Genomic DNA, 144179 nt, shown 5'->3' with positions numbered 1-144179 from the left:
CTGCATTGTACAAGGAAAATAGACTGCTTTGTATGCAGTGTGCCCAATATTGTCCAATTCCTGAGCTCCCAAATTACAAACCACATTCCAATCTGTTTTTACTCTGTGGCGTTCCATCACGACTCCAGAAACACAAAATCCTCTGACTCCTTCATCGGCGCAAGCAGCCGCCCATCCTCGTCAATGTGGCGTATACGTAGGTAGCGATCTTTCTTACTGTCTGAATCGTTTGAACTTGAACTCTCTTGCCAGTCTGAGCAGTGCCCATCCCTGACTATAAACATTGGATAATCACCATTGCTTTGAGCTGGAGTTACAACCTGTGAACAAACAAATAATAGTAAGGCCACATCAATTATTTGTCTAATATTTTCAGTGTACCTAATAATAATATCATGCATATTATCAGTGATAATATGCATATTATCAGCACATCTTCAGTGAACAGCTCTTTTCAGAGCCACCAAACATTTTACATCAGCAGATAGGCGAGATCTGCTTGTTCTCTGTTGACAAGGGACAGTCTTGAGTGAACAGCTCTTTTCAGAGCCACCAAACCTTTTACATCAGCAGATAGGTGAGATCTGCTTGTTCTCTGTTGATAAGAGACCGTATTCAGTGAATGGCTCTGAAAAGTGCCACCAGCAGGCAACGGGCAGCCTACATGTCTCATTCTTAGGTACTTTGTCCTGAAGGAGTCAGAGCTACCCCGCTAAAATTTACAATTTCACAACCACAGACACATTATTATCTGCATAGTCTTATTTGAATCATAACTACGAGATAAATACACTGAGCCAGGGACTGCCTTTTGAGGAGAGCGAGAGCAATCACTCTCTACTGCTCTCCTTAAATCTGATATAGGAGAGTGATTTTTAGCTTTCCTTAGTTGACCATTCTCTCCTTAGTTGACCATTCTCTCCTTACATTCTATTATAAATTACTCTAAGTAGCTCTCCATGAAGGCTCCAGAAGAGCTTTTTAACTTTAACACTCTCCTGCAAATTCCAAAAGACAGTCCCTGACACTCCTTTTGTACATACCTCAGGAATGGTTTTGCAGAATTCTTCAAAATCTTCTTCCGTTTTGAGATAGAATCCGACTGTACAGCTAGGGTCCATGCTTGTGATACGCATCTTGCGAGGAGACATACAGTGAAAGGTCTGGAAAAAGAGGAAACAGTAATGAATATAAAAGGCAGATCCTGGATATTAACAGTCTGTGTGCTAGCCTTCAACATAAAAAGTCCAAATTTTAAGTCATTTTCTCAACATATCAAGAGCTATCTCAAGAACCACTGAACCAATACTAGGCTTGTTTGTACTCATTCTAATGCATTTTCCAAATTCTGAAACTTTTGAATTAAAATTTTTTTTGAATCTCTCCAGTCGACACTGAGAGTTATCATTAATTGCATTAGCTGGGACAGAGATGGTTACAGTTTCTGGCAGAGAAGAACGGCAGTTGTTTAAATTTTGAGAGCGTGCAGAGCGTAAACACGGAAGTGGGGCTCTGATTGGCTAAATCAATCGTCTGACAATCATAGCAACAGACCGATAATCTGATTGACCGATTATGCGTTAAAACGTTGGTCGGCGCCCTTGAAGGGAACACAAAGCTCCGTGTATGTCGCTCATTAACAGGGCGCTCATGTCAATCTGAGCAAGGGACTGTCGTTCTTCTCTGAAACCGAGTGTAATCTGGCTGCCTGTACCCCAAAACACACTGACTACCGTATTCAACCAGAAAAGATATCTTACACTTCCCACAATGCATTTCCCCCATTTTAAATTCCTGTACTGATTTGCTAATCTAGTGCAACATGGGTCGATAGTGACAAAATGTACCTTAATGAACAGAACACATCCAAGTCTTGCAAAATATGTTTATTTCTTGACTATGAACCCAAATTTAGCCATATTCTTATCATGAAAACAAAGGGAACCTGTACAAAGTAATAGGAGAGTCATTTGACGTAATGATGTGATGCATCATGTTGCAAAGGATTCTGGGAAGGGTAAGATACATTCTCTGGCATTCAACATTTTTGGAACTGATGTCAATAAAAGTGTTAGAAATAACATAACTTCTCAAATTTTTCGGCAAGCTGGTAGTAGATTTTTCCAACAACGCTGGCAAGAGCAATCATGTGCAAATTAGATGGAATTGCCTGTATCATCTTTTTTACCTGATATCCGACCAAAAAATGTTTCAGTTTGCTAAAAATGCTGCTTAAGTTACCAAAAGAGCAACAAAATTGTACTTACATAGGTAGGGAATTTCCTGCTTTTCATGTCCACCACACCCTGGCAGTAATGTGGATCAAGATGGATCATCTTCTCATCTAGAATTGGATGAAAAATAAAATGACATAGTTTCAACGTGAAATTAATATTGCATATACATGTATCAATGAATAGGCGACAAATCCTTTATAGTCGACAATAGAGATCATTACAGACCAAGTATAACTGTGAAGTTGTGTACTAATGGCATGTAGATTCAGAATCGGCTGGATGCCAAGAATGCAACCTTCAGCAAATTGAATTATTATTGACCTCACATTGAGTTATTGAGGTCATATGGGGGATAAAATATGAAAATGCTTGATCAAGTTATAAAATACAAAAAAATAAGTTGTTCGTCTTTGACCTCAATAACTCAATTTGCTCAAGGGTGCCTTCTTAGCACCCAGCAGATTCTGATACCCCTGGTTATTATTTCCACTAACAAAAAGACATTAGTAAGCAACTTCCCACCCATACTACCACTTTCTTTGACTCTAGTCTTCAAAGGAGGCAATTTTGAACACAGGTTATCAGGGATTCATTTGACTCCAAAAAGGTTGGTGGTTCAGTGGACCCCTCAACCAATATTGAATTTCATGTGTCTTTTGAGGAATTTCAGAGGTCCGTATCCATATTCCCGTTAGAGTGCTGATTCTCACAATGTTACTTGAAGTTAAAATTATGCAGTGCAGGGGGGGTATCTAGGGAAAAAGATTTTTTGGGTAATCCCCTTATCCCCTCTTCAACCACACAAGTTTTTCACTGTTTTCCTTTACCAACCTTGAAATCCTACATAGTATAGCGAGTGTTTCGGTTTTCCTCCGATGATGCCCATACAGCTTTCCAGCGTGAAGAGCGACCTCAACGGATTGACGTAAATTGGGTTGACTTCGTCGCCTCCTAGTCTTACAGGGACTAGCAGTACCAAAGCACACCACTTTTTGTTGACTTCTGTCGTCTGCTCATCACTCCTAAAATAGGTGATATCATGAAATGTTAGAGAAATAGTAAAAAATAAATTTTATCAACAGACAGTTGTCACTTGTAAGATGTTGTAGGCATGTAACAGTGCAGAATGCTGATTGGCACGGTTGATGATTTTTTTGATTTTTTTTTAAAATAACAACAAAATTAATTCCAAGAACTGCTATACCCCATGATAAATTCAAAAGGCACCGGTGGAATGCTAGACATATACACAATCCTATCAGGTATCTACAAAAATTCAGAACATGTTTTTAATTTTACATTTGGATAGTAAAATTTGGCAAATATTATAGGATAACACTGTTGAATTCTGCACCTTCAAGATGAAATTATAACAATAGATAAATGTCACCAGTGGGGTATTGTATTAAATTGTATCCAAAAGTTGTAGAAAGAAATTAACTAGTTGATCAAAAATGGTAAAAAATGAAAAAGTTGATTTAAATCAATAATTTTTTTGAAAAATCATGTGATTTAAATCGGCATGATTTCAGTCAAACAACCCTGCTGATTGGGAGCAGCATTCTGCACTGTTACATACATTTTTGTACAGGGGGCACTAATCAAGATGAATAATAGTTTGTAAAATAACACATGTTATACCCCTGCTATAATCAGAGTCAGGGACAAAAAACAGTTTGCATCTGATGATGTCAGTAGACTCAAAAACCATTTGTTTACGATTTGTTGTGATGACTGAAATTTCTGGATGCAGTGGTGAAAAAGCATGCCCTGTGGTTAATTTTGCACCTTCAAATATACAAACCATCTTAAAAGTTAGGTCTTAATTAAAATGCCTAGAAAAGTTGCTTTTTGCCTTGGAAAAATTTCTTTTGTCCAATGAAGGCACAAGATGAATCAAGCATCCTTTTACGCGCTACTAACCAATCACAGGCTGTCACAGGAATGTTAATCATCAGACGATCATATTTTTATCTCTGGCTCCGACCTTGCAAAACTTTGCTTGCCATCTCCCTTCGCATTAAACTTTAACTAAATGTATGGTAAATGCACCATTGGGAAAATGTTATTATCATGATTATTATTTGAAGAGATGTTTCTTGCATTGCATACATCTTGCAGACAGAATTGTGTTATTCCATTTAAAATCCCCACTCCCCCTGTGGAAGGGGAGTAAGAATTTCAAATGGAATTAACACATTAGCAGTTATTGAATTTCATATACCCTCTGCAAAATATTCAAACTGAATCTTCCCCAGAGGGACGGCGAGTTTCAAATGGAGCCGCCTAATGCATTTATTCCATTTGAAATTCATACTCCCTCTGTGGAAGATATTTCCAAAATCTTCCACAGGGAGAGTGTGGATTTTAAATGGAATAGCCCATTGGTTCAGGCCGGGGAATAGGCACTTGATTGGAGATCAGATTAGTAATTGCTGGCCTGCATAATTGGGTCTTCACTACCTGAAAATATAGGGATCCAATCATGTTTTACTGTTGTTCATCGCTGTCGTCTGCCCCGGGTCGTCTGCGTAGGTGAACCATGCAGGCTCACCAGACATGAGTTTGTAAACGGTGATGAACAATAGTGAAACATGATTGAATCCCTTTCAACAAAGAAAACAAGCTAAAGATCATATAATTCACATGCTTATTTCATGAGGAATGTCACAGAACATTGGTTTCTGAATAAGAAGAGTAGTTGAAATGGGTTTCAATGATTCCTTGGTTGATTAAACCCATCCACTGTAAAAAGTGGACAATTTTCGCGGAACATTAACTTTTGCGCTTTTCACACTCAACACTGCTACAGCGAAAATAAAAACTCGCAAATATGTTTTTTATGGATAGGTCTATATACAAAACCTCAAAATTGCGAATTTAAAAGCAATCAAAGTAGTTCAAAATTGCTAGAGCGCAAATAATTACGCATGTGAAAATTACCACTTTTACGGTATTCAAACCAGTAGTGAATGACAAACTAACTGCTTGTGTCCTTGTTATCATGTGATCACAAAATACATTCAATGTGGAACCAGAGCATACAAGTAAACTTACTTTTTATGGCATGGTGACTGCGTTCTTTCATCTGCTGCACCACTAATTTCAGTTTCACGGGAACATAGACTCTGCCTGCTTCTTGTGAATGGAGCTTCTTGGGAACATTGACTCTGGCTCTTTCTTGTGAACTGAGCTTCTTGGGAACATTGACTCTGAATAGTTTGGCTCTGGCTATTTCTTTTGAACTGAGCTTCTCGAGAACATTGACTCTGACTACTTTGGCTCTGGCTACTTCGTGGGAACTGAGCTTCTCGGGAACATTGACTGTGATTTTGGCTCTGACTACTTCTCTTGAACTGAGCTGCACTTTGATAGTCTTCAGACCGGCGCCTCCAAATAGGTTCATGCCCATTCTCAGATGCATTATGGGTAGGCAGATTTTGGCTATGCCCAGGTGCACTATGGGTAAGTGGGTCTGTCTTGAGCCTTGACAGATTGTTAGAAAGCGGTTGTGAGTTTTGTTTACGTGCATGCAGTAGGGAAAGGGGGTCTTGATCAAGCAGAGATGCATTGTGGGAAACTTGTTCTGGTCTTTGTCCAGATGCACTTTGCGAAGGTACATTTTGTCCATGAACAGACGCATTATAGGAATATTGGCCATGTCCCAATGCATGATGGGAATGTAACTCCTGTCCAGATGGGTGATGGGAATGATTCCCATAAGTTTGGTGGTCCTGGCTGGATGTAGTATGGGAACTGTGGGTAGAACCAGATGCATTATGGGAGCTATGATCATGCCCAGATGTACCATGGGAAGAAGTTTGTGAATTATATCTAGACTCTGCCCAATTCCACTTGTGTTCCGTTTTTACAGGAGATTTCGGTTCGCTTTTGTTATACGACCCGCTCCATCCAGCACCTTGTTTCAATTCTTTCACCGCATTTCTCCGACAAATCGGATGCTCTACAGTCTCTGTCAAGCGACAAACACCTCCAACGTCGCTTTCCGACTTAGTTCTTTTCTCCTTCCCAAATGAATTATTGGATACGGAACTATTTGCACAACTAGATGTACTTCTATGGTACCTCGTTACGTTTGCACTGGCAGAATACCCAAAAGCATTATGGGCAACTGTTCTCTCCCCACGTGGAATGTACATTGTCTGTTTCTGAGGTATTGCATTTTGTGACGTCATCCCATCATGCACTGTTTTTTCTCTTTGATTCATATCACTGGCAGTATGGGAAGAGTCATGTGACCTGTCTACATTATGATGACCATTTATAAGAGTTTCACGGCTACTGCCTATTGCATGCTGGGAAGACTGGTTGTCCGGTGCGTCGTGATGCTGCGTTTCGCTCCTCTTTGACACGTGCGGAGTTGGCGGCCTGTCTTTATATGTTGGTTTTGGTGAACCTTGATATCTATTGCGACACTGATCTATAACATCTTGTTTATAAACTGTTGTAAAAAGAACAGAAAATAACGTTAAGTGATTTATTCATTTTTTTTTCTGAAAGGGTGCTACCAATCAATAAAGGCAGCCATAACAAAATCTATCCACATAACATGCTCAATCTGAGGCTATTGATGGACATGTTGATACATTGCTTTAGTCCGTACAGTACGTGTATTGTTAAAGAGGGCCATACTACAGACTGTGTGCATTGTAATGTACAAAAAGTAGCCTGGGTTCGGAACAGTAACCTCAGATTGTGCACTGTCTATCAATCTATGACTTGATATGAAAATTCAAGAAAAGTTTAATTACAGTTCTGAGCCATAAATTTAAATCGGTGTTCATACATACACACTCCCGTACACACTATATAACAGTGTGCATAATTGGTTGTGATAAGCCAGGCATAAACAATGTTAATTGTTAATAAAATAAGTTTTGCCTTATCATGTCGCTGATTGGCTCAATAAATCATATAATATCACTCACACATACATTCTAGACAATTCATTGGTTAATTGTAAGCCAATTTTAGACTGGCTAAATATGGGTCAATAGCCAAGAAATAAACATATTTTGCAAGATCTGAATGTGCTGTGTTCACCGAGGTACTTTTTGCTGCTATCGATCCATGTACTTTGCATTGGATAGCAAATCAGTACAGAAAATTGAAATGCATTATGGGAAGCGTAGGATGTCTTCTCTGAAATCGGACCATGCCCCCTTAAACACAACCTCCTATGTGTCATTGGCCCCTGAACATGTTTAAAGCAAAACCTCATATGTAACCTCTTGACAGTTTTGTTCTAAACATGTTCAAGGGCCCAACAATGAAATTCTACCCATACATACCTGTACAGTCCTGGGCTACATAGATGCACACTTGTTCAAATAAAGGATTCATATCAGGGGCTGTCTCCATTGCATCTCTGTCAAATAAACACAGGAATGGTCAAATTATAATATTTTTAAAGTTTAATATGGCAATTCCTTCTGAGATCTTATAAGAACAGTTTTAGTCATTTCTCTTTTTACCTAATTCAATATATGTGCTACAGACGCAGGGCCGTACCAATCGCCAGCTTTCTTTCCTGAACTCTTGCCAACATTGACAAGTCTGTGAATAGAGAATGGACTCATGTCGCTGGGTTGATCACCAAACCATCTAATAATCTCTATTTACCTTAATATATGTGCTACAGACGCAGGGCCGTACCAATCGCCAGCTTTCTTTCCTGAACTCTTGCCAACATTGACAAGTCTGTGAATAGAGAATGGACTCATGTCGCTGGGTTGTTCACCAAACCATCTAATAATCTCTATTTACCTTAATATATGTGCTACAGACGCAGGCCCATACCAATCGCCAGCTTTCTTTCCTGAACTCTTGCCAACATTGACAAGTCTGTGAATAGAGAATGGACTCATGTCGCTGGGTTGATCACCAAACCATCTAATAATCTTTATTTACCTTAATATATGTGCTACAGACGCAGGGCCGTACCAATCGCCAGCTTTCTTTCCTGAACTCTTGCCAACATTGACAAGTCTGTGAATAGAGAATGGACTCATGTCGCTGGGTTGGTCACCAAACCATCTGATAATCTCATGGTGGTATTTATCCTGTTCTTCTGCTTGTTCTTTGTATATATTCCAATCTGAAAATAAAAGTTATAAGGTTTAACCCCTGAGCACTACAAATATAACATTGCCTCTGATTGGGCAATTATATGATATCTTCACTTTAATCACCAATCAGAATGGAGCTTTGCAAATAATTCACCCCAATTTTTTTGTGTGGTGAAATTATTCTAACAATGTTGCTGATTGGTCCAATTGATAATGAAAACTTAGTTCTCATGGGGTTAAAACATTTATACCATATCACACCATCCTAAGATGGGTGGCAGAGCTCTGAAGGTTAATGATGCTAGTGGTAGTAGTTGCCAAAATTGTGTTATTTTGTTACGAGAGGTGTTGAAAAGTGGTAGTGGTAGTGGTGGGAATTTACACCTACAAGATTGACTTTTTCGGTATATCCCATAAACCTTGGAAGTACACCTGGGATGTCGTAATTTGACATCACGCAAACTTGGATGCACAATAAGTATGTTCGCTAAACGATGTGCTCATTGGCGTGACGCGCATTGATAAAAATTCCAAATATTTCATTACTCCTACCACATGTCCACACCTACAAATGTAGCCTACTCCTACCACTACGCCGACCAGTTCCACCAATACCGTAAGCACTCACTTCTGGTCGGCGCAAACATCGGCTACCACTTCCAGTGTTTCTGTGACCTTTTTCAAGCACGCCATATATAATTTCTTAGTTCCGACCAAAAAAAGTCAAACTTACACCAGGTGCCAGGCGTAACAGCGTTCACATTGCAACTTACATGACTGGCGGAGATTACATCCAGCTCCCTACTCTTGACATTTGTCAGAAGTAAATCGCCAGACGTAGGCCTGGCGGAACTTTCGCTGACTATCATTCACACTGCCACTACTCCTGGCAGCGCCTGCCACTACTCCTGACAGCACCACCGCTACTCCTAGCGACTTGCAGCAACTAAGTTCCGCCGGGTGTATGTTTCAAAATGTGATCACAGCTTGTATCTCAATATAGCTTAACTGAGCACTACATGTACCTGCCGATCTAACATTGGCTCTGATTGGTCAATTACATGATATCTTTACTTTAATCACCAATCAGAATGGAGCTTTGCAAATAATTCACCCCATTTTTTTTTGTGTGGTGAAATTATTCTAACAATGTTGCTGATTGGTCAAATTGATAATGACAACTCCTTTTTGGCCAATCGGCAGGTAGTACTCATGGGATTAAAATACCCACCTCTCCCCAGGAAATGTGTAACTAGACATTGTGCCAGAAGCATTTGCCCTGATCTCAGCATACATCCCCACCCGCAATCTGTTGTTAGCGTTGACCCCTCAAGTTGTGGGAATTCACGCCGATACGTCATCCATAGTCGCGAGGTGAAGTCTTGTTTGAATAACTCCATCTGAGGTGATTTGACCGTTTCCATGCCTGGGTGTAACACAGGCTCTGGATCTGTGTAAAAAATTACATAAAGATGCAATTTAATTTGAGTATTTTTATATATTAATAATATTATGTAAAAACGAATATTGACTGCTCATTATTCAGAAAATGATGCAAACTATTAGCCCTTTATGAATTAAAGATGGTCTGATGGTGGTTTTACTAGTTTTACTATTTTCGCTCAACCTGAGAGTACTGAATTATGAGAGGTGCCACTCCAAATGAAAAACTGAGGACAGAGTTAGAGCGGAACCTTGTGTAAGAGATCATACAGAGTGTCATGGGAGCTCATGGGCCTACCCATACCGCGGAATGTAGGCATGTTGTCTATGGGGGTCGACGCTAAGTCAGGTTTGCATGAGCAAACTCAAAAGTAGCGCAAATAGCGCGAGCATACACAAAAGAAAAGATTCAAGTACGCTTAGAGGGAACAGGCATGGTACATTCCAATCTATGTGTTTATTTAAAACCTATGGGCCTACCTAAACCTCGGGTCTTTAGAAAATAGTGGGCCCATGGTCTCCTGGTCACCCTCATAATATAAGAAAGGGAGATATGCAGGGATGGGATACAACAAAATACATTAACAGGATATCTAATTACCAGTATTAATTTTGTGCAGTGTAACAGCTATATATTAACGCATATGGGTAAACAATATTTTTGCGGTTCTGAAAATAATCGCAAAAAGCATGAAAATAAAAGGCTCACAAAAATATCCTACTCTACATGATACCATTTTTGAGCCATCTTTGTTTTTAGTTTCTCATGGCAACAAGGAACAAATTTATAACTGTAATTACTGTATGACATGTTCTTTTGACATTTTTCCAAAACCTTTTTTACAAACTTTACATTTTATATTCATGTAAAAGACACTACACATTAATTATCAATAGTGTTAGGCAACGGACCACATACACATTTAATACATATGGGGTGAAGATTTTAAAAGAATTCCTATAATTATAGAGTTTCTAGAGTAACCAAGTGCAAACAGTGTTGCCTAAAAATTTCAGCCCAAATCATGTATATCAAATAATCGAAAAGTCACCCAATATTTTTCTCAACCATATAGGTTTCTATGTGTCAGGAAACTACTGGAAGTCGTGGGAGCCAAATTGAAAAGTCACCCCATTTTTTCCCCTTTAAACCATTGAATTCTATAGGACAGGATATGTTCACAAGTCAATGGTAAAATATTCCAAATTCGCTCAATTGGGCCACCAAATTGTGAGTTTGGCAACCCTGTCTGCAAATTCAAAACTTGTCATGAAATATCTACTCCACAAAAATGTGGCATTGGGTTATTCCATTTAAAGTCCATACTCCCCTTGTGGAAGATTTTGAAAATATCTTCCACAGGGGGAGTATAAATTTCAAATGGAATGAGCACATTAATTTGAAATTTACCCTCCCTCTATGGAAGATTCAGGTTGAATCTTTCTTAGAGGGTGTATGAAATTCAAATGGAGCTGCCTAATGTGTTCAATTCATTTGAAATTCATACTCCCCCTGTGGAAGATATCTTGAACATCTTCCACAGGGGTAGTGTGGATTTTAAATGGAATAGCTTATTGCTATCATGAACACAGTTTGTCTATGAAATTAAACAGCTACAAATAATGTCCTTCTGCTCATCATGATGTATTCACTGACAGGAAGTCCATTAATTCATCGGAGTAAAGAAGACTGTGATTCACAGGTTACGTTCAGTGTTGCCAGCATCGGTCACTAAACACATGACTGGGCTGCTTACATTAGTCCTAACAATTGTGTGCATATGCACGCTGTGCATGTAAAATATATACCGTATTTCCGCGAATAGTCTTTTTTTTTCAACCAAGATGTTTAAAAAATGCTGATATTTCCATGCTATCTTGTGTAGTAAGCTTACCAAGGTGCATACATGGTTGCTAATGGTGTCAGTAATTGGCGAAAATCTGCTTACACTGTATAAACTCGGATGTGAACCGGAAGTCATCGTTCCCAAGTTCATAGCTTGCCTAATGATTTCAACAGGAATTATCATTCCAAAAAATTAATGACCTCTAAATAAACGCCCCCGTTTGGAAAATGCAACATCCCCGGCCCCGGGGGCGACTTTTCGAGGAAATACGGTAGTGTGTATGTAACTTTTTTAGTTTACATGAACCAGTGTTTTTTTTTGTACGGTAGATTCTTTTTCGTAAATCGAGCACTTTTTGCAAAACACAGGCTGTTGTTGTTTTTTGGCCGCCTATCAGAGTCATTTGCCGCCTGAGACAAAGTGTTTGCCATCACACAATGTATGCATCAGCTGGCAACACTGTTAAGCAGTTGACTCCCACATTGTATTGGGATAGATGGGCTAGATTTAGGGCATATTTTCTTTCAGGGTATATATGACCACTACTACAAGTTCGGTATATAGAGTCTGTCTGAGAAGCAACATGAAGAGTTTCCAAACACGCTATTTCATAGCCCAATCGGGCGACTTTTACAGAATCTTCCTCGTTGAGAATTGATCTTTTCCGGTCCCACATGAACCAATGGGTGTAAAAAATGGGAGACTTATTCCACACTAACATATCCAATTTTCAGTAGTTCTATGTCCCATAGAAATCAATGGTTTTAGAAAAATTGGGTGCCTTTTCTTTGAGATGACCCGCGATTTGGGATTTTTTTTTTTTTTTTTTTGGCAACCCAAGGAATTAGATACAATATTTATAGTTGAAGTTGGTTATTAGGTCTTGAATTGAGGCCACTGGATTTTAAGACTCTGTGTGCTGGCCACAGGCTTCAACATAAGAAGTTCAAGTTTCTCAAAATATCAAGAGCTAAACAGCCACTGAACTAATACTGTAGGCTTGTTCATACTCATTTCAATGCATTTTTCATGCCAATTCCAAATATGCTGAATGAAAATGTACAATTCTAAAAAGAAAATTTGAAACTTGTTGTCTGCAGTCGACACCCATATGGAGAGGGGTAACTTCAAGTACAAGCAACCTGTTTCTGATTAGCTGGCCTATCATAGCCAACATTTAAGAAATTTTAGTCCACCTCACTCCCCCCGCCTATTTTATTTAATATGCAAATAATATGACACAAAACTATACAGCACATCAGGCCACCATATACTATCACAATACCAAGCTTGAAGTTAATGGGTTATTGCATTTAAGCTGCAGAGTGGATTAATGAAAATGTAGGCAAAATATGCAAATCAGCTCATTAATATTCATAAATACGCAAAAAACATGACATAAAACTATACAGCACATCAGGCCACCATATCCTATCACCATACCATATTTGAAGTTGATCGGCTATTGCATTTTTAAAGCTGCAGAGTTGATTAGGCGTATAAATGGTTTTGCTTCCGCCCGGACAAACAAAGAACCGGTCAGCCAAACAAAAAAACAAACAATTTTATCAAACTGAGCACGACGACTTTTGAATTAAAAGTTGAGAAAGGAAACCCAATTTTGATTAAAAGTAAGGCCTACAGAATTTCGGAAACTTAGAATCTTTTTTGGTCTATTTTAAATCTGTAGTCCCCGTTTTCCGTTAGGTTTGGGAAACTCGTTTGGCATCGAGAAGTCTTTTCAGCATCATTGGAACCTGTACTCTACATCAATCTTAACAAGCTTCAGCTTCGATGAAGACCGTATGGTGTGAACTTTTCATCTGAATTTATATCACGGATTTCGTCATATGAACATTTGCGTATACATAGCAAACCGGTAACAGGAAACCGTGCACATTTTTTTTTTCAATCAAATAAAAGACAATATTTTGGACGTTATAAAAAATTAAGAGATCTCTGCCAAATTCAAAGTATATGTATCCTTAGATTAGAAACAAATTGTAAGATTTTTTTTTTGAAAGTCATAAAGACTATTTTTTTTTGAATAAATAAATATTATTCTTAATTTGATATAAAACTTATCTGGTCCAGTTTACATTTACTTTTAGCATCCGGTCTGAGTACATTGGGTAAGGTGACACATTTGGATGATAACATAAGCCCCACATATGTGTGGGGGCCAAAAAACTGTGCCTATACCGTAAAACCCCGTCTACAAGCATATAGTGTTTTTTATGAAAGCTAAATTAATTCGAAGCAAGCGTAAATATACCAATACAATTGGTCTTAAAATAATACTTGTTTGTATATGCTTGGATCCGTAATTTATTTGCTCAAACTCCATAATGGCACCTGGATTAATGTAGCTTTAATCAGAATCACTCTATATGCTTGTAGACTGAGTTTTACGGTATAGTGATTTGGGTATTTGGTAATAAAATTTGGTATTGAGTTCTTTTGCAACATTAATAGGCTATTCCTGTTGAAATCCATACACCCTGTATGGAAGGTGTGACCTTAATCACAGGGGGTGTGAATTTCAAATGGAGTCACTCATTCAGGAAGCCCCATTTGAAAGTCTCACTCCCTATGTGGAAGATTAAAGTCATGTCTTCCATAGGGGTTGTGGATATCACCTGGAATAGTCCATGTTAAAAAGTGATTTCTCTTATGATAAAAATCAATGTCTTATCAGCCTATCACCTGAACATGTAGACTTCCTGACTTCCTATGCTGATACATGCTGATCATTTATGAATGGCAATCAAATGAACAACACTAAAAAATGTCCATACAAGCAGTACATGCGATTCCTAGCGATTACCGCACAATGTATTAGTGACATCCCCGGTTGTAGGAACATCCCTAGTTGGAATAAAGTCTCCATGTTTGAAGGTGATCACCACATACTAATGCACACATACAATTACATTAAAAGGGTATTTCGTAATCCACAGCATCATCCCCCCACTTTTCTCGAAAAAAACTGAGATTTTCATACCACTAGAAACGTCTGACCACATAATGTTTATGTACAAAAAATTTCTTGCAGATTAATTTGTTTCGCAAAAACATCGTGAAATTTGAATTACGTTCTGGTACACCAGAGCAAAATTACAACACATTGTAAGCAGTGTAATACACATAATCATGCATAACTCGCTAACGCAAATCCAGAATCAATTGAAATTTTGGGAATAAGCTTTTTTCGTCGATATCTACTGACAAAAGTCATAAAAAGAGGATGCTACATGTAGGATCACGAAATACTCCTTTAATATTGTGCTGCAACTGTTGTGACAAAAGATTGATCTAGAATTAAACAAACAAACAAACAAACCTGATGGTCTATGCTGATAACAATTTCCAAGGAACCAGATGGGTTTCTGCAGACTGAATGCTGTCTTGCTCTTCACTGTCCAACCTGTAAATTTTATGGATAAGATCATTTATTAGCTGTCAATGTTTTACACCCTCCTTACTATGAAGAAACATAATTATGATACATACGTAGGACCTCAAATGTCCTACATGTATGTCATTTATTGTGCCCTCCAAGGACCCCTAGATGGGACCACAATTGTAAATTTGTCAATATTTCTGCTTCGTGGCTTTACTCTCCTCAAAGCAGCTTGCTGTAGTGGCTTCACCTTGGGCTCCCTCAATTGCCCCCCCAGATTACTATTGTTGTACATGTAGTTATTTTATTTTAGGCGATGAAAAGAAAAATGGGCGAAGGGCGAAGGACGAAGGAATTGCCAAGTAGGGTAGGTCTGCCAGTCAGTCAGGTTTTGTTTTGCTTGAAAAATCGTTGTTTGGCAGGGGAAACCTCGTATGTGCTTTTGGCCTCTGAACATGTTTTTACAAAACTGCCAACAGATTACGTAAGAGGTTTTGCTTTAAACATGTTCAGGAGCCAATAGAAGATTTTTCCTACCCAACGACGAAATGTTCTTTCCCAAATAAATTCAGGGACAAAAAATTTAAAGTGAATTTCAGGGGGGCAAAATCAACAAATTTTGCACAAAATTAACGCAAAAGATGAAATTTTTGTAATTTTGGGTTTTATTGGGGGGAAACAGGGGGCAAAAGTTCTGACTGGGGGAATTTGCCCCTCCATGCCCCCAGTGGCGCCGCTACTGCACAGGGGTAGTGTGGATTTTAAATGGAATGGCCCATTACACCAATTGAAGATGGCATGTGATCTGGTTGCATCTGACCATACAGGACATAAACGTTGTATATTAGGAAGTTATTAGTCTGTGGCTTTAACACTTAAAAAGGTTTGTGGTTCAAGAGAGATATTGTCACTTTTGAAAGTGGTGCACAAATTGCCTGAAATTATGAAATACTTCATGCTTGACCATGTCCATGTTGAAATACTGGAAAGCACCATAGTCATTTATTGCAAACCTCTCCCACGAAACCAGAGCTTGGCAGAGGCGAATTGAAATATTTCAATTTTGATTTCATGTCTCTATTATCAAAATTAAAAAGGAAAACAGGAAGCTATGCATCATACAAATGTACATGACTTCCCTGGCTGGGGAGGGGTGCAACTACTTAACTATCCTCCAGGTTGTTTTTCTATCCAGGAAAATACATTTTGTTTGATATTAAAACTAGTTGATCCTGGTGGACAGGACACACACTTGGGGTCCTGATGGCACCAGGCTCAAGCTAAGCTTAAAACCTTAAGATATGGATATGCTGGACTCAGGGTTTGATTTAGAAAATAAAATTTACATGCACAACACTGATTTTTTCCTCAAAATGGGCTGAATAACACAAGATTTTGCATGCACAGGCAAAATTCTACATGCACAGAGCCAAAGTTACATGCATTTGTGCATGTAAAACCCCTCTAAATCGAACACTGGCTGGACTGTATGAAGAGACAGAATGAAGAAAAAGAGCCAGATAAAGAAAAGCCTCTCCCAACAATACAATTATTCAATTTTGCACACCTGTGGGTTGAGAAATAAGAAACTGGGAATTCTTATCCATCCCTGATACATGTACATGTACAAATGTATAAGTCATACTACTACATGTAGGGATGCCCACTCTCAATACAGTTTCCACTAGAACGATTTTTCATTTACTGTGTGCGTGCACTCACACACGTATTGTCTATGGAGAAACTGATCGATACAAGAAATCCCAGGCCTTTTAAATGGCGTATATACTTGTTTTGATCCAAATGTAGGCCTATATCAGGGTGTTTCAAGAAATTCCTGATTCCACCAGAAAACATTAACCAAACTTTTTCCTGTTTGGTCATTAAATAGAGAGGACCTTCCTTCATGAAGAGATCAACTTTTTTAATGAAAAATTTAATGAGATGAGAACTACAACAGGTTGAAGTGACACCATTCCGTGCATCAGGTGTTCAAACGCAATTATCTCCGAATTTGGAGTGAATCAGACAAGCAAACTTACATACTCATAAAATTTAACTATTTTTGCAGACAAAATGTACAGGATGTTAAGAAATTTAAGAATGTTTAAGCTTACCGCGGCCCGGGACCGCGGCCCATCTCAAATCATGGACTTCCTGTGCACTTCTCACTACCATGTCCATTTCATATGCTATCCATCATCATGTGATCATGGCTTCCATGCACACACAGTGTACTGCTCAATGTAGTAAAGATAACCTTTGAGTTGGAGCAAATTTCTCAAAATTGGTAGTGATTAATGTTACCAAACTTATGCCATGATGAAATATAATAATTTTTGAAGATAAAATGTGCTGACCTTAAAAGATTGAACAATGTTTAAGACTACTGCTATTCATTTGAAATAATGCACTTATTGTTCATCTCCTCTATGGAGATATTTTCCATGGCGGCCATCTATGATCATGCTTGAGGTTTCACCAAACAAACCATGGGTTTTGAGGTCTTATATTTTTGTTGTATATGTCAACAAAATAGATTAAATTTTCAGGATGATCTTATTTTCATGTTGTTATAAGCAAATATAATGTTCCAGATAACGCTAGTTAATAAATACCGTACATTAAGAAAAAGTACCTTAAAGTTGCACTTTCTGTTAGTATTCCTTTTTGGACTTTAACTTTTTAACTTGTTCTAGCAGCCCTAGATATAAAACTGTGACACTCGAAAGGCCATATCTCTGGAATGAAACGTCCGATTAAGATTATTTAAACGCCAAAATGTTTCTTTCATCAATTCCCAGCCAATAAGTTAGGTCTGAATCAATTTAAAAGTACTTCAATTTTTAGTGGACATGCCTACTACATGTACACCCCAAAATGTCAAAATAATCCCCACGATGTCCAATGTATTTCTTACGATAAGGTTTGAGGAAGCATAATTTAATTTTTCACTCTAAACCAATCTAAATTCAAAAATGTCCCTCAGACCCCTCCCAATTCAAAAATTTCCCTGGAAGTACCAAAATTTCCCTGAAACGAGCCTCCTGGATTCCACTTTTTTTCCTAACCTATTTCCTTTCTGCAGCACTCTCTGAATTGAGTTTGAAATAAAAATATTTGTCTCTTTCATACTTGAATAATTTCTTTATTTACTTTCTGGTTCAGCACCGGGGATCAAAAAAACCAGCAGGAACAAACCTGGCTAATTACTAATCACAATTAAACAATCAATGATTACATTATTTACACATATCTACACAAATACAACACAGCTATTTTTAGCATGGTTGCAAAATGCAGGTTCTTCCCGGACCTGAGACCACACTCCCTGCATAAAAAATTACTTGTTTGGTTCCCGTCTGGAGGATTTCCATGAATTGATGAGGCCAATCTGATATGTTTTTGCAACATTGGCATTGCTAGCAGTTGTTTTGGACAAAAATGAGGTATGAATATCAAAATTGATCATCACTCATCAGGGAAAAACTAAATTGGGATATGACAGCTAGTCGAATGATGTGTACCTGGTATGCAAGCCGCCATTGCCCTGCCATTGCGTATCCTGGAACACTAACATGAATTTCAACTGGTTTTATCGCATAAGCTCAACGCTCAAGCAATAAAATTGCACTTTAGCTTGTCGCTTGCTGCATCCACGGTTAGACTTTTTTCAAGCCCACTGTAGTATATTTTTTTCAAATGTTGAACGATTATTTTTAATGATATTTTTAGCCCAGTCATAAACTTAATTTATTTTAAAATGCATTAAAGATTTCAACCAATCCCGCGATCCTGGCCAAGAATGCAAGAAAACATGCTTTCAATCACAAGAATTATTTATTTACACACAAGACTTGGCGATAGTCTATTCAGAGATCGTTGTCAAGCTCGAGGTGATAGACCTGAGGTGACTGACAGTTACAGAACGCGTACTGTACACGATCCTGATCGCATAGTCAAGATACTGGGCGTGTTCAGGGGTGCTAGGGACCGTTGATCGCCAGCACCCCAAACACCCAAGATATCGGCATCCGTGCATGTACCAGGGGTGCTGGAGTGGAGCCAAAACAACAGCGGGAATCGCTGGTTAAATTGAACTGGAAAAGTCAGCACGCATATCAGCAAAATTTACTGTCAGTGGCTCAAATCATTCCAATGGGTAGAGTAGTACAAAACTTCTTTCAAGTGATGCATGTTGCTTTAAAATTAACTTTTTATCATCATAATGAATTGCTGGAACTTTCAAATCAAAATAAAATAAAAAAAAGAAACATATGGATGAACTTCAGAATTGAGCACCAAAACAAATAATTATCTATGGCCTAATGATACCTACCATACTTCATGTTATTCCACATTGACATCAATTTGGATTTCATTTTCTCTGACTGGTCCTCCTCTTCATCATCATCATCAAGATCATTTGCCATTGCTTTATCATATGATGTAGACCTGTAAAAAATTAACCATTTACAATGGATTAATCCTAATCAATCAATTTATTCAATCAACTGAGCAAATCAATCAATCAATCAAATAGTGACCATGTTGTTTACATTGTACGAGGGGGTATCCAAAAGTTTTTGACATCACCAAGAAGCGAAGGAGCTATATCGATGAAATTTTGTCAGTACAATTACTGGTCCTTCTCTACATTATGGTCCAAAAATAGTCTCATAAGTATGTTTACTTTTTTTACAGGTGGCGCTAGATGGGCAGTAGGCGCATAACCTGTAAAATGGTGAAAATTGAGGCACGCAGCGTGATTAAGTTCCTGCATTTGAAGGGTTAGGCCTACAATGCTCAGAAAATCTATGATGAAATGAAAGCTATCTACGGTGATGATTGCTCATCATATGGCACTGTTGCTTTTTTTTATATTTTATTTCCAAACTGGCCACATGTCCCTCAGAGATGAGCCAAGAAATGGACGTCCACCACCTTCGGATGATGCGGCCACAGTGAAGAAATTCAAGAAAGTGGAGGATCTTATCATGAAAAGGTTATGCGCCTACATCTAGCGCCACCTGTAAAGAAAGTAAACATACTTATGAGACCATTTTTGGACCATAATGTACATAAGGACTAGTAATTACACTGACAAAAATAGTCTCATAAGTATGTTTACTTTCTTTACAGGTGGCGCTAGATGTAGGCGCATAACCTTTTCATGATAAGATCCTCCACTTTCTTGAATTTCTTCACTGTGGCCGTGATCATCCGAAAGTGATGGACGCCCACTTCTTGGCTCATCTGTGAGGGACATGTGGCCAGTTTGGAAATTCCACCCAATGACCTTTTTAAAATTCTAAGCCGACACCCAATGACATCCTTAACTGAATGACCCGGCCATATCCCCCAAAATGACAAAATAGCCCTCAAAAATTAAATTACAGGGCAATTTCTAATAGGAAAGTGAACTATTTTGATGCTTGTGACTCAAAATAGATCATGGGGATTTAGGGTATTTATTTACCCCCCCCCCATTGTGTCCCCAAACCCCAAAATCTTGAAAGTAGCACCGCAAGTATTATTGGAAAGTTCTCAAAGTTATTCAAAAGTAACCTCCCCCCTCTTCCAAAAAAGGATTTTGAGGCCTGGTGGAATCCCCCTCCTCTCCTCTCCCACTGCCACCCACCATATTTATAACAGTCTCCAAACAGAATGACCCCATTAAAATGCCCAGCCCATCTATTTTGATGCTTGTGACTCTAAATAGATGGGGATTTAGGTATTTATTTAACCCCAAACCCCATAATCTTGAAAGTAGCCCCCGCAAGTATTATTGGAAAGTTCTCAAAGTTATTCAAAAGTAACCTTCCCCTCTTCCAAAAAAGGATTTTGAGGCCTGGTGGAACCCCCCTCCTCTCCTCTCCAGCCCACCCACCATATTTATAACAGTTTCCAAACAGAATGACCCCATTAAAATGCCCAGTTCAGTTCTGGTATGCTACAGGGCATGTCCCTTTATGCCAGTGATCCCTTATTCTAACTCATCCATGTACAGTTGAGATTCTCTATTACTTGATGACAGAGTTTCAGCTTAAAAGTACAACTTCATGAGAAATTCATCCCCCACTTATTGCCACAATAACCTGTGATGCCAACACCCTGTGTGTGTCTTAGGTGCACAATTGGGCTACTTGCCGATCACTTGCTGCTACTCAAAAAACCATGCACTTAATGTACCGGTACCTAAGTAAAATGTCAGGCCATGGTAGTAATTTTGTTGGATTTTCAATTCAATTGTGAAGGTTTTGAGGCCTAAACAATGGGTTTTGTGACCATAATATTAATCGGTCAATTTTTAGTCAAGCGCTTAAAATTACGCCCAACTGGGTGATTCACATTTTAAATTTGGGTAAAAGAGCCTAAATTGTTTTTCAGGGTTGTTTGAGAAAATCATGTTGTCGATTAAAAATCATCAATTGATTTAAATCAACTTTTTTCATTTTTTACTGGTATATTTGATAAACTTTTAATTTCCTTCTTAAATTGACTGTTTTACTTCATTTCTAGTACAATTGCAATTTACCTCTATGATGACATTTTATCTATTGCTAGTATATATTCATCTTCAAAGTGCAGAATTCAACAGGTTTTTCCCCATGATTTTGTCAAATTTTTTCTTTGAAACTTTATGCAAAAACATGTTTTGATTTTGTAAGTACTCCACTGGTCTCTTTTGAATTTGTTATGGGGTATAGCAGTTCTTGAAATTAAAAAAAAATCAAAGTTTCGAAGTGCTTTCTGTCGCTGGTACGTATGATCGCTTCTTCCCATTGGTTACTTTTGCTGAGTTTTTTTTAAATTCAGGCCAGGGTTCCATCATGCCCCTCCATGATGGAGACACTAATATCATTGCACTCAATGGGGAATCACAAAACATGCCATAAAACAAATACTGTGTGCCTCTTGATTTGATGAAACAATTCCAAAAGTTTGATTTTTTATTTCTAAGGGAAATCAACTTTATTAAAAAGAATTGATATTTTCTGTGCTGAGAAAATTGAAAGTGAAAGGCCCTGTAAAGACCAATGGGGACTTTGAGCCCTTCGCCAGGGTGTCCCTACATATTTGAGTAGTGCCAGTGGGCAAGTGCCCGGGTTAGTGCAATAGATGGAATGACCCCGGGCGGTGGACGCAATTCAAACTTTCATAAATTTACGTACGGTACCATAACTTAGCATAACCAGGCCTTACTTGGTAACTCACCTTTGATATATCGGCCTACTGACCATAGCTTCTTCATTCCTGTTCCTCATTGAGGCTCTATCACTTGAATTACTTCTATACCTATTACGTGGTAGATACGACGAGAACGAACCAGAGGCAGAATCTCGGTCATCCGGTGACCGGGAAACACGGGACCTGCTGACGTGAGCCTCCGCCGCGTCTGCTCCGTTCCAACTCGACGGCCCACCCACGGCCTCAAATTCGAAACCAGGCCCGTCTTCTGATTCATTAACGACAATATGATATTCATCAATGTCTACAGACTCTCGTGGTCTTTGTAGTCTTGGCAAAGAAGCTGTTTTACCACCATGAGTTGTGTACCGTCTTTGATTTATCGAGGGCTCAGACTGGGGACGCCCGATTTAAGATGTACTGGCCGACAAATCAGTATTGTTTATCTCCATTATCTCGTTGAATGTTCTCTTTGTAGCCCTCCATACCTCCGACATTGGCTTATTCCAGAAATCCATGTTTCCAGATATATTTTAGTTCGCTATTCTGACAGAGTTGTGTTGAAAATGAGTTTTATTTTGACCGTAACTTTTCCGTAATGATCAGCGCCATGTTGAAAGTCGACAGCCAAAACAACGTTGCCAGTTGTGATTACATAATCGTGACCTATCCAAAGCAATGTGAAATCCAGGATTGCGAAAAAGAAAAGGGGAAGTTGAAATTCCAGAGTTGTCTGTTGTTGTCAGGCCTGGTTGTTGTTAGATGAATGGAAACTGCCCCGACTTTGAAGCTTTTAAAGCAATGCAAACCCAAAAATCATCCTTGTATCAAAATGTTTCTTGTTTTGTTTTTCATTATTAGACACATAATAGGCCCTATGTACTAGTATGTACTTTTGATACCACATTAAAAAATTTAAAAAAAGTTTTGCAAATTGTATTTAAAAAAAAGCTTTGAAAACAAGATGTCTTTATTATTTTCTTTATTTTCAAAAACGTTTTTTACATGTTTCAATTAGTAACCAAATTTCGACCTAGGAAAAAATGTAGCTCCATAAGTATACTCCTAGGCACCTATAGGCCTCAAACTTTGCATACATTATCTTAGAACAGTATGGACCTACAATAAATTTGATCTGGGACAAAAAGGTTTGGTCAAATTTACAAAATTGGTACACATTATTACAAAACACATACATGTGGTATTATACCCCTTAGTTCAACAAATTTTCTCTAATTAAACATGCAAATTAGCTAATTAATATCCATCAAATCTGTTTTGGAACAATTTATGTGTATTTCATTAGGCCAAATAAAAAAATAAACATGTTTCACGTCCCCTCCCGCTTCCTTTTTTGAGGTTTCCTCAAATATATTTTTATTTTGTGAAATTCAGTTATAACTTTTCAAAAAATATGTCTAGGAAGTTGGGATGCATTCTATAGCCTTGTTAAGATACAAGAAACACTTTAGGAAGGTTTTGTGATCATTAGAGGGGGTGTAACTCTCAGAACAACAAATAAAAAAGGGCCTCCTCCTTTTTCCAGGCATTATTGTATACGCTAAAACAGCACTAATTATGGGTATTTACACCAATTTTGTGATAAAAAATAGAAAATAAAAAGCCCCCTCTTCCTCCTTTTTTTCGAAAACCCGGACGTGAAACATGTTTTATTTTTTACTTTGCCTTATACCTGTTAGTAACAGGTATAATACTATGGACCAAGATAGATATTAGCTATCTGATTGACTGCAAGTAGTTTTGAATGCGGCTTGGATATTATCATTAGAAGCAAATTGAAAACGTGTACGTTTACAACTACATTTTTGTACTTGTGTATAACAGCTTATAATTATTATGTATAAACAAAGTGAGCTTGTTGAGAAAATTTTTAATCCAATGATGAATGTGCCCCCCCCCCCCCCACTCAACACTTTGCAACTTAATAATAAAAAATTACTTCTTAATAAAGATAATGGAATTTAGCGGACGCGAGGGGGGGGGGTATGAAATTTCGAGACTGGAATCCATAAAGTTGTTCTAGTCCGAGTCATTTTCAGCCCCAACGGTCCTCCTAAAACATATAACAATTACAAACGAGTCATTTAATACAAGTGTGTTTAATTCTTGTAAAGTAATCCAACTCTCCTCCAGAAGCTTCCAGAATCACAATAAAAGCATAAAAGTATCATAATACCCGGTAATTCCCGTTATTTAGCATACTTTATAGAAGCCAGCGAGTCCGTAGATTAGAACTAAAACTGGTTTTAGTTCTATTCACCGAGCACTACCGTACTATTCCTCGAAGGGTGTGCGCGCGAAGCGCGAACATATTGTGAGTGGGTGACTGAAGTTTGTAGTGCAAGAGTCACCTCAGCACTGAGTGCTCGGGAGTCTTTGAACTTTGCAGTCCATCAAAGATAGAAACTGATAAGAAAGTCACGGGACCAAACAAAACCATAGAAGATATCTTACCTTCCCAGAATCCTTTGCAACATGATACACTACCGTTTTGTAAATGACATTCCTATTTTAATAGATTTGTACAGATTCCTATTATTGAGAATAGACTGACAAGCATATGGGTCGGTGGTCAAGAAAATTAATAATTATTATTTTGTAAGATCGGGATGTCCTCTATTCATTGATGAGGTAGGCTACTTTTTGTCACTATCGACCACCACCGGCATGCCCTGGACGCGGGATCGACGCACTAGATAGCAAATCAGTACACAAAATTGAAATGGAAGAAATGCATTGTGGGAAGTGTAAGATATCTTCTCTGAAACAAAACAGATAAAACGAAATTCCGATAAAACAATATTTGTCCACCGGTGTATAACAATATACGTGCTGTGAATATACCTACATGTATATAGTATTCAACATGTTCAATCGAATTTTAGGACTATTTTAGCTGGATAACATTGCCGGACCATTAAAAAGCGCGTAAATAAAACTTAACTATAGGCCTATAACTTACTGTAAATTAGCAACAAGTATTCTACTGGACGCATGCATCATGTCTAAAGCTGACACGATCGTGGAATATACAGGTATCGGTATAAGGGAGGTAGAAGAATTTGCTCTGACACATTCAATTGCGATTGCAACCGTAGCCATAACAGGTAAGTCATAATAAATTAGTTAATGCTCAGAGCATGTTTAAAATAGGTTATTATATTGAGTAGTATGTCTGTTGTTATGTTTGAAGCAAATCGAACATACGGTTTTAAAGATACACCAATTTATATTTTCTTTGCATTGTTTTTGTCAATGATTTATACAATAGGCTAAAATATTGGAAAAGCTCATTAATATGTAATTTTTACCAATATTTTGCTTAAAGATGTTCAGGGTAGGTAAAGGTATAGTAAGGTAAAGGAGACGATCCTGTATAAACATATGATCGGAGTGCCCATCTCTCTTTCATTGCCGCTGGGCCAGACTCTCCATGTCGCTACACCTCCTCCACAGCGAGTCTGTTAACTTCCCACCATTTAAGAATGCCGGTACCCATTTATACACCTGGGTGGAGAGGAATAATCGAGATAAAGTGCCTTACTCAAGGGCACTACACGATGGCGTCGCCGAGGCTCGAACCTGCAACCTTCCGATTATGAGTCGGAGCCCGTTCCGCTCGGCCACCGTTCAGGATAGGCCTACTTTTATTTTGCATAGTTTTGCCTGAAACTTGGTCAAAGTGTTTCCAATATATTCTAATGTATATTGTCTCGCCGCCCTCAAATTTGCATAATTAATGAGATAATTTGCATAAATGCTAATGAATTATGCAAATCGTAAAAGAGGCGTGGGATCAGTCCATTTTTTTTTTATTACATTTTTATATAACCTCGCGGCCAAACAAAAAAGGCGTAAGTTTCAAGTTTTCATAATAATGTTTTTAATACTTAAGCAGAATTAATCACTTGTTTTTGTAGAACTCTAAGGGGTCTAACACCTCATGATCTTAAAAAGAGCCTCATCGTTTTCTTGGCTGATACTGAAAACTGCTAACAATTTCAATTTTACGTGAAACTGCTGTATTTAGTCAATTTAGGAAAATAACCTCTTTCCCCTCCTCACTTTTCTAAGAAGGTGGGACGTGAAAATAATTTTTCATTTAATGTGGCCTTATCATACAATAATTGCACAAATTAATCAATCTTGTTTGGTTTCGGAATTAAAATACTAAAACACTATACAATTTGCGACGGTACAGTTCTCAAGTTAATCAACCAAGCCGAGCACGTGAACAAACAACAAGCCGTAAATAAGTAAACAAACTAGGACCTACAGTTGTTTTTATGTTTTCTACACCTTTCATTTTTGATATAGGGGTGTTTATTTTGCTAGCCATTCACAGTCACTCGGCAGCTCAGCCAAAAAAAAGCAAAAAATGTAGAAAACGACTGGACGGGAAGACTGTGATTGTCACAGGAGCAACAGGCGGTTAGGAAAAGAAGTGGCACGTGACTTAGCAAGAAGGGGTGATTATTAGTCTTCTTCACACTGTAAAAATAGCAGAGCAACACTTGATAAACACTTGAACACTTTAAAGGTTTGTACAGTGAAGGTATAGGGGTGTTTATTTATAAACACTAAAACACATGAAAAATATGAAGATGTTAATATTTTTAACATAAGATAGTGTTAAAAGCACTTTTAACACTATCAAAACATAAACATGATAAATATCTTCCTATTTTAACGTGTTTTAGTGTTTATAAATTAACACCCCTATACCTTCACTGCATTAACATTTTAAAGTGTTCAAGTCAGTGTTTATTAAGGGTTGCTCTACTGTTTTTGCAGTGCACAAAAACTCACCAAAACCCAAGAGACATAACCTGTTTGGCCAAAACAACACACACAAACACACAGACGAGCAAACAAACATTCAAACAAACACTAAGGCGAACCTAAAATCAAGGCAAAAAACAAATAAACAAACAAAAACGTGGAAACAAAAAGCAAAGTGAATAAATCCAAACAAACAAAACAATAAACTTCGTTCAGCCAATTAGTCAAAAAAATATTTTTAAGACTATAAACATGACAGCAGATCATGCATACATGGCTAAAGTTACGGTAATTGTACTGTAGGGTGACATTTCCAAAAATGGCGTTAATTAATACATAAACAAGATCAATAAGACAATATTATAATTTGTGCTCGTTTACGCTTCATTATAAGGGCGAATTACTTTCTCCGGCTACTCAACATTTTAGGGCATGCACTGGTCTGCATGGTGCATACTGTACGCAAAAAGCGACGATTGCAAAGCAAAATGATTGCCGTGCCCGATTTTGACTGGTATCGAGTCTACGTCAACAACGCATCTGATTGGCTAACGAAGTTTTACCTATTCATCGGAGTTAGAACTGTGTGTTTGTGCTTTGGCCGCGTTGCTCCAGTAATGAGAAATTGCCGTATGGCGTAAATCAGACCGTGTACATCTTTATCCGTTGTATTTAGGTGCAAGAATAATACTTCCATGTCGTGATGAAAAAAAGGGCCTCGAAGTTTCCAAGTCAATTCAACAATCTACTAAAAACCACAATGTTGTTGTCCACCGCTGTGATCTGGGTTCCCTGTCTTCTATCAGAGCGTTTGCGAATGAGATTACTGCATATGAGTCAAGATTGGATATACTTGTAAACTGTGCTGGTATGTATTACATTACGAGTTCCCTTTTTCATCATCATCATCATCATCGTCATCACCATCATCATCTCTACCATCATCTCCATCATCATCACCATCATCACCACCATCATCATCACCATCTTCATCATCAGCATCATCAACATCACCACCATCATCATCACCATCACAATCATCACCATCTCTATCATCATCATCATCATCATCACCATCATTGTCATCACCACCATCATCATTATCGCCATTATCATCATCACCATCACGGCATCACCATCATCACCACCATCATCACCATCTCTATCATCATCATCATCACCATCATTGTCATCACCACCATCATCATTATCACCATTATCATCATCACCATCACGGCATCACCATCACCATCATCATTCATCATCACCACCATCATCATCATCACCATCATCATTGTCATCACCACCATCATCATCACCATCATCATCATCATCATCACCACCATCATCATCATCATCACCATCATCATCACCATCGCTATTATCATCATCGTCGCCAACGTCCTCTTCATCTTTATAATCAAAATTATCATCACCACCACCACCATCATCATCATCATCATCACCATCTGTATCATTATCATCACCATCATCACCGTCTCTATCATCACATCAAGGATAGTATAAATTATCTCACATTTTTGAACTCTTTCTGCAACACTGGAACTTGGAAATCCCTATAATGTCAGTGTATAGCTGCAATCCTCATCAAGAGTTGACAAAGGTAACAGTGTTTGCTGAAACGTACACAAGTGCATTTTTTAGATTAGATACAACGAACCTTGTTTAGTGAACCTACACCACCGCTTCTCAAGCGGAAATCTTTGAAGAGCAGATAATGTTGCTATTATTGATATTGTTGATCACATCGCATTCATGCGTAGGCCTACCTCTCAATTATTTCTTCTATAAAAATATGTTTAAAATGCTACCGTACATCTACTTTCTGAACATCATCATATGAATAAAATATTGCTAATAATTATTTTCCTTCTTATATAGATGGTATGTCATCTATGAAAGAACAGAGATCAGAAACAGCAGGTGGTTTTGAGCACATTACTGGCGTCAAATACTTCGGTCATTTTCTCCTTACCCATCTCCTTCTAGACCTCCTCAAGAAATCCTCACCAAGTCGCATCATCAATGCGGTGTGTTTGGATTACAACAGTGGTAGAATTGACTTTGATGATTTATACTTGACCAAGGAAGAATACAACCCTTGGCATTCTCATTTCGTTGCTTCCTTGGAGATGATCATGTTCACCAGAGAATTCGGAAAACGGTTTAAAGGTGATAAATTAATTCATTCTTTAATCGATTTATTAATTGATTGGTTCGTGAAAAATTTGTTAATTGATTGGTAGGACGAGTGATTTATAATTTGAGTGAGGAATGAGTGCAAGTGTGAGAGGGGTGTGGGTGTGAGAGTATAAGAGGGGGGTGTGCAGGGGGTGTCAGGATCGAGGGAAGTGTGTGTGTGGGGGGATGACAGAAGAATGGGTGTATCATTTAAATGTTAGTGCACACCTTGTATTAATACCATATAAACTTGATAGTTAGTATATGTGTTTACTATCAAGCGCTTCAACTTTTAAAACATGCAAACATGAAGAACCCCATCCACAAAAGTGAAAAGTGTTTTGAGCAAATCATCGATACACATACTTATATACGAACAAGTAAACCTGCAAATCTGTGTCTCAACCCCATTAGCTTAGTTGGTAATGCGCTGGACCGTTGGTACAATTTCATCAGTGGCTTGCGCAAAGGGGGGGGACTTTTGTTGGTCATGCGGGGATTCGGGGAAAAACGTTAAAAACATCAAAATTTGCTCCTATTCAGACTCCATTCGGGGGAACTGAACAACCTGCCCCCCCACTTTCAATGTGCTGAGCACGCCACTGAATTTCATGCTTTCAAAAGCGCTCGATAGTAAGCACATATGCTAACTAACAATTTTTACAGTATTTTTTTTCATCCCTGTACAGATACTGGGGTTACAGCCAACATGGTGCAACCAGGGCATCTTGATACCAGATTCGGTAAACTGTTGAAAGAGCGATACCCACATGCACCTCCCGTGGATCCAGTTGAGGTGGGTGCCAGACCAATGCTTTATTGTGCACTAGAGAAGGGAATCGAACGGGTGACTGGAACATACTTTACGGCGTAAGTCTGGTTAAACATATTTCCCCACTCTTGGGGGTTTGGGGGTTAGGGGGCACTGTTACTCTTTGGAAGTAACAGGGGTGTGTAGTAGTAAGATTATTTACATTGCTAATAAATACAACATTTGGCACATTCGTTACATTGAAGTAATTTAACACAAAAAAGTGATGTAAATTGTGGATCATTAAGGGATCCAAAATGAGCGTTTATTGCGTTTCGACAGTATTTTTGTGGGACATGAGAGCACCTCAGACCTATCGAATTGCATTCTGAATACGAAGCATGTCTTTCTGATATCAAATAATTTTAATTTTTTTAAATCACAATATAATACAAATTTTATGACAAATTATAAAATTTGATATTTTTCGAATTTTTGATATATAACAGTCCTCGAAGTAAATTATATAAATCTAATGATATATTCTTAAAGTGTATGTAGCAGGAGGAAAAGCCGACGGTCAATTGAAAATTTTGACCTTTCATATTGAAGATATGGATTTTTTCCCAAAAGACCTATTTTTTTTGGTGTTTTGGGAAAAAAATCCATATCTTCAATACGAAAGGTCAAAATTTTCAATTGATCGTCGGCTTTTCATCCCACCTACATACACTTTAAGTATAAATCATCAGATTTATAAAGTTTACTTCAAGTACTGTTAAATATCAAAATATCAATTTTAATGATTTGCCATAAAATGTGTATTAAATTGCTAATTTCAAAAAATCAAAATTATTTGATATCAGAATGACATTCTTCGTATTCAGAATGCAATTCGATATGTCTGATGTGCTCTAATGTCCCAAAATAAATACTGTACAAACGTTCATACCCCAGCCCTTAAGGGTGACAGCAAAAAAAGAAGAAAAAAAAAGGTTTTAGTGTGAGAGGGAGTTGCAAAAGTAGAACAATGACTATTCCAGTTGAAATCCATACACCCCCTAAAGAAGTTATGACCTTCATCATCAGGGAGAGTAAATTTCAAATGGGTTACCTGAATGGTTGACTTCATTTGAAATCTACACCCCATGGATGTATGGATATCAATTGGAATGGTTTTAACCAGATTTGACTGACTTTGGAGAAATTTGAACCATGCATAATTAGTAATTTTTGGGATTTACGCAATATACACTAAGCCAAAAAAGAAACTTACAATTTTTCACAAGGTCATATCTTAAAATCCTGTCCATAAAAATGAACAAAAATTGCACACAGGATTACTTCAATACTCCACTCTAAACACTGGTCAGTAACCAAACAGTTGTCCAACTGACACAACAGCAAAATGCACTGACATGCAACACCTTCCTGGACCACATTCACAGCGCAACAGATTTCTTTGGCTGGATTCCAATTATTCGCCTGTACATGAACAAAAATTACACACAGGATTACTTCAATACTCTACTCTAAACACATGTCAGTAACCAAGCAGTTGTCCAACTGACACAACAGTAAAATGCAATGACACGGAACAGCTTCCGGGATCACATTCACAGGCGAATTATTGGAACCCAGCCAAAGAAATCTGTTGCGCTGTGAATGTGGTCCAGGAAGGTGTTGCATGTCAGTGCATTTTGCTGTTGTGTCAGTTGGACAACTGCATAGTTAGTGACATGTGTTTAGAGTAGAGTATTGAGGCAATCCTGTGTGTAATTTTGGTTAATTTTGATAGACAGGATTTTAAGATATGACCTTGTGAAAAATTATAAGTTTCTTTTTTTGGCTTAGTGTATAACTGTAATTTCTCTTACTGAATGGGGAGCTAGCATCACTGCCTTTGCATCTCCAGGACCAAAACCAACTTTTTAGATGTCCCAGAACACATTCAAAAGGTGGCCTCAAACATGTAGGGGAAGGAGAGGGTCAATCAAAGGTCAAATTTCAAACTTGCTCAAAATTTGTTTAAAGCCATGCCAAAGTATTTCTCTCATCTCAAGGATTCAGAGCAACTATAATTTGATCTGCGACATATACCATTCTTGAATTATAAGCAAAAAGGTCAAGATAGGGGTGTTTTTGGCTAGGGAACAGAGGTAAAAAACCGAAAGTTCTCTGATTTCAACGAAAATGGCCTCAAATTGTTCATGTCAAATAAGGAATAGTTTATGCTGTTTTAAATGCTTTGTTAGAGCCAAATCCAACAATAAAGGTCCCATTGCAGCCTATAGGGCCTATTGGCGTGACCTATTTTACGACGCTTTCCTTGGCTAATTAACACATCCTAGATGGTGAGAACTATTCCTTGTTTGACTTCAAACAAATAAGATCCATTTCCGGTGCCAAGCACAGACATCAATAAATTATTATTTTCTTTATTTCTTTCCATACAGTGAATGTACTCAAAGACCAGTAGCACCACATGCTCTAGATGATGAAGTTGCTTCACGATTATGGGACGTCACAAAGAAAATGGTTGGCTTAAAATGAACTTGAATATGAAATTACATGCAAATCATGAACAGTGATACGAAATCAGGAAATCTGAAAAAATCATCAAAAATCAAACACTTACACATTTGTGTCAGGGTTATATTCTTTAGTTCACCTCAAGTTCAGCAGTGACGTCAATGCTTTTTCATGGTTGGGTTGCAATCGTGCCAGCAAACCGCCCTTGTAAGCGTGTGGGTATGCTCTTGTTCGATGAACCTGATGCACACAATTGTTGATTCCGATTCGATACTGCAACCAGCGAAGTAACTTGAGCCTATGTCAATACTGAACTTGAGGCAACCTATATGTATATGTGAGTTTCTGCTGACATATCACACAAGTGATAAAACCAAAAGCAACCTAAAATGACTGACATGAGGGTGGCTAGCATAGTCTCGGTCCCAGTCGATTTCTGCTCCTCCATCACTGATACTCCTGAATTAGGATTTGACTTATGTAGAAGTGACACAAAACGTCATATTTGTAGATTACTGCAAATGCAAAATGTACACTAGTTACAAAATGACTAGACTATAGCGGCGTTGGCAGCTATTGAGCCGCCAATTGTCTGATAGCTTCTGATATCGCCTTTCATGTTAGACTCATCCTATTCTGTCAAGAAGGACCCCTCATCCTATTCCGTCATTGTTATAATGATAAAAATAGCGTGGCCCTTCTTGACAGACTACCGGTAATTCATCACGGTTTTTACCGGGTTGATGTTCGCCAATCAGGAAAGATGTACCGAGGTTACCGCCAGACGTTTGTTTAATGACGGAGCACAAACCGGCTGGGACCGATACTATGGCTAGCAGAGACACCCATTAGATCCATTTACATTGATCAAAGTTTATAGTTTTGGACTTTTTACATTACACTAAGCTATCAATTGTTGGTGCACTTAGATGTTAATTACAATATTTTCCATAATCAATGAAAACTGCTAAGTGATGGGCACCCCATCTTATTGATACAGTGTATGATATGTTCGCCAATCAGGAAAGATGTACCGAGGTTACCGCCAGACGTTTGTTTAATGACTGAGCACAAACCGGCTGGGACCGACACTATGGCTAGTAGAGACACTATAGTTTTGGACTTCTTACATTACACTAAGCTATCAATTGTTGGTGCACTTAGATGTTAATTACAATCTGTTCCATAATCAATGAAAACTGCTAAGTGATGGGCACCCCATATTATTGATACAGTGTATGACAAGAAACAGTTTCACACTAATTAATTATGGTATATTGCCATTCTCTGTTAAAAATGTGACATTGGTAGTGACGTAGAAGCATGTTTTGCTGGTCATTCTGATGCAGTCCCCAATCACACGCTAAACCTAACCCCGCATGCACAATGTAAAATGGTGATTTGTCGACACGTTTGGGGTGCCACCAAGTTAACACACTAATACCACTACCAAACATGTGGTGAATCAAAGTCAACTTATTTTGCATAATTTGCAAGAAAAACTGGTACCGAATTCGGTATAGAATTGAAACCCTACAAAACAATATTTGAAGAGCTTTGTTTCAAAACCCCTTACATCCACTTGCCCATTTTTGAGAACACATCAAAAAATTATCAAAAAAATCACTGATATATGGGGGTTTGCAACAAAAGCAGTTTTGGGCAGGATGATTGGGCAGGATGAGCATCCTGCCAAAAACTGCTTTTGTTGAAAAACACCTTATATCAGTGATTATTTTGATGATTTTTTGATGTGTTCTCAAAATTGGGCAAGTGGATGTAAGGGGTTTTGAAACCAAGGTCTTCATTTAATGACCATGTCAAATGGTTTATCTGTATATAAAACACTCTGAAATAAAGAACAAGAAACAATAAATCTTTTGCTGATATTGATACTGTCATATTCATGTTTATTACATATTAACTGCTATTTACATGTAGGGCTGCATAGAGGTCAAGTTCATAAATGTGACCCTATCTGATCCACAAAGGCTAAAGTTGGAAATTTTGAAAATTGAGTTACTACCATTACTAACTTGCTCAGTACATACAAATACTGATGTTGAATCCCCAGGTCTCTTCAATACTTTGTGGCAAACTTATGAACCTTTTATATGTCAATTTTCTTATGTTTTGTATTGTTTTTTCCTCCTCACTTTTTACCTATCTTGGTTTCATTATTGCCAACTTTAGCCTGATTGGATCAGATCTGGTCACATAAACTTCAGACACAGTCTTTATTTTCTATCCCACTGGGATATTCCACTTAAACCCCGTACACCCCCTATGGAAAACATGATCTTAATCTTTCATATAGGGGGCATAGATTTCAAATGTAGTCACCCATTCAGGTAACCCCATTTGATATTCACACTCCCTGTGTATAAGATTAACATCATGCCTTCCATAGGGGGTGTGGATTTCAACTGGAATAGCCTACTGTACTAAATGTAACTTGCAAACATATCGTTATTGGGCGGGATAAATCTCCTGTGCACTTGTGGCCCTTGAACATGTTTAAAACAAACCTGTCATGAGGTTAAATAGGATGTTTTGCTTTAAACATGTTCAGAGGCCAATAACACATAGAAGGTTTAACCTGGCCAGCAAAGGTGCGTTTGTAAGATGCTAAACCTGAAGATTAGAGGCTTTGTAATTCTAACAGTGAATTCAGCCCATACAATATGCAATATTACATATAAACATGAATGGTTTGGTGTTATTTGCATGTGACCATCCACCATGAACCTCTCGTAAAGTCGGCAAATTTGATGTTTGAGTTACAGTGCAAAATGTGCATGGAAGCCGTATTCGTATGTGCATGAAATGCATAGTTTAACCACCCATACCTCCACTGGATATTGTATGAAGACAAAATCATTTTACACCTTATGACATATACTTGTAAATATATATATATATATATAATAGAACAAAATTGACCAGGGGCTGACTATATGAGAGATTCATGGTGGATGGTAACATACATGTAGTGTTATGCACATGTTGCAGCGAGCACTATGCTCAGTTTGCATTGGCCTATTCAAGTTGTAATCCATACGCCCCCTATGGAAGACATGAATTTCCACACAGGGAGTGTGAGTTTCAAACAGGTTCCCTCATCAGTGGGCAACTCCATTTGAAATCGACACCCCCTGTGTGGGACTTTAAGGTCATGCCTTCCATAGGGGGTGTATGGGTTTCAACTGGAATGGCCCACTAGGGATGACTTCAAAACCCAACTGCCATCCCTTAACAAAATTTGTACCAAGGTATGTGGCATTTACTCAACACAGCAAATGGTCAACAACGACAGTTCAAATTTCACACACGGCAAAGTGATAATTGATTTTATTTTAGTTCAAAGAAGTCTCGTGAATAAATCTGATTAACTCCAAATATTGAAGTAAACAAAATTAGTTCCCAAGAGTTCCTTGAACTATACCAAGTAATTTATTATATTTTACACCTTCATATTGAAGACTTTTTATTGAGAGGCTTAGTTTATGTTTTACACCTCTGAAGTGATCCAACAGTTTCTGAATGCTGCTGCTTTCACAACAGCACTTGTTGATAAATCTGCTTAAAACGTGCACGATTGACACAGTCGGATACAGATGAAATTCTTGATGTCAAACAGATGGGTTGATTGGTAAAATGTAGGTTTTCAAAATGGCTTCCACAGCATGCATGTTGGAGTACACGAACATACGGACAGACACATGAATTCTTGGATCACAACAATTTCAATTCCACGACAATCTCTCTAAAAATATGTAGATTCATTCTTGATAACAATGTTTGGTTGGTTTGGTGATGAAATCATGACTGATTTTCCGGTATCCAAAGTCAGCGAAATTTAAAACATGCAAAATAACATCTGATTGGTTGTTTGACTATCCAATAAATTTAAATGTTCTATGGACAGATGCATAATTGTTGTTAATGGTGTCCAGCTGGAGAGAAAAAAAGGAAAAAGAAAAACAACATTAAAACTGTCATATTTAACCCAATGAATAAGAGGCTATGTATGATATATTGAACCAATCAGCAACATTGTAAAAATGGTGGTAGGGCTGAAGAGGCTTAATCCCATGAATACTATATACCTGCTGATTGGCTACAAGAGGCTATGCATGATTTATTGAGCCAATCAGCAACACGGTAAGAATGGTGGTAGGGCTGAAGAGAATCGAGCTAATTTAATTAGAAGCTGTTTTTTGATTGGTCACTCATGTGAATACATCTGGTAAATACCAATAAGAAACTTTGTAAGAAAGGCAGAAGTTTTAATGGGGGATAACATACTTGAACATGCACTTAGGAAGATTGTTGTAGACCCCCCCTTCACTCCAAATAATTTGAGTTGCAGTTACCTCTGCAAACTGAAGGGTTCATTACCATCATTCTTGATCTACAGGGTGTCCCAGAATGATTTGTACCATGTTTGCAAAAATAACTAAAAATAGAAGACGGGCAGTGTATCTATTTTTGATACCTGCATTATAATGCTGGACATGTCTCCTACTTATTCTGTTAATTTCAGCACGCTACCTTTATTTGTTTTGGCGTGGCATGCAATAATGTAAAATCGATGAAAAACCTGCTTTTCATTTTCAGCGCAAACGACTCGCATACCCTTGAAAATGGCACGATACGCAACATGGGATGATAGTGACAAAAAGTACCTCAATGAACAGAGCACATCCAGATCTTGCAAACTATGGAAATTTCTTGACTATCAACCCATGTTTAGCCAGACTGCTCTCAATATGAAAACAAAGGAAACCTATACAAAGTAATAGGAGTGTCATTTGCTGTAGTGAGGTGTTGCATCATGTTGCAAAGGATTCTGGGATAGGCAAGATATCTTCTCTGATTTTGTAACTACTTACATTTACCACCTTCAAGTGCTGCCTTTTCCTTGTTTATTCTCTCTGAAAATAAGACAAAACAACCAGACATAAATAACTCCATCAACTATTCAACTCAACGTTGACTGTTTTCACCCAGGATGGGAGATCTTACTATAATCATGGACTGTAGAAATACTCTACAGTCCATGCTATAATTCACCAGAATCTGTCTGTTTTGTTTGTGTGTCTGTCTGTTTGTCTGTCCGCCTCTTTTCTCGGAGACTAGGGGTCGCACGTTCCTCAAACTTGGTGGGTGGGTGCAGCTTGGTATAAGGAAGAACGAGTTTATATTGGTTAGTGGGTCAAGGTCACCCAAGGTCATCCAGGGGTCAAATTAGTAAAAAATGTTTTTCTCGGTGGCTGGGGGTCGCACGTTCCTCAAACTTGACCCGGGACAGAACAAGTTTGTATTGGTTAGTGGGTCAAGGTCACCAGAGGTCATCTAGGGGTCAAATTAGTAAAACTGTCATATGGGCATGAAACTTGGTGGGTAGGTGCATCTTGACCTAGGACAGAACAAGTTTGTATTGATTAGTGGGTCAAGTTCACCCAGGGGTCATCTGAGGTCAAATTAGTAAAAACTGTTTTCCGCCTATTTTCTCGGAGACTAGGGTCGCACGTTCCTCAAACTTGGTGGATGGGTGCATCTGGACCTCAGACAGAACAAGTATGTTTCAGTTAATGGGCCAAGATCAGCCGAGGTCATCCAGGGGTCATCTGAGGTCAAATTAGTAAAAAATGTCGTATGCGCATGAAACTTGGTGGGTAGTCACCTTTTAGAGTCACATTTTTGGAAGGTCATTTTGGGGTCATCCAAGGTCAAATTACTAAAAACTGTCATATGGGCATGAAACGTGGTGGGTACAGTCAACATTTAGAGCCAAATTTTGGAAGGTCATTTCGAGGTCACAAGGGGTCATTTGAGGTCAAATTAATAAAAACTGTCCTATGGGAATAAAACTTGGTGAGTACAGTCACCATCAGCCAGGTAATCGCGACAGCCGAGAACCGCCAAATACGGGAAACCGCCTAGTTTTCTTAATTCATCATAATTCTTGAAAGAAGAAACGATGGCTTGAAAAGGGTGTGCGGGAAGCAACCTGCGAGAGCGTCAAAAGTCCATCAGTGAATTCCAGAGATAAATAGGCCACACCCCTTAGTTCCTATGATATTTCGCTGATATCCATGTTTTGGACAATTATGAAAATCAGCTATTCTCAAGGTTTAAGATGATTATGACATCGCTGTGAAGTAAATGCAGGGATGTTTTGGTATTACTGAAAGAGACCCATACCTATCCATAATCCATATTTGCACCAAAATCATCCAACATCAAAGAAGTTTTAGAGCAAAGATTCGTAATTAAGGTGGCCTCCACACAAAAGGTGTGTAAATAGCATAGGTTTGTAATAATACGCAAATAAGCTCATTAATATTCATAAATATGCAAATAACATGACACAATACTATAGATACAGCACATCAGGCCACCATATCCAATCCACATACCAAGTTTGAAAAGCAGTAGATAAAGGCTAAATTTGCTTATATTATATAATTAACCCCCTGAGTACTACCCGTTGATCTAACATTTCCTCTGATTGGTCAACTGCGTGATATCTTCACTTTAATCACCAATCAGAATGGAGCTTTGCAAATAATTCATCTCATTTTTTTTTGTGTGGTAAAATTATTCTAACAATGTTGCCGATTGGTCCATTTGATAACAAAAACTTCTTTTTGACCAATAGGCAGGTAGTTCTCATAGGGTTAAGCACAATTTACTTACTTCCCATCTGTGTTAGTTTCCAGAAGAGAATAACTGTTACAGATAGTGAGATCCCTGCTGGTATAGCCTTCAGTCTGATGTTACTAGTAAAATCTTTTACAAAGATATCCCTCACTGCTTTCAGTGTGCGTGGAAATCCACCGTGTACGGACATCTTGGAATATATTGACTATTGGGCGCTGGGCTCCTATAAAGTCAAGAAACAGAATGACATATGGGTATAAGTTAATAATAGGATTGCATGACTAAGACTTCAATACAATGCACTGAATTTACCATTAGGATATTATGAACATCACCATTCATTAATTACAATTTTAAACCTATTAAGGGGGTACTACACCCCTGGTCAATTTTATGCCTATTTTTGCATTTTTCTCAAAAATTATAGCACATTGGTGATAAGTAAGATATGTATATTATAGGGGCAAGGACTACAACTACTGTACTGAAATTTCAGCAACTCAAAGCAAGTAGTTATTGATTTATTGATCAAATATTGGTTTTCCTCATTTTGACTGTAACCCCACAACTGTTGTCTGTGCTGAAATAAAATTTATAGTGCAGTAGTTGTAGTCCTTGCCCCTATAATATACATATCTTACTTGTCCCCAATGCGCTATAATTTTTAAGAAAAATGCAAAAATAGGCATAAATTTTAGCAGGGGTGTAGTACCCCCTTAAAGTGGTACTACACCCCCTGTGACTAATTTTGCATTTTTCTCAAAAAATAACCACACACTGGTAAAAAAGTTATGTATATGGGCAAGGAATCCAATTACTTCACTGAAATTTCAGTGATTCGAAAGACAAGTGGTTCATTATATGGTCGAATCCAACGAAAAGTGTACACGGCATGTTCAGGGCCATAACTTAAAAGTATTAATCAATTGGCATTCGCTTTTTGTATTGTGTTTATTCGCTTGATCATACGCTTCGCGCCATATATAATAAGACCCCTTCTGTGAAAAACTTAGACACAGAGACCCCAAAACATGCTATTTTTACCAATTTTTTCAAAATATTTCTTAAAGTATTTTTAAAAACATCTAAATCAGTTATGAAAAGAAGTCATTGGATTGAATCTAAATTGATTTCCTGAAAGGTGTGTATTCAAAGATTGCCTGTTCAATTTTTCACATATTTGTACATAATTATGAATTTTTTGTGATAATTTTTTGAGTGGTATTTTTTTACATTACCTACGAATACAATTTTTCATAGCACTAGATATATCTTTAAAAAATGGAAATCACTAATAAATGCGCAATTGATACAAGCTTTGATATGTCCAATACTGAAATGCATTGCATTTGGACATCTTTATTATTGTGTTTAGCTGCCAGAAATTCTAAATGGCACAAAGGTAGGTTTGGTAAAAAATATGCATTACCTCCGAATACATGTTAAAAGCTGTGCCATTTCCACAAAGTGAGAGAATAGTAAACAATAGTTAAGCAATAGGTGCAGGGTAATACACTCTTTATTTCTACCAAGTTTCAATAGCCTGCGTTTAAATATGTCTGAGATTTCAACAATAAAAGCAAGTATTCGTAGGTAAATTTTGGTAGCCGAATGTTACCTACGAATACACTTTGACATCATGACAGTATTGTGAAACACCGCCATTCATGCCAATGCCCATATTGGTACATAACGAAGGCCTGTATGTTTGCTATCAAATCATATGTCAATGAAAGTTGCGAATTCACATACATGCCCACCATGCAAAAGTGAATACGGCTTAATTGGTGAAAAATATGTACTGAAATAGACGACGGTCTGCTGATTTGAAAGAAAAATCAGATTCAAAGAAGGTTAGAAGGGGATAAATACTTGGATTTGTCAGCTGTCATGTGTGCTTCATTTTAAATGTTTACCGACCTTCTGGTTTCTTAGTAATTTGTGTCCAAATTGATTTATTCGAAGGTAACTTTTGACGCTTTCGCTAAGGTTACCTACTGAATACCATGGAAAAACGACTGTTCTCATTGTCTCATGATCTAGACAACACATTGATGGACCCTGGTATAAAGCTAATTGTAGTTGCCCTCAAACGAAAGGCCACAAGACGTAACTGACTCCAAGATGGACTTCACAAGTCTGCAATAACGGTTTTAAGCGATTTGTGTGCAATTAAGCAAATTAAAGTCACTTTAGTGCCTTTTTTCTTACTTCAATCCTCTTTCAACCGTTGTGAACTGACATTATTAATACATGATAGGGTCTAAAGTATCAATAAACGCACATAAAGAAAATAATACATTCAAAGTGCTTTATAAAATGAAGTTTTGATTGCGATATCCACCAAAAGTCTAATTCTTACCTACAAATACTGAAATGTTACTTACGAATACAGCATAATACATGACATGTGTAATGAAGTGTCCCTACCAATGGAAATTAATTGTCAAAAACTTTAAGCGGTACCCCAGGACACTATTATTATTCATATACGGATTCATTCAACAATTATTTATAATGTAAAATTGCTGATTAACTACTTGTATATCAAAATGAAGTGTTCAAAATCTTGCTAAAAGCATCAACAAATTTTTGATCTAAGGTAATAGCATTTATTCATTTGGACGTACCATCTGAAAGGGATCTAAAACTACCATTTTATTAATTCATTACCATAATAGCAAAATTTAAACCTATAAACTCAATATAGATATTGTTAAATCGCTCATGTTACCTACTTAATACCGGGTTTCTTCACCTTTTCATTGTATAAAGCGTTAGGTGTATGCGTATAATTCCTAATATTCTTGAAAACATATATCATACTGTTCTTATACAATGTGTAAATTGATTCATACTCATTTGATAAATAAAATACAGAAACTGACCTAAACTTCATTTTCAAAAATAAACTAGCATAAATTGACTAAGATCATATTGATCGCGTTATAAAAATAAAAACAAATATTTTCTGGTTGAGTTAGCATTTTCCTGACACCCTGTGGTCTACATTACACGAAAAAAAGCGTTAATGGGAATATTCCATTTGTTTTAGGTTGATTAGTATTGCGATAGTGAAAGCATCCTAGTGGTATTCGTAGGTAACATTGGGATTTGATATCACATTTACTATCACACGTCCTGGATTTATTTTTCAAGATTAGTAATGGCACTTTTGGTTCCTATAAGGCCAATATGTCATCAATCAATGGGCAAAAGGAAAAAATTGTGGAGACATTTTTATTTCGGACTTTTATTTTTGGCCCGTGGACACTTTTGGTTGGATTCGACCATATATGTTAAGAAATGAGGTACATTCTAGGGTACCTCTTTTCTTATCATAAATAATGTAACGCTTGTCTTGAGTCACTGAAATTCCAGTGTAGTAACTGGATTCCTTGCCCCTATAATATTCATAACTTTTGTTACCAGTGTGTTATTATTTTTTGAGTAAAATGTAAAAATAGTCACAAATTTATCAAGCGGTGTAGTACCACTTTAAAGCAAGGACAGTCTGGTGAAAATACCATAGACCCTAGAAAATACTTTCAAAGGGTCCAGCATTTGTTTATATCAATCATTGTTTACTTGGTTTGGAACTCCAATAGTTTTGTTTTGTTTTACAATTAGTTGTAAAAAAAACAACCCGGAAAGCAACGACTAGATTTCAAATGCAATGGTCTCTAGCCTCGAATGTGAAACTCATTGGTGAGCAAATTCATGGCTAGACTTCGACATGCTTGATCGAGCATATTAATGTTGTAAGTCCTTGCCTGTAGTGTAACTGCATTATGCTAAACGTTCGCTGTTGAGAAAATCAATGTTGTAAAGATAGGACATCCGGGTCCTACTCTGCCATGTTTGGCTTAGAGGTTAATCCGTTAATGACTGCGCATCACTTTTTTTTTAGGGTATTGTGAAATTTCTAAACATTGTGCTTTGGAACCGAGGAATATCCCGTGGGGCGGAGCCCCCAGGCTCAGAAATCTGACGTGAATCTGTGAATCAATTCACGCAAAGATTCTCGTAAAACATCAACGGGGCGAATCCAAATCAGACCGTATGAGGACAGTATTTTTTTCAATCATTGTGCAGCGGGAGCGGGATGCAGATTTGCGCGAATCAAGGATTCTAGCAAAATTCTCTTGCGAGAATCCAATTGGATTCGCCCGCACTGCCACAGATTTCTAGGCCTGAGCCTCAAGGGATATTCCGAGGTCCAAAGCACAATGTTTAGATATTTCACAATACCCGAAAAAGAACTGATGCAAAGTCATTAACCTCATTCATAACCGTCACTTTCCACTTTTTTAATTCAATTTTCATCACATTTTCTTCTCTTAAATTTGAAAACAGAACACAATTTTAACTGTATCCTAATCCTTTGTCAAAAATCAAATAGCCCATGCAGGAAATGCTACTAGCCGCCAATCACACTAGCGAGCAATCATGCGATGTGATGTCCAAATCGGCGCTAAATTGTTTGAATACATGACACGTCACGTAACACGGTCATTTTTAAGCGTACATTTAGCTACGTCACGAGACCCGGTCATTATACTTTTTCAATAACCTGCATTTGCGTCCGCATAAAGTTATTATCTGTGATTGGATTATTCACATCGCGTATATTAATGAGGTTATAAATGAGTAACGGTACATGGACACAGCCTTTTGTGCCTATGTAAATTAGTCATCGGGTAAAGCTGAGTTCATACTCATGGGTTACTCATCATCAGAGTCAGACTGAATCATTCTCGTTTAGATCTGCATGTGTTATTTGTGAATTAATTTAGTGAACGTTGACCGACAGAGGGTGTCAAATATAGGCCTACAATGTACATGTCACTTTCAAAAAACAGCAAATCATGTGCACGCTCAACATGCAAATATGACAGCGATTTAGTACACTGATCCGTGGATCATGCGTGCGATTCAGTTTTCTGCAAAAGCGATTGAGTATGCATCTTTAGAAATGACTGACACCGGTGTTCTCAAGTGGGTTTTATTACCGGTACTATTTTGCGATCTGACACACACTTGTATTGCCTGTACTTCGATCAAGCATTGAAATGCTTTCAACTTTTGTACTGGATTGTTCAAGCATGCTCAACAAGGTTTTCAATGTAAGTGCCTCTGGCCTAGGTAGTAGACTGGTAGTTAAGTAAAAACGGATACTATGGCCAGAGTTCTAGGGCTAGCACTATAATGAGAGATAAAAAGACTTTATCGCGTCTGACGTCAATCAAACTCGAGCACGGCTTGTGACAAGTGTCGTGATGATGACTTGCTCAAGTTGCTGAACGCGGCAGTGCTAGGCATGATCACAAAATTTTCAAGTAGGTTTTTTCACATCTTACTATAAATAGGCTAATGTTGTATCTATCTATCTATCTATCTATCTGGGTATGTATATAAAGGCTCCGTCAGTTTTGATCCAAATGTCGCCAAATTCATACGGGAAATCGAGGAATATACCGAGACGGTAATGCACTTTATTTGGTTGAAAACGGTCAAGAATTGGCTGCAAAAACAGTGAAAATATGGGTAAAAACAGGGTTTTTGTTATGAAAATCGGTTGAAAGCCTACGAGTCACTGCAGCTGGCCGGCAGCGCGTCGGCGCCGTGTGCGTAATACGCACTACGCCAATGCATGATGACTTCTCTATCAAGGATCAAGTACCGGTACCAGCACTTTTTAGACTACGTCTCCAAGTTTCTGGTGTCCAAATTTCAAAATTTTGTATTTTCCTATGTATGACAATATGGGTGTTACACAGTCACAGTTAAGCCATTTACTGTGGTTGCAACTGACCTTTTTGAGTTGAACGTCGCCCTCTATAATAAGCAATGTGGACATACCTAGCAGTGCCAGTAAACATGGTAGTATAACGTTTATATAACCGGGCGCCTAATTTTGCACCTTCAAACATACAAACCATCTTATAATAGGAAACTTTCTTTCCTGAAGGCACCATGTCAGCAATGCCTAGAAAAGTTGCTTTTTGCCTTGTGTAAAAAGTACGTAATTTTTGATCGCCATTTGGCATTATATCCCGTCTGGACACATCACACTTCAACTTGCACTACTCACAAAATAAAAATATATTAATTATTACTGATCCTACAGAATAACTTACATTATTGTCAATTTCATGGAATCCAGTTGCTGAGAATCGCAAATTTCATAAAGAAAGGTCAGATACGCTTCATAAATCACAGCTGTGAAGCTGACTTTATACCTCTCGCTCACATTTGCAGAAAAACAAAGCCGCATGGCACCGGGGCGTGATGTCATGGACGTGTGCAAAATTTCCGTCAGCGCCATTATAACCCGTTTTGTGATTGGTTGCAAAAAACATTCATTGCGATCAATGAACACGGCGGACTTTTCATACACACATAATTTGGCATTCCCATTTTCTGGCATAATTGAAACTCCCGGCTCCAACCAGGAGTTCCAACAGGTGCTGTGTATGTGTTTGTATAATGTGCATTCACATACACACTTAGCCGTTGGATCGAAGAAATCGTTGCTCCAAAAATGATTGCAAATTACACATTTGTAATCATTTTTCACCACAAAATATGATATGAAAACACAGGTGAGCAATGTATGAATACCGTATTGTTTGTAATAAACGCCCCGGGGGCATTGCATTTTCCAAAAGGGGGGCGTTTATTGGAAGTGAATTGTCAGTGAAAAAAGCTTAAAAATTGTGTTCAATTTCCCGATGGTGCTCCCATTAAAAGGAGGGATTTACACTATACATGATGGCGGCGTCCACGGAAAATGATATTTTCGTGGGGAATACAATAAAATTACACCTGTAAGTGCATGGAATTAGTGAAATTCTACCATAATTAGGCAATGAAATGGATGGGAGTTGAGTCATAATAGGTTTTGTCCATTCAATTTAGCGATCATGACTGACATGACTGATGCAAATTTACCTACATGTACACGATATGTCATGGAAATGTTCGCATTTTTGTCAATTTTTCACAGAAACATTGGAGGGGGGCGTTTATTAGAGGGGGAGCGTTTATTACAAACAATACGGTATATGGAGAGGTCAAACAAGTTGTTAATTATTGTCAATATTAAAATTTTGCGACATTTATAATGAAAATAATTAACACTGAAGACACCCTATGGTATACCCTGTGTGGGCAAGTCATTAGTATTAGTTCCAGTAACTGTAACTCGTCATATCAGGTCCGTAGATGTCATTATGTTTATGATAAAGACTGAAGTCTTGCTGGCAGGACTAACTTCAGTATGACTTGCCCTGAACGTCCATGTTCGGAAGAGACGGATACATTGCATGAGAGCCTGCCAATTTAAGCTTCCTATAATATCAATTGCACATAACATACGAATTGATCAGAATTGCCCATTTCATTTTATCTGTCAAATGCGCTGTGGATGTGCTCCATTAAATCACAGGTGTGAAAATGACTTTATACCACTCGCAGAAAAGCCAGCCTTGTGGCGCTGGGGCATGACGTCATCGTGGACGTATGCAAAATTTCCGATGGGCGTCATATAACCCGTATTGTGATTGGTTGCAAAAGCCATTCTTTGAAATCGTAAGCCAATCAATGAACGCGACGGCCTTTTACGGTATTAATTAATGTGGCTCGCCAGTATAGTGCGTCTAACCTGCTTGGTTTACTAAACTCCTTTGATCATTGCTAAGCCAGTCAGCGTGCTCGATGCAACAACCTCGTGAGAGTTTTTCGAAAAGGCGAATTCACGTGGTGATCCAGCGATCGAGTATAAATTCAGCTTGACAACTGCTCTCGCGCGAGATCGCAGGTGCAATAACAATACATGGACACAATCACTGTCATTTACACAATGGAATAATGAATTATTTATGACATGCAACGGCTGGATTTTACGATCGAGATAAGGTTTTTGGCCTGTCCCTGCGTGAATATCCTTAGTTTTCAGCATCAAAGATACTTGCGATGACCATTTTTTTGCGGACACTTTGATAACAGGTAACTTTTATAGGTCATAGGGTAGAAACTATAGTTGCACAATTTGTACGAAATATATATTTATTATAGTAGGGGGGTCACACATTTGCTCATTAGGTGTCTGCATACGACCCATAAATGAACAATGGCATGTTTTGAGCATAAAAAAATATCAAATTGTTTTCTTCATACAGACCTAAACATTTTGAAATATTTATTTAGTATATGTGTAGTTACAAAAAAAAAATTTTTTAGGTCTATTGACCTTTTGAATATTACACGGCGGCTCTGTGAAAGCACCCGATTATTTATCAGCAAAGACCAGTGTCTGGATCCGCAGAAGAAATTAAGAAATTGCCTTTAGAAAGTGAGTTTTTCGACCCGGTGCCAACGATGTAGTGAATTTTAAAGTTACTTTTTCTGAACCATGAGAAATGTATCTTTATTTTGGCACAACTTGTTTTTTTTCTACGATAAATTTGAAAATTTGATGTTTTTTTGCCCGAAACGTGTGTATTTTCCCATAGGAAACGCCCGTCAAGGGTGAAATTTTGATATGATGACTGTAGATGATGAGTTACCCTACTGTGTGCCACATGTGCAATCAAATTGAGACTCCTTTTCCTGAATCTCCACAAAAATATCTTTCTTTTGACGTAAACAAGAAATTTCTAGGATGTTGGGTTCAAAAATGGCAATATATTGAAACATTTGTTTTTTGGCCATTTTCCTGTGTATTTTCCCATATAGAAATTGTTGACCTTACTTGTGAAGTTTTCATATTTTTCCATTTCTGGAGTGTAGTTATCAACATATTATGACCAACTTGTTGTTTTTATCTACTGCAGTGGTCCAACTTGAAGTCCTAGAGTTGTTTTACCTTGAATATGGATGTACAAAGTTGATATTTTTATTACGAGGGTGTCCGTAACTTGCTGTTTCATTCTGTAGCACTTTTTTACATTGAGCGGCAATTTCCTTGATTTTCTAGATTTTTCCCACTTTGGAGGCAATTTCTCACAATATTTTGATGCACATGAAGCTTTTGTTGTTGTTTTTGTGTTTCAACCCAAGGGTTAGAGTTGGCTTAGTGTAAATGCAGCCATTCACAATTCATATTTTTAATCTGAGATTGTCGTAAACCTGCAATTTTATTCTGCAAGGGGTTAAAATGAGAGTGCGACGATCCTTGATTTTGGTGTTTTAGTCCATATTTGGAGTAATCTTTTTCAAAAACTGAAGCAAATGATGTACCTCTTGACATATCTATGTTGAAAGACTCAGTTATACAGCAACTTAAAGTGAAAATCAGACATAGGAAGCATATAATTTTGATTTTTTTAGTCTTCAAACATGCCATATTGTCGAAAACATGCGTTTTTATCCAAATCATGCTGAAAAACAGCAATTTTTGGAAATTTTAAATTAGCGTAACTTCAAAAACGCTTTATCCAATTTGAACCATTTAAATTGCTATCTTCATCTTTTGCAAGATGCTTCTGAAAAACTTAATGCCAAACATTTATATTGTAGATAAAATAATGATGTGACCCCCCTAATTATAGGCCTAAAATGTTTACAAAAATATATTGGTCCATACGTTGTGCTTGTATTCAGTTGTTCGACGTATTTAACCCTATGGTACCTTCTACAACTTGAAAACACGTCCTCAAACGTTCGAAATTTGTAGTTACCATGTAAACTACAACTGGGGCTGGGCATTCCTTTACTTTCGGGTTTTTTATTTTTACATTAATAGCTGCCTTCTGTACTGGTTAGGGTTAGTTTGGGTTATAACACTGTACTTCCACAAGGCAGCTATAAAAACCCCTAAAGTAAAGAAACGCCCATTTTCTGCTAAGCCTACAATATTATATTTAAATAATCATGTATTACTTTTATGAATTTCTCAGATCGCGGCGATCTGTATCTGTATCTGTCGTCGTCAGCAGAATCTCCTCTTGTAGAGGCAACATCGCCACCAGATAAATTAGTCAGCCAAATTCGCCGACAATGTCAATGCATATTTACATAGAAATTTAAAACAACTGCCCGAAGAAGGAAACGTTACATAAATATGTTTTCTATACTTCACTTGACCCAAATATATGATTTTTATGGTGATAAGTCACTCGCACATGGAATTTTAGAGGGATTTGGATAGCAGTTCCATTAAAAAAGCTGCTATCATAATGAGACTAAGATCTAGAAACACCCCCGAAAGCAGTGCCGTACTATTACGCTGACTTGCGTATTCGGCGAGGAGGACGATTTCGACCTCCTGGTTTGTTTACAAACAAAAAAAAAAAAAAAAACCGTTCCGCTTGTCCAAACACTCAGGTATCAGAAGGATGGTCCACAATAGCGTGATTCACGTAACCTGAATAGGGATTAAAAAGCTGTCACGTAGAACCATGTGCTTCTATTGTCCAATTTGCCATCAAGATTTCATATGGAAACAGTTCAGACCCAGTACATGTCAGATCATGTCAGAAATTAATATTTTGTTCTGGGTCTGATTATTCGGACTACCCCGAAATGCCGTTTTGGGGAATTTTGCTAGCTGAAACTTTTTGATGAAAGTCAATCTTTGACAAGATGTAACTTTGCTACGGAAAGTGCTATGAAAAAATGGTTTTCAGTTTTGGCTTTGTTTACTCAAGGGCTTTGATTTGATAATGATATATAAAATGATGCAGTTTGATGGCAAATTTGAATTCACCTAGCATACCTACTTTAATATATAGCGCTAATAACCAATCAAGGATCGTAACTGACAGTGACGTCAGACGCGATAAATTCTTTTTATCTCTTTCATTTATTATGTACATGTATGACATGCTGGCCTGAGATGCTGGCATCAATCATTCATGCCACTGACTTAGTCCGAATAATCAGACCCAGAACAAAATATTAATTTCTGACATGATCGTGTAGCCACTGACTGTACATAATAAAATTCGTGCAAGCTGCCGAATTTGGCAGTCTCTGCCCATTCGCCGATGGAAATACTTACTTACCCTCGTAATTAGACTACCTGCAGCTATAATTTTATCAAATATGAAATCTACAAACTTTCGACTACCACTTCGTTTTTCAATAATTTATCAAAATGTAATGAAATGTAAGTTACAAACCTGAAATTAACACGATCGGAATTCCTGTTCGCGAACAAAATGGCCGATGTTTTAGAAACTGCACAGTCTGTTATGTAGTTATGTGGAGCATATTTCAACATAAAATTTTCGCTTACCTTTCATGTCTGTGAAAAGACTATTATGTAGTCTCTGCAACATCACTGGAGACGGTTCTCAGAGTTTGTGTCATACGTGGTTCTAGCGAAGAAACGCAAGTATGTTAAACCGTTGGGCAGGTTGGGGGGTGGGTGAAAGGGGGGGGTGGGGTGACATGGCCTAAGGGGTGGTGCAATAATTATGTGTACCCCGAGGTGGTGAATTATAGGGGGGAGATTTTTGGCAGGCCAAAGGGGGGGCAAGAATTTTTTGGCACTGGGGGTCAAGTGATTTTTGGCAGGTCGAAAGGGGGGGCAAGCGATTTTTGGCACAGATATTTTGGGCACCGTTTCTATATTACGCCCTAAAAGGTGTAGGAAAACATTAGGAACACGTTAAAATTCACACCCGGGGGTAGGCCTACACACAATTATTGCACAGCCCCTAAGGGTATTTTTTAGGGAGTGGTCATTTAACGCCGGGGGGATTGGAGAATTTCAATATATTTTCTCAACAATTTTTTACATAGCTATCTTTACATTCCACCTCGGCCCTCTGGGGTTCGGAGAAAAATTCAGGTCCCCCCTCCCACCGTAACGCCAGGTCTGCAGTCTGCACACATGGGTATCTTTGTTATCTTCAGCAATCTCCAGCAAGGAAAAAGTATGTTTTTTCCAGATAAGAGGAGAAAAATTAAACAAAGTTCCTATGGGAAAAACCTGAGGAAGGGGCATTAAAAATCCTGGGGGCCTAAAATATGGGCTACCAAAAATAGGGGCATTCACTGAAAATTTGGAGCTATTTGGCCAAAGTTTATTTCAGCTCATCGATTTTTTAAAAAGAAATAAGCGCGAAGCGCAAGAAAAATGTTTTATGTTAAAAATCATGAAAAAGGGTCTTTGGTGACAAGAATTAGAGAATAAGCGATAGGAATTTTTATTTTGCCTATCCTCTACCGTGTGATAGGCGAGGCAGGTCCAATATTTTGAGTAGTGGATGCCGGCGCAGCCGGTATCCACTACGATAAAAATATTGGACCTGCCTGTCGCTATCATAGGTAGAGGATAGGCAAAATAAAAATTCCTATCGCTTATTCTCATTCTTAGTCAGTTAAATATTATTTTAATAACCATGATAACTGTAAACAATTTTTTTAAAGTAAAAACTAAGTTACCGTAATAAAAACTCCCCTCATATAAAATGAACGAAACTTGTTTACAACTTCACGTATTCTGTTGCGCGTACTGCTAAGCGCGTTCACGATTCCGCACTAGTCTACGCATCCAGCGCGATACATACGCGCAAGATCTCTACACGCTGTGTTACGCATTATCAAGACGCATGATGACGTGGGGTCGTCTACGGCCTGATAGACGGCACCCAAAATCATGCGATTGTCCAATCAGAAATGTGTCTACGAACTAGACCACTCCCACTGAATAAGAATGATTTGTGTTCCCCCTTCAGGAAGTTCAGTTTACAGATTTTTTTTTCGTGTTCCCTCAAACTCCTCCATTCCCCCTGGCGATGGCGTTTATAATGACCCCGCCCTTGGAGGGGTCTGTATTATATAGGCCTAATCACATTCACATGGCTAATTGAGGAAGGGCGAGCCTTGGGCGGTCCCCGGGGCGCGCGGTCCGTCAATCCGGACAAAAACATGGCAGAACTAGAAATGCTGCAGTTCAAGTTTGACGCAAGGCGTCGAGTGGGATGCCTCCACGCGGATGACCCCCAAATGACCTTGCAATGAACCCTTTAATAGTGACCCTGAAATGTCCTTCCAAAAATTGGGCTCTAAATGTTAACTGTACCCACAAAGTTTCAAGCACATAAAACCAATTTTATCAATTTGACCTCAGATGACCCAGCCTTGGTGATCCCGGATGACCCTGCAATAACCTTCCAAAAGTTTGGCTCTAAATGTTGACTGTACCCACCAAGTTTCAAGCCCATATGACCAATTTTATTAATTTGACCTCAGATGACACCTTGGTGACCCCGGATGACCCTGAAATGACCTTCCAAAAATTTGGCTCTAAATGTTGACTGTACCCACCAAGTTTGTAATTTGACCTCAGATTGACCTTTGACCTCAGTATATGACCTTGAACCCACCCCAAAAAAATATCCAGAGTTTTTGACCATGACCAACTTATCCTGAAAATCTGAAGTCAATCCGCCTTTTTAATCTTTTGCCATATGCCATATAATGTGTATTATATCGCGAACTTCAAAAAAAAAAAAAAAAAAAAAAATCGAAATTTTTTGATATTATCAGGACATTCTTCGTATTCAGAATGCAATTTGATACGTCTGATGTCCAACAAAAATACTGTCCAAACATTCATACCCCAGCCCTTAAGGGCAGAGTAATGGGAGAGAACATGGACCTTTTCGAGCATCATTATTTCTTAATTGTATGTCCAAATTATATAAAACTATACATTTTTGGAAAGGAAATGAGCCAAGGAATCGCATGGTGACGTCAGATTTGTTCAAAAATCTCGAGTTTTTGAAAAAATCACAAAAATTCACTTTTTTACCCCAATTTTTTGTGACAACTTAGAAAAAAATCTGTTCGGAGTAAAATAAATGCAGTTCGCTTTTCATGAAGAAAAGATATGAACTTAGGGAAGGTTTTTTTATTTTTTTGAAAATCGTCTCTTTTTTGAAATATTGAAAAAACATGTGAAAATAGCAATTTTGTCACTCTATTAAGCTAAAAATTGCACGTAATGGTCTATATTTTTGTTTAAAACAAATATTTTGAAAAAATGAGAAAACCTTCCCTAGACTTTGATGTACTCTAAACGATAGTGTAAAAAGTTTACCTTTTGCTTGCATATTTTTCGAGTTATCTTGTCACAAAAATCGTGCAATATTGTCAAAAGTGAACTCTGAGAAATCGGCGTTTTAGTAAAAAATGTCAAAATTATGCACAAAACGTCCTTATATTTTAAAAGCGGTAAGACTTTCACGCTTGTAAAAGCTGTATCTGGTGCATGGTCTAAATATGCATCTTTTTGCACCAATGAATCTATAATGTCTGCTTTCAGTGCGCCAAAATTCAAAATAATTAAAAAATCTAAGTGGCATTTTGACTGCAAATTTTTGTTTTGTTTACACCACATTTGCTGGCGTTAACAGCATACCGAATGCGCCTGGACTGCGTTGGACATACGCACAGAGTTGCGCCCGCGTCACGCTTGACGCTTGGTCGCTGCAGAATCACAATATTTCGCATTCAAGCGCATTTCTGACTCATTATTTCCCGCCAATTTACTAAAGCTGTCTTGAGCCATGTGACTTTTTAGAGTTGAAAAGAGTGAAATAAATCAAGCAAAAATACGAGTAAATATTAGCAAGCTGTATTTTATCAGTTTCAAGTGAAAGAATACGTCTTAGTGTTGATAAATATCAAAAAATCTCAAATTCGAGCGTGGATGAATGTGTCTTCCATTACTCTGGCCTTAAAGTTGCCTTTCCACCCTCTCGAATATTAAGGAAATTTTTTGGCGCACATTTGTACCATTAACTTATTCTGTCGCCAAAAGGTGCTTGATTCACTCTACTTAAAGAAATCACACCCCCACCCCCTCTAGACTACCCCGTAGTCCACTTGCCCATTGTGCATACTCTGGATATTGTATTTAAGCTTAAAACTCTGATTTAATTAATGTGTGCACAATTGATAGATTTTCACATCTGATCTTTTCAGTCACCCTACTCCCTCTCTTTGTTAGCTTCCCAAGTAGACTACTGACTTTGCCTTGCGGTTAAGATTTTTAACACGGGGCTCTATGGAGAGTTAGGCCAATTTCTGGCCTAATTAAAATTGGCCATGATGTAATGCATCTTTAAATGGATCTGCCTTGTGATTGGTCGCCCATATCTCGCTATGGTTTAAATCTTCTGGGCCCGTGCCATTACCATTAACTACACCGTACACAACTGTCTGTGGTATTTGCGGCGCTTTTGTGTTGACGCGAAAGTTAATCTCTCATCAAACATCTAGCGAGGATAGCGCGTCTTGTACTATACCATGCTATAGTACTTGTGGTTAATGGACTGATAAACAAGTATGCTTGACAGTGTGTTTTTAGAGAGCAAAGTCCAGGGGGTAAAGTTCTGCTTACAATTCAAAGTCCATAGTCGAATTTTCGGGTTCGCTATCAATAAACTGGTAGATTCCAAAATCAGAATTGTTCAGTATTAAAGTGAGCCATTATAATTATGCAAGATAATGTTGCATTCAATTACTTTTATTGTCACTAATCATCTGATATTTTTAACTCTTTATGACCATTTTACTATTGAATACTTTAATTTTAATAAACATCAGTATAATTTTGAGTTCAACGAAATGGGTTCATCATGACTAATAATAACATATTTTTAATAAAATTCGACTATGGCATAGTCTACCCCCCCCCCCATGTCAAAACGAAATCTATGCCACTGGTTAGGTTTCACAGGAGCCAAATGGCTCCTGTCTCCTGCTTAATCTCAGCCTTGCCTGGAATAAATCCTGGCTACACCACTGCTCTATTGGGGGGGGGGGGTTCTCCCTAGTTGAAGGTATTCACCTTTGTTTCAGACGGACATTTTATTGTGAAATGTCTTTGTACAAGCAATACATTAAAAAAAATCCACTTAGCCCCCACATGAAATTATTTAATTTTCTTTGTGATCACTCAAAAAAGGGTCATTCCATATGAAATCAAGGAGTCGCCCCACCTGACCCCCTCAGATTTGCTTTATATTTTAGTCATATGTTGTACCTGTAAAAATATTAAAAACCTGCAAATTTGAGGTCTGTAGCTCTTCGGGATTTTCTGTGGCAGCCATTTAAAGTTGGAGTAGGGGGGTCTAAATTTGGACCCAAAAGTTGCCCTTTAAATAAATTTTCATCTTTGGGAGTCTGTGCCTTCTTTATAAAAAGAAAGAGAGGTCTGAAACTTTGTATACACACTAACTGCATGCCCAATTTGTCAAAAAATAAAAAATAAAAAAATTCTGTAATTGTGCGTTGTGTCACGGGGTCATTAAATATGCAAGAAAAAATGTAATGTTTTGTAAACTGGCAAGTTTAGCCCCCCTAAATTCACATTTTTGGTCAGATTAATTATTTTTTGTTGTCACTGATGCTATATATAGGATAAATACAATGCATATCCAAAATATTGAGGTCACAACTCATTTACATTTCGAACAGCGCCCTCACGAAGATGAAATTTATTGCAAATTCAACATTTTCAGGGGCCCAAAGTCGATGTGGTCCACCTTCAAAATTGATAAAACATCACTTTTATGTAACTACTAGTCTTAAATTACAACTTAGGTAAGTCCCAGTAATTGTATAGGTTGACTTCATATAAAATGACAAGCCCAAAGTTGACCATTTTCTTATGATTGCATGTAGTGCAAATGTGCCGAATTCGGAAGGCTTGAAAGTCAAATTGGCCACAATATTAAAAATAAATGATTAGATGAGTAGTTATTGGCCCTATTTACTTTTATTTCCATTTCATTTTCAATACAGATTTTCTATGGTAGACATTTACAGTTGGAGTAGGGGGATCTAAATTTGGACCCAAAAGTTGCCCTTTGAATAAATTTCATCTTTGGGAGCCTGTACCTTCCTAATAAAAAGAGAGAGAAGTCTGAAACCTTGTATACACACTAATTGCATGTCCAAAAATGTCAACAAGTAAAAAAAAAAATGTCTATAATTGCGCGTTGTGTCACAGGGTCATTAAAAAAAAAAAAAAAATGTAATGTTTTGTATACTGGCAAGTTTAGCCCCCCTAAATTCACATTTTTTGTCAGATTATTTGTTTTTTGTTGTCACTGATGCGATATATAGGACAAATACAATGCATATCCAAGACATTAAGGTGACCATTTATTTACATTTCCAACAGCGCTCTCGCGAAGATGAAAATTAATGCAAATTCACCATTTTCAGGGGGCCCAAAGTCGATGTGGTCAACCTTCAAAATGTATAAAACATCACTTTTATATGACTACTAATCTTAAATTGCAACTTTGCTCAATCCCAGTAATTTTATAGATTGGCTTCATATAAAACGACAAGCCCAAAGTTGACCATTTTCTTATGATTGCATGTACTGCAAATGTGCGAATTCGGAAGGTTTAAAAGTCACAATGGCCACAATATTGAAAATAAATGACTAGATGCATAGTTATTGGCCCTATTTACTTTTATTTCCATTTTATTTTCAATATTGGGGCCAATTTGACTTTCAAGCTTCCGAATTCGCACATTTGCACTACATGCAATCATAAGAAAATGGTCAACTTTGGGCTTGTCATTTTATATGAAGTCAACCTATACAATTACTGGGACTTCGCAGTTGTAATTTAAGACTAGTAGTTATATAAAAGTGATGTTTTATAAATTTTGAAGGTGGACCACATCGACTTTGGGCCCCTGAAAATGTTGAATTTGCAATAAATTTCATCTTTGTGAGGGCGCTGTTCAAATGTAAATGAGTTGTGACCTCAATTTTTGGATATGCATTGTATTTATCCTATATATAGCATCAGTGACAACAAAAGATTAGTAATCTAACAAACAATGTGAATTTAGGGGGCTAAACTTGCCAGTTTACAAAACATTACATTTTTCTTGCATATTTAATGACCCCGTGACACAACACGCAATTACAGAAATTTTTTATTTTTAATTTTTTGACAAATTGGGCATGCAGTTAGTGTGTACACAAAGTTTCAGACCTCTCTCTCTTTTTATAAAGAAGGCACAACCTCCCAAAGATGAAATTTGTTTAAAGGGCAACTTTTGGGTCCAAATTTAGACCCCCCTACTCCAACTTTAAATGGCTGCCACAGAAAATCCGTAAGAGATACAGACCTCAAATTTGCAGGTTTTTAATATTTTTACAGGTACAACATATGACTAAAATATAAAGCAAATCTGAGGGGGTCAGGTGGGGCGACTCCTTGATTTCATATGGAGTGACCCAAAAGCATTTTGTGTGAATTTTACATCCGAACTAAGTGCTATTTAATTTTTATAGGCCTTTTTATTTCACATGTAAAGTCTATGGGGGTGATGATTAGAAATGGATGGCAATATTGAAAAACCCTCCTTTTGGGCCATTTTAGACACTAAAATGCCCATAAAAAATAATAGCACTTAGTTCGGATGAAAAATTCACACACAATGCTACCTGAGTGAATACAAACATAATTGACTACATTTCATTTGAGGGCTATAGCAAAAACAAAAAATGTCCTATACCTTAATGGTTATGGAACAAAGGTGATATTCCACAGGGACGTGCCCCAGTTTCAGGGTACCTTTTCAGGAATTTTTTGTATATCGAAGGATGAGTTTGCAGTGGAAACCAATGCACCCAATTGGGCAAAAGTTCTCTTAAAAAAAGGTGCAATGACTGAACAACACAGAGACTTTGCACCTTCAAGAGTGCACATCCAAGATATTCCACAAATGACCATCGTAACCAGGATCAGCTTCCCGAGTTTCGTATGGGTTACAACAAGACAATCAGTAGTATGTTCCTTGTTCAGGGAAATTTCATCCAACTCAATTTTTCCACAACAGCATACTAAACCACTGTCAGGGTTTCGAACCCGAAACATTGAGCTAACACAACTGCTTGGGGGGGGGGGTTGAGTCCTAAGTGCCTAATTAGGGCAAATTTTGGTGCTTTTTGTGAAAAATTGTAATCTATACCAATTTGTAAAAACAGCAAAAAGTAGTTATAAGAGAAAGTCTGTGTGGCACATCCCCCTAATAAATTTTTTTGAAAGACAACCTACCCTTACATGGAAACTCAGCACGTATTGAACAACCACTTAAATAAACATGATAAAACAGACAAAAATATTTATTTTGAAAATGATTTCTATACCCATTACATGGATGTTTTATTCTTCAGTATAACAGTTCACCGTGAGTTAATAGTTTTCTCTGCACACATCATATTGGGACTATTCCAGCTTAAATCCATACACCCTTGTGGAAGACATGACCTTGATCTCCCACACAGGGGGTGTAGATTTCAAACAGTCACCCATTCAGGTAACCTTGAAATTCACACTCCCTGTGTGGCAGATTAAGGTCATGTCTTCCATAGGGTGTATGGATTTCAACTGGAATAGCCCATTCAGGAAAGTGATTACATCTTCCCTGATCTCATCCTATTTACATATTTATAAAATAAATTTGATAGAAATAATGCTAAATCATAATTATATTAATGCAATTTATATAATAATTTTATTAGATACAAATTTTTGGTTGAGTGCAAGAAGGGCATAAGTCAATAATAATAAATCACTCATGCCCTTCTTGCATTCAACTACTGAAATAAGGCAAGGTATTAAATGAAATCAAGGAGTCAGTGCAACAAGGCCCTACGTAATAGCTGCCATGTAGACATTTTGACAATTCCCATGTTCAAAATTGAATGCATCTCATAATACAACATCCAGTCAACATTAATAGGTAAATTTTCACGGGAAAATTTTCTGGACACATGACCAATGGTCACGTGTCATATGGTGGGGCACATTTGCGTTACAAACACTGATTTTGATCATTTGTCTTCATTTTCACTTAAATTGATACATGTCTAAAACTATACATCTCACACCAACAAAACTATACATTTTTGGAAAGCTAATGTTCCAAGGAATCCAACAATGCAAAATTGATGTTGGTATACAGGGTGTGTAAGAAAATATATAGGGTGATATCATGAAAAAAAATAATTTTACTAGAAAATTGATAATTTATTGCATTTGCTACTGATATGGAATACCTCTAATGTAATCTAATTTTGTGGCAGGCAACACTATGAGCTTTAATAAAATGTATACTTTTACTATGTTATGATTGGCCAACAGTGGTGATACAGGGTGTGAAAATGTACGTAATTTTACGCACCAAATGTTGATTACATTTTTGAAAATATTTTCTTTAGAGTGTATCCTACATTTATTTTAACTGCATATTTGGATTCCCTGGGTAAAATGCTTTCCAAAAATGTATACTTTTCCTATCTTAGGGTGTATAATTCTCAAGTAACACCAATTTAAAGCCAAAATGCACATTGTGACTGAAAATCTTGGCATTTGTGTGTAGTGAATAGGGAAAAATTGTGGGTCTTGTGACTTGCGGTTCTCAGTGAGTACTTGAAAACATGAAATAGATCAAACTAATAGTTGAATATGAATAATGAATGAACAAGCTTTGATTTGAGATATGATTTGCATGTATAGCACAGAATTTGGCAATGATAAAATTTAAAATTCAAAAGATATCATGTTTCCACAACATTTCTCATAGAGATTGCACATACTCCTCTACCGCTTATCCTCTACCGCTTATCCTCCAGGTTTATCCTCGTTAACATTTTAATATTTTTCACTAATTAAACAAATGCTAATTTCAAATTGTGAAACATATTTGAAAAGTAGAATAATCAAGCTGTATAATGAGCCCAAACTTTATGCAATTGGACAAAGAATAGCTCTGTACCAACAAGTTAAATCTGGAAGAGGAGAGAAAAATGTAACGCCTCCCACTATTTTGGGGTCCCACCATATGACACATGACCCAATGCGTATCAATGTAAGTGTAACCTCGAGCCTGATATCCGACTCCCGGCGGTGACCTCGCTATTCAAGTCTTTAGTAATTTTGAATTGGAATAGTATTTTTGACCGCAATTTTGATAGAAATTTGTGCGTTGCAAATTTATTGAATATTATGTTATCTTAATATTTTCACAATATCATCAAAACGTAATTTCAAAAATATCTATCTACGGAAAAAAATATTTATCTACGGAAACTCTTACTATAACATTATTAACTTGCGACAAGTAACTTATTTTGCATCAAAGGAGGAATTCTTCCGATTCAAATACATTGGAAGAACACCCGCTGTGCTCGGGGTCACATTCCATAATGCTAATATGTCTGCGCCCATGGGTGTCACGTGTCCAGACAATTTTCCCGTGAAAATTTACCTATTAATTCTGACTGACATCTAGCAGCTATTGCATATAGGGCCTCTGCCCTTAAACCTTGAAATAGTAGTACATAAACTTAAATTTTGTAACAATTGTTATCCTCATTTAAGCAATTCCATGCGCATCATTCCGCAACGCAAAGTTTGCAATGCATATGAATTTCTTTTTAATGAAGCAAACATGTAGGTGAATAGCATAATGGAAACTATTTTTGGTTATTGAATGATTAAGGTAGGAGTTTTTTCCAAACCACCCTAATTTGCATATGCAAACTTAGCATTGCGGAATGACGTGCTTGGAATTGCCCATAAACATTTTTCTGGTTAGTATTTTTGGTCTCTTAAGAATTTTATATCCAACAAATGGTTCTCCTTATCTCACAAATGGTCCAATTTTGGCAAAAACAAATTTTTCAGGGATAAAATGGGATGACGAATGGTAAAGTGTCTAATTGATAGTGCATTTAAAAGATGGGTGACTTGATCAACAGCCTCATCCTCCACTTTATCCTGTCAAAATGAAGATTTTGGCATTAGAAAAAAGCTAATTTTTTTCCCTCATAATCCCAGTGAAATTTTAGGTCCAAAATATATTCAGTTTAAATGTCATGAACGAAAAAGTGATAGCCTCATCCCCAATTGTGGTATACCACACATGCCGTTCTAAGAGCCATTGTGAAACACGTTTTTACTACCAATATCACAGTGCAATAATTAGTGCAATATATCTCAAAACTTGGGAATTGGATTATTTTGGTACAGGCCTCAATGTGAGGTACAAAACACAATATGGAAAAATCTAACCAGTGACCACCCACCCTTAAAGCAGTCTGTATATTAAAAAGTTAGACACAAAGTAATTTAAGACCTTGTTTGTTATAACAATTCTGTGGCTCCATGCACGAACCTGATATTCCACACTAAACTGAGAAATTCTTTTTTATTTTTGGTTTTGTAGTGTCCCTGGACCGAGACCTAAATGCTAGGATCATTCTTGGTTGACCTAAATTTTTTTTTTTTTTTTAATTTCGGGCACCTGGGCAGGGTATTTCCTGCCCGGATAATGTAATCTTGGGCGGGTACCCACAAGCCTGCCTGAAAATCCCTATTGCCTCCTGTAGATAAAAAAGTTTGGTTATTCAAGCTGTTGGGTTTTTTTTAGGAAAGACAGATTTAGTGTTACTCTACACGTTCATGACTATAACTCAAAAATTGTGAAATTGTGGGATATCAGGTTCATGCATGGGGGGCCACAGAATTGTTCTGGGTGATCTCTTTCTTACCAATAAATTATAAACAGCACACATAACATTTTCATCATTGGGCAGGAAAAACCTCCTATGTGCTCGTGGCCCCTGAACATGTTTAAAACAAAAATGCCAACAGGTTACATAGGAGGTTTGCTTTAAAAATGTTCAGGGACCAAGGACACATAGGAGGTTTTTTTGCGCAGCGATAATCTGGTCCAATAATGGCAGGAATAAGGAGCAAAATGCAACAGAACACAAAGAGAAAAGGAAATTAAATAACTGTACGACTCCTAACTCTCATCAAGGACTGGTTGCTTATATGAAAGTAGAATGATAGCCACGGAGGGGGAATATTCCCTCCACTGCTAAATGTCACAAAAACTTCTGTACTGTAATTGTGGAATAAGATGAAAATTAAGGCACACAATTCATTTCAGCTAAGCTTACATATATTCGACTGTATAGAAAATAATAGACATAATTGCAGCCTTATTTACTCCAGGTATGAGAGCATAACAGTAAACCCAGCACACACAGGTTGATATATCAAAGAAACTTTCTTGTTTCTTAATAATTTGTCTTATACATTGTATGGAGCTAAGAAACTAATGAAATGCTTGCTATCATTGAAGTATATCTTTTAAAACGGCTGCTGATTTAGCCGGCGATCCCCTCCCTGGCCCGGACCCTCCAGACTCCACCAACACTGGTGTTGCAGCCCTAACTGATGCAGCCGGAAAAGTAGTCAACGTTGGCGCAGCAGGAATCGGTAGAGGTATTCCTGGACCTTTAGATGGTGTTAGCGATGTTGGTGATGTCTGCATAAATGGCGATTGATGTGGAATCGGTGCTGAGAAGGGGTTGAAAGCTGGGTTGCGAGCTTTGCTGCTACTGGTCATCTCTTCTATTGGAAGACGCATATGGGGCTTAGGAGCCGATTCCTCTTGCAGGAACTTGACGAAGGATTCGGTGAAAGACTGTAGAAGAAAAGTAAAAATAGACCAATTTATGAAACAGATGAGTTACACTTACACACCCCAACACACATCGTCATCTGTATCGCATACTGTTTTATATCAAAAAGGCTGTTTTGTGTGATTTTTACACAGCCGTGGCGTTAGTCACGGCTGTGTCTTTTTTCTTATTAGGTTCTTACAAGTCGACTGACCTTTAACGCCGGCTTGTACTGTCTTCTTGGCGTTCTTCTTTCTTTCTTTCTTTCTTTCTGTCGACCACATTCGTGCGTATAACTCAGTCACGGGTTGACGTATTTTAACTAAACGTTGTCAGAAGGACCGTTGGCATTGCCCGCACATGTCATATGACTTTGAACTACGTGTGACCTTTGACCTAGATAAAGAGGTCAACAATGTGATTTTTCTTCAAAATGTATCTTCTCCTACAAACAACACGCGATGATGATACGGGTTGGTCACATGACTCGTCTATGGTCGGTGTATATCGGGTGTTCATTGATAAGGGGTCAAAGGTCATTAAGGGGTCATTTCCGGTTACAGTCTGAAAAACTTGTAAATAATATTCAAAAAATCACTGTCTTTACAAATTACATAGAATAGTGTCGCCATTATCACACATGCATTGCTACTAGACGGGTCTTTAGGATGCCTACAGTTTTGGGGTCAAAGGTCATTAAGGGTTACTTCCGGTCAAAAACCAAAATTATCAAAAATGTTCAAAAAATTTTTATCTCAAAAGATAAACAGACCAGAATAATATAACCATCATACATGAATCAGTGTTCCCTGATGTATGCATGGTGTTTTTATTTTGGGGGTCAAAGGTCACTAAGAGGTCACTTCCTGTTTTTAGCTGAATAACTTCAAAAATTTTTATCTCAAGAACTAAATATGGTAGAATTTTTTAATTAAAATTACAACAATGCATTTTGTTAGTGTACATAAGGTTATTTTTTCATTGAGGTCAAATGTCATTAAGGGGGTCAAAAGGTCAATCAAAAATTTAAAAAAATCAAAATCCATGTATAAGTTCCGATTAAGCTGAAATTCACCAGGAATCTTTCTTATGACATCCTAAGCGCAATGCAAGAGCAGTTGACACCATCCGTGACCCAAGGGTCCAGTTATAGGGGTCAAAGGTCAAATTTCGAAATTGGTCCAATCGGGCTCAAATTCAACAGGAATTATTCTTCGACATTCTAAACATGTTAAAAATATTCATGACCCCAAAGGTCAAAGTTTAGGGGTCAAAGGTCAAATTTCTAAATTGCTCAAACTTGACCCATCAAAAGGTCGGCTTGTGTGTCATGTCTCGCATGACAATTTCTATATAGCTCTTGTTTCTTTCTTTCTTTCTGTCAACCATTACATTTGCTCTAGCACTCACATGCTTACATCGATTTTGACCTAACTTGGTCACAATGATCATTGACCGTGCCCCTACATGTCACATGAAACTTGTGGGGTCAAAGGTCACGAGGGGTCACAGAGGTCAAAAACGTAATTTCAGCTCAAAATGCATCTTCTCCCACATATAACGTGGGACAGTGATGCCACTTGCACACGTGCATTGTGATTACCCAGTGTCTATTTGGTGTACACAGATTTGGGGACAAAGGTCATTAAGGGGTCACTTCCGGTAAAAAACAAAAAACCTTCAAAAATTTTTATTAGCTAAGTAAAACATAGCACAGTAACGGTATGTTCACATATGATCTGCAGTCATCCAATGTATATGTGTTTTTTTTATTTGGGGTCAAAGCTCATTGAGGGGTCACTTCCGGTATTAAAAGAAATACCTTTAAAATGCATCTTCTTCCACAGATTATGTAGGACAGTGACGCCACTTGCACACATGCATTATTATTACCCAGTGTGTATGGGGCAGGGACGGATTTAAGCGGTGGCCCGAGGCCAGTGGATTTTGCGTCGGGCCAGTAAACTTCCAACAATGCTGGCCCGGCGGGCCACTAGATTTTTGAGCCTGATGTAACACTTACGAGACAAGATATCAGTGATGGTCATATCTACAGTTTTCTGCTCTGCCTATACTTGAAATTTATATCTTTATTCAATGATTTTTTTTTATAATATTTTAATATAATATATTCTTATTCTTGCGTTGCTAGTTGGAAATATACGGCCGCTTTTTACGATGGTAGTACAGGCTGAGTCAAAAAGAAGTAAACTCATATTTCAGGGATTGTAACTCGAGATCTGCAAGGAATCTGCTAAAAATAAAAATACCATTGGAAAGAGCAAATCTCACACGTCTAAATAAAAAAGGAATTGTTGCAATTGCTTACAGCAAGCTAAAGTTATATTCATTTGAATACAACCACCCATTTTTGTAGCTGCACACGGCTGATTGATTTTCATCCATTTCAGTTTCGACGAATCAGCAAAGTGCTAACAGGATTTATTGTTGAAAAGACAACTTCTGCTTTTAATTAATATTCAACAAAGTCCATGACGGTACTATAGTTTGTAGGGATACCAATTCAAGTCTTTACTGAACGATCCGGCAGAAGCTTGATTGGGGAATGTTGGGTAAAGGATTGAGCTGATCTTTGGTCTTGCTGTAACGCATGTCTAACTCTAGCAATGTTCACTTGTGATCTAGCAGTTCGTGGTCTGCCTGAAGCTTCCGGCTGTCTGTTCCTTAGTGTCACATGCACATTGAGCCTGTTCACATTCTTATAATACTGCTCCCTTACATGAAACCCGGTTAGCTGTAGGATATTGGCCGGGGATATTGGAGACGAAAAAGACGCTGAACTTCAGTGGGACTCTTAGTTTCATGATACTTCGTCGACAGAAACATGCGCTCCCGTGCGGTAAATTGTGGTGCCATGTTGTCATTTGACCCGCTTTATTATAATGTAGTGCAATGAAGTAAAATTCATATTGAAAAGAGCCCTTGACAAAGTAGGAATTATTGATCGAAACCACACCTGCCACAGGACTTTATTTGTATTTGTATATCGCGCCTTACCAATCAATATAATAGGTAGGCTTGGGAAGTGAAAACGTGTGCAGCTACAAAAATGGGTGGTTGTATTCAAATGAGTATAACTTGAGTTTGCTGTGAGCAATTGCAACAATTCTTTATTGTATTTAGACGTGTAGAATTTGCTCTTTCCAGTGGTGTTTTCATTTTTAGCAGATTCCTTACAGATCTCGAGTTACAACCCCTCAAACATGAGTTTACTTCTTTTTGACTCAGCCTGTAGGCCTATATGTACTACTTAGCTCTTCCATGCGCTACATAATTATATCTGATGATGATAGCGATACTGCAAATACCGCCTAGTTTGAAACTTTTGGAACTAAAAAAGGCAGGACTACTGACTGAACTTGTTAGTGACTACACTCTCTACATTGAGTACATTCAGTGCTAAACAAATTAAAATTGACAGGTTTGCTTGACTTTGCACATCAGATATATCGAATTGCATTTTGAAAACGAGGAATATCAAATAATTTTGATTTTTTGATATTTGCGATATGATACACATGCATTGTATGATGACAAATGATTAAAAATTGATATAGATTTTCCCCAAAAGCACCGACAAAAAGTTCGGGTTTCTTTTTTTTTTTTTTTATAATATATTGAAAAATCTGGGCCAGTAATTTTATTGCAGGGCCACTAGATTTGTTATTCCACTGGCCGGAGGGCCAGTAGAAAAAGTGAAACCTAAGTCTGTCCCTGGTATGGGGTGTACACAGATTTGGGGTCAAAGGTCATTAAGGGGTCACTTCCGGTATAAAACGAAATACCTTCAAAAATTTGTATTAGCTAAACAAAACATAGGACAGTAACGACATGTTCACACATGAATTGTGGTTACCCAGTGTATATGTGGTATTTTTTTAATTTGGGTCAAAGGTCATTAAAGGGGTCACTTCCGGTATAAAACGAAATACCTTTAAAATGCATCTTCTCCCACAAATTACGTAGGACAGTGACGCCACTTGCACACATGAATTGCTATTATCCAGTGTCTATGTGGTGTACACAGATTTGGGGTCAAAGGTCAATAAGAGGTCACTTCCGGTATAAAACGAAATACCTTCAACAAATTTTATTACCCAAACCAAACATAGGACAGTAACGGTATGTTCACACATTAATTGTGGTTATCCAGTGTATATGTGGTATTTTTTTATTTTGGGTGATAGGTCATTAAGGGGTCACTTCCGGTATAAAACGAAATACCTTTAAAATGCATCTTCTCCCACGTATTACGTAGATCAGTGACGCCACTTGCACACATGCATTGTCATTACCCAGTGTCTACGGGTGTACACAGATTTGGGGTCAAAAGTCATTAAAGGGTCACTTCCGGTAAAACGAAATAATTTCAAAAAATTTTATTAGCTAAACAAAACATAGGACAGTAACGGTATATGTTCACACATGAATTGTGATTATCCAGTGTATCTCTGGTATTTACACAGCCGTGACGTTAGTCACGGCTGTGTCTTTTTTCTTACAGGTTCTTTCTTTCTTTCTTTCTTCTTTCTTCTTTACACAGCCGTGACGTTAGTCACGGCTGTGTCTTTTTTCTACAGGTTCTTTCTTTCTTTACACAGCCGTGACGTTAGTCACGGCTGTGTCTTTTTTCTTACAGGTTCTTTCTTTCTTACAAGCCGACGACGAACGTCGGCTTGTACTGTCTTCTTGGCGTTCTTCTTCTTCTTCTTCTTTCTGTCGACCACATTCGTGACGTATAACTCAGTCACGGGTTGACGATTTTAACTAAACGTTGTCAGAAGGACCGTTGGCATTGCCCGCACATGTCATATGACTTTGACTTGCATCTGACCTTTGACCTAGCTACAATGGTCAAAAACATGATTTTTTTGCTTTTTCTTAGCAAAACGTGACATTTTGCGTGATTTGCCACGTTTTCGCTCTAGCTCTGCTATGCTTTGACCGATTTTGATCATACTTGGTCACAAACATCACTGACCATGTCCCCACATGTTACATGACATTGAACTCCATTTGACCTTTGACCTGCTCACAATGGCTAAAATGCGTATATAAAATGTATCTTCTTCCACAAATAACATGTGATGGTGACATGCTTAGGTCATGTGACTTGACTTTGGTCGGTCTCCATAGGGTGTTCACAGATAAGGGGTCAAAGGTCATTAAGGGGGTCATTTCCGGTCTGAAAGCTAAAAATATTCAAAAAATCACTGTCTTTACAAATTATATAGCAGAGAGTCGCCATTAGCACACATGCATCGCTAATAGCCAGGGTCTTTAGGATGCCTACAGTTTTGGGGTCAAAGGTCATTAAGGGGTCACTTCCGGTCAAAAACCAAAATTATCAAAAATGTTCAAAAAATTTTTATCTCAAAAGATAAACAGACCAGAATAATATAACCATCATACATGAATCAGTGTTCCGTGATGTATGCATGGTATTTTTATTTTGGGGGTCAAAGGTCATTAAGGGGTCACTTCCTGTTTTTAGCTGAATAACGTCAAGAATTTTTATCTCGAGAACTAAACATGCTAGAATTTTTTAATTAAAATTGGAACAATGCATTTTGTCGGCGTACGTAAGGTTTTTTTCCATTGAAGTCAAAGGTCATTAAGGGGGTCAAAATGTCAATCAAAAATTTTAAAAAATCAAAATCCATGTATAAGTTCCGATTAAGCTGAAATTCACCAGGAATCTTTCTTATGACATCCTAAGCACAATGCAAGAGCAGTTGACCCCATCCGTGACCCAAGGGTCAAGTTATAGGGGTAAAAGGTCAAATTTCGAAATTGGTCCAATCGAGCTCAAATTCAACAGGAAGTATTCTTACGACATTCTAAACATGTTAACAATATTCATGACCCCAAAGGTCAAAGTTTAGGGGTCAAAGGTCAAATTTCTAAATTGCTCAAACTTGACCCATCAACAGGTCGGCTTGTGTGTCATGTCTCGCATGACAATTTCGATATAGCTCTTTACACAGCCGTGACGTTAGTCACGGCTGTGTCTTTTTTCTTACAGGTTCTTTCTTTCTTTCTTAAGTTAGGCGGGCAGCCTAACTTATTTCTTTCTTGCCATTTCTTTCTTTCTTTCCTCTTTCTTACACAGCCGTGACGTTAGTCACGGCTGTGTCTTTTTTCTTACAGGTTCTTCTTTCTTTCTTTCTTCTTTCTTCTGTCGACCATTAAATTTGCTCTAGCACTCACATGCTTACATCGATTTTACCCTAACTTGGTCACAATGATCATTGACCGTGCCCCTACATGTCACATGAAACTCGTGGGGTCAAAGGTCACGCAGGGGTCACAGGGGTCAAAAACGTGATTTCAGCTCAAAATGCATCTTCTCCTACAAATTACGAAGGACAGTGACGCCACTTGCACACATGCATTATAATTACCCAGTGTCTATGTGGTGTACACAGATTTGTGGTCAAAGGTCATTAAGGGGTCACTTCCGCATAAAACGGAATACCTTCAAATTTTTTATTAGCTAAGGAAAACATAGGACAGTAACGGTATGTTCACATATGAGTTGCAGTTACCCAATGTATATGTGGTATTTTTTTATTTGGGGTCAAAAGGTCATTAAGGGGTCACTTCCGGTATAAAACGAAATACCTTTAAAATGCATCTTCTCCCACAAATTACGTTAGGACAGTGACACCACTTGCACACATGCATTGTTGTTACCCAGTGTCAATGTGGTGTACACAGATTTTGGGTCAAAGGTCATTAAGGTGTCACTTCCGGTATAAATCGAAATATCTTCAAAAATTTTATTAGCTAAGAAAAACATAGGAGAGTGATGGTATGTTCACACATGAATTGTGTTTACCCAATGTATATATGGTATTTTTTTTATTTGGGGTCAAAGGTCATTAAGGGGTCATTTCGTATAAAACGAAATACTTTTAAAATGCACCTTCTCCCACAAATTACGTGGGCAGTGATGCCACTTACACACATGCATTGTTATTACCCAGTGTCTATGGGGTGTACACATATTTAGGGTCAAAGGTCATTAAGGTGTCACTTCCGGTCTGATACGAAAAACCTTCAAAATGCCCCTTCTGCCACAAATACCATGGCAAAGTAATGCCACGTGCATCGCATACATTGACATTAGCCAATGTCTATGGGGTTTTCATATATTTTTGGGTCAAAGGTCATTAAGGGGTCAAAACACGGCTGTGTTCGTGGTCTTAGACCACAGCTAAGTCTAGTTCTTTCTTCTTTCTCACAATTTGCTGCTACTGCCACATGCTTGATCGGATTTCGACCAAACTCAGTCACAAGCAGTATTGGGTAGCTGGCTACAAAGGTTATGGGTTGTTTAACGTCAGAGGTCATCCAAGAGGTCACAGGGGTCAAAAAAGGTCATTTTAACCGAAAATGCTCTGATTGAGCTGAAATTAAAATGCAATGATCCTTATGACATTCTAAACATGTTGAAACATTTTAAAATGCATTTAAGGTCATTTAAGGGGCAATAAAGGGGTCAAAGGTCAAGTTTTCAAAATGCTTCAATTGAGCTGAAATTTAAATGCAATGATCCTTATGACATTCTTAACATGTTTTAAATATTTAAAATTTATTTAAGGTCATTAAGGGGTCATAAAGCGGGTCAAAGGTCAAGTTTTTCAAAATGCTCCGATTGAGCTGAAATTTAAATGCAATGATCCTTATGACATTCTAAACATGTTGAAACATTTTAAAATGCATTTAAGGTCATTTAAGGGGGGCAATAAAGGGGTCAAAGGTCAAGTTTTCAAAATGCTTCAATTGAGCTGAAATTTAAATGCAATGATCCTTATGACATTCTTAACATGTTTTAAATATTTAAAATTTATTTAAGGGGGTCATACAGAGGTCAAAGGTCAAGTTTTCAAAATGCAAGCTTTCCACGATCAAGATATATTAAAACCGCAAATAAACAGTTTATTAAAATTAATACTATCCAGCACAGAGTATTGCTGCTTGATCAGATCGTCCAGAGAAATTCTCATCTTCTCTGGATCGTCACAGTCATCCGCCTAACTTACCTCGTGCCCTTGCAAAGGGCACAGTTGCTCTAGTTCTTTCTTCTTTCTTCTGTCAACCATTACATTTGCTCTAGCACTCACATGCTTACATCGATTTTGACCTAACTTGGTCACAATGATCATTGACCGTGCCCTACATGTCACATGAAACTTGTGGGGTCAAAGGTCATGCAGGGTCACAGGGTCAAAAACGTGATTTCAACTAAAATGCATCTTCTCCCACAACTTACGTTGGACAGTGACCCCACTTGCACACATGCATTGTTATTACCCAGTGTCTATGTGGTGTACACAGATTAGGGGTCAAAGGTCATTAAGGGGTCACTTCCGGTATAAAACGAAAAACCTTCAAAATTTTTTATTAGCTAAGTAAAACATAGCACAGTAACGGTATGTTCACATATGATCTGCAGTCACCCAATGTATATGTGGTATTTTTTTTATTTGGGGTCAAAGCTCATTAAGGGGTCACTTCGGTATAAACAGAAATACCTTTAAAATGCATCTTCTTCCACAAATTATGTGGGACAGAGACGCCACTTGCACACATGCATTGTTATTACCCAGTGTCTATGGGGTGTGCACAGATTCGGGGTCAAAGGTCATTAAGGGGTCACTTCCGGTATAAAACGAAATACCTTCAAAAAATGTTATTATCTAAGTAAAACAAGGGACAGTAACGGTATGTTCACACATGATCTGCAGTCACCCAATGAATATGTGGTATTTTTTTATTTGGGGTCAAATCTCATTAAGAGGTCACTTCCGGTATAAAACGAAATACCTTTAAAATGCATCTTCTTCCACAGATTCTGTAGGACAGTGACGCCACTTGCACACATGCATTGTTATTACCCAGTGTCTATGGGGTGTACACAGATTTGGGGTCAAAGGTCATTAAGGGGTCACTTCCGGTATAAAAAACGAAAAACCTTCAATTTTTTTTTATTTGCTAAGAAAAACATTGGACATTAACGGTATGTTCACACATGAATTGTGGTTACCCAATTCATATGTGGTATCTTTTTATTTGGGGTCGAATGTCATTAAGGGGTCACTTCCGGTCTGAGACGAAAAACCTTCAAATTGCCCCTTCTGCCAAAAGTAACATAACAGAGTGATGCCACGTGCACACGTGCATTGAGATTAACCAATGTCTGTGGAGTGTTCTGAGATTTTGGAGTCAAAGGTCATTAAGGGGTCACACCACGGCTGTGTTCGTGGTCTTAGACCACAGCTTATGTTTCTTGTTTCTTCTTTCTGTCAACCATTACATTTGCTCTAGCACTCACATGCTTACATCGATTTTGACCTAACTTAGTCACAATGATCATTGACCGTGCCCCTACACGTCACATGAAACTTGTGGGGTCAAAGGTCACGCAGGGGTCATAGGGGCAAAAACGTGATTTCAACTAAAAATGCATCTTCTCCTACAGATTACGTGACGACAGTGACACCACTTGCACACATGCATTGTTATTAACCAGTGTCTATATGGTGTACACAGATTTGGGGTCAAAGGTCATTAAGGGGTCACTTCCGGTATAAAACGAAAAACCTTCACAAATTTTTATTAGCTAAGTAAAACATAGCGCAGTAATGGTATGTTCACATATGATCTGCAGTTACCCAATGTATATGTGGTATTTTTTTTAATTGGGGTCAAAGCTCATTAAAGGGTCACTTCCGGTAAAAAAAAAATACCTTTAAAATGCATCTTCTTCCACAAATTATGTGGGACAGAGATGCCACTTGCACACATGCATTGTTATTACTCAGTGTCTATGGGGTGTACACAGATTTGGGGTCAAAGGTCATTAAGGGGCCACTTCCGGTATAAATTGAAATATCTTCCAAAAAATTTATTAGCTAAGAAAAACATAGGAGAGTAATGGTATGTTCACACATGAATTGTGTTTAACCAATGTATATATGATATTTTTTTTTTATTTGGGGTCAAAGGTCATTAAGGGGTCATTTCCGGTATAAAACGAAATACCTTTAAAATGCATCTTCTCCCACAAATTACTCAGGACAGTGATGCCACTTACACACATGCATTGTTATTACCCAGTGTTTATGGGGTGTACACAGATTTGGGGTCAAAGGTCATTAAGGGCCACTTCCGGTCTGAGACGAAAAACTTTCAAAATGCCCTTCTGCCACAAATAACATGGCAAAATAATGCCACATGCACGCATACATTGACATTAGCCAATGCCTATGGGGTTTTCATATATTTTGGGGTCAAAGGTCATTAAGAGGTCACAACACGGCTGTGTTCGTGGTCTTAGACCACAGCTAAGTCTAGTTCTTCTTTCTGTCAACCATTACATTTGCTCTAGCACTCACATGCTTACTATGATTTTGACCTAACTTGGTCACAATGATTATTGACCGTGCCCCTACATGTCACATGAAACTCGTGGGGTCAAAGGTCACGCAGAGGTCACAGGGGTCAAAAACGTGATTTCAGCTCAAAATGCATCTTCTCCTACAATTACGTAGGACAGTGACGCCACTTGCACACATGCATTGTAATTACCCAGTGTCTATGTGGTGTACACAAATTTGGGGTCAAAGGTCATTAAGGGGTCACTTCCGGCATAAAACGGAATACCTTCAAATTTTTTTATTAGCTAAGGAAAACAGGACAGTAACGGTATGTTCACATATGAGTTGCAGTTACCCAATGTATATGTGGTATTTTTTTTATTTGGGGTCAAAAGGTCATTAAGGGGTCACTTCCGGTATAAAACGAAATACCTTTAAAATGCATCTTCTCCCACAAATTACGTAGGGACAGTGACACCACTTGCACAATTACATTGTTATTACCCAGTGTCAATGTGGTGTACACAGATTTTGGGTCCAAGGTCATTAAGGGGTCACTTCCGGTATAAATCGAAATATTTTCAAAAATTTTTATTAGCTAAGAAAACCATAGGAGAGTGATGGTATATTCACACATGAATTGTGTTTACCCAATGTATATATGGTATTTTTTATTTGTGGTCAAAGGTCATTAAGGGGTCATTTCCGGTATAAAACGAAATACCTTTAAAATGCATCTTCTCCACAAATTACGTAGGACATGTGACGCCACTTGCACACATGCATTGTCAATACCCAGTGTCTACGGGGTGTACACAGATTTGTGGTCAAAGGTCATTAAGGGGTCACTTCCGGTAAAAATTGAAATACCTTCAAACAATTTTGTTAGCTAAGGAAAACATATCACAGTAACGGTATGTTCACACATGAATTGTGGTTAGCCAGTGTATAATGTGGTATTTTTTATTTGGGGTCAAAGGTTATGAAAGGGTCACTTCCGGTCTGAGACGAAAAACCTTCAAAATGCCCCTAATAACATGTCAAAGTGATGCCACGTGCACACATGCATTGACATTAGCCAATGTCTATGGGGTCTTCATATATTTTGGGGTCAAAGGTCATTAAGGGGTCACAACACGGCTGTGTTCTTGGTCTTAGACCACAGATAAGTCTAGTTCTTCTTCTTTCTTCTGTCAACCATTACATTTGCTGTAGCACTCACATGCTTACATCGATTTTGACCTAACTTGGTCACTATGATCATTGACCGTGCCCCTACATGTCACATGAAACTTGTGGGGTCAAAGGTCATGCAGGGGTCACAGGGGTCAAAAATGTGATTTCAACTCAAAATGCATCTTCTCCTACAAATTACGTAGGACAGTGACGCTACTTGCACACATGCATTGTAATTATCCAGTGTATATGTTGTGTACACAGATTTGGGGTCAAAGGTCATTAAGGGGTCACTTCCGGTATAAACGAAAAACCTTCAAAAATTTTTATTAGCTAAGTAAAACATAGCACAGTAACGGTATGTTCACATATGATCTGCAGTCACCCAATGTATATGTGGTATTTTTTTTATTTGGGGTCAAAGCTCATTAAGGGGTCACTTCGGTATAAAACAAAATACCTTTAAAATGCATCTTCTTCCACAGATTCTGTAGGACAGTGACGCCACTTTCACACATGCATTGTCATTACCCAGTGTCTATGGGGTGTACACAGATTTGGGGTCAAAGGTCATTAAGGGGTCACTTCTGGTATAAAATGAAAAACCTTCAAAATTTTTTATTTGCTAAGAAAAACATAGGACAGTCACCGTACGTTCACACATGAATTGTGGTTACCCAGTTTATATGTAGTATTATTTTATTTGGGGTCAAAGGTCATTAAGGGTCACTTCCGGTATAAAACGAAATACCTTTAAAATGCTTCTTCTTCCACAAATTACGTGGACAGTGACACCACTTGCACACATGCATTGTTATAACACAGTGTCTATATGGTGTACACACATTTGGGGTCAACGGTCAGTAAGGGGTCACTTCCGGTATAAAACGATATACCTTCAAAATGCCCCTTCTGCCACAAAAAGCATAGCAAAGTGATGCCACATGGACACGTGCATTGACATTAGCCAATGTCTATGGGGTTTTCATATATTTTGGGGTCAAAGGTGATTAAAGGGTCATAACACGGCTGTGTTCGTGGTCTTAGACCACAGCTAAGTCTAGTTTTTATTTGGGATCAAAGGTCATTTAGGGGTCACTTCCGGTCTAAAACGAAATTCCTTCTAAATGCCTCTTCTGGCACAAATAACATAGCAGAGTGATGCCACGTGCAAACATGCATTGAGATTAGCCGATGTCTATGGAGTGTTCTGAGATTTTGGAGTCAAAGGTCATTAAGGGGTCACACCACGGCTGTGTTCGTGGTCTTAGACCACAGCTAAGTCTAGTTATTGTTGTATTTCATATTGTTATTTTAAATTTTAACATGCTTCTTTTTTATGTGAGGCCAAAATAAACCATGTTGTTTCCTGTAGCGTGCACTAATTACGTTTTTGACGGCTCATTTTATGCATTCAATTTTTTTTTTTTCACTTTTCAAAGAAAAAAAACACCAAAAAAAATCGCCAAAAAATTATATAAAACACTACTAAAGTAAACATTTACACATTACACAACAAACGAGCGTAGCGAAAAACTACTGGAGAAAACATCACACATTTTTTTTAATACCTTTTTTAATCTGCAGGTTGAAAGGGATTCTTGAATATGATTTTTTTGTGTGTGTCAGAGAGACCCACTGTAAATTCCCATTCCAATTTGCAGCAAAAGAAGGTATTTTTGTCATTTGAAGACATGGATTTAAAAAAAACGCATTTCGCATTTGACAAGTCTGTGACCTGATCGACAGCCTCATCCCCCATTTTTTTCATCAAAATTGAGATATTGGTATCAGAAGAAAGCTCATATTTTTCTTATTATCCCTATGAAATTTAATTAATCCCCTTTGAGCTAAGCGATTTACAGCTGAGCCCAATGAAATGTGCACTGACGTTACTGCAACATCAGGGAGGAAATATGGTATAGCTAAGCTCATTAGCTTTGTCAGTGTGTGGACACCCTTACCGTATCAAAAGCAGATTTATTATGCCTTGGAGAGGTAGGCGGTGTAGGTGTCACTGGTGTCCGTCTTCCCCATAAGCTTGGTAACCATCCTTTAGCTGGCTCACCCTCAATAGTAATCTATAAAGAGAACATACAAAACATAAAAATAACCTATCAAGAGTACTGTATATATAAATAAATTCCAGATTTATATAGCGCCTTTTTTAAGATCTTGGAGGATTCAAAGTGCTGTAATTTCACTGCCATGGTGAATCATCACAATCAGATTACATCAACTAGGCCAGTTGTGCAGCCGAATCTGGCGCAAACCTATCCGCAGTTAGATTATAATATCCACCAAGTATCTGTGCAGCTCCCCAAATTCCATTGGGTGAAGGAAGTTTTTGATAACCAAACTACTAATGACCATTTATCCTCTAATAAACACCCCTCCAGTCTTTTTGAAAAGTTTAATTAAATAATGCCCCCGTAACTCCACCTGAAACAAATAATTTCTATGCTATCTTGTGTTGGTAAGTTCACCACTGTCCACACACAATCGGTATTGGTGAAAATTACATCATAAACCAAGAAGTGAACAGAAGTCATTGATAGTAAGTTCATACTTTGTCATTTTAGTATAAATTTTGAACTTCCGTAACAATTTTTCCAGGAATTATTGCTGTAATAACAACCTCTAAATCTAATAAACACTCCCTTTTAGAAAATTTCACTCCCAGGGGTCATTTATTAGAGGATTGTGGTATACAGAAAACCAGTGAATTTCATACCATTTTGTAAAAAGTGACAACATTTTGGAAAACCAAACCAACAGCAAATGGGGGCACTGAGTGGATCCAAGAGGACCAGATGTATCAAACAGATGGGATTATTTGGAGGACTATTTTAGTAAGTAAAAAAAATACCAACAACTTTTTGCACATTTCCTTAAAATAAACATGGGTATTTACACTTATGTCCGTATTCTCTGTCAACTCTGTCAAATCAATGAGTCTAATGTCGCTTTTATTGATTTTTGAGTACTTGACAAAAACAGGTGCTCAAATTGTTTTGCTTCTCATTGTTTTCAACAACTGATAAATTGTCTATACTTTGGTTACCAAAAGTTCAATTTTCACAGCGATTGCATCAAAAACATAGCATTTTGGACTTGAGTCTTGAGTTTGGTACTGTCCAACACTCCAGAATGGAGACAAACGGCCAGGATGTGTGATCTGCGCTGTGGTTGTTGAAATTCTTGCTTAGTCTTGGTTGCTTAGATACTTGGTTACTGCAGTTTTGAAGGTTTCCGGTTTTGTGATGCTGATTAGGTGTGGTGGAAGAGAGTTCCAATCACGTATTGTCTTTGGTATAAATGAGTTTTTGTAACAGTCTTTATTGGCTGATATGGTTGAATAAGATTCTGGATGATGATGCCGCGACTGGCTCTGGACGGGCTGTAGAAGGTTTCCGATGGGCAGGGACAGGTCACCTAAGCGCTCCTTGGAGGGCTAGTAACTGATGTATAAAACTTATTTCACATTGAGACTCATATTTACCTTGGTTGTGTCACAAATTTGTTTTAAAACCCAGCCTGGGCTAGGTCTTGGCAGCCTTGGTAAAAAAAAATAATTGTCTTGAATTCCCTTTACTGTGTACCCAGTACTATATCTTGCACAAATAAATGTGAACTACAAACCTGGGCAATTTCTTCAGGTGTGAAGTTTAGTAGGCTGGACATGACCTTGACGACATCGCCTCGCTTACTTTTTGGAGCGTGGAAATAACCCAGGAATAGATTCTTAACCAGTGGTCTGAAATTAAAGAGAGAGAACGAGGGAAAACCAGTCTGTTAATTAAGACTGAAAACAAAAAGTGTTTTGTACAATAAGATCCAGGCCACACAAGTATTTTTTTCCATCAGTGTGTCATAATTTCAATAAATGAATGATGAGAGCATTCACACAGTCAAATATTCATCATTGTGCTGTGATCACTTCAGGTCATACACACACAATGGTTAACTACGATGTTGTCATTCATAATGCTGACCTATGATTTGGTTCATTCAAGTATAAATTATACAACAAATTAATGTCGACACATAGGAACTTTTTGTATGCAATTACGGCACAATTATGCTATGAACTTTACATGAAAAACAGTGACTTTTTTCAACAGGAATAAGCAAACTATTTTTCCCGGTTAGTTCCGCTGTCATGTAATTATTAAAGGAGGAAATTGGATAAGTGATCCCGCCTGGGAATTGAACCCAGGACCTCTGGTTTACGAGACCAGCGCCTTAACCACTTGGCCATGGCAGCTTCATGAATCATGATTAGGCAGACTGGAAATTCAACCTGTAAGCGGTCACTACATCCTGCCTCCTTTATGATAAAATTTTATCATAGTATGCTATGAACTTGCCCAATGACGGCAATTTTCATTATTTGTGAATGACACGATTGTCGTATGCCGATGACATTGAGCAGACACACAATGTGACACAATACTCATTTCATTATATGATTGCAATAGGATAGTAATTGAGCAGGGGTGGGGGGGGGGGGAGGAGTCGGAGGATACGCTTGCATGGACTGGGTCTTAATTCCCCAATGACATGTGAATGTCATACTATCAGGTAGAAAGGTGGCAAGCAACTACTAAGAAAAGAATGAAGGATAGTATACAAATCGTCGGTCGCAACACATAATGGCGTAGGTGAAGGACAAAATACGTCTCCGAGCAAAACATTTTTGAAGGATATGCTACTAGTAACTGAGTCGATTCTCGTCCACTGTCATCTCTCAGTGGTCCGATTCCATTTGAAATTGAAGTTTAAGGTTCAAACTATAACACTGCATCGTTAATAGTAAACAAGAAATAACTATTATAGGATAATAGCTAGCTCTAAACCTGTACGCCACTATGTGAAACGGAAAGTTTGAAAAATCACTCTACGCCACTATGTGTTGCGACCGACGATATATTGAATGTTTTTAAGTTCAATGGTAAGAATATTTTCATGAGGTGAAATATAGACTGTACCATTCAACGAGGCTTTGCGAGTTGAATGGAACAGTTCATATTTCACCGAATGGAAATATACTTTCCATCAATCAATTCAATGAATAAAAACATTCAATATTTGTTTTATATAACTCATATATAAGTTCCCTTTCTTCCACTTAATTTTATATATCACCAGATAGAAAAACAAAATAAATTTTAAAATATCTAAATCTTCATTTATTTTAGAAGCAAACACCTGCACCTATAATTGGTGGAAACCTAGCGCTATACGTGCGCGCGTCTTCAGTGTTGTTATGGTAGTTGCAATGGTCATTTTACAGTTGGCCGCTAAAAATAGCAGAAATAATCAATACATGTAGTAATTGGCCAATCAAATGACAAGAAACTTAGTTATATAATAAATTTTCACTTTTTTGCTTTTGTAAGAGAACATGGAATCAGACATGTATCATGCTGTCATTCTCCTGATCCCTCTCGATAGGTTTACATGATTCTTTTTGCATTCAGGAGCTCAATTTCATTGCACTTTGCATGAATTAAAATTGTTTCTCACAAACTCATCTGGCGAGAATCAAGTGACAAATGACTAATCATCGTAACATACCGCATACAGAATGGATATGATTTGGAGAGAATTGACTCTGATTCTCACAATCTAAGTTTAGGAGAATCGTTGCGAGAATCGATTATCTGTTCTCGCCAAATTGGAGGCCCTGTGCATTGCAATGATAACCTATGCTATACGCTGCATGCACAAACCTTTGTAAGACTCACGGATTAAAATGGCAAAATATTGTTCCATTTAACACCTTCATCACTTTTGGCACCCACAGTGACAATCCAATACAACCAGAGTACCATATTTGGTCAAAAAAATTTACATATTGACTTACTTGTCTACTTTAGACTCCTGCACATTAGAGACCTCTTGGAACCGTTTCTGGTACTCCTCTAGTTGATGCACTTTTGCTTCACCTGAAAGGGGTAAACACATAACAGGTTAGAGAAACACACACAAAGAAAGAAAGAATGAAAGAATACATGAACACTTTCAGTTTTTAATATCTGTGTAGAGAGAGGGTTGGAAATATTCATTCCATCAGTCACCCATGAGAGCTCACACAGTGCTTTTCAACTTGCAAAACAAGAAATTATTATAGCGCAACTCACAATTTTTCGATTTTGTTTCTTCCTTAGGTTTTTGATCACTGTTTCTTTAATTCTCATCCAATTTCAATAAATAAGGACTTAAATCAGAGCTAAAGGGTACAGGTACTGGATGCTTGCTTTAATTTTGACAAATTTGTCTTTGTGTAGGATATACAGGGGTTAACATAACTGGTGCCTTAATTGTTTTGTGGTCTGTAGTTTAGAGTGTTTCTAGTCAATTGCACCCAAAGAGATTGTGGACAGCCAATGGCTGGAAGTGTGTACAATGAGACAATGAGAACATATGTGTACGTCCACATCAAAACGATGCACTTGTCGTGTGCTACATGTGTCTCATTTCACATAATAGCTAGGAATAAATAACAGAATCATCTCCCAAGTGGAGGTCACTTTAAATCATCCACAAGTCACATGGTTAAGGAATGTTCTCTGTATTCCTAAACCGTGTGACTTGGGATGATTTGAAGTGACCTCCACTTTGGAGATGAGTCGAGTCTGGTATTTATTCCTAGCTATTATGTGAAGTGAGACACATGTAGCAGCCGACAAGTGCATCGTTTTGATGTGGATGTACACATATACAAGTGGATATTCATACGTAGTGGTAGATAAAAGGATTAAAGAGTTTAACTTCAACACTACACTATTTTTCGCTCACCTGGAACATTTTCACTAGTTCGACTAGTCATCAGTGAGAGATATCCCGATTGTAGACAAGATATCATCACAGCATCACCATCTGCTGAAGATGCTAGTCGAAATAGTGAAAACGTTCCAGGTGAGCGAAAAATAGTGTAGTGTTGAAGTTAAACTCTTTAATCATAATGAGAACATAGTTTGCCTCTTGTCTGAGGGCAATTTATCACACACAAACACCTCTACTGATGGCACTTACTTTCTACTCTAAGTTGTTCTATCACTTCTTCTTTCTTGTCCAACTGCTCACTCAGTCTGGATGCGCCTTCTAAAGCTTCTGTAGTAGCTGCAAGTTTTTCCTATAAAATAATTTTATTAAAAACAGGGTATTGTTTTCCATTATTTTGTTTCGCAACACCACTTGATTAATAAACATACAAATCAAATTCTGGATTCGCCAATGATTTATTACGTTGAGCCCTGTTGGCCGGGTCTTCATCAGACTGTGCAAAGCCTTACTGATGGCTTCGTCACATGATGGTAATCAGCGTAGTTTCACGGTAGGGTCCCAGGCGTGCGATAGAAGGAAGCAGAGACAACCTTTCCTATTGACTGCGGACTATCATCATGTGACCGAACCATCAGTCAAGTCTCTGTGTGCATTATGGGACTCATGGGCATGGAACGATGCCCGTCACCCGCTAAAAAACACCCTTGGAGAGTAGACTAAGAAAATAAGAGTTCCTACCTGTAATTCTATATTTGTCTTCAAGAGTTGTTCTGCCACTCTGTCCTTCTCATGTGCTCTTATCTGGTACATCTCAACCTCAGAGGCCACAGCACTGTCTCTCTCTGTCAATGCCAAGAAATAGAGCAAGGTTGAACTTACTAATAAACAGGGTGCTGATTTTTTTGAGGTTGAATTTAGTCATTGCTAGGGCTGTTGTTGAGTAGAATTTACATTGTCGACAATCATCAAACCTCAAGATCCAACATCGTCAAGTTGTCGACAAAGCAATACATCAATGAAGTCAAAATATTAAGTTCAGAGACCATGTTATGCATTGTTTATTCACATCAAAATATTACCATATAGCCCAAATATACATCATCAGAATATTGGAATATTGGTAAGATAATCTGCACAACTTACGAATGAAATAGAAGATTGATAGCGATGTTAAGGATATCTTAAACTTTTTTAATCTTTTATTTTTGTACAGCTCCACAATGCACCCTGCTTTTGCAAAACACCCTAACTGGTTCCTGATGCATGCATGCAAGCAAGTTCACATTAAGTTGGTGGGGGGGGGGGGGGAACTGTTCAAAAATTAAGAGCTTGTGGAAGTAAGACAAAATAGGGTTATGAAATTATGGGAACCAGTCATTTTTTGACAGATATCAACTTAGCTTCTCTTTTGATGTTCACTGATGCATGTAGATGCATGTGTGACGTTTGACACCCCTTATATTAAGTCTTGGGGTCTCCTTTAAAGAACCCATACTATTCCTCTTGTGCATCAGCTTAATTTATCTCAATATTCGACTGTCAGATCATGTTCCCATCCGACCTAACTTAAGCAAGTCAATTTGGCAAGCATTCATTTTCCCCACTGTTTACTATCATATAATCCCCAACTACACAAATTGGCCTTTCGTTAGGGCGTCATCTAACGGAAAGCGCAATATTTGTTGGAAATATAACGTCACTGGGAGGGAAAAACCTCATAATTATGTACTTTTTGCCCTTGAACATAGATGAAGCAAACCATTCAATATAAAGTATACACCTACAAGGCTTTATCCATTTTCAAGGGCCAAAAGTAAATATGAGGTGTTTCCTGCATGCAATGTTGGCCCTTGAACATGGATGAAGCAAATTCTTCAATATAAAGTCTACACCTACAAGGCTTTATCCATGTTCAAGGGCCAAAAGTACATATGAGGCTTTTCCTGGCCAGTGATGATAATACTTTATTCTTACCTTGTTGGAATTGTTCTAGCACCATTTGTAAGTTGTTTAGTGAGGTAGCATACTGCTGAGCCTGCTCTTGTGAAGCCGCTAATAGCAACAACGCCTGGTCCTTTTGATCGCTAGTCATGTGGAGTTGATCTAACAAAGACTCGATCTGAGCCGTTGCTTCTTTGCTGTGTATGTGTAAAAATAAACCAGTTGGATGAAATTATTATCCAGAAATCAAGAAATGAACTTACTGATTAACAAAGATTACGCCCATTTGGTCACTGACAAGTGTTGCAATTCGCTGTCGTAGACCGACGTCACTTCCTGCCGAGTTCACAACTACTTCCATAGTGATGGATAACACAGTTTGCATGACAACGCTATCTACGCTGTACATATCGATGTTCTACTGTTTGAAAATCAAGTTTTAGCCATTTCTTATGGACTTCACTGCCTAGTAAGCTTTTGCAAGATGTTTTCCTTCTGAAGTAGACTAGATGTTCGTGACACATGTGGAAATGTGGTCTGTCCGACAGCCCAGCCTGTGAGTGCTGTAGCAGAACAATGGGACAGCTGATCACATCATCACCTAATTGACCCTTTTTCCCTCTATCCCACAATGCGCTATTCTAGGGGGGTATGACGTAGTTCATCAACCTCATAGATCGTGTGCATCCGATGGTCTTTACCATACCTTTGCAATTATTTTGTCTTAATATGGGCATACTGATTCCATATATGCGGATTATCGTAAAGGCCATCGATGTTACTAATTATGCAATTATTGAATACACGAGTGATACAGTTACGGAGCGACGCAGAACATCTGTGTAAGAGATTGTGTTTACATTTTATTTTCATCTCCTAAAAAAAAAAGTGAAACGGACGCCGACAAAATATCGCTCCGTGTCCCGTCATTAGTTTATTACCATTAGGTCTATAAAATGTATACAAAGTTAGGTTTCAATAGCAGGAAACTTTTTTGGCTGATGACACCATGTCCATAAGGCATAAAAATGTTGTTTTTTTCCCCCGAAAGGTATTAGTGATCGCGGCGCCATTATCATGATTATCGGGGATTCCTTTTTTGTGATGAAGGCACCAGCCGAAATGTCCGTATCCCAGAATGTAATGAACTTAACTCTGTACTCCCCCGGGGAGATGATGTAGTTTGCGACACTCATACCCCCCTGGAATAGTGCATGATGGGAAAGAGGGAAAAAGGTCTATTGTACTTTGTATCATCTACCAGATGGTACAAAAGGACTTGCCAAAGTTGATGCAGAAACAGGGGAATGGCTGCTTGAAAAAGTATTAATGCATTTTTGCAGCAATATGCTGTGCAGCCTATAGAAGGGCATCTTATAGAAGTGTATGGCAACTTATCCAGGTCAGTTTTCATATTTTGACTCACCATTTGCTATTTTTTCCTTCTTTTTTTTAATGTCAGGCATATTGTGCAATGGCCATAGTGACTGCTATAGTGCACAAATCGCTCTATACCATTTTTCAACCTCATGTGACAATGACGTCAGTGCGCATATCATTAGGTGCAGCTTCAAGCTAGTGGGCACTCAATTGAGCGCTGGCATATGCACACACACGCTAAAAGATGCTGCAAAGATGTGTTCGCGAAACAGCTGCCTCAACGTGTTGGCGTCACTGCCACATCAGGGTGAAAAATATAATTAGTTACCAATGTAATATAGGCATCAGAGTTTTGGAATTAAATCTAATACTGGAACTTACTTTTTGCAACTATTGCGACGTTGCGTCTGGAACCACCAGACTTCATCAGGCAACTGACCCGTTGGACTGGTCATGTGATAGACTGCTAGGTATCGACCCGATCCCATGCATGAGATAAGTTAAAGCGGAAGTAGAACTTATCTCATGCATGGGCCCGGGCCATCGGGTCGATACCTGCAGTCTATCAGATGACCAGTGCAACGGGTCAGTTGCCTGATGAAGTCTGGTGGTTCCAGACGCAACGTTGCAATAGTTGCAAAAAGTAAGTTCCAGTATTAGATTTAATTCCAAAACTCTGTTTGAAACTACTGGATGACTAAGAACATTCACTCATTTAATATAGGCATCCTTACCTTGCATTCTGTACAGCCGATGAGCTTGATCTTGCCTTTTCCTCTGAATGGGTTAGTTTGGTCCTGAGTTCTTTCTCCCGTTCCTCCGCCTGCAGCGCCTCCTGCGTGTACCCATCTTCCATTTCAAGAAGGTGGTTCCTCAACCGATCTAACTCTCTACCAAGCTGCTGTTCTTTCTGCCGAAGACCTTGGATCTGAAACAAGAATACAACAGTGAGTACCCCCAGTAGCGTAGCTGATAGGACTCTGACAGAGGGTAGGGGGCAAGGCAACTTTCATGGGGGTCAAACTGACAAAAATGAGCTAGAATGTTCACATTTTGAGAGCCTACGTACACAGCGTAAACACAAAGTAGGGTTCCGATTGGCCAATTCAATAGTCTAACAATAATATCCACAAAACGTTAATCTGATTCGCCGATTTACACATCAAACCCTTAGTCAGCGCAGAGCAGCGCTCTTGAATGGAACACAAAGCTCCGTGTATGTCGCTCATTAACAGGGCGCTTGCGTCAATCGGAGCATAAGACTGCCATACTTCTCTGGAAGCTAGTATAGCAATTAACTACGATGAATAAGCAAGACACTGCATTTTCTTGTCAAACAATACAACGTTGTTGGGCAGGAAAAAAACTCCAATGTGCTTGTGGTCCCTGAACATGTTTCAAACAAAACTGCCAACAGGTTATATAATAGGTTTTGCTTTTTACATGTTCAGGGGCCAATGACATACAAGAGGTTTTTCCTGCTCAATGATGACAAATCTTATTTCTTTATGCCCAGGCATGAGGAATTATGTGTGCAAATCTGATACAGGATGCAATCTCAAAGATGGACATAACTGTCAGTTTACCTAGTGTTTGTCGGTGGTTATGAAAAGAAAATGGTTTAACTTCATGAATATTTTCCCCAATTTATCAATTACTATTTAATGACTTCATGAAAGTCCCTTGAAGCAAAGAGAAACAACTAAACAAAATCTAAACTCTATGGTCCGTATGCACAAAACAAGTTATACCAGGTTTAACATTAGACCTGGTCTAACTATGGAGATTTGTCCTACGGAGAGGGAACACTTTGGTATTTTCATACCTTACTCTATCATGCTATATTTATACTCTAGATCCTGTTACAGGCAAATACATGCAGCTTTATATCAGATGGCTGCCGTTTTAATTTTTGGATTTTGCTAGAAGTAAAGGTGGAAAAGAAAGATTAAAGGGATGCCCCTGAAATGTAACCTCCATATGTCCACCACGTCTAAAGTAAGACCTGGTCTAACTTGTTTTGTGCATACCAACCCCAGTCACATGACTTACCTGCTCGTCTTTTGAGTGCATCTCTGCCTGGTGTCTCTGCAATGCAAGAAGAGCTTGGTCTCGTTCCTGCTGGAACAACTGCGCCTGTCTCTGCATCGCCTCCGTCTCACGCAACACTCTCTGCAGCTCCCCTTGACTCCCCACATCCTTCTCCTGAACAATGGACGTCAAAGTCGCGTTCTTCTCCTTCAAAGCACCGATTTCAAACTCCTTCTCTTGGACCTGTACTGCCATTCTGTTGCTCATGTCTTGCAACGACCTATTTTCGCCGTCCTTATTATGAACGGCATGTTGAAGATTTTGGTTATCCTGCTTTAAAGTCTGAATCTCTTGTTTATAACCTTGCATTTGCACATTTAAGGAATGATTGGAATGTCTTAAGCTTTGAAGCTCAACTTCAACAGATTTATGCTTGTTTGAAAGGTCTTGTAACTCTTTTGTCCTGAGCTGCACAACAGCATCTCGTTGAAGCAAATTCTGATTCTCTATATCTATTTCTTGCCTTAGAGAAGCAACATCTATATGAATTTTCTCCAATTCATCGTTCCTCTTTTTAATCAATGCTTCCTTTTCTGACAAGGTTATAGTTTGATGATCGACCTGTTCCTTTAAGATGTCAATTTCTATATCTTTAGCTTCCAAAATGGCAGGATCGATTTGCGGGGGTGGTGGAGTTGCATTTTGCGTTGGCGGCGCATGTTGCAATAGCATATTTTGAACAGGGACAACTACAGAATCATCAACTTTAGTTCTATTTTCATTATCAGCTTGGTCCAAACTCATAAGCGTCATACTTTGTAACTGTTCCTTTAATTCCAAAATCTCCGCATCTTTTTCCTCAATAACCTTCAACTGCAAATCATCGTCCTCGTTTTGCTTATGATGACTAGCGTTTATGGAATCTCCTAGCTCCTCGTTACGACTTTGAAGCTCCGCAACACTTTGGTTCAAACTCACGAGCTGACCTTCTAAAAATGCCACCGATTCATTCCGTTGTTCAAGCTCGCTCTCCAAATCACCCAAGACTTTGTCTTTCTCTTGTAACTGCACTTGTAACTCGCCCGTGCTTTTCTCCTTCTCGTCATGATCGGCATACAACGTGTTGTACTGCTCTTGCAACTCGGCCTGTTTCTGATTTTCCGACTTAATCACACCAGCCAATCGTTGAACCTCTTCATAATATGTTAAACTCTCGTGATGTTTCTGATGTATACTGACGACTAACTGATCTCTTTCCTCCTTCAATACTTTATTCTCTTTCTGCAGCTGTTCGTTATCGCAAGACATTTGATATTTGCGTGCTGTCGCTTACGCCGTGCTTTGCTGCAAAACTTGCAACAGACTCTCATTTTTCTGTTTCAATGCCTCCATTTCTAAATCCTTATCTTGGATTAATCGCGACAACTTTGTCAACGCTTCTTTCTGCATATCGTTACGTGGCCCTCGCAATGACTGTTGCAAGTCGCGATTATCATCCAACGCTTTCTCAAGTGCCGACTTCTCCGCACCGACAGTCTTGAGCAATCGATGGACTTCATTTTTCAGATTGCTGCACTCACGCGTCTTCTCGTTCAACACAGTCATCATTTGATTTCTTTCCGAGTTATATGTCCGCACCTGCATTTGCAGCTTATGCAGATCGACTAAGTTTGAATTTCCGTCATGAAGTTTGCGATTTATCGTCTAATAATCTTAACACAGACTGGTTTTCATCTTTCAATATTTTGATCTCTCTTTCCGCTCCTGCACCATTTTTTTCAAATTGTTTTTCCGTATCACTCATAGCTTGGTGCATATTGGGGTTCCCTCTACTTGGAGGAGCACTGTGAGTTAATTCCACATCCCGGACTATTACCGGTGACTCCACGACTGACCCATTAGTGTGAATTTCTTTCTCATCTGTATGGTTCTCATAGGAGCTGTTTTGGAACGACAAATTATTCACTTTGTCTTTCAAATCTGAAATGATTTGATCTTTTTCATCCGATATCCTATCCAACTTATGTTGCAAATCGTTTTCTTTACCTTGACGACTTTCTAATTCTTGGTTCAGTTGTCCCACATGCGTCTGCAATTGTCTTGCCTCATCCTCTTTCTGACTCAATTTTTCCATAAAATTTTGATTCACATTGCTCAGCTCTGCATTCAGTTTGCTCACCTGTATCTTTAAGTCGGATATTTCGGCGTCATGCTCCACACTTGTGTCCAACTCATCCGATTTCAAACTCTGCTCATCAGAGAGCAGCTGTCTCGTATTATCCAACTCTCTGTGCAATTCGAAAATTTCAGTATCTTTTTGTCGTAAACTTTCGTTCAAAGCTTCAAAATCGTTAGCGCTCCCCGCAAACTTAGTCCGGGATAATTCCAACTCGTCCGTTTGCACACTCAACTGATCTTGCAATTCCGCTAACGACGCTTCGTGTTCCTCGATTACTTGGTTAAGCCATGAGACTTCTTCGCCTTTTTCTTGGACCGCTTTTCTTGAACTGCCCTAGTTCGGCTTCCATTTCTGTGATCAAACCAAGTGTCTTCGACTCCGCATCCTCCCAGTGATCGCCAGCCTCCTCCAATTCCTTAATCACGCTCCATCAACGATGACCTCTCACCTTTCAACTGGTCCAACTGCCCTTCAATATCTTCCATTTTCTTCAGCTCCTCAAGCTGTTCTTTAAGCTTACTCTTTCCTTCTTCCACAGCTTTGAAAAAGAAGCCGTTCTCCTCCGCAAGATTCTTAATGTCCTCCTCTTTCTCTTTCACCATCTCAGCAAGTTGCTTGTGATTCTCTAATGTCGAATTCAACATCTCTTTTGTGTGACTCAAGTCTTCCTCCAAACTCTCGCACTTTGACCTCACCTGCGACAATTCGCCATCTTGCTCGTTTTTCGAAAGTATAAATTTTTCGTACTCCTCCTGGAGGTTACTCGAATCTAAATCTCTTGATTCCGACAACTCGTGGACGGTGTTCTCAAACTGCTGTTTTTGATCGGCCATAGCTTGCTGGGTGTGCTTCAAATCCAGGCTTAAACTCTCTTTTTCTGCAGACAACGCTTCGACATCAAGTTGCAGATCGGACAATTCCTTCTCCTTCCGTTCCACATCGTGCAACACAGCCTGCAGCTCATTATCTTTTTCATTCCAAGTTCTATTCAGCTGTTCGTTTTCAACCATCATCTTCTTAACCTCGAATCTTTCCTTCCAGTTCCGATTGCAAATCTTGAAATTCTCTCCGTGCTGCCTCCTTCGCATTAACAGCTGCCTCAAGATCTTCCTCCAGTTTGGTAATGGCCCCATCAAGCCTTGTTTTCTCATCACCGTCCATAATATCCGTAGCCTCCTGTTTTGCTTGAGACAACTCCGCTTCAAGCGAACCTAATTTCATAGACAGCTCGTTGACTTCTGCCTCTAACTCACTCTTCCTGTGATCAAGAACTTTATTTGATTCTTTCAGTTCGCAAAGCTCCGATTTTAATTGGCTTTCATGTTCTTGATTACTTTGTTGGACTTCGCCCTGCTCTACATTCTCTTGTTGTGAACTCTCCTTCAAGTGGCTCAATTCACTTTCTAAGTTCTCCTTGATGTGCTGAGACTCATCTAGTTCTGAGTCTTTTTCCGTGAGTTGCTCGGAAAGAGTTGCGATCTCATCCTGGAGATGGTTGATGGTTTTAGATAAATCGTCTTTTGATGAAATCACCTGAAAGAAAAAAGTTTGAAAATATAAAATACTATTATCAGTATCATTCTGGACACTTTTTGAGTTATTTCAAATGATTCTTTTTTAATTTGGTGAAAAGAAAAGAGTTAACTTTGAGGTTATAAGGCCAAAAAAAAATTGTTTGGTTGCAATTCAAAGACAAAAATTAGAGTCGGTAGGTTGATTCTTATTTATTTATTTGTTTTTTTTGGGCCCTTCCTCCATTTTTAAAAGCTTGTATTGACAAATGTTTGAACATTTTACGGTAAAAATCAAATTTATATGTAAATACTTCTTGTTTTTAATAAAATATGCATTTAATGAATAAAATGAGAGAATAACAAATTATAAAATATCTGTGATACTATGAAATTTAAGGTTTCTTTTAAAATGAAGTGATTGGGAAAAAACCACCCAAGATTTCTAATTATGTTGGCCGGTCACAGAGGGCAACCAAACATTTTTTTGTCTAATATTAGTAGACAAACTATAACATTAATGAGAAAGTGATGTGATGACACAATCACCCTAAGTCATATATACACATACTAGCTTCTGGTGGCCGACCCAGTGCTTGGCATGTGAGGGGTCTCGGGTTTGAATACTTCCATTCCCTAAAGAGCACTTGGAGAGTTAGGGTTAATAAATTGTAGACCAATCAGAGTTTCATAATAAAAGTGCACTGAACTATGACCAGGAACAGGTTAGAAATGTCAACATGGACGTATTAGTGCAGAATGTTGATTGGGATGTGGTCTTTTTCAGGGAATTCTTGGTCACAAAATAATGTACAGAAATTTCCATCAATTTCATTACACGATTATTTCCAATTTCAGAACACACAATTAATTCCGATCTCTTCCGATTTCATTCATAACACGGTAATTTCCGATCGCTTCTGATCCATTGATATCTGGTCAAAACTGGTTTGGACAAAAGTATATGTGACGTGTCATATCAAAAAGAGACACTTTTGGGCAGGTTATCAATTTTGAGTGCTTTACATATCTTAAATATAGAGATATTTGGCTCTACAACACTGTTTTCCCCAATGAAATCGGACATTCCTAAGCGAAGATACCGAGTTCGTAAGTTATGGTATTATAAAATTGGAAATTGAGATATCGGCCTTTAAAAATATTACTGACAATGTAAAGAGTAGGAATTACCTTGAAAATGTCTCAAAAAATACAAGATGCCAGTTATATTCCGATCTGAAACTATCAGACAATATTTTAAACATTACTAACATCACAAATTCGCAACCCCGGGCCGATTTTGGACTATTTCTCAATTTTCGATCCTGCCCAAAAGTGTCTCCTTTTGACATGACACGATCAGGGGGAATGAGTCAGATGTCGCTAACATTGATTTAGAGATATTGGCAAAGAAAGTTTTAAAATTCTTTTGTTTTCTATTGTTTTCAGCGATTGATAAAGTGATGTAACTTCGCAAAGAAAAGTCGTATCAACTTGGGGTATTCAATTTCTGAAAGCTATAAATGGCCTCTTTAGAAGTATATGTAAAACTCATTTTCGCCCAGGGTCGACATATGACTCATTCCCCTGATCATGTCACAAATGGTTATTTTGCAACTTACCTGGTTGATAGCTTCTTGGTGTTGGTTATCCAGCTCCTGCAGCTCACTCTCAAGTCTACTCCTATCCCCACTCACATCGGCAAGGGATGCTTCCTTGTCCTGCAGCTGTGTCCTGTAGGACTCCACTTCCATGCTCAGGTTATTGAGGGATTCTTCTTGTTCTGCCAGTTGAACCTGGAGTTGTTCTTTGTGGCCTGTCATAGTCTGTAGTTTGCTTACTTGTTCTTGATGCGCAGCTTCAAGTTCTTGGATCTTCAATTCTAACGACTCCTATAGCAACACAAACAAGGAGATCGGTTTATGCGCAAAACATTTTCCCACAAAAATGTTTACCACTGGAAATTAAATTTATTTGCAGCCAATAGTAGCTTTGTGCAATGTTAACCTCTGTTTTGCCTTCGCTTAGCTTACCATAGTTTACCTAGTTTATCCCCATTTTACACCTTGGTTTACCATAGTTAACCCTAGTTTTACGCTTCTTTACCTTAGTTTAACATAGTTTTACCCTAGTTTACCCCCAGCATTACCCTTGTTTAACCGGCAGCTTTACCCTATACATGTGACTTGCAGGTATTTCAGCAGTGGCAATAAAAATCATAATTATATGACCTAATTAGTGCCTCCAGTGTTTTCTTTGCAGCTTCTAGTGTTTCTAGACATTTGAACATATCAAATCAGCATGCTTATCCTTTCTCTCAATACCAAAGTGGAATCTTATTCCAGTGTTATCTTTGCAGCTTCTAGTGTTTCTAGACATTAATACATGTCAAAACCTGCTTACCTTTTCTTTCATTACCACAGCTTTATCATCTTCCAGTGTTTTCTTTGCAGCTTCCAGTGTTTCTATATTCTTATCCATCTCTTCCACAGCTGCGTTCAACTCCTCTGTCTGTTGTGTATCAAGCTCCATCAAACCCTGCAAAACCACCAAATTAAGATTATTTTTCTGAATATTAAATTGTTTTACCCTAGAACTAAGAAGGGGGGTACTAACCCCCCAAGATTTAGTATCCATCATAAAAAATGCACATGTTAATCATAAATCCATCTTTTGCGCTCATTTTAATGATAAAATTTTACTACAGCACCTTGCCCAGGGGTAGGACCGGCCATCAAAGATGACCGGAGGGGGGGGGGGGGTGATGCCCACCATTGGTTTCTACATAAAATTCAATGATTTTCATTTCACTATTGTGAAATTATTCCAAGAGCTACTGAGCTTTTACTTGTTAGTTAGGTAAAAATGGTCATTTGCTTTTATATTCAGGAGAAAATTTGGTAAAACTCGCATTTTTGTAGCCGAAATTTTGTAGCCAAAAATCATTTTACGTATACATGTCTACATAGCCAGAATTTCCCAAATGTGCATGGGCGCCCTCACATTGCGACATCATAGCAAGATTATGTGGGGAATGTTTGTACGCATTTTGGTATCACTCAATAGAGGAGACCCATAGCTATACATTGGTACCAAATATAACGGTATATGTTTATTATGGAAATAATAAATGGAAATAAGGGCCCTTTGTAATCTGTGATACAAAATATGGCTCAGTAGTTCTAGGGGTAATACTTGATTTCTTTTTCTCTAACTTAAATTATTTCTACAGAGGATGTTGCGTCTGTTGCAAGAAAAATCGCCCGCAAGATGTCGGACCCCTGGATATGCCAACAGGTGTTTAATTTATTGTGAAATACTGTTAGTGTTAAGTTCACCTTTTCTGCAGTAAGACTCTGCACCGCCCTGTCTTTCTCCTTGAGTTGGTCTCTCATTCGTACCACCACTTCCTCCAGTGCTTCTTTCTCCATCTCCCAGTCAGCACGCACCAATTCAAACTGCTCAATTTGCTCCTTCAGTGCGTTCGCCGCTTCAGGATATCTGCAAAATAGAATCGCACAAATTTTTTGATAATTTCGTCACTGGTCAGGTATCTGGTTGACGTTGCCACTAGCACAAAATTTCTTGCTGTAATAACACTCCACTGACAACTTCCGCATGTCAGGAATTATTGTTTCATGTTGACATTTTAATTTTTTTTCCAAATTTCTGTTTGATGGACATGATTTTGAAGACAATAAAGTTGGCAACGTTTTTGGAGTGATCACCATCAGTTTTCAAATGTAAGTTCATACGTGCTGGTGATAAACAATTTCTAAAAGTTTAAACTGACTTTCAGCACAAAAATTCAACTAACCTGGAATTTTCGATGTGTGACACACATCTTCATCAGTTTGTTATCAGATGTGTTTACTATATACAAAAAAGACACAATTCCCTCTAAATACCAGAATTTCCCTCCAAACACAGACATTTCCTGGGAAGGAGCTTCCCAAACGCCCCACTTTTTCGAGCCATGTTGATGAGCAAGTTCTGAAGTCAAACCTTATGTGTGAAAGCTATTGGTGGAGCAATAGCGCAGAAAGATATTTAGTGAACCTTATATCAAAACAAATATTCCTACTTTCCCAGAACTTATGTGGAGTGGAATGCCCTTGACAGCACTGTTGTAAATGCAACATCATTGCACTTTCAAGCTGCAACTTCATCATTAGTAAACCTCATACCCCCAAGCCTGGCATCGTCAAGAAAACCGAGTAGGCCTGCACTTTCATGTAAATGTAGTGTACTCATGATCCAATGTGTACCAGAATGGCCATTTTAGTACCTTGATCAAGCAATCTCCTCATCGACTGCAAAAACAACCTAATCACTACATCTCTCAAAACCACTGTGATGAGAGTGCAATGAGGCATGAGAAACCTTGAATAGGATTGTCACCTGGGATGATGCAGAAAAAAGAATCTGGGTTGCCAACAAATTTCAGCCCAAATTGTGGGTCAAATGCTTGAAAATTCACCCAATTTTTCACTTAACCATTGGTTTCTATGGGACAGTAAACTACCAAAGTCACAGGAGCCAATGTTGAAAAGTCACCCAATTTTTTTCTCAACTGGTTTTTATGGGTCAGGAAATTGTCAAAAGTCACAGGGATAATTTTCAAAAGTCACCCAGTTGGGCTACCAAATCGTAGGTTTGGCAATGAATGGCCTACTTGTACACACAGACAAGTGCAGTGATGTGTGTAAATTGAAGAAGGGCAAAGACCTCAATGGGGACAGACTGATGAAGTTGAAATCTTTGCATTATGTTAATATTTACTTTTGTGCATTTCTCTTTTATCTTGAAAAATAAAATGACTCTAGCATCCACATACACTGCACACATAATTATACACCTAATTAAAAAGAAAATGTGAATTTTTGGAATAAAAACAACCAAACAAACAATTTGAAATTTGATATGTGAAAATTACTTACATGAAAATTACACTTAGTTCGATTAAATCAGAGGTCTGAGAGAGTTGCCACTAAATGTCTTTTCTTCACCCAATTTGGTAACTTTTGATGGCAACTTATACCAGCAGGGTCTAGCTTCTAAGTTAATCTTTTGTCTCTTTGGACAAATTAAATCCCTGGGTCTATCAAAATAAATTTGAATTTAAATCAAATTAAATTTAAATTTAAATCACATTAAATTAAATTTAAATCAAATTAAAGGAGTATTTCATGATCATAGCATCCTCTTTTAATGAAATTTTTCATGCGAGTTATGCAAGATTATGTGTATTACACTGCTTCTTAGGCCACTGTTGTAATTTCGTTCTGGTGTACCAAAATACAAATTTGACAATATTTTTGCAAAATGAATTAACTGCAATAATGTTTTTGTACATAAACATTATGTAGCCAGCAGAGGCTGTGGATAACAAACTGCCCCCTTTAAAAATTGAAATAAAAATTTGAAAATTAAGATTATATTTTTAGTTTGAAATATTATGTAAGAAATGTCTTTTTATATTGCTAAAGCTAACAGGTTCTCAGCTTAAAACAATTCAGATTTTAATTAGGGGGGGGGGTAGATTTAGGTAGTCCCATTTGAATTGTGAGATTAAGGTCATGTTTTCCATAAGGGGTGTATGGATATCAACTGGGAAAGCCCAGTGTAACATGATCAAAACTGTGCTTATAAATCAGATCCTCCTTTAACGACACTTTCACCATTGTATAACAGCAAGTAATAGCCTACCTTTCTCGGATGCCTCCAAACATGATAGAATCGTCATATTCTCCATCAAAGCTATGATTATCTGAGCTCTCCATATGACTCAGTCTGCTGTCTGGTAAATCACTTTCAATGGTGCCTTCTGACATATTGGTTCTAACAGGAGTTGTACCTGTGGTGGAATTCAATCAATCAATCAATCAGTCAATTAATCAATTCAAGCAAATCATCAATCATTCATTCAAACATCAAAGCAAACAATTGATCAATTCATCAATCATTTGATCAGTAAATCAATCAATCAATCGATACTTCAATCAAATATCAATCAATAAATCACTCAATTTCATTTATCTGGTCTCCTTACTAATCATTTTGACAGAGTTGCTTGGTACAATGCAGTATTCACATCTTTAAATAACAATCATACATAACCAGATTAACAAACAAACAAAAAATCAAAGAAACAAACAAATGCCTACCGATAGAACTTGCAGTTACATCCGAGTCCATACTTGCTGAGGGCGACTGTGACCTCCGTTGTGCCTCTGACCTCCCAGATTTTAATTTTGCAGTGCTCTCCGTTTCGCTATCAACAGCACACTCTAAAGTCCTCTCTGAACTTGTCTCCGGATCCAGCTCTTTCCCGCTTTTCAAATTTTGTATCTTTTTATTTAAATTCACAATTAATTGTTCGCATTGTTCTTTATCGTCTGCTAACGAGGCGCAAGACTCGTTTAATCTCTGTTCCACCGATTCGAGATGGTTCACTTTGTCACGGAGGATCTTGTTTTCCGATTCAAGGCAATCAATGAATTCTGCCGTGAGTTCTTGTTGGTCTGCATCACCCATGTCAGTAATGACGCTTGCGGTTTGGTCCCACGTTTGATTGCTGGCCGTTTCCAAGGTTGCTATTGCGTTTTGCCCTCTGATACCTGTTCGTGCAAAATGAAAACATATATGTCAATTACACATGGATGAATGGGTGACCCCATTTATAATTCACACTCCCTGTGGGGCAGTTTAAAGTCATGTTTTTCAGAGTGGGTATATGGATTCAAACTGGAATAGCCCATTACACCATAGAACAGATATACAATTTTTTAACCCTGATGTGGCAGTGACGACAACGCACTGAGGCAGCTGTTTCACTTGTGTATGTATGCGGCGTCTTTACGCGTGTGCGTATGTACGCCAGCGCTTTGAGCGAACACTAGCGATTTGAGGCTGTGCCCAATGAAATGCACGTACACTGAAGTTATTGCCACATCAGGGTGAAAAATGGTATTAGAGAAGAAACAGGACAGAAAGGCACCTTTACTTTGTTACCAAGCGGACATTTTATGATTTAAACAAATGGGTACTGATTTGTGAATTATTAATTGATATGCATGTTTGTTAAACTTTATTTACAAATTCTATGAAATGATTTTTAGTTGTGGCCCTTTTTTTTGCAAAGTTTTATATGTGTACGTTACTGGCCATATGTGACACGATCTGATCCATGGAGGCCAAAGGCGGCAAATTTGAAATTGAGATAAAGGTAAAAATATTAAGTAAAAAAACAATAAAATACAAAAGAAAATTGACATCAACAAACTTCATAACTTAAGAACCAAGTATGCTAGACCTTTGGTGTTTCAGTATATGATAGCCTTAAGTTTGTTTTGTAATAATTTGAGTAACTCAATTTTCAAAAATGCCTCTGTTGGCCTCCATGGACCAGATCGTGTCACATATATTGGCCTTTGAGGTTGCTGTAGGCTGCTTCTAGCAAAGGGTGCAACAATGGGCAAGTTTTTCAAGAAATTTGGACCCATTCTGCAATTTTTCCCAAGTTTTTTGGCAAATTTCAAACATTTTGGCTACAGTTGGACGAAAATAGGGACTATTTTTCAGAAAAAATTGGAAACATTTTGAAAAAATTATCCATCCATATGTGATACCAAAATTGGTATAAAAAGGGGTCTTTCATATGAATCCCATGCTTGCGGCACATCCTTGTATTGTTATCAATCAAATGTATTTATCCAATCAATCAAATTGACTTATCCAACAAATTTGTATTGATGCCAATAAGGCATTTGCCCCCTCCTTATACCAAGGTAGTTAAATTATCAGTAAAGAGTAACAATGTTAGTTCGGGCCCCTGCAGTCACACAAGTTTGTTCTTGAAACACTTGAAATGGGCTGATCCTGGTTGTGATGGCTACTTCTAGATGTAAGCTGATTAGGGTTCTGTGCATATAGTGCTGGGTCCCTGAACGGATAGTGCAAAGAAGAAAATTAAGAGGACAGTACCCACAGCCCTACTATACCTTTTCACCAACCTCAATCATTCGGTTGACAAGGTCTTGTTTCTCTTGCAGTAATCGTGTACGACGAAGCATGGCTTGGGACGAGAATTTTTTGCGGGCGTCTTGGACTTCTTGTCTAAGTGTACTGGTACTTGCCTAAATCAGAATTTGGGAATAATTGATAATGTAACTTATTTTGCTATTACTTAACTGAATACTTGATTGCTCAAACAATATTATGATATACATGATGGTATAGAGAGCAGTAATTATATGTACCAAACAACACGGTATTATATAATGTGCAGCTAAGAAACAAGTAAATCCTTTTTAACAGGGAAGACGGCAGCTTGGCAATATTTTGTGCAACCATTTAATGCCAACATCATAAAATGTACATGTAGTTAAATAGCCAACATGCCCAATATGGCACATAATAGTATAGTTGTACATGTACGGCTGATCAACATGTTAAAGGCAATCACAGAGCGAGACTAAAATTGGGTTATTGTAGTTCAAATACATACACCCCCTGTGGAAGATGTGACCTTGATCTTAACCTAAATGGGTGAATCCATTTGCAATCTGCACCCCCTGTGTGGGATATAAAGGACATGTTTACCATAGGGGTGTATGTATTTCAACTGGAATAGCCGACTGTTAAAAGGGCATACTTCCACCTTCTGGTGCTACAAGCAACAGCTGCTGTTGCTAGAATTCCAGCAAAATTAACATGTGTATGCCTGTGGGTGTGCATTTGTTTGTTTAGGTATAATTATGCGTGTAGGGGTGGATGCACATGTGTCAGGGGAAGGGCGGGGTGCATGCATGTGTGATACATATCAAAGGCCAATATTTTCAGCATGTTTTAGGTATGGGAGACAAATATGTTGCACTGCACCATCACTGTGGAAATACACCTACACCACCAGCTCCTTTTACTACTGCCCCCAGAGGTACACTGCTGCCCAGGTACTCTGTAGCTACTCCCCTAGAGTATCAATGCAGGACCAGACCAGTAGGGGTGTGTGTAGTATACTGTAGGTGTGGTTCTGATGTGTGTTCTCTGCAGTGGTAGTGAAGAACTAGCTCCGTACACAGACTGCTACACCCCTTGAATAGGATGAGCGAAGCAAGTTTGGCCGCCATATTGGAATATCTCAGAAGGTATTGGGCTATTCCATCTTCCACTCAAAGAGTGTGAATTTCAAATGGGGTTACCAGCATGGGTGACTCCATCTGAAACCTACAATTAAGGTCATGTCTTCCATTGGGGGTCTGTGAAAATAAAGCACCATGATTTGGTACACATAATTATTGCCCCAACCAACATCTGTTGTGCAAATGCAAGCATTTTTGGTTACAGATTTACACCTTTTCCTAAAATACACCACTCCAAAATATATACTGGTGACAATAAAATATTATCTGAGCATACTTTTCTCTCAAAATTAACAGCATTGTATGAAAAGTGACACCTAATGGGATCTTACCATTCAAATTCTAGAGATTACAAAGTTGTCCAAAATTTTAAATAGTTGCTAATAATCAAGCAATTTGGTAATGAGTGGAATGATTTAATGAAATAGTATGTAGCACTATACTATTTTTCACCCTAAAGTGGCAGTGACGTCAGTGTGATTTTGTTGGGGCAGCCTCAGATCGCTAGAGTACGCCCAAAGCACTGGCATACGCACACACACTTGAAGACGCAGCATGGATGCCCAAGCGAAACAGCTGCCTCAACGCGTTGACATCACTGCCACATCAGGGTGAAAAATGGTATAATAATATATTACATGCCCAGTAAAAATGCTTGCATTGCACATCAAATTTCACCATAAATAGAATTATTATATATATTTATAGAAATATTATACTTATTTAAATACTTATATATAATAATTAATAATAATAATTAACTAAACAGTCTGCATATTGAATTTTAAATACCTTTGTACATAATATATATATGTGTACATGTTTCACTGTACAAATTTTCAACTGTTTTCATTACAAATTTTCAGCTTTTTTTCTTTAAAAAAGCAAGCTTTTCGCCAATGCATTATAAATTGCATAAACATAATTCAACATGTACATAACTGTACTGGGCTCCCTACATGATCTCTGTCTATGAACAATCTTAATTCATCAAATTCAAAAAGTGACGATAAAGAGAAAATAGATTTAAGCTTAAAATGTTCATATTCAAAAAATTCTAGTACTTCCGTACACAGCTGGTGTTACAAATGTATGTAGTGTACATTGTAATGTTAGACTTGACCCAAGCCCATTTGTTCAATACACACAATCACTCTGTATTTCCCTTTTTCAATCAGTATATCAGAAACAAATGCATGTATAAAGCTAGTGATAGACTTTGCCAAAGATCTAATGGCATAACAAAAAAAAATGGGTAGGGGTGTTCTGCCGAGAATATGAAAGTGGATCCATCAATACACCAAAATGTTGGCTACAGTGAGGCAAAATTGGGCTATTTTCAACAAAAAAAAGTGTGAAAATTGGGGAAAAAAATGTCCCATCCGTACACCAAAATTGACCTAGAAAAGGGGGTCATTGATATACCAAAAGGCCAAAATGCTACCCATGTTTGTGCCACGTCCCTGTATGGTCATTTTGTACTGAGTAACCCCTGGCATGTAAGGAGCCAGGGTGCAGAGCTCTAGCAACTGTAATTAAGTATCGCTAGATTGTTCATATTTACTTTGCCTCTCCGCAAACCTACGATGCTGCATATATTAATAATACTCAATTTTAACAAATGGTGAAATAATGTTAGTAGCACACATATTGTTAGTTGAATGTTTATATAGCCAGAACAGAGGTTTACACCAATATTCCGACTTGGGGTTTGTGCACATTGCCATTCCAAAATCTGCTTCATTTTGGATACTTTTTTATCTTTTCTTCTAAATGAATTAATTGCCAGTCCAAAAATTTGCTTTAGTCACACCCAAGTTATTTTTAACGCTTTGGATTTGAATATATGCATATTTGAAATGAATTAATGAATAGACATCTTAATTAAGACAATGGTATTTGACTTAGCTAATTAAGCTAACGATACATGCCTGTGCATTGCTTCTACCTTGGTGGTTGATTGGAGTGCAAATTATAATAATAATTATTTTTTCATTCATGATGTTAAGAGAGTTAGTATGTGGTTAAATGGTATATGTTCGAAATCATTCCATGTTTTAGAATGCAACGGGCTATTCCAGTTGAAATCCACACACCCCTGTGGAAAATATCACCTAAATCTTCCACATAAGGAGTGTGAATTTCAAATGGGGTCAACAGAATGGGTGACTCCTTTGAAATCTAAACCCCTGTGCAGAAGATGCAGGTCATGTTGTCCACAGGGGGTGTAAGGATTTCAACTGGAATAGCACAAATGAAAGGGATGCTTTCCTGTAAGATTGGCAGCTTTGAATTGGAAAATTATGACACTATTTTTGCTTTTAAATTGGCTCAGCGGTACAAAGACGTATCTCCATGAGTTAACGCATGCATAGCACATAACCTATACATGCAGGAGTTACAGACAGCAGCTAAACGGACACACTATGGACCACAATGGCCTCATCCCAATGGTATAGTTCAATAATCTCAATCAAACAATCAAAGTGCTAAATTTGACCTCCAGGTGCAGAGTATGAGTTTGTGTACTCAAATTTTGAAAGGTCATTCAATGAATGAACAAATGTATTGGGGTTACAGAACTGTGCCCTGATAGATGAGCATGTTGTGGATCGTAGTGACATTTAGTCTTTCTTCCACTGAGTCATTGATTAATGCAAACAAATAGTTCATGTTTTGCATTGAAGAGGCCTAAATGGTTACTACTTAAAGAAATGATGTAGTCCAAGTTATTTCTAAAGATCATAAATGCATTCAGAATTTTGTTTTAAGGTACGGTAAGAATTTTGGTGGGAATCTCTAAGTCAATTCTTGCAAGGATTTTTCAACGCATGTTAGCTTTAAATCAGTGTTGATTATTGTCAACATGTTAACTGAACACTGCAACAAAACACAATGATAAAATCACACTGTTTACTGTCAAAGAGGACACAGTGCACTGCTTGTGATACAGGCTTATCTATCTGCTGTCAAAATGGGAAATTTTGTGGCAATTAATTTTTTGCGCTTTACCAATTTTGAATTGTTTCATTTGTTTAAAAGGTGCGCTTCTAAGCTTCCTTTCATTGAGCTATACACAAAAGGAATACATTTGTACACTGCTATTTTCGCAGCATCTGCTTGAAACACAAAAAGTGCAAAAACAAGTGCAAAAATTTTGGACTTTTCAGTATTTACCTGGATATGGGCTATTCCAGTTGAAATCCCTACACCCCCTATGGAAGACATGACCTTGATCTCTCACACAGGGAGTATAAAAATTAAATGGAGTCATCCATCCAGGCAACTCCGTTTGAAACTCACACTCCCTGTGTGGAAGATTAAGGTCATGTCTTACACAGGGGTACAGATTTCAACTGGAATAACCCAATACAGGTTCACTTTGATCATTTAAAGGGCAGGTCCATAGCCAAAACAACATCATATCATTGGCAAGCTAATATTATGAGGACAATGAAAATGACTCCTTTTTTGAGAAAATAAGACGTTTAAAATTAATTTTCCGCAAAAACCAACTTAAGCGGTGAGTTCCTTCGAACGAGACAGATTTGGCCTAGAAAACCGGTGACGTCATGAAATGAGATGTGCCCGTTGTGAGAAAAGGGACTCTAAACACTCGTAATGGACAGAACCTATACTGTTGCTGTTCACAGCAAAAAATTCCAAATTAAGTATTACAAATTTCATGGTTTTTAAGCATATGGATAAAATCAGCCGCTTCTTTTTTATATATTAGACAATTGTGATATTATAATTCATATGTATATCAATATCATGAGAAATATTAGGCCTAAAAAATAAATACATAATTTGAGCTTAGAATTTCATATGAGACTAGCATATAAACCGTGTTAGTCCACAAACTCATGCATCTGATTTCCCTGTATCATGTGTATATTGCAATGCTATAGTTTCAGTTGGATGAAATATTACAAAGCAAACGCATAGTAACAAAGATCTGTGTGGGCTTTGTTCCCGAAAGAGAACAAAAGCGTGCATATTGTTATGCAGCATTGTTATGGTAAGTGATAGTACAACTCATTGTTGCTAATGTCAAACTTGTCAAAGTGATTGTGATTGTATGATGAGAGCACGATAAAGTGTCCGCTTCATTTACCTCGCCATCAGTCAAACGGGGAGAACACGTGACGCTTCAAACGGGGAAGAACACGTCGAGGCTGAACTTTACCCATACAATTTCTCCTTTTTCAGGAGAAATACGCACAAAAAAATTGCAACAAGTGTCAACTTGTAATGTAATATTTATTATCTTCAAATAGAGATAAACTTGTTCTTGCTATAGACCTGCCCTTTAAGTTCATGCTTATTTAAGTTAGCAGCCGTAATAAGTGTTTTCGACAGGGCAAAAATAGAAATAAGTAAACATGGATTTTCGTGCACATTCAACAAACAATCTCAATGCAACTGGGCCAAAAATATAGATGGAATGAATGAAATGCAGAATTGATGCAGGTTGATATTGTTTCATGTTACTGGAAGGGGAGGTCAAAGCAAACTCCTCAAGTGGGCTATTCCATTTAAAATCCACACTGTACTACCCCTGTGGAAGATTTTGGAAATATCTCCCACAGAGGGAGTATGAATTTCAAATGGAATGAACATGCTAAGCAGATCCATTTGAATTTCATACTCTCTCTGAGAGAGATTCAACCTGAATCTTCTGTTGAGGGATGGTAAGTTTCAAATGGAGCTGCCTAGTGTGTTCATTAACTTCATTCCATTTGAAATTCATACTCCCTCTGTGGGCAATATTTTCAAAATTTTCCACAGGGGTAGTGTGTATTTTAAATGGCATAGCCCAATGTGTTTGGTGTGCAGGAGACTGGTATGTAGTCCACTAGGGTAGGAATGCATTATAGTCTGTAGATTGTAGCTTTTAAACATCAAATAGTTATGAAATGAATTCAAACTGAAGGTAACAATGGGTGTTAGAAACAATGACTTCTTGAAGTCACGATAACGGTTAAAACCCAAATCAAGGTCAACACCTAGGTTTCATTATCATTGAGGTATAGGACTTTTTATTTTTTCGGAGGAGAGCAGGTAGGGCAACTACTTGATTATATTTCTACATGTTCATACTACATACTCTGAAAATTTTAGAAAATTTGCACGAGTCCGTTTTTTAAAATCACATTTTGTTCCTAAAATGGGGTTATAAGCGCCCTCAACGGGCACTCTCTCCATAGGGCTACACGTGAAAGACCAGTTATAGACAAATGGCCCTAAAATAAAACGGACTCGCAAAATTTCCTCAAATTTTGCATATGATGTAGATTTAACATCTGGAATGTGATGCAAGTGATGTCGTTGCTGCTCTTCTAAATTCATTTTTAAAATGTCCGCCCCAGACCAAGGTGATCAAGCAAGAAGTGGTTTTTTTGCACAAACTTAATGAATGAACAAAAATTATACAAAAGAGTTTATACTAAATATGTTGCTTCAAGGAAATTGCATCAAAAATAAAATTTTTGCATTTTTGGTGTTGGTGGATTTTAGAAATGCCAAAATTCAAGGATAACATTTGGCACTTCCAGCAATTTTTTTAGTTCAAGGGTGCCAAACCTTTTTTAAGGTTAGGGAAGCGAGCCTCTGATTATAGGAAAACCATGAAACAATTTTTGATTCTAAAACATTATTTTGTACCAACATCTTGCTTTTCTGTGCGATTAAACTATTCCAGTTGAAATTATACACCCTATGGCAGACATGACCTTATCGTCCACACAGGGAGTGTGAATTTCAAATGGGGTTACCTGAATGGGTGAATCCATCTGAAATCTACACCCCCTGTGTGGGAGATTAAGGTCATGTCTTCCATAGGGGTGTATGAATAACAACTGAAATAGTCAGTCATATGCAATACACAAAAGAAGTAATTTTTACACATAAATTTGTTTCCGTGATGATCTTTCTAAAGAATGTTAGTTTGTGGATGAGTATGTTAAAATATAAATTAATGATTTTGTAAAACGTCAAATCGGCAAAATGTTAGTAAATAACTAAATTCATGTCTGGATCATTCGTACATTAGTAGTAAGCATTCACTAGCTATCAATATGAGTTCTAAGTAACACAATTTGCACTGTGCCTCAACCACACAATGTACAAGCATGCAGAATTCGCCTCCCACTCTCATGTTTAAGTAACGATCGACGGTGGGATAGGTGGCGCTAACAGGCTGCTAGGGATAATACACATATATAAGGAATAAAGCAGAAACTGTACATGGCTTGCATCCAACTCGGCCAGTAGCCGGTGTTTTGTGGCATTTAAGTCGTCTCTGACCTGTTCGGTGTCCTCACGTAATCTGTCCAGTTCCTCTTCTTGCTCTGTGGGTGAGATGGATAGGATATATCAACAACATGAAACAAAATGAATAGTTTATGCCTATTGGACTATTTCAGATATCAATGGCATTCCCCCTGAAGATAATGAAAAGTTGTTTCTTACCAAAAAATTCACAGGCTAGAATTTTTTTTTTTTTTTAAAGAAGAATTCCCAGTTTGAGAAGAATTAGATCAAAACAAGTGGGATTTTCTAGTGTGAGGCATTTCATTTAAAAAAAAAGGGGAATTTTTAGTTTGAGAAGAATTTCATTAAAAAAAAAAATTATGGGAATACCTAGAGAAAAGCTCTGGTAAAATGTCACCTAAACTTATGGGAATTAAAAAGAATGTGATTTCTTTTGGGGACTTCCACTGCAAACTGATGACATTTCTTGGGAATTTCCACAGTTGAAAATGTGAATATTTAAACTGAGACTTTTTCTCACATCTTCATTTGCATTTGAATACATTTCTGGAAAAGCCCATTGAAGTACATATGTGCACAGTATCTATTTGGTTCTAGTCAAGTACACTACAAAGTATCTAACTGCTTCCATCCATTAGTAATGTGTGATTTGTCGCTAAATATTGATTTTGAGATACAGCCAATAGCGTTTAACTTCCTTTGTGTTTTATTGGTCTGAGCAACACTAAAATGACCATATCTCTGGAAGCGTAAGTCAAATTGTGGTGCCGTTTTCATCAAAATAAAGCTTAGAAAATGGCACATGAACTTCAAAACCAAATTTTATAACCTCACATTTGCTGTGTCTAAGTGAGTAGTAAGAAGGCTTGTAAGGGAATTTAATGTGGATACAAGTTTTATATATACAACGACTATTTATAGGTTAATACATGCGTATCACTTGTTGGGAGTGAAATTGTGCAAAATAATACATGCGTACTGAGATATTGATGCGTCTAATACACTCCCCCTTTGGGGCTCGTGCATTAGACGCACCAGCATCTCAGTACAAGTGATTATTTTGTACAATTTCTCGAGCAACAAGTGATAAGCATTTATTAACCTATTTCATACACGAGAAAAAAAATCCCGTGATTTTTGCATTTTTATAACAAAATTGCCACTAAAAATTTGGAAAATGCAGGCAAATATAAATGCTACAACCCGCAAACAAAATGAACGCGTCCGAAAGCATTGCGCGTACTACGTGGAGTGCGCGCCCGTGCAATTGTACAACATTTATGCACGGCTAGTAATATACTAACGGAGGCTCTGATTGGTTCCCACTATCTTGGAGTGTATGAAATTATAATTAAGTAGAAATACCTTTGATCCTCTGTTGTAACAAGTCTACTTCCTCCATCTTTTGTTTCTCCATTAATTCCTTCTGTTTCTCCATATTTTTCTCCACCTCCTCATATTCCACTTTCCACCTCTTCCCCTCCTCCTGCTCAATGTCCAGTTTTCCCGCCAAGTCCTTCTTAACATATTTCAGAATATCATTCTCTTGAATCAGTTTCTCTTTTTCTTGCACCAACTCTTCGATTTTTTCGTGCAGAGTTGCGACAGAGTGCCCCCTTTCTTTATCCGACTCTCTTAATGTCTCCACTTCAAGTTTCAATTCTTGGTTTTCACTTTCAATGTGTGCTAGCGTTTGCTGTGCTTTCTTGAGTTCATCTTGTAAATGTGTTAAAGTGTCCTCCTGGTTATCGGACATTTCAGGAGATGCAACGCGCATGATTGGAGTAGTAGGTATTGATGATGGCGTACTGCTCCCCGACGATAACGCTTGTTCCAATTCATCTATTCTGGCGTGATAGTCTTCCATTTCTGTTTTATGTTTCTTTACGAGTGTAGCCATTTTTTGCGAGTGAGCATTTTGCAGCATGGACATCTGGTGCTGCGATTCGTCGATTTCTCGCGTAAGTTGTCGTTCCAGATCTTTGATTTTGGCTTTGAGTTGTGCTGGGTCCTCATCAGGACTATCTATGTAGTCACCACCCATTTGAAAATGTGCTGCATGAGGCCCCTGAAATGGGATAAGAAAAATGATTTCAAAATGTTATGTTTTCTTTCGCTTTTTTCTGTAAAAGTAATTAATATAAAATAAGACCAATATCTCATGGACAAGAACTGACATTCACTTCTTAAAATGTTCCATATTTGACAGAATTGATGTTAATTTTATAATCCTTTACAGAGCTTGAATCAAATGTCTTAGCACTATAGCCAAAATAACAAATTCTCGATCATGAGAGGATGTACCTTCTGCGTCAGCGTACTTTTCATAGAATAACACGATCGCGCGACTTGCATGACAGAACCTTGACCTTGCCTAGTAACGACCGTGTGATTGGTCAATTCTCAAAAGCTGTGTTTGCGCCGGTCTTTGCTTGGTACACTCGACGCAAATAACTGTGCGTACCCAAGTTGATCGAGAATTTAATATTTTGGGTATAGCATCCTAGCATGTGTACTAAAAGAGTTTTTTCTTTCATTTGGGTGTCCCTAATTGACCGTGTGTGCTACAAGGTCCACCCTACCCGCATCTACCCTCACCCTATATACCCTCAGATGGCGATGACTATACACACCTGTAAAGTGCCATTCCCTAATTGCATGTCATCCTTGGGCAGGAAAGACCTCCTGTCATTGGCCTCTGAACATGTTTAGAGCAAAACCTCCTATAGGTGTAACCTTTTGGCAGTTTTGTTTTAACATGTTCAAGGGCCATAAGTATGTTTGCGCCCAATGATGGTGAGTCTGTACCAAAGCAGCCCCAGTTAACAGGCAAAATTTCACAAAGTTCATACAAAAATTAGGCCCTTTACAGGCCAACTGGGTATAGTACCCTGTACACCCTTTCTAATTGTTTCCATGCAGAGTGGCTGTGTATTCCCCCAATTACAGGCATATGTGTCTCATTCTTGACCCCAGTTCAATAGTGAAAACAAGTGCACACACATATCAATAATCTCCATGTGACAAATTAAATGTCTTGCCTGTCCACTCATTTTATGCAAGTGTCAATTTGAAGCTTAAACCTATACCCACCTCAAGCCTAGGCATATAACATTTTGAGACTTGAGGTGGGGAGGTTCAAACTTCAAACTGATGCTTGCATTAGTTGCTCACATTGAGAATATAAAAGCCTCACCTGAGATGAGTTAGTCTCTGCTACATGCTTCCAATGATCACACTCGGCCTTTAACCTTGATACTTCATTAGAGAGCCTATTGATATCATGTTGGGAAGAGATGACATCCACAAAGTCTCTGTCTCTGTCATCAGCTGTTAGAGCCGAGCTGCTTAACATGGAAGTTGAGGTGCTAGTGGATAGGCCTGCAGTTGTGGCAGAAGCTGACAACATATCCTGGTGCAGGTTCTGCATGGCATGTTGTTGCTGCTTCAAGGTTTTTATTTCATCCTAGAAATTATGAAAAATATAAGATTGAAGAAGTCTTATGAACAAAAATTATAGATCTTTAAAAAAAATGCAGCCATTGAGGAACACTCGGTCATTAAACGGAGACGCCCCTTTTAGCGTTAGCTTTGAAAATTTTATTTATTTTCCACCCGATTTACACAGTTGAAAAATCAATAAATTTAATTGTCCAAAGATAATGTTAAATAGGGCGCCTCTGCCTTATAATTTATGCATAATTAATAAAACATCAAAGATTGTTAAATATTATGGTCTCTGCAGAATTAACAGGTTCTTTGTCACTTGTCCTGCTGTCTTTCGTTGTCACTTGTCCTACCGCATCTGCTATCCGAACATGACCTACATGCAATGACCATCTGGGGTTACCTTTCTCCCAGCAAAAGTGTGGGGCATCAAGACAATGGCAGTTGGTGTCTTGGGTTACCATTACCACAAGTTTTTTCTCTCCCAGGTTACATTTTTCCATGCCCATGATTTGGTGGCACTAAGGCAAAAGCATGGTGCACCCATTTTTGCCACTGGTGTCTTGGGTTATTTTCTCCCTGCACACATTTGGGGGCAGCCCTCGAATTAAGGATCTGAAGGGGCACGGCAACTTTTTTAGGGCAAGTTGATAATTGCCTTGGATTTTCACTGAAAAGGCAAGGCAGCATGGCAATTTGTAATATTTCAAAAGGGCATCAAGGCAACTGTTGAAAATATGAGAAGGGCACCAAGGCAATTTTTCAAAAGCGAATAGATGCATTGCTGTCAGCTGAATTCGACACCAAAGTAAAATTCAACTCCCTCAACTTTACACTAAAACTAACCTGCTTGCTCAAAAAACCTGCTTAAATAATACAAAGCAATCAAAAATCAACAGTTTAATTTAAATTTTGCGATCCCTAGTTCTGAGCTGCAAAACTGACTCAAACAGCGATGAAACAGCTGTAACTTTGGTAATAATATTGATCAAATTCGCGGGATAAAAACTATGTTGCAAAACATATCTAGAGATGGGCTCACATGTACAAGATAAGACGATACCGGAAGGGGGATCACCATCGGTTTGCAATGGGAAGTCAATGTTTGCTAATCGAGAGATCAATAATTGATTTGCCCAGCGCTCGGATTTCGTTCATGACACGTGAAGAAGCTTTAATAGTTACTAACAGTGTTTCTGATTGGTCGATAGTAGGCTGAAGGTATTTCTCTGACCAATCGAGAAAATAAAGTCAGATTTCTAGCAACCAGATAATGTATAAAAGCCGATGTGATTGGCTGAATATGTAAGCTTACGTAGGGGTAATGAATATTAATGGCAACAAACTATTGTGTATACTGTGATTGATAGCTGGGTTACGATCAATTCTTTGGTTACGATGCTCAAAATAGCGATCGTGTTCAAGATTTTCGATTTAATTTTCCACAATTTTTGGGGGTCAGTAACCAGTACTTGTTAATGATTTTATAATGAAGGTGCAAGGCTGGCCGGCTAGGGCACCCACAGCAACTTCATTTAGGGGCACGGCAAGTGACTGCCGTCGGTAAAGGACATATTTTGAGGGCATTGCGGCAATGGGGTGGGCACCCACGGCAATATGCCGTCGGTGCCGTGGGTTAATTCGAGGGCTGTTTGGGGGAACCGAGACATAAACCATAGGGCACACAACTGCCATTGGTGCCTTGTATTACTTTTCTCCCTGCACACATTTAGAGGCACCAAGGCAAAAGCCATGGGGCACCCAAGGCAATTGCCATTGGTGCCGTCAGTCACTTTCCTCCCTGCACACATTTGGGGCACCAAAGGCAAAATAATTTTGGTGTTTTTTTTATCCCTGCACACCCACCTGTTTTTCATGTAGTACTGTTCTATACTGTTGGGAGATGGTATTAATCTGTAGCTCAGAGGCCTCAGCTTTCTCTGACAGTTCTGCATTGAGGATTTGAAGTCTCTCATTCTAATAAAAGGGGAAGAAACAGAAACATAATAATACTTACTACATGTATGTAAATTTAAAGCAATATTGTAAGTTACATTTGCTGATGGAGGATGTCATCAATTTATGACCATGACAAAGTTTACAGAGTGCACGATATCAGTCGAATTTGAACTTGACCGACTTCATTTTGTGACAGCAACCTCATCGTTCAAGTTCAAACTGAAGCACAATCATTCTCTGCTTGGTGTACTGTAAAGGGTTTCTTCAAGGTCAGACAGAACATTGTTCCACTGTACGGGAATAAATTAGGGGTTCATTCATAGGATTGAGGGCATGATCGCTGTTTATGCCCGAGGCATGAGCCGATGGCATAAATCAACGATCATGCCCAAAATCCTATGAATGAACCCCGTTCATACATACCCAACATTCTGAACAGTGTTAGCAATTCAATACAAATGAAAATAATAAGGGTTTACAAGTTTAAATAACATTTCCATGTACCGTTTTCCATCAAAAATTGAGAGAAAATGAGTCGACCTACTTGCAGGAAGCAGCTCGGCTCACAAGGTCAACTGCCTTCAACGCGTTCATCATTTGCGTTCCGCGTGAGATGGAAGCGGTGACATGACGCAACACTAGCAAATCGTGGATCACATTAATTGGGTGACGCAGCTTGTTTATGACCTGCGTACTGGTCATAAACGGAATTTATGACCAGCACAAAACAGCCCAAATCCAATCAGAAACGTCGTTATATCGTGAGTATGTACAAAAAATGTATGAATCTTGATTCTTGCTGAGTAAATTTAAGAGAATCATTAGATTCTGGCCAATCAACTTCTGTGTACTACTGTAAACAACATGTACAAAAGTTTGCTAGATTCACACAAGAAAGAATCTTTATGAGAATCAATTTTTGGATTCTCGCAAAAATTGCGACCCCGATATAAAAACCCAGATATAAATCTCCAAAATAGTCCATAAATTAATTAGCTAACTTGATAAACTGAATATGACAAAGCATCTGATCTGGTTACAATTACACTGGGTTAGTACAATAATCCCTATTAACCCTAACACCCAAAAATCTTACAAAATCTTACGATGAAAAATTCTGCGCATGCATGAATCCCAGGGTCTGCGATGACGCAATCAGCCTAAGTGTTATATGCGACGGAATTGCTGGCGGGCAGCAATAACCCGTGTAGCTACCGGACCGTGATCGTGTGGTTGGCATGCGAGGGGTCAAAGGTTCAATCCGGGGTGCCAAGTCAAAATTCTTCTTCTCCTTGACTTTTTCGGATCTTCTTTGACTTCCGATCCCAAAAAGCAGGGTCCAGTGTTAGGGTTAAACAAAATAACAAATTTATCAAAAGTGTTTTGTATCAGTTATCACAGTCACCATTGTGTGACAAAGTTGAATGAATTCCAGCTGCTGGGTGCAATTAACTGTCAGCTGGATGCCAATTATAAACCAACATTCTATGTCATGTCAGGGATGAAAAAACAAAACAAACAAAAGTTGAAATTTGTTTTATTAAAATGATGCCGATAATTTAGCACATCCCTAAAAACTCACCTACCTGAACTTCATGTGAAAATACCGACCTTAATCAGAGGTGTAAGTGAGGTAACGATCCACTCCCTGAAAAACATTTCTTGAAACCTTCTTGGAAAGGCGACCCTTTGTAATCACCTTCGAACCGCACATACAATGTATTGCAATCACATTTGAACAAGGGTATTTGTAATTCATACAGGGAATAGTGGTGCCAATACTTTTCAGTGCTAGGGCACGGCAAATTGGCTCCAAGGCTGCAGTGAATAACTCCCATATACCCCAGTTTTTAAGATTCCAAAGAAGTGTCCAATATAGCATATATTTGAACAGTTCTACCCATGCAGGGCTATGGCCACATTCCCGCCCCAAATTTTCAAAAGTAAAAAAGGTCCCCAAAAATCTGTTGTGAGCGTAGCAAGCAAAAAAAAAAAATTTTGTGAAGAAGGTCCACTTTTCACAAAATTTCCCTCCTCCTGGAAAAATGTTCACTTTTTCAAAGTATGCATCCCCTCAAAAATCCTGCATACGGGCCTGTATTGCTGACTAAATGTACCCTCTATTGTTCTCAAAAACAAAAATGTTATTGACAAGATCTAGCACTTACCTCAGCTTTTTGACTGATACAGAATGTTTCCAAATCCTTGATTTTACTGTGTGCTACTTTCAATTCTGTTCCTTGATCTGTGGGTGAACAATTTAGAAGTTTGTCAGTCATGAATTTCAATGTGGGGGAAAGACTGGAAAAATGTTGCAAATATGAGCCTTTTTTTTGTTGGAAACAGTCTCCAGCGATAATTGGAATTGTTAAAAAACAACTGATTGTTTTTTTTAATCAAGTACCGATGGTCTGAAAATATAAGAGAGGTTGCGATGTTACATACATGTATGTGGTGCGTGGACCGTGCGTTTATACAATGATCAGAATAAAGTTTTCTAACGTGAAACAGTAAGAAAACAACTTTGACCCCATGCGGAACATTTCCGGGTCATCGGGTCATTTTTCCCCAGGGTTTTCATGAATCTTGGCGCTATTGGGCTTTGGCCTATCAGAGCTGCTCTTTCATATCGCTAGGTCATCATTTCCGGGTCAGATTTTTCACGGGGTTTCCATGACTCTATGACGCTTTCGTGCTTTGACCAATCAAAGCTGCTCTCTCAATTGCGCTAGGTCGTCATATTCGGCGATTTAATTCATTGCATTATTGGATTCCAGTCAGGATAGACGGAAAAATTTTTACTCCCACCCACCTCTCCCAATTTAAGGGGAGCTTATTGGGTTTAATAAAATAATTTAAGCAAGTGCAGCTATTCAAGAAAAAACATAGTCTGTTTATAAAAACAGGTGCTGTCTTCCTTACATAAATAAGGAAAACAAGAAAAAATTTGTTTTAGATGATATAGCATGCGTTGGGCATGCTGACTAAGCACTATAAATACATTTAAATGAACTTTTGCACACAACAAGTGGAAATTAATTTAAAAGCTCCTGACATGTTCGGTCAGTTTGTAATGGAATAATATTAAATTTTATCATAATGCTTATAGCTGCAGCAAAGGAATTAGCATCAGCTTATAGCTTTAATAATGCAAAAGCCTTGTCTTCTAGAAAAAATTAACAGATAGAAAGGAATCCACACAGAAGAAAGACACTTCAACCAGGATTTTACAAGTTTGTTTAATTTTAACTAATCCATAAAAGACAAGTCAAATATTTAAGAAAAATGGAGATGTTTGTTTTATTTTAGCTTACATCGTCCAATTATATGCACTTGTATACCTATATCCATTATTAATATTCTTTCACATTCATTCTTTCAGTCTTTGTATTTCTTCCAGGTAGGATTACCTCGAGGAATCTCCAAGGTGCCAACCTTCGGAGCAACTGTTTGTATGCACTAATCACAGAATGAAAATTAATTGATGGAAAAATTCCAGCCATTATAAATTCCCCGTTGTTGGGTTTTGTGAGCACCACGTTCCTCAGCACAGCTTGCTGTAGAATAGAAATTGGGTGGAGTAATTTTACTCTTATTCTGGAGTTCACCTTTTGATTTTGCTTGATTGGGATTCGGATTCTCCAGTAGGGTAATTACTGTTGAACAGAAATTGGGTTGAGTAATTTTACTTTTATCTTGGAATCCCATCCTTTTGATTTTCCTTTTTTGATTTGCCTTGGGGTTCAGATTCCTCAGTTGGGTGTTTACTGTCGAACAAAATTGGGTCGAGCTGTTTTGCTCTCATCTTGGAATCCCAGGCATCCTTGTTGATTCAGGGTTGTGTACAAACCCTTTGCTTTTAATGATGTAATGGCTGGAATCTTTACAAATTTATATGAAAATAAATTATTGTCTATCCTGATGGCCAATAAGTAGACCAAAAATTCACGGTTCCTTGTGTTTCATTGTCTCCGTCTGGGGTTAATGGCGTTAAATATCAATTGCTAGTCTTGGTTCCAAACTAGATTGTGCTCATTCGTCACGAAGGAGAACAAGGCGGCTGGAACAAAGACTAACATCTGATCTGGTCACTCAGGCTTTGCTGTTTGAAATGTGCACAGGAGCTTTTAATAGCTCTCCTTGAGTGCTACAGGAGAGCACTAGGAGAGCACTTTACTGTACTGTATATGTGACATGATCAAGGGGAATGAGTCACATGCCGACCCTGGTCAAAAATAAGTTTTACACATGTTTCTAAACAGGACATTTGATTTAGAGCTCTCAGAAACTGAAAACTCCATTTGGATACCGTACTACAACTTTTCTTTGCAAAGAAAATCTATCAATCGCTGAAAACAATATAAAACAAAAGAATTTTAACACTTTCTTTGCTAATATCTCAAAACCAATATTAGCGACATCCACCTCATTCCCCTTGATCATGTCACATACCGTATTGTCTGTAATAAACGCCCCGGGGAGCATTGCATTTTTCCAAAAGGGGGGCGTTTATTGAAGGTGAATTGTCAGTGAAAAAAAATTAAAAATCAGGTTAAATTTCCTAATGGTGCTCCTGTAGAAAGGAGGGATTTACGACTACTGGTACCTAGAATATGGCAGCGCCCATGGAATTGCATGGAAAATGATATTTTTGTGGTACATACAACAAAATTACACCGGTAAGTGCATCATCAAGCAAGAATCTGGTGAAATTCTACCATAATTAGGCAATGGAATGGATGGAAGTTTGAGTCATAATAGGTTCATAAAATTAAGCGATCGTCACTGACAAGACTGACATGACTGATGCAAGTTTTAAGCTTACTTACACGATATAGCATAAAAATGTTCACAGAAAAATTGGGAGGGGGCACTGGGGGAGGGCATTTATTAGAGGGGGGGCGGTTATTTCATTTTTCATTCGTGATCATTTTTGTTGGACGCTGGGAGAGAGGCGGCTTCTTAAATCATCTTTATTCACGAAATTCCAAATGATATTATGTTTCAAGAATTTGGTAAGAATCCTAGTTAAGTTTCTGATTCTTATATGAGTACAGTTTTATATGCATCGTCCAAATTTCAAAGAAATTTGTTAAAATGCCAGAGCGGCGCAAAGTCTTAAGCGTGTAAATCACATTCACACACAAAATGGGAAAAACAAGTCTCAGTGGACATAGGAACGGCGTCCATGAGACTCGGCGAGTCTAGGCCATGTGGGCAAAAACTGGGTGTGTATTTACAAATTGGGATGTGTAAAACACTCCCTACACGGCTTGCATCCGGGACATCGATCAATCACGTGCGCTGTTACATAGCGTGTATGTATGAACAACACATCATCATGACATAATTTTATAGTGGTTCATTCATATATTTTCATGACTATCACTAAACGGGTGTTTACGCACGAGGGGCCGCGTCCGTTCATACGCAGTACACGGTCACCTATCCATCCTGGGAAGAACCATCTTACGCCCGAGTCCACACGCTCATCTACATTTGTCAACACCTACCACCGTATATCTACGAAGAAAGACTGCTACAAGTTTTCTTTTTTCCCAAGGACCATAGACAGTCGACTGGAACCAATTACATTGTACCTTAAGGTAGGAAACTCGGTTCCCACACGTCGGCAAGGAAAAAATTATAAAAATATTCCGCCTCCTAGTGTACACCTCTTGATTTTTATGAGTAAACTACACACCCCAATGCTTGAAACCACAAAATATTTGAGTTGCTAATTTGCATTAATTAATGAATATCAATTTTAGTTCAACCTTAATTTTACGACTAATAATTATTGCTAGCAAAAACTTCAACTCGGATTCCAACTTTTACTATCGGCAAAATTGTAAATAAATATTATCTAAAATATCTCGCCAGTTTTTTCGCCTAAGTCCATTAATTACGTAATAGCACGTGTTTTTAGTCTGTGAAAATATTGATGACGTTAAAAATTTATTTCTGCTTAAAGAAGCTGAAAAGTACCGTAACAAAAGCTGGCGAGAGAATTTAGATAATCTTGTTGTGTTTAACTTTCAATTTTAAAAAAATGTCTACATTAAGTCAATTTTTGTGACAATAATTCTGAAAATCCCTATTTTAGGCATTTTTACAGAAAACACTTTTATGTGTGTAAGTGTCCAAATATTACGTAGCAGGTGGCAAATTTCATTCATAAAGAGAGATCTATTTACAACAATTAATCTTTGCTACTTCAAAAGTCTCTGACCAAACACTAATACTTTCACTGGGTGGGAAAACACTATTCAGATAAATCCTTCAAAAGGTAAACAAAACTTTTTTCCACTAAACAGGGAGTCTTATTAAATATTGTCGTAATTTTGCTCGCTGTCGTCTTCTTTTTTGATTGCTCGTGAGATGCGTGTTATCGCAATTGGAAAAAATATTTAGGCGATGCCCGGCGCTGCATGGGCTCCTTTGGTTGTAGTTTGTACAGCATTTAATGGAACAGGTCCATGGCGAAATCATGACATTTACCCAACATGTAAAACCCAATAATAATGGTTCAGTTTTAGAAACATGCATATATCTACACTTTATTTATGACTTTGAGGTATTGGATATAATTTACCAAATTGACTGGTAAGTTAATTGTGCACGAAAACTAGTGAAACTTGGGAGCCAAATAGCTCCTGTGTATGAGTGTAGCGAATGCTCACAGCTGAATTCCCGTGACAATTTCAAGAGCCGGGAGCCGCTGTGCACGAAAGTGTGTTGAATTTTGTCGCTTTCGCTAAATGTTATAAAGCACTGAGAATTTCATATATTCTTACTGTACAACTCATAGCATTCTAAACATTTCCCAGAAAAATCAGACAAAAATGTTCAATGAAACTATGCTACGCAATGTTATTATTTTATTCATACATGTACATGCACGATACTATTGTGATTGCGCAATATCAATGAGACGGCTAAGTTAGTAAAAATTGACATTTCGTTTTTTGCGGATTCTGAACGATTTAAATGATGCCCCGATCTGTAATTTGGGGAAGATATTTATTACAGGATAGGGCACAATTAAGGAAATTTTGAGGGGATTTGGTGCATGACACGATATCCGACGATCCGACCTTAAGAAGTATTCAAGCAAAAACTCCATGGCATGAACACTTAAGAAACTAAATCATATTATCATAACTTGCGCACTCACTAAACCCTGCTCGGATTACTCCTGCATACAGCAACAAGGAGTGTTGGGCAGTATATCAGCAGATGCAGATTTTGCGATTCTTATTTCATCAAAATAATTATAGCAAAAAATTACAAGTATTCAGTACCGGTACCAGTAACATTTATACCATTATTAATATATTTTATAATTTATTATATTATTTTAAAAACATGATTTTCTTTCATTTTCCCTACCCGGCGATCTCACATGTATCCGGGACACCGCCGCACCGGGACACATGTCCACGGTGCCCACGCGCGCCGCACGCTTCAAAGTTCAATTCATTCGCCCCGGCCAATCGCATTCGGCGATCAATCACATGACACATGACATTCATTTATGCACGCGATTCGTTTTGTAAAAGCGATCGCGTATAAATTCAGCTTTAGAGAGCATCATATCAGAATGAGTCTTTTTAAAATTCAGCTTATAATTTAATTACAATTTAATTATAAATCGATAAGCTTACCTTCGACTTCCTCTGTCCCTTCAGCCAATACATCCCGTGTAAATGTAGCAGCTGTGTTTGCGACGCTACTCAACTGGCCCGTCAAGTTCCCAGTTATATTCATCAAATTATCACCAAACCAAGCCATACTTGTTATTTTACACTTCCCAAGTTAGTAAACAACTTGTTAAATGTCAAATCATGCTAAATAATTGTTGATCACACGTTTAAAACACCTATTAATCATGGGTTTACACGTACACAAACATGACAAAATCTTTGCCAACTCAATCTAATACATATTCATATCGAGGTCATTTCAGGTCATACAAATTATGATTTGTAGCATTAAATTTTTATAATAAAGACATATTGAGCACTCACAATATTGGTTAAATATAATTTTCAAATATTCCAATATAAAATTATGAATTTATTCTCATATTTTGAACAAAAAATGGATTTGAGGAAAAAAGGTCAGAGGTCAAAGGTGAGATTTCCTGTCAAAACACAAAATAAGAAGAGGATGGAAGATTCAGATGTTAAAAAAGTGATCCAATCTTTTCGTACCTTTTTGTCTGAAGTAAGATTTGTTTTGCGATGGATGTATTTATATGTGTTGCTTGATTTGATTGATATTTTAAAGCTTCTGTAGGAATGAAATGCACAAAATATAGATGATAAATATTCGTGCTGTCGAATTCGACAATCATGACACAAGCGGTTAAAGACAGCATTGCGTCCTATTGTTATTGCATTGGATTATAGAGGATTTTATATACCTCATATATAGATTCCTGTCATCTGATTGGTTGAAAGTGCAGTCATTGAATTAACTATGCCCACAAAATGAACTATGGACCGGTCCATGGAAATGAACTATGGACCGGTCACGTGCGTCACGATCAAACTACGCGTTTTTCCCAGCGTAAAATGATATTACGCACGCTTAATGTTTTCACGCCGCTATAAATACGCAAAAATCGCAGATTGTAATCTGTGTGCCGTTCGCATTGAAACTATTAATTTCTCTTCCCAAAATCGATGCTTTTAACCAAACAGATGACAAGAATCTTAAGATTTGGTATATAAAACAAATATTGACTGCTTTTTATTAGGGCATGGTTAAAATTATAGGCCCAGGTGATCTCAAAACCATGACTATGCCCTCGGCTGCACGCCTCGGGCATAGTCATGGTTTTGAGATCACCTTGGGCCTATAATTTTAACCATGCCCTCATAGCAGTCAATATTTGTATAATATGACTACCACAACATTTTCTGTCAAGTCCAAAGAGCTTATTTAAATCTTATTGATGTGTAATATTGATAGTGATAGGAATCAATAACTATACAGGCATACTTTGGGTATGATGACATGAAGAATTTAACATGAGGTTTTTTTTTTATATAGCCTAGGTCTATATTTAGATAGAAAAGAAAAAAAATTAATGAGTGAAATAATTAAATAAACAAATAAATAGATAAATAAATATAAGTAACCTCCCCTCACAAGTGAATAAGTAATGATTCCTAAAATAAAAGAAATAAATTAAATATATAGGCCTATATTTAATTATCAATTAAAATTTAATATATTTTATCAATATTAAAATAACACCCTTGAAATGAAAAGATCTAAATTAAAAATTAAAAATGAGCAAGTGAAATAATAAACAAACAGAAAAATAAATTTAAATACAATCTATCTATTTTTTTATTATTATAAGAATGATAAATAAATTTAATATAACAAATAAATAGATGAATAAATATTAAAATAATAAGTAGAGTTGCACCCAATTCGGTACTTATCACTCCTAAATCAGTACTATAAACATACATATAACAAAGCACCAGGTAATAGGCCTAAAATAAATCGTTTTACTTGAATTTTGAAAAATAAATAAATAAAATTCTAGTAATAGCTGAGCTGTGTGTGTAGGTAGGCCCTATGTCACTGGCCGCAATGCTGCCTATTATGTGTAAAGTTGTAATTATCCTGGTATTGATTATAACGGTGCAGACTGTGAATGCTTGAACTTTAGCAATCAATTTACTTTAGATGTAGGACTATTGGCATAATCCTCTATAATCCAATGCAATAATAATAGGACGCAATGCTGTCTTTAACCGCTTGTGTCATGACATGACAGTCATCATGGATGGTCATTGTATTGTTTATTCATCATCCATGCATCATAGATAGATGTTGTGTTGTGTCTACTCATGTTATGATTTTACTTTGTTTGGCTTATAATTGGTAAGGCCTCTAAATTTAAAACGCAACATTACATGACAGACATGGTCATAGCATAGCATAGCCATCGCTAGTTCAGTTGTTGTTGGCGCTGCATATTAGGCACTTGATTAACTTGATTCTGAGTTTAGCGTCCACCGCCCGCGTTATGAATTTTGTGCCGCGTTTGAGATGTAAAATCTGAAAATAATTCATTATTTTGCAAATTACTACTAAACCAGAAAGAAAATTTGTTCTGCAAAATTTTTAAACCCTTTTTTTTGTATTTGAACCCTTCAAAAACTATAGAAAGCCTTCAGAATTATTAGATGAATCCATCTAAATATTTGAGCATTAAAAATATACAGGTTTTTGACCCTTGCTCTATCCAATTATTTCAATTATACCTTTGGGATAACAGGGTAGACCCTTAGAAGAGAAATCAACCTAGCCAAAATGTTTTTACCAGATTGTTGATGTTGTAAATATAATTTAACTAGGAAAGACCTAGTTTTGACAAATTGGTGCCAAAAATTTATCTGATTAAATGTTCTGCATGATTGTTATTTTTGTATTTAATGAGTCAATCCCCTCCCCCATTTCCCTATCCTCAAATGTACGGAGAGGTTAGTACAAATTGGAGTGAAGAAGACTGGCATGTGGCATGGTATATATATTTCGGAATACATTTAGTGTGTAAAACTTGAAAAACAAAAAGCAAGATAATTATACTTTTATAAATGGTTTATGTGTGTTTGTGACATTATATTGCGACTGGCGATACCCAATTAGAATGAACAAAAGCGCATAAGAATTGGTAAAAGGCCGTTGATAATAAAACCTTTAAAATAATGAATAATGAAATAGTTGCCTCATTGTGAGCTGAAAAAAATGGGACGCTAAACTTTTAAGTTTTAAGTTGTTAAAACATCAAGTTTCTGTGATAGATGAGAAAATAGTCCGTTGTTGAGAAGGGGAAGTTGTTGTTGACCATGTGGCCGTGGGGGCTCGTGGGTATATAAACTTGAGCAAAACTTGAATAATACCAGTAGCACAAAACAGGTGATATGAGTTCCTTTTAAAACAGTTTTATTCACAAACGAAGATATATCAAAACATAAAGATAACATTCACACAGACAGGGTGGAGATGCTGACTGGTTGGAAGTCAGAGATGGAGTGAGGAGCACATGTCTAGTCCACATGGTAAAGAACATATTATGGGATGGGATTACCATGGTTACCAGGCCAAACTTGCAAGGGTGGCACAATTTGGGGGTAGGCAGGAAATGGTCAAGGTTAGTGGTCAAGGATGGTGATGTAATGTTAAGTATGGGAAGCAGTTAGGGTCAAAATGGGAAACAAAGATACATGGGGTATAGAAGGCAACACAAGACAAAAACATGAAATATTATGACCGTTACATTCACCTCCGCTTTGGGAAATTACGTCCTCGGAATTTACTATGATATAACAATTTTGTGACATGGTACACACAAATTTTATAGCATAAAACAAAACACAAATTGCAAGCATTCATTAAAGTTCTTGGTAAAATGTTTTACTAGATTGTTGATGTTGTTACATTTCAATAGCCTTATATACTAGTCACGCAGTACGGTACATTCACATGACCTTCGGCGAAGGCTTCGTCGCTTCGCTATGCCGCCTGGCCAATGCTACTACTAACTAGTACTACGCTATATACTAGTCAAGTTGCAGTTTGTTTAATTAAAAACCTCTCACGCCAAGCTACTAACTCAGTGACTGACCAATCGCTGCGGGAAAAATAACTAATTACCTCAGCCTGACAGCCCTGCGTTGTCCGTCTCCTCCGAGATTTTGAATAAACCGAAGGTTACCATCGTTTTATTATTACAATGGATTTATTAGTCAAACACATACAGGATGTGCATAACACAGTACGTGCATGGCGTGCAAGCTCGAGCAGTTGTGATATCAATAGAACCGACACGACTCGCGTTTGAATGAGTGGCTCGCATTGGCGCCATAATGTGCTGGTATTAAATAGCGATTTTCTTTGTAAATTGTATTGCCTTGTCTGTTTGGGCCCAAATTAAAAGAGGATACATCCGACAGTGTAAACTAACATTTTATATGGTACCCCGGTACCAAAAAAACTGCAAGTCTATTTCTTATGGAAATGTTATAATATGGCTTGAATAGTCAAACCTTGGTACCATACTGGAAGTCAAACAAGTACCGTGTTCATTCCACTTTACAAACTCATTTTGGGTGGGCGCTTATTTTTTACCTGGTTTACCTATTTTTTTTTGTAAGCGCTGTTTATTAGAGACAAATTTACCTACGTTATATAGGGTCCCGAGACATTCCAGTAGCTTTTCTGATGCAGTAAATGTATTGCAAATTTTATACACATGACTTCAAATCCTCAAGCTATTTCACTGTATCAATGTCTCAGTCACTTCAACATCGATGGTACCCTTTAGCAAATTGAAAATACCCTGGGTGGGCGCTTATTGGGGGGTGGACGCTTATTGGAATTAATACGGTACATCTTTTTTTCTGGTGTGTAAACTGTTAATACAATGTTTAATTGTTTATGGCTTTGCCCGATTGATATTTTATGAGAATCTTACCACAAATTGATTTGTGGATTTGCGTCGAATTTCTGAGCGTGTAAAAAATGTACTCTATCTGAATACAGGTTTACATTTATAGACGAATCTCACAAGCCAAGTCATGGTCAGGATTTAGTCGGCCATTACTGGGTCCCCGCTGCACCAAACTGGTGTTTTGACCGCCTAATTGTGCGAATAAAAGCCGCCTAACGCCTAGAGGAGATGCAAGGACGAGGAGGGTTAATAGAATAACATATACAATCGAGATAATTCTATTCATACATAGTCCTTTTGTTCGCAAGTACTAGACATCCATTTGAAGTATCGTTTGATATGGTGTATATGACTTTATTTTCTTTGTACCACACGTAAAAGGCAATAGACCATGTCTGTGTGTTTTGCCGAAGGGAATCCTACTGTGTTGTAAACTTTCATCATTCTTTTGGCTATGTGTGTTTCAGGGGTAGCGCTAAGTTGCTTTTTGGGGTCCCGGACCCACCCAAATAGAGTTCGGACCCCCTGCACTATTGCAGACATACTATTTATGCTGCAACTCAGACTCACCAAACTCTACTCCGGACCCCCTACTTTTTAATTTTCTTCAAGTTCGGGGGTCCCTGCGGACACTGGAGTGTTTAGTTCTAGCGCTACCCCTGGTGTGTTTTCGCCGCAGGTGTAAAACGGGTGATGGAATGCAGTTTAAAATTCCCGCCAAGGCCGAATCATTTCACATTTTGGGTGCATTGTAGCCGACGGGAACCCAGTTATGGCTGCCAGTGAGGTGTAGGAATGCTTGAAATGAGATTTGTCTATAAATTTACATTTAACTGACATTTTCTTAATGCCAAACGCCATGTGTCGAAAACCGTGAAGCAAATAGAACAAAGTTTCTATTGCATAAGCAGTCTATTCATGACTGTAGTAACATGACCCAGGATGTTCATCCATCATTCTATTCACCATGCTCATTTGTAACTGATCTGGGTTTGATTGGAGTGTAAAATACAACAAAAATCAACTTGCATCTGATGAATTGCGCTCTCGATCTACTGAATTGGGTCTGTCGCATTTGCATGTGAATATAGGCGGCGTAAATTGGCATGGTTGGAACTTTATTGAATTGTGCAGTAACAAAAACCAAATAATTTTTGCCAATATATATCACTAAGCGTGATAAGCTGAACCGTCTATCATTGAGAGTGATCCTAGCCCTAGAACTTATAAATGTTTTGTATTTATATTCAGACCCAACTGGCATCATGCGTAACCCTGACAGTGGATTGGGATGCATTGGCAAAGGATTTGCCAGATGGTGAGGAATTCAGCAGACATGTGACCAGTCTGTCAAGTGAATTACAGGTAAATGCTTACGTTATTGTTTTTTTTTTTAAATCCCATAAGCCTTTACGAGTACACGTAAAAGCTTGTCATATGACGTCACGCCAACTTGCAATGCGCTGTAATGATGTTCGATAAACGATGTGCCCATCGGCGCAGATCGGCGTGACATCAAATGATGAGTTCTCAGATATACTCGCAAAGTCTTATGGGATTTACTGAAAAGGTCAATTGAGCTAGAAGGGGACATTAACTCTCTTCAAGCAGGTATCAACAGCGCAGACAAAATTTCAGAATTGTAAATTTTCATGACCATATTTGGAATCAGCACGAAAAATGCATTAAAATGAGTACAATCAAGCCTAGTATTGGTTCAGTGGTTCTTAAGATAGCGTTTGATATTTTGAGAGAATATCTCAAAACCTTTTTAGGTTGAAGCCAATGTCTTGCTTGTAGAGCATTAATGTTTTTAACTGAAGATAAGTCCTGGTCCATCAATATGCTTGGGGGAATAGCATAGGACCAGTTCACTGTTCACCGATATTGCCAATATCAGAGTTTTAAAAACATCATGGACTTCAGCCAAACTGAGTATTCTACTTTATACATTGTAGAACTGGGGCCTGAGCACTGATGAAGACCTCAGCATCACTGGATGTTTTTGCTGACTTGGAACTTTTGCCGTGTTCAAGGATACCGTTGGCCGTACATGTATCATATTTTCAAAGTACGATTAGTATCATGCTTAGGATTATCCACCCTCCCACCCCCACCCCATATTATTACTTTGGATGATATTTATAATTTCTAACTTTTATAGAGTTTCAACACCAGCAAAGATGACAAACCACCACCTGAAAATCCTACTCAGTCTAATGATGTGTCACAGGCAAGCAGCAGCTCAAAGGATGAGGAAAACATGATGAGTGAAGATGCACAGCCTGATGCTAGACTACATCCAATGTTTGTTCAGATCAGTGCTAGTAACTCTGAGGTAAGGAAAACTTAAGTGAAGATGCACAACCAGATGCTAGACTTCACCCAATGTTTGTTCAGATCAATGCAAGTAACTCTGAGGTAAGGAAAACTTAAGTGAAGATGCACAGCCTGATGATAGACTTCACCCAATGTTTGTTCAGATCAATGCAAGTAACTCTGAGGTAAGGAAAACTTAAGTGAAGATGCACAACCAGATGCTAGACTTCACCCAATGTTTGTTCAGATCAATGCAAGTAACTCTGAGGTAAGTAAAACTTAAGTGAAGATGCACAGCCTGATGATAGACTTCACCCAATGTTTGTTCAGATCAATGCAAGTAACTCTGAGGTAAGGAAAACTTAAGTGAAGATGCACAACCAGATGCTAGACTTCGCCCAATGTTTGTTCAGATCAATGCAAGTAACTCTGAGGTAAGGAAAACTTAAGTGCAGATGCACAACCAGATGCTAGACTTCACCCAATGTTTGTTCAGATCAATGCAAGTAACTCTGAGGTAAGGAAAACTTAAGTGAAGATGCACAGCCTGATGATAGACTTCACACAATGTTTGTTCAGATCAATGCAAGTAACTCTGAGGTAAGGAAAACTTAAGTGGAGATGCACAACCAGATGCTAGACTTCACCCAATGTTTGTTCATATCAATGCAAGTAACTCTGAGGTAAGGAAAACTTAAGTGAAGATGTACAACCAGATGATAGACTTCACCCAAAGTTTGTTCTGATCAATGCAAGTAACTCTGAGGTAAGGAAAACTTAAGTGAAGATGCACAGCCTGATGATAGACTTCACCCAATGTTTGTTCAGATCAATGCAAGTAACTCTGAGGTAAGGAAAACTTAAGTGAAGATGCACAACCAGATGCTAGACTTCACCCAATGTTTGTTCAGATCAATGCAAGTAACTCTGAGGTAAGGAAAACTTAAGTGAAGATGCACAACCAGATGCTAGACTTCACCCAATGTTTGTTCAGATCAATGCAAGTAACTCTGAGGTAAGGAAAACTTAAGTGAAGATGCACAGCCTGATGATAGACTTCACACAATGTTTGTTCAGATCAATGCAAGTAACTCTGAGGTAAGGAAAACTTAAGTGGAGATGCACAACCAGATGATAGACTTCACCCAATGTTTGTTCAGATCAATGCAAGTAACTCTGAGGTAAGGAAAACTTAAGTGAAGATGCACAACCAGATGCTAGACTTCACCCAATGTTTGTTCAGATCAATGCAAGTAACTCTGAGGTAAGGAAAACTTAAGTGAAGATGCACAGCCTGATGATAGACTTCACACAATGTTTGTTCAGATCAATGCAAGTAACTCTGAGGTAAGGAAAACTTAAGTGGAGATGCACAACCAGATGCTAGACTTCACCCAATGTTTGTTCATATCAATGCAAGTAACTCTGAGGTAAGGAAAACTTAAGTGAAGATGTACAACCAGATGATAGACTTCACCCAAAGTTTGTTCTGATCAATGCAAGTAACTCAGAGGTAAGGAAAATACCAGAGACTCGAGTCGTGTGACTTGGACTTGAGTCCAACTCGAATCACTATTTTTGGGACTTGTGACTTGAATTGCAACTTATGCAAAATGAATTGACTTACTTGTGACTTAGACAAAATGACTTGGACTTGGACTTGACAAAAATGACTTGTTACCAATGCAAGTCTGATGAACACTGAACAGCTCTTTGCAGAATAAAATAAACAACAGCACAGTTAACTTTATGTCTAGTGCCATTATGCTTAAAGCACATTTTAATAGTATTGTTAATTTAGAGTTTAGCAGTTTAGCAATCCAGGACCTGGACACGGGCATCAAAATCCAAGGCAAAACCCTCAACAACCTGCGGTTTGCCGATGACATTGTTTTAATGGCAGATTCAGAGGAAGACCTTCAATCACTTGTAACTCTAGTCCACACTCAAAGCAAGAAATTTGGCCTCACTATAAATAAGCGGAAAACTGAAGTACAGATCATCAACAAAGTCATGATCAGCCACTCAATAACCATCTTCATAGAAAGTGACCAACTGAAGCAAGTCCAAACCTTCACCTACCTGGGAGGAGTTATCACAGAGAATTCAACCAGTACGGAAGACATCAAACGGAGGATTGGACTGGCAATGGGAAGCATGCGGAAGTTAAACACAATATGGAAGTCAAGAGAAATTGGTATCAACACAAAAATGCCAGGTGCTAATCTTGTCAATAGCAACATATGGGGCAGAAGCTTGGACGCTCAAGAAAAGAGACGAGAAGAGATTGTTGGTGTTCGAGATGTCTTGTTTAAGATGGATAATGGGAGTTTCCAGACGAGATAGGCTACGGAACACATCAATAAGAGAGGCAACAAGCAGCCAGGTCACAATAATAGACAAAATCAAAGCCAAACAACTGTTCTACTTTGGACACATCGTACGGATGCCAAAGGACAGATACCCTAAACATGCCCTTGAAGGTAGAATACCTGGAAACAGGCCTAGAGGTAGATCCCCAAAGCGCTGGCTTGACAACATAAAAAGCAGCTGCCAAGAACTTGGGATTACATCAATCCACAGTGCAAGGAGTATGGTCACAAACAGAGGCATATGGACTTCCATGGTGAAACGGCTGCTAGCTCCAAGGTTCCCAGGATCCGAGGGAGGAAAGCAATAAGTCCAAGTCAAAATTTAGTTCAACTTCAAACTCCTAAAGTTTGGGGAACTGCAGAAGCCAAAGTAATTATAAAGCTAGCCTGGAACATTCTAAAAGTCATATTGTTATACCTGTATCAGAATAATTATTTTGCCTTTCCTTGTGCAGTCTCACAAACTTGGTTACAAGATGTTCTTTCAGTTTGTAATACAGGAGATGCTGTAGTGCATCCTGCTGGATAGACCCATCTAGGCTGATGTTGTTGGGAAGTCAAGTGACTTTGCTTGTTATTTAGTATCACCATCTATTAGCTAAATATTAGTTGGAGTGTGTCGGGAGATGGTGTATAATAATTTTTGACAGAAAGTGTGCTTTCCATTAGTTTATATTATGCCGCTCATAATGTAGTGAATTAGCCTAAAATGGCAGATTTAAGGAGATGAATTGGATTTTTGTAGGGGTAAAATCTCTGAATTTGAGCAACATTATTCTGATATTATCAAATTTATTGAAGTTTAAGGTGATATTTACTGAACCTAAATACCAATAAGTGTTTGTCAGAACTGAAATGCACTTTTTGAAAGTAGGAGCTTTAAAGTAAATAATATCGCTCTTAAATGGCTCTCTGGGGCCAAATGTTATAAACTTACTTGTGAGTTCATTGGACAACCAGGAATCTGCGCAGTTGGTTTTGTACCGTAAATTTATAACATTTGACCCCCACAGGGCCATTCAAACTTTCTGAGTACGTACCACTTTTAAGAGCCATATATTTTTAAGCTCCTCCCATGTTCTAAAAATTGGTACATTGCAAGTGTATATCAGCTGTGATGGATGCCAATACTTGTTCAGATCAATGCTAGTAACTCAGAGGTAATAAAAACGCAAGTCAAGATGCACATGCAGCCAGATGTCAAAGTAGGGGGATGAGGCTGTGGATCATGAAATGCCCTTTTAAATGAGTGTGTCTTTCTTATTTTTATAACAGATTGATAGAAGAATCCAAGCTTTCATTGAGAAGAAGCAGGTGGAAGTGGACGACAATAATCGCAGGGAATTTGGCGCCACCGCTACGTCCAGTAGCACATCAAGTGCTCAGTTAGAATCTACATGTGCACGTACAGATGCAGTGTTCAAGTGTCGCAGTGGTTGGAGAAGTCATGTCAAAGGTAATTTTATTCCTATAGACTAATCCAATTTCACGCATTCCTACTCCTCAATGGCAGCCATAGCCGCGACGGGGACCCAGCTATCTCGCCTAAAATGTGAAATGATGCGGCCTTGAAGGGTATTTTAAACTGCATTCTATCACCCGTGTTACACGTAGACAAAAGAATGATGACAGTTTACAACACAAAAGAATCTAACATCGAATTTTAAGCGGGTTTAATCCACCCAATTGAGCACTCACAACACCTGTTTGGTGCATGCGGGGAACCAAATATGGCCGACCAAATCCTGAACATGACTTGGCTCGTTGGATTCGTCTATAGTGCATGGCGAAGAGGTTAGACCAGGCATTCTCAAATAGTGGCATTGGGTTCCAAGTGGTGTGCAACCTCACTTTAAAAAAATAGGGATTAAACTCAAACTCATAAACTTTCACTCACTCTGCAGTCTGCAACCAGTAAATATCTCTGATTATCTGAGACATATTTGTTCAATTGATAGAAACCATTGATATTAAATTGAAATTAGCTGTGTGCAATAAGTTCGTTCCGCCAACCCCAAAGCATTTCGAGTGGAAAAATTCATTTATAATGTGTTTCAAATGAAACTTACCCAATGCATTTTAGGCTTTTTGTTATTTGGTACATTAGTGGAGATGTTAAACTAATTTATTTGAAGTCATAGTATTCTTATAGAATAGGCTACAACTTCTCTATTGTTTTAAGACCTTTCTTCCTCAATTCTCTTCTCTAGCAATAATCTCTATCCCTGAGCTGGAGAATTTTTATGGCGTGTATGCCCTAAGAACATTCGTAGCAAGCAAATAAAATTGATTGATTGATATCCTGAGGGCAAAAGCTGATATGGTGCTCTAACTATAGTGATGATATGCTTGGAACAAACTGGACATAAAGTTCGGAACAAACTTTTTGCACACCGTATACTATATATTTACAATATATAGCCTATATGCCTATGTGACCTGCTAGGGTTACCACAAAATGAGCATAAAGTTGGTGGTTTCGAGATATTCTGGCTGCTGAGTTGATGTTCTTTGTTTGCCGTACACCTGTACAAGCCATTAGTATAATGTCTTTCATGAATGGCCCATTGTGCCCCCATTCGCAAAGGACATACAGACATACTATTGGTTTGAACAGGTGTGTGGCAAACAAACTGAGAACATCAACTCAGCAACCAGGATAAAAAATACAAAAATTATATACATGTACATGTAGGAGCATGCTTTACTTTTGATGTTATAATCGTTTTTGTTAATTATTATTTTATTTCATTTAGTTTTAAAAGCGACGTATATAATCATTTCATTTACGTTCCTTCCCCCATGCTTTGTGACAAAGGCTGGGTATAAAAGCTCCTGATACAGTCATATAATCATTCAGTTGTATAGACTCCTAGCTACCGAATACTATCTAAAACCCAAGAGCTCTAGTGATGCTGTTGCTGTAAAGCCCTCCTTAGCTTCGTGTGCATGTTCAATGGGAACTTGAATGCATCAGGAACCAGTATTAGGGAGTTTTGCAAAAGCATGATACAATGCATTGTGAAAATCTTTGGGTTTTGATATATACTGAACTTTGTTTTTATGTTTCAGTGTCCAAAGTAGTCAATATCCAAGGCCCCCAGACCCGTCCAGCCATGGTCAATCACTTAACATCATTAATACAAAGTCCAGTCAAGAGTAGTCGGTCACACCAACCAAAATCTCCGTTATCGTCATCTTACAATAGTGGTGTTGAGGAGAGATTGAGAAACATGGAATCTCATCTTAAAGTGAGGAGAGGTAAGTGTCAATCAGTCAGTCAATCAATCAATCAATCAGTCAGTCAATCAATCCAAATCACAGGTCATCATCTTTATGGTTGTGGGGAGGAGAGATCAAGAAATATGCATCTCAATGTGAGAAGAGTTAAGTGTCAACCAATCAATCAATTAATCAGTCAGTCAATCCAAATCACCGTTATCAACAAATATTTAGTCTCATCTCAATATGAGAAGAGGTAAGTGTCAATCATTCAATCAATCAATCAGTCCATCAGTCAAGCCAAATCACTGAGGAGAGATTGAGAAACATGCAGTCTCATCTCTAAGTGAGAAGAGATCATAAGTGTGAATCAATCTCAAAGTGAAAAGAGGTAAGTATCAATCAATCAATCAGTCCATCAGTCAGGCCAAATCACCATAATCACCATCTTACTATAGTGGCACTGAGGAGAGATTGAGAAACTTGGGGTCTCGTCTTAAAGTGAGAAGAGGTAAGTGACAATCAGCCAATCAATCAATCAGTCAGTCAAGCCAAATTGCCATTATCATCGTCATATCATGGTGGCGTTGAGGAGAAACATGGAATCTCGTCTCAAAGTGAGGAGAGTTAAGGGGGTACTACACCCCTTGATAAATTTGTGTCTATTTTTGTATTTTTCTCAAAAACTAATCACACACTGGTAACAAAAGTTATGTATATTATTGGGGCAAGGAATCCAATTACTACACTGGAACTTCAGTGACCCAAGGCAAGTGGTTCGTTATTTATGATACAAAATAAGGTACCGCTAGGATGTACCTCATTTCTTATCATATATCCGGAACCGCTTGTCTTGAATCACTGAAATTTCAGTGTAGTAATTGGATTCCTTGCCTCAATAATATACATAACTTTTATTACCAGTGTGTTATTATTTTTTGAGAAAAATGCTAAAATATTCACAAATTTTTAATCAATCATTCAATGAACCAATCAAGCCAAATTGATATCAGCATCATCTTGCCATATTTGCATCTAGAGGAGACTGAGGAATATGGAATCTCTTGATCTCATCTCAAATATAAGAAGAGGATTAGCTAATCAATCGTCACTCGGTCAATCCTACAGAAATCAATAATTTGACTGATTTATTGATTGATCAAATGAAAGACCAATTACCAATTGATTGATCATTTACTTGATTTCGACCTGTAGACAGCCCAAAATTAAAATGGATGATATCCAATACAGACTGGACGATATCTTTGTCAAACGGCCCAATCCGCATGAAAGTTTATGCACATAAACATTACGCAGTCCTTGGAGGTTTTTGATGGTATAAAAATATTAATTTACAAGTATGTTGGAGGGATGAGGTTGTGGATCACAAAGTATCATTAAAGCATGTTTATCGTTCTTAATTTCAGGTCAAGGGTCATCTGACATATACGAGAGATTAAAAAATCTAGAAAACAGAATTTTACACTTGGAGAGTGTATCTCCAGAATACCTGGATGTAATGGTATGTAAATTTGTCATTGTGCAGGAAAAACCTCCTATGTGTTTGTGGCCCCTGAACATGTTTAAAACAAAACTGCCAACCAGTATACATTAGGGTGATTCACAAAAAATGAAATTGGTATTTTTCAACGGGACACCCACTCATTTTGTTCATTTTGGTAATAAAATTATACCTGCAAAATATGAAAAAAATTCAAAAAAGTTTAGGGGGTGCTACCGGTCAATGAACTTTTGTACACAAAGTCAATGGGATTTTTTGTCAAAAATTTCAAACGCTTATTTCAGGGCCTAAAAAGTCTACCAGGCTTGCAAAACTGAAGTAAATGTTCAATGATATACTTAACTTTGTGAAAACATGGGTTTTTACCAAATTAAAGTTCATAGTTGACTGTAATAATAAAAAATGTTTCAAAAGTGACAGAGGGAGTGTAGCTCAAGAAAAGAATACCCTGGGATATCCCCTGGAATCCCACGAGGCACCCCAAATTTATACCTTATTGAACTGAACTGTTGATAAAAAAAAATATTAAAATTCTTCACATATTAGTTTACCCCAATGGTGATATCAGCTTTTGAAATCTTATGTAATAGTTGGTTAAAATTATGATTGCCAAATCCATTAAATACTCACTAATTTTAGACTTTCGCCATCTCGGCTGATGGCTTCTTCAGAAATGACCATTGGGATCCACTTTTCCCTGGTTTTGGCCGCTGCTTCCGTGATTTTCTCATCTCTCGGAGGCTTGGTTCTTATAAGTGGATCGTATACATGGTCTAGAGAGTAGCTGCCGATGTCCCTGTTGACTGTTTTGTCCCCCGCCTTCTAATCCAAATCGCTTCTCTGATGAGTCTTGTTTGCTGGTTCCCGTCTTTTTCAAGTAGCTTAGGCTCCTCCCAATTGATGATGGTTCTCAATGGCGATGTGGTCGGTTATGGCAGATTTATTTAATTCCGAAGTTGATACACAGGCTGTATTGTACTACTAAGATTCACAAGGAGGGTAACCCCATCCGCCCCATAGTGGACTACATGGGCAGTATTGGATATCAGACCTCAAAAGCATTGGCGGAAATTTTGTCTCCTATCATGGGTAAATCAGAGCATCATGTCATCAACTCAAAGCACCTCGCAGAGGAGTTGTCTGGCGTTCTCGTGGAAGAGGGAGAGATTTTTAATAGCCACGACGTGGTCGCTTTATTCACCAACACACCAATTCAGGAGACAATGGAAATCATAAGAGAGAGACTAGAAGAGGACACAACATTATCAAATAGGACTAATTTAACTGCCAGCGATATTATGGGTTTACTAGAGTTCATCTTGACTACTACCTACTTCACTTTCAGAGGGGTGATCTACCGACAAAGATTCGGCGCAGCAATGGGAAGTCCAGTCAGTGCGATAATCGCAAACCTTTTCATGGAGTGGTTGGAGAAGAAGGCCATCGCCACCGCTCCGTTAGAATGTAAACCCCGGCTATGGCGTCGTTACGCCGATGATGTCCTGGAAATTATAAAGAAAGACACTACAGAACAGCTAACTGAGCACCTAAACACGGTAGACACAACAGGAAACATCAAGTTTACTTATGAGGAAGAGTGTGATGGCAAGATCCCATTTCTGGACACACTGATTGTGAGAAAGGAAGATGGAACAGTTAAGCTTCTGGTATATAGAAAGAAAACACATACCGACCAATATTTGAATTTCGATTCACAACAACCACTTCATCAAAAAATAGGCGTCATTAGAACATTACTTGACAGAATGCATTCCATCGTGACGGAGGACGAAGACAAGAAGGAAGAAGAAAGTAGAATCGAAAAGGCAGTCACCAATTGTGGATATCCAAAGTGGGCTTTCGACAAGGCAAAACAACAGGTAGAAGGTAAAGCGGAGTTGGTAAAGAGCAAAGGAGAACAGAAGAACACCACACAGGAGACTGAAACGAAAGGCATGGTGGTAATTCCATATGTGGAAGGGTTATCAGAAAAACTGCAGAGAATATGTCGCAAGCACAAAATAACAGTAGCCATGAAACCACACAACACACTCAAAAGACTTTTAGTACACCCAAAGGACAAAGTGGATACCATCAAGACTAGTGGGGTGGTCTCTAGATAGGCTGCAAAGGGTGCGACAAGTCGTACATTGGTGAGACAGGCCGTCCTTTCGGAGTTAGACTAAAAGAGCACCAGAAAGATGCGGAAAAGTCGCAAACAGAAAATACACCAGAAAAAATAGAACTGTATCAACTTCGAATTAAATAAATCTGCCATAACCGACCACATCGCCATTGAGAACCATGTCATCAATTGGGAGGAGCCTAAGCTACTTGAAAAAAAACGGGAACCAGCAAACAAGACTCATCAGAGAAGCGATTTGGATTAGAAGACGGGGGGACAAAACAGTCAACAGGGACATCGGCAGCTACTCTCTAGACCATGTATACGATCCACTTATAAGAACCAAGCCTCCGAGAGATGAGAAAATCACGGAAGCAGCGCCAAAACCGCTGGAAAAGTGGATCCCAATGGTCATTTCTGAAGAAGCCATCAGCCGAGATGGCGAAAGTCTAAAATTAGTGAGTATTTAATGGATTTGGCAATCATAATTTTAACCAAGTTTAATTTCTACAATCCTACAAATGCATCTATTTCATTCTTATGTAATAGTAACTATCAAAATCCATACATCTGTATCAGGGGTGGTCATTATGGCCATACCTGATGAAGATTTGTATTGTTTGAATTGAATGACCACAGGAAGGATTAGATTCACCATGGTTGAAAAGAAATGTATATAAATTGGGGTCACAACATTGGATAGTGGCCAGTTCATAATATTTTGGCTGTCCCAGCAACTGCCTTGCCCCAAATGTAACAGTTTTCACAAAAATGCAATTTTCTGGAAAGCGGTTAACATTTTACAATTTTCTTTAGCATTTATTTTAAGGACATTACTCAAACTATGATCAAGTATTTTTGGCACAATCAGGAAAATTAACATGGCTTTTTTGTGTTGTAAAGAAAATGGCTCATAAATCCCATTGACTTTGTGTACAAAAGTTCATTGACCGGTAGTACCCCCTAAACTTTTTTGAATTTTTTTCATATTTTGCAGGTATGATTTTATTATCAAAATGAACAAAATGAGGGGGTGTCCCGTTGAAAAATACCAATTTCATTTTTTGTGAATCACCCTAGTATACATAGGTGGTTTTGCTTTAAACATGTTCAGGGGCTAATGACACATAGGAGGTTTTTCCTGCTCAACGACGATATAATACTGTATATTTTCTAATGAATGGCCCTTCTCCCTCTAATAAACACCCCATCTTTTTTCAAAAACAATTGACCGAAATGCAGACATTTCCATGCCATGGCATGTAAGCTTACAGCTGCAATTAGTCGGGCAGCAAACTACCCAGTTTTTAAGGCCCGTGGCCTTTTGATGAAGACAATGTGCCACCTATCCTAGCATGTTGTTTGGGTCCCAAGTAACATATTTATACATGTTTACAAAAATCCAGATGCAGCAGAAGGCGGCCATCTTGTTTTTCAAAATGGCGCCCATTTTGGCAAAATATTTCAATATTTGTCAAACTGCCCTTCCCAATGTGATTTTATTGGCACAGTAGTGATTGTTTTAGGCTTGTAATAGTAGTTTTGTCATGTTGGCATACAGTAGCACCAATATTAATGATTTACAAATTCAAAATGGCCACCAAAAATTCAAAATGGCCACCGAAATCAATTTATTTCCTTCAAACATACAATAAGCCTACATCAATCTGGTAACATGGGAGATTGGACATGTGACATGAATATTAATATAATAACACACACAAATCACATACTTAATTACTTAATGCACACGACATCCCTCCGACGACCCCGGTGACCTATAATATGTTTATCACATTGAGATGATGATTTCATTTAGTATATTATAACATTTTAAAGTGCCATAGAAATGTATAAAAAATGTTTTCTTGGCTCATACGGGTATCCTTCATACAAGAACAAGAACACTTGGTGGTGCTAGTTTGGGATACAGGTTGTATTACTACGTACATCCATAAGCACATGGCAGCGGGGCGGGGTGGTTCTTCAAAAATCAAAAAATTTGAACACATTTAAGGATTTTAAGGGCACTTTTGCCCAAATGTGCCCAGGTGGTTGGTTTCACTGGTCTCCACTGAAAACCCACCCATCAATATACCAAAATCGGTGAAAAACCATGGCACCTTCCTCTACACCATCACAGAGAAAGAACCCCCGGACATGGCATTGGCCAGACATTAGGTATTGAGGGTTATTGGGAATATGGTAAAAGGTACCGAGTGGTCCCAGAAATGGGTTTGGGTCCCGGAGGAATGGTCCAGGAATGGAGAGTCCCATGGTCGGTGGAATTAAAACAATGGGAAGGTCAGTTTGAGAAATATTGGATAGGGTGAGGGGTACTGGGGATGTAGTTAAAGAGGAAGCCCCGCTTGGCCAGTTCTTCTGTGAAGAACTGACTTACACCTGTTACTTTGATGATAGACAGAACAGAATTTACATGGATACATTTTAACCTTGACTGATTCCCTAAGGAACTTAGACCAAAAGTGGGGCTTCATCTTTAAGGGTCCCAGGGTTTGGATAATGGGTACCGGGGACAGAGTTAGGTGCACTGAGGAAGGGCTGGGTGTACTGAGGACAGGGTAAAGGGTACAACGAGTTATGGGTCCCCGGTGAAGGGGCTATGGGTTTCACTCCAGGGATGATTAGTCATGGGTTCCAGGAATGGGGTTAGAGGTCACATGATCATATCTCAGGTCCCAGGGATATGATATGGGTTACTGGGATTGAATTAGGGGTCCAAGGGTTGGGGCAATGGGTACCAGGAATTGGGTAAGGGGTACTGGACATTGGGTAAAGTGAACTGGATGTGGGCTAACAGGTTCCGAAGATGGGATTAGGGTCCCAGGGATGCTTCATGGGTCTCAGGGACTGAGTTTGGTGTTCCATGAATTCAGTTAAAGGTGACATAGTTGGTGTTAGAGGTCCCAGGGAATAGGGTAATGGGTATGAAGGCCAGGGTTAGGGATATGAGTACCAGGAACAGGGTAAGGGGTACCAGGCATTGGATCTGGGGAACCAGATGTGGGGTTACAGGTACCAAAGATGGGATTAGGGTCCCAGGGATGGGTCATGGGTCTCAGGGACGGAGTTCCAGGTTCCAGGAATAGAGTTTAAAGTCCCATAGTTAGTGTTAGAGGTCCCAGGGAATAGGGTAAGGGATAATGGGGATAGACTTAGGGTTCCCAGGTTGGGGTAACGGGTACCAGGAACAGAGTAAAGGGTACTGGGCTTTGGTTAAGGGTAAACAGGTTGTGGGGTTGCATGTACCAAAGGTGGGATTAGGGTCCAAGTGACGTGTTATGGGTCTTGCGAGAGTTCCAGGTTCCAGGAACGAAGTTTAAAAGTCCCAAATTTGGTATTAGAGGTCCCAGGGAATAAGGTAAGGGATAATGGGATGGAGTTAGGGGTCCCAGCATTGCGGTAATGGGTACCAGGAAAGGGGTTAAGGGTACCAGCATTGGGTGGGAATGAGTCAGAGGTTCTAGGAATGGAGTTAAAGGTCCCATAGTTGGTATTAGGTGTCCCGGGGATATGGTTAGGGTACTGGGGATGGAGTTCCGGGTTTCCAGGTTTGGCATTAGGAGTCCCAGGGATGGTGTTAGGGGTACCGAGGACTGTGTAAGGGTACTGGAGTAAGAGACTTAGCATGCTTAGGGTACTAAGGATATGGTTAGCATGTTAGGGTGCCAAGGATGTGGTTATGGGCTGGTCCGAGTACATCAAACTTAGCCGGAACATTTCAGGTTATGGGCCACTGGGCAGTGGATTATGGGTCCCGGTGTTGCGTTAAGGGGTCCCTTGGATGGGTCTAGGGTTCCCAGGGATGGGTAGGGCTACTGGCCAGGGATGGGGTTAGGGGTATAAGGGTATAAGGGTAGTACATACGGGTACTAGTGCAGAATACATGTTATGGGTTATAGATATCAGAGTAATGTACGTTTAGCAAGGTAGGCCTACAGGATTATGAATTAGGTACTGAGTTAGGGGTGATCGGGGTAAAGATCAGGATTACGGGTTAGGGTGTATATGGGTATGGGCTGGCCCCGGTACATCAAACTTAGCGGGTACATAATTATTATTATCATATCCAGATGAGGAGACATGAAGACATTTAAGGTGGAAGTTACAGATCTTAAATTCAGGAACTATTTTATAATAAAATGTTATCATAAAGAGCGAATTCATAATTATAGGTAAGCATTTGGATGTGGGGGTGGGTGTATGGGGTGGTGTGGAGTGTATTTGCAGTGTAGTATGGAGTTTGTGTATGTGTTGGTATATTAATTAACATGTTACTTGCTTAAACTTATATTTTACAATGCTCATTGCATGTTTAGAGGAAATAAGTTGAATTTGGCGGCCATTTTGTATTTTGGCGGCCATTTTGAACATCAAAATCATCAATATTAGTGCATACATGTCATAGATAATATCCTAGACCTAAAACAATAGCTATTGTACCAATAAATTTACAATGGGAAGGGTCAGTTTGAAAAATATTGGAAAATTATTGCCAAAATGGTCACCATTTTGAAAAACAAGATGGCCACCATCTGCTGCATCTGGATTTTTGTAAACATGTATAAATATGTTACTTAGGACCCAAATAACATGTTAGGATAGGTGGCACATTGTCTTCAAAAAAAGGCCACGGAATTTAGTTTGCTGCTTGACTAAATCCCAGAAATGTGTTCGAATACCTACTCTAATTTCCATGTTGTACTTAGTATAGTGCGCACGCTGTATGAATCACTGGAAACTAAGAATTATAATAGTGTTGTCTCAATGCTCGTCTTCACCATATCGTCTCCCAACATCATTCCATTTGAAATTTATACCCCCCCCCTGTGGAAGATATCCAAAATCTTCCACAGGGGTAGTATGGATTTTAAATGGAACAGCCCATTGTAAATTGGTCCAATTGAGTCAAACAAAATGTAGTACCATCTTTTATATAAAAAAATGATTTATTCTATCTAAAAAAATCTTATGGGTGAACGTAGAATTTGTGGAATTTTATTTTTCATGGAGTCACTTCAGATTTCTCAAGTAAATATCTGTACAAACTTAATTTTTTGTTTGTTCTTGCCAATTTTATTACTATGACAGAACACCTTCAACAAGCGGCGTCGTTTGGACATGGGCAGTCCTTGGAACCAACAAGAGTTCAGTGTCAACGAAATAGATCACAAAATAGAACAATTACAGAACTCACTTTTAAAAAGAAAAATAGACTTGAGCCATGACCCTAGTGCTTCAACATCAGGACTTGGATAACACTATGTACTTTAACATTAAGACTTGGATAAGTCTACATAGACTTAAATTACGACCCTATTGCGTCAACATCAGGATTTGGATAAGTCTTCAAAGACTTAAGCCATACTCCAGTGCTTCAACATCAGGACTTGGATATGTTTACATAGACTTAAACCATAACCTTAGTGCTTCAACATGAGGACTTGGAGAAGTCTAAAGAAATATATGGTAGAACATGTGAAGATCACAAATTAGCTGTCGTAGTGAATACATTATACCTTAGTTACTGGTTCACGCTTGGTTTGCACACCAGTATGTTAGCAACCCATTGACTTTGTGTTGTGATCATACTGGCTTTGAATCCAAGCAATAGATAGCTGGAACCAGTTGACCGGGCAATGATCAATTTTGATGTTGCACTATAACAGTGAATTACAGAATTACAGCACTCGGGCAACTATAGTGTGTTTCTTCCAAGTTGAGAGGAATGCCATGTTGGATTTCGCAGATACAGATTCGAATCAGTGGCTTTATCAGTTGCGTCACCAGCGTATAAACAAAATTGCCCTTCCGCCTACATGTGTGTATACCCCCAGATGATTTCAGTAAGCATGCAATTGACCTTTTCGGTCATTTGACGTCACTCTGAATTCCAATGCCCAGTAACCATGTTCGCTAAACGATGTGCGCATCAGCATGACATCAAATGATGATGATATCTCGGGTCTACTCGCAAAGGCTTACAGGATTTACCAAAAGGTCAATGCAAAAGTGCCATTATGACATATCCAACATGACATTATACTCAACTTGAGGCGAGACACACTATAGAGGAGTGAATGTTTCCAGTAGTTTCAAATAGAGTTTTGGAATTGAATCTAATACTGGAACTTACTTTTTTGCAACTTTTGCTACGTTGCGTCTGGCACCTCAAGACTTCATCAGGCAATTGAACCGCTGGGCTGACACTGGAAACTCAATTAAGAACGGGAAGTCGTTATTCTTGATCAGGAGGAACAATGGCATAGGAGAGGCATAAAAGAAGCCATTTGGGAACGTATTGAGCAACCATCACTGAACAAGAAAGGGGGACTCCGCTTTAACTTATCTCATGCATGGGACTGGGCCATCGGGATGATACCTAGCAGCCTGTCACATGACCAGCCCAGTGGGTCAGTTGCCTGATGAATTCAGGATTTTTTGTTGTCCAGATTTATGCAATTTCTTTTATTTTCAGCCCGTTTTAGGGCCATTCTGGTTGTTATTACCAGGCGGCATAGGACACGCAACTGTGACGTTCGAGGCTGGTGAAAATACAAGGCCGACAGCCCCATTCAAAATACACGGTTAGCAGTTACAAATTGAAAAACAACATACTTACAGTGGGGTACTTTGTCGAACCCCAACGGTTTTAGAGTAAGATAATTTTGCTTTGAGACCACATAACAAATTTAGAATTGTTTGTGAAGATTTCATGATTATGTGTTAATCCAATGGCGACGTCAGAAATATCGATATCGCATCCACCATCATCTGGTTATTATGCTGTTTTTCAGGCTTATTCAGGCTTTTCGTCAAAAGTGGAGTTTCATCCCAGAAGAACTTGTTACACCATCCTGTTTAGTATCCCGGGGAAAGTTTTTAGTTGAGTGGTGGGTACGGGATGTAGGGCAAGATTAGATTTGTGTGTAAAATTTTTTTAAATGGTGTAGAGAAGGGGTGCTATTTCATTTTCAAAAGTGCTCATTCTTGTTGTTTTAACCAGATTTTGCACAAATATTCCAGAATCTGTCAAATTTATCTTACAAATTTAACTGCTTCTATTTTAGAAATCTATGCATATTTAAGCTGTGTTGGGCAAGTTTGCATAAAAGCTGATGGCAGCCATAAAAATGTAACATATTGTATGTAGGACATATTATTACCAAGTAATGCTCAAGGTTTTAAATTAGCTCCAATTCTCGTAAAAGTGGATTCAGGAAAAGAATAGTTTGCACTACCTGCTATGTGAAGTTCAAAAGGTAGATGATAATAAAAACAAAGTCCATTGAATCCTATTGACCTTACACCTAATTGCTGTGTTAAATACTAACAAGACATTGTAAATAGTGCAAACTATTCTTTTTCCGAAACCTCTAAGGTAGACTGACAATTTCCCTCAATTTTTACCTAAATCAGTTTAACTTTGGCTTAAAACCCATGTACAACAGGCAAATTTGTATGCCCTTATAACAAAAGGGTATTTTGTTCATGTTAGTCAATGTGATCTTTTCAGTGAAGAAATAAAACAACCAAAAGGAGCAGTGGCAATGTTGCATTTGTAATTTATTGAAGACATATAGCCTATAGACGAATCCAAATACACGCATCCCTACACCTGACTAGCAGCCTTTAGTTGGGTCCCCGTCGGCTACAATGCATCCAAAATGTGAAATGATTCGGCCTTGGCGGAAATTTTAAACTGCATTCCATCACCCGTTTTACACCTTCCACGAAAACACAGGTAGACAAAAGATTGATTTAAGTTTACAACACAATACAGTTCCAACAGTTGTGCAAATAAAAGCCGCCTTACACCTAGATAAGGTCGAGGAGGGTTAATAGAATAATACAATATAGATAATTCCGCAGGTAATCCCGTCGCATGTATTCATAGATATACTAATGGATGAACAAAAGGACTATGATCTATATGTATGAATAGATGCGACAGGATTACCTCTATTGTATATATTATTCTATTAACCCTCCTCGCCTTTGCATCTTCTCCAGGTGTTAGGCGGCGTTTATTTGCACAATCGGGCGCTCAATACCCCAGGTTGGTGCTAGCGGGAAACCAAAGATGGCCGACCAAATCCTGACCATGACTTGGCTCGTTGGATTCGTCTATAGTACAGAGTTGCACAACATTATATTAACAGATAGACAAACACTAATTTTTCTCTTTGTATATTTCTTAGTTATCCTCTGTTTGCTTATGCAGTTGAAAAAAAAAATACACATCCAGATTCCTATAGCTGTCACTTCCAGAGGTACACTGTTGTCTAGCTACTTCATTGGTACTCTCAAGCACTTGTGTGGGCACTCTGTATAGAGAATCACATGTACAGTACACACACTGGTACTGGATTGACATTTTTGGTAAATCCCATAAGCCTTTGCGGGTAGACCTGTGATGTTGTCACACTGCTGTGCACATCGTTACTGAGCACTTTGTGTCTTTGAAATGCGCAGTAGTGATGTTCAATAAATGATGTGCGTAACTTCAAATGATAACATCTCGGGTCAACTCGCAAAGGCTTATGGGATTTACCGAAAAGGTCAAAACTTTTGGATACCCCCTCGTATCAGTGACTTTTTTGGTATACAGACATCAGAATTCCCAGTCAAAAGTCTGAAATCAAGCTTTTGATGTCAAATTCTTGCAATTTTATTTATTTTCAGGTGTTTTAGTCAAATTTTTTCATACTTTTTCAGAAGTTTTCATTAATGTGTTATATTCTCATGCCTGTGTAATAATAGCATTATAACAAATACAAAGTAGCAAATTTATCATTCAGTCAACAATCCCAAATATCCTCTGCAAATTGTTGATCTGAATTGTCATGATTAGCTCATGAATATTCATAAGGTGTTTTGTTTGTGATTGACCAATGAATTGTCATGATTATAGCTCATAAATATTTACCAGGTGTAATAGTTTAATACATTCTTTACAATGTTAGACAACACTACATAACTGACAATCTAGCTTTAAGGTTTGACACTATTTTAAAGTGTTGCGATTTGGTAGTTCACAGCATCTTACGAATGGTAGTGAGTTTTGGCAAAAATCGCATTGCTCATTTCATAGCGAGTGTGTAGAAGAATTCAAATATCACAGATATACTTTTGTAGGTCCTGTGGTTCTTGAGTTATGTTGTAGGAGGGCTGAAGCACCTACAACTCTTACATTAACATGCATATCTAATCTAGAACAATAAATCAAGCAAGTA

General features: G+C 38.1%; 4 protein-coding genes and 1 long non-coding RNA gene across 5 annotated transcripts in view; 2 read left to right on the top strand and 3 right to left on the bottom strand.

Moving 5' to 3' along the window:
• LOC140146201 (uncharacterized) overlaps positions 1-22619 on the bottom strand; it is a 23087-nt gene extending 468 nt beyond the window's left edge. Inside the window, exons 1-11 of the mRNA XM_072167984.1 lie at positions 22238-22619; positions 19359-19474; positions 14960-15043; positions 9558-9776; positions 8169-8355; positions 7550-7626; positions 5295-6699; positions 3069-3259; positions 2268-2344; positions 1044-1163; positions 1-320 (exon numbers count right to left, since the gene is read on the bottom strand). The exon at positions 1-320 is cut by the window's left edge and continues 468 nt beyond it. Of these exons, the coding sequence (XP_072024085.1) occupies positions 117-320; positions 1044-1163; positions 2268-2344; positions 3069-3259; positions 5295-6699; positions 7550-7626; positions 8169-8355; positions 9558-9776; positions 14960-15043; positions 19359-19474; positions 22238-22287 (2730 nt within the window). The 5' untranslated portion in view covers positions 22288-22619 and the 3' untranslated portion in view covers positions 1-116. The remainder of the gene's footprint in view (positions 321-1043; positions 1164-2267; positions 2345-3068; positions 3260-5294; positions 6700-7549; positions 7627-8168; positions 8356-9557; positions 9777-14959; positions 15044-19358; positions 19475-22237) is intronic.
• Positions 22620-24901: 2282 nt separating this feature from the next.
• LOC140146200 (retinol dehydrogenase 12-like) lies at positions 24902-33090 on the top strand. The gene is made up of 6 exons (XM_072167983.1): positions 24902-25338; positions 26549-26700; positions 27690-27881; positions 28916-29206; positions 29905-30085; positions 32423-33090. The coding sequence occupies exons 4-6, from the start codon at positions 28921-28923 to the stop codon at positions 32517-32519; spliced, it is 564 nt and encodes a 187-aa protein (XP_072024084.1). The 5' UTR covers positions 24902-25338; positions 26549-26700; positions 27690-27881; positions 28916-28920; the 3' UTR covers positions 32520-33090.
• A 1284-nt stretch (positions 33091-34374) lies between these two features.
• On the bottom strand, positions 34375-50371 carry LOC140146199 (uncharacterized). Its single transcript, XR_011858204.1, has 4 exons — positions 50294-50371; positions 39204-39390; positions 37394-37435; positions 34375-36454 (listed from the first exon to the last, which is right to left on the bottom strand). It is a non-coding gene; the product is annotated as an uncharacterized lncRNA (long non-coding RNA).
• A 10623-nt stretch (positions 50372-60994) lies between these two features.
• Positions 60995-118808, bottom strand: LOC140140604 (uncharacterized). The gene is given in 26 exon segments (XM_072162364.1): positions 60995-62663; positions 76187-76303; positions 77865-77979; positions 80092-80173; positions 81264-81363; positions 81753-81856; positions 82989-83152; positions 85070-85263; positions 86388-88049; positions 88051-88869; positions 88871-88966; positions 88968-89588; positions 89590-90078; positions 91679-91948; positions 92460-92594; positions 93395-93557; positions 95766-95913; positions 96224-96676; positions 97478-97511; positions 98060-98194; positions 105449-105552; positions 106841-107543; positions 108672-108941; positions 110789-110899; positions 113050-113126; positions 118549-118808. Coding segments are annotated over 26 exon segments (7647 nt in total). The 5' UTR covers positions 118676-118808; the 3' UTR covers positions 60995-62309.
• Positions 118809-118974: 166 nt separating this feature from the next.
• LOC140146198 (MAP3K12-binding inhibitory protein 1-like) lies at positions 118975-142507 on the top strand. The gene is made up of 7 exons (XM_072167981.1): positions 118975-119110; positions 124614-124727; positions 125527-125700; positions 129329-129509; positions 131126-131314; positions 132703-132797; positions 140035-142507. The coding sequence occupies exons 1-7, from the start codon at positions 118985-118987 to the stop codon at positions 140200-140202; spliced, it is 1047 nt and encodes a 348-aa protein (XP_072024082.1). The 5' UTR covers positions 118975-118984; the 3' UTR covers positions 140203-142507.
• The last annotated feature ends 1672 nt before the right edge of the window (positions 142508-144179 follow it).

The sequence above is a fragment of the Amphiura filiformis genome, chromosome 2 (genome assembly GCF_039555335.1).
Source record: "Amphiura filiformis chromosome 2, Afil_fr2py, whole genome shotgun sequence".
Lineage (NCBI taxonomy): Eukaryota > Metazoa > Echinodermata > Ophiuroidea > Amphilepidida > Amphiuridae > Amphiura > Amphiura filiformis.
The sequence above is the reverse complement of the archived record's forward strand: the minus strand, read 5'-3'. Positions and strand labels throughout refer to the sequence as shown.

Excerpts from the sequence above, each read along its gene's own strand:
- LOC140146200 (XM_072167983.1), top strand. The coding sequence starts at position 28,921 with ATGTCATCTATGAAAGAACAGAGATCAGAAACAGCAGGTGGTTTTGAG. Across the intron at positions 29,207-29,904 it reads ATTCGGAAAACGGTTTAAAG|ATACTGGGGTTACAGCCAAC; the intron begins GTGATAAATTAA and ends ATCCCTGTACAG. Across the intron at positions 30,086-32,422 it reads ACTGGAACATACTTTACGGC|TGAATGTACTCAAAGACCAG; the intron begins GTAAGTCTGGTT and ends CTTTCCATACAG.
- LOC140146198 (XM_072167981.1), top strand. The coding sequence starts at position 118,985 with ATGGATTTGAGGAAAAAAGGTCAGAGGTCAAAGGTGAGATTTCCTGTC. Across the intron at positions 125,701-129,328 it reads TCAGTGCTAGTAACTCTGAG|ATTGATAGAAGAATCCAAGC; the intron begins GTAAGGAAAACT and ends TTTTTATAACAG. Across the intron at positions 132,798-140,034 it reads CAGAATACCTGGATGTAATG|AACACCTTCAACAAGCGGCG; the intron begins GTATGTAAATTT and ends TTACTATGACAG.